This window comes from Xiphophorus couchianus, chromosome 5 (assembly GCF_001444195.1).
Source record: "Xiphophorus couchianus chromosome 5, X_couchianus-1.0, whole genome shotgun sequence".
Lineage (NCBI taxonomy): Eukaryota > Metazoa > Chordata > Actinopteri > Cyprinodontiformes > Poeciliidae > Xiphophorus > Xiphophorus couchianus.
The window spans coordinates 39,057,038-39,195,542 of NC_040232.1; the positions used below are offsets into that span (position 1 = coordinate 39,057,038).

At 39.2% G+C, this 138,505-nt stretch overlaps 11 protein-coding genes, 1 long non-coding RNA gene and 1 pseudogene across 19 annotated transcripts in view; 7 read left to right on the plus strand and 6 right to left on the minus strand.

The window, feature by feature from the left end:
• Window positions 1-660: 660 nt before the first annotated feature.
• Window positions 661-3,598, minus strand: ubl5 (ubiquitin like 5). Of its 3 annotated transcripts, none has more exons than XM_028018529.1 (5): window positions 3,459-3,598; window positions 3,112-3,176; window positions 2,569-2,652; window positions 2,443-2,480; window positions 661-1,244 (listed from the first exon to the last, which is right to left on the minus strand). In XM_028018529.1, exons 2-5 carry the CDS (start codon window positions 3,165-3,167, stop codon window positions 1,201-1,203), a joined length of 222 nt encoding a protein of 73 aa, XP_027874330.1. In that variant the 5' UTR covers window positions 3,168-3,176; window positions 3,459-3,598; the 3' UTR covers window positions 661-1,200. The 3 variants fall into 3 exon arrangements, with proteins under 3 accessions (XP_027874330.1, XP_027874329.1, XP_027874332.1); XM_028018528.1 differs by having other exon boundaries at window positions 3,435-3,557; XM_028018531.1 differs by having other exon boundaries at window positions 3,415-3,543.
• Window positions 3,555-8,150, plus strand: pin1 (peptidylprolyl cis/trans isomerase, NIMA-interacting 1). The gene is made up of 5 exons (XM_028018527.1): window positions 3,555-3,810; window positions 5,539-5,621; window positions 6,206-6,314; window positions 7,119-7,229; window positions 7,366-8,150. The coding sequence occupies exons 1-5, from the start codon at window positions 3,570-3,572 to the stop codon at window positions 7,473-7,475; spliced, it is 654 nt and encodes a 217-aa protein (XP_027874328.1). The 5' UTR covers window positions 3,555-3,569; the 3' UTR covers window positions 7,476-8,150.
• Window positions 8,151-10,617: 2,467 nt separating this feature from the next.
• LOC114145359 (perforin-1-like) lies at window positions 10,618-12,615 on the minus strand (annotated as a pseudogene).
• Window positions 12,616-17,829: 5,214 nt separating this feature from the next.
• Window positions 17,830-31,061, plus strand: LOC114144350 (uncharacterized). 2 transcript variants are annotated; one of them, XM_028017080.1, is made up of 11 exons: window positions 17,830-18,189; window positions 21,073-21,453; window positions 21,794-23,557; window positions 24,118-24,206; window positions 24,336-24,394; window positions 24,484-24,647; window positions 25,792-25,957; window positions 26,043-26,234; window positions 28,695-28,916; window positions 29,970-30,129; window positions 30,204-31,061. In XM_028017080.1, exons 1-11 carry the CDS (start codon window positions 18,147-18,149, stop codon window positions 30,276-30,278), a joined length of 3,315 nt encoding a protein of 1,104 aa, XP_027872881.1. In that variant the 5' UTR covers window positions 17,830-18,146; the 3' UTR covers window positions 30,279-31,061. The 2 variants fall into 2 exon arrangements, with proteins under 2 accessions (XP_027872881.1, XP_027872879.1); XM_028017078.1 differs by lacking the exon at window positions 17,830-18,189 and adding an exon at window positions 20,387-20,979.
• A 3,012-nt stretch (window positions 31,062-34,073) lies between these two features.
• On the plus strand, window positions 34,074-37,222 carry actb1 (actin, beta 1). 2 transcript variants are annotated; one of them, XR_003595473.1, is made up of 8 exons: window positions 34,074-34,205; window positions 34,961-35,086; window positions 35,169-35,408; window positions 35,728-35,974; window positions 36,058-36,249; window positions 36,326-36,507; window positions 36,603-36,862; window positions 36,903-37,222. XR_003595473.1 is itself a non-coding variant. In XM_028017081.1 (7 exons), exons 2-7 carry the CDS (start codon window positions 34,964-34,966, stop codon window positions 36,744-36,746), a joined length of 1,128 nt encoding a protein of 375 aa, XP_027872882.1. In that variant the 5' UTR covers window positions 34,074-34,205; window positions 34,961-34,963; the 3' UTR covers window positions 36,747-37,222. The 2 variants fall into 2 exon arrangements, 1 of the variants encoding a protein (XP_027872882.1); XM_028017081.1 differs by having other exon boundaries at window positions 36,603-37,222.
• A 2,441-nt stretch (window positions 37,223-39,663) lies between these two features.
• Window positions 39,664-45,646, plus strand: fbxl18 (F-box and leucine-rich repeat protein 18). Its single transcript, XM_028018129.1, has 7 exons — window positions 39,664-39,857; window positions 40,960-41,157; window positions 41,408-41,757; window positions 42,427-42,562; window positions 42,651-43,729; window positions 44,104-44,322; window positions 44,872-45,646. The coding sequence occupies exons 1-7, from the start codon at window positions 39,780-39,782 to the stop codon at window positions 45,026-45,028; spliced, it is 2,217 nt and encodes a 738-aa protein (XP_027873930.1). The 5' UTR covers window positions 39,664-39,779; the 3' UTR covers window positions 45,029-45,646.
• A 654-nt stretch (window positions 45,647-46,300) lies between these two features.
• ptcd1 (pentatricopeptide repeat domain 1) lies at window positions 46,301-50,314 on the plus strand. Of its 2 annotated transcripts, none has more exons than XM_028018130.1 (8): window positions 46,301-46,977; window positions 47,053-47,193; window positions 47,624-47,842; window positions 47,920-48,021; window positions 48,280-48,921; window positions 49,388-49,516; window positions 49,618-49,800; window positions 49,955-50,314. In XM_028018130.1, exons 1-8 carry the CDS (start codon window positions 46,558-46,560, stop codon window positions 50,195-50,197), a joined length of 2,079 nt encoding a protein of 692 aa, XP_027873931.1. In that variant the 5' UTR covers window positions 46,301-46,557; the 3' UTR covers window positions 50,198-50,314. The 2 variants fall into 2 exon arrangements, with proteins under 2 accessions (XP_027873931.1, XP_027873932.1); XM_028018131.1 differs by having other exon boundaries at window positions 46,305-46,977; window positions 49,400-49,516.
• A 3,522-nt stretch (window positions 50,315-53,836) lies between these two features.
• Window positions 53,837-63,460, plus strand: smcr8b (Smith-Magenis syndrome chromosome region, candidate 8b). The gene is made up of 6 exons (XM_028018701.1): window positions 53,837-54,022; window positions 56,834-57,246; window positions 59,005-59,708; window positions 61,008-61,424; window positions 61,665-62,154; window positions 62,862-63,460. Exons 1-6 carry the CDS (start codon window positions 53,837-53,839, stop codon window positions 63,292-63,294), a joined length of 2,643 nt encoding a protein of 880 aa, XP_027874502.1. The 3' UTR covers window positions 63,295-63,460.
• Window positions 63,461-63,877: 417 nt separating this feature from the next.
• On the minus strand, window positions 63,878-74,766 carry LOC114145226 (uncharacterized). Its single transcript, XM_028018702.1, has 19 exons — window positions 74,488-74,766; window positions 74,282-74,409; window positions 73,915-74,027; window positions 73,720-73,828; window positions 73,530-73,623; window positions 73,027-73,177; window positions 72,798-72,909; window positions 72,450-72,575; window positions 72,028-72,087; window positions 71,689-71,814; window positions 71,456-71,611; window positions 71,305-71,358; window positions 69,731-69,957; window positions 69,580-69,659; window positions 68,104-68,193; window positions 67,929-68,003; window positions 67,743-67,847; window positions 67,196-67,301; window positions 63,878-65,346 (listed from the first exon to the last, which is right to left on the minus strand). The coding sequence occupies exons 3-19, from the start codon at window positions 74,021-74,023 to the stop codon at window positions 65,282-65,284; spliced, it is 1,845 nt and encodes a 614-aa protein (XP_027874503.1). The 5' UTR covers window positions 74,024-74,027; window positions 74,282-74,409; window positions 74,488-74,766; the 3' UTR covers window positions 63,878-65,281.
• A 1,806-nt stretch (window positions 74,767-76,572) lies between these two features.
• On the minus strand, window positions 76,573-84,757 carry mief2 (mitochondrial elongation factor 2). Of its 3 annotated transcripts, none has more exons than XM_028019065.1 (8): window positions 84,596-84,757; window positions 82,889-83,036; window positions 81,118-81,283; window positions 80,919-81,016; window positions 79,956-80,132; window positions 79,662-79,825; window positions 78,377-78,529; window positions 76,573-77,675 (listed from the first exon to the last, which is right to left on the minus strand). In XM_028019065.1, exons 2-8 carry the CDS (start codon window positions 83,024-83,026, stop codon window positions 77,174-77,176), a joined length of 1,398 nt encoding a protein of 465 aa, XP_027874866.1. In that variant the 5' UTR covers window positions 83,027-83,036; window positions 84,596-84,757; the 3' UTR covers window positions 76,573-77,173. The 3 variants fall into 3 exon arrangements, with proteins under 3 accessions (XP_027874866.1, XP_027874864.1, XP_027874867.1); XM_028019063.1 differs by having other exon boundaries at window positions 84,589-84,757; XM_028019066.1 differs by lacking the exon at window positions 84,596-84,757 and adding an exon at window positions 82,459-82,530 and having other exon boundaries at window positions 82,889-83,019.
• Window positions 84,758-92,658: 7,901 nt separating this feature from the next.
• alkbh5 (alkB homolog 5, RNA demethylase) lies at window positions 92,659-99,649 on the minus strand. The gene is made up of 4 exons (XM_028018015.1): window positions 98,340-99,649; window positions 95,858-95,938; window positions 95,655-95,777; window positions 92,659-93,518 (listed from the first exon to the last, which is right to left on the minus strand). The coding sequence occupies exons 1-4, from the start codon at window positions 99,050-99,052 to the stop codon at window positions 93,359-93,361; spliced, it is 1,077 nt and encodes a 358-aa protein (XP_027873816.1). The 5' UTR covers window positions 99,053-99,649; the 3' UTR covers window positions 92,659-93,358.
• Window positions 99,650-101,587: 1,938 nt separating this feature from the next.
• myo15ab (myosin XVAb) overlaps window positions 101,588-138,505 on the minus strand; it is a 67,958-nt gene continuing 31,040 nt past the window's right edge. The window contains exons 37-74 of the mRNA XM_028018016.1: window positions 137,810-137,988; window positions 137,300-137,372; window positions 137,024-137,215; window positions 135,319-135,383; window positions 135,169-135,242; window positions 132,148-132,256; window positions 131,944-132,012; window positions 131,784-131,848; window positions 131,299-131,694; window positions 130,227-130,305; window positions 130,004-130,099; window positions 129,801-129,861; window positions 129,121-129,214; window positions 128,885-129,002; window positions 121,583-121,698; window positions 119,915-119,974; window positions 119,707-119,782; window positions 119,484-119,599; window positions 119,265-119,383; window positions 116,713-116,854; window positions 115,683-115,794; window positions 115,534-115,608; window positions 113,301-113,506; window positions 113,102-113,220; window positions 112,073-112,142; window positions 111,923-111,995; window positions 110,374-110,447; window positions 108,579-108,661; window positions 108,352-108,482; window positions 108,154-108,248; window positions 106,758-106,835; window positions 106,582-106,678; window positions 104,997-105,157; window positions 104,775-104,908; window positions 104,225-104,358; window positions 103,374-103,507; window positions 103,118-103,258; window positions 101,588-103,038 (exon numbers count right to left, since the gene is read on the minus strand). Coding sequence (XP_027873817.1) covers window positions 102,937-103,038; window positions 103,118-103,258; window positions 103,374-103,507; window positions 104,225-104,358; window positions 104,775-104,908; window positions 104,997-105,157; window positions 106,582-106,678; window positions 106,758-106,835; window positions 108,154-108,248; window positions 108,352-108,482; window positions 108,579-108,661; window positions 110,374-110,447; window positions 111,923-111,995; window positions 112,073-112,142; window positions 113,102-113,220; window positions 113,301-113,506; window positions 115,534-115,608; window positions 115,683-115,794; window positions 116,713-116,854; window positions 119,265-119,383; window positions 119,484-119,599; window positions 119,707-119,782; window positions 119,915-119,974; window positions 121,583-121,698; window positions 128,885-129,002; window positions 129,121-129,214; window positions 129,801-129,861; window positions 130,004-130,099; window positions 130,227-130,305; window positions 131,299-131,694; window positions 131,784-131,848; window positions 131,944-132,012; window positions 132,148-132,256; window positions 135,169-135,242; window positions 135,319-135,383; window positions 137,024-137,215; window positions 137,300-137,372; window positions 137,810-137,988 — 4,318 coding nt within the window. The 3' untranslated portion in view covers window positions 101,588-102,936. The remainder of the gene's footprint in view (window positions 103,039-103,117; window positions 103,259-103,373; window positions 103,508-104,224; window positions 104,359-104,774; window positions 104,909-104,996; window positions 105,158-106,581; window positions 106,679-106,757; window positions 106,836-108,153; window positions 108,249-108,351; window positions 108,483-108,578; window positions 108,662-110,373; window positions 110,448-111,922; window positions 111,996-112,072; window positions 112,143-113,101; window positions 113,221-113,300; window positions 113,507-115,533; window positions 115,609-115,682; window positions 115,795-116,712; window positions 116,855-119,264; window positions 119,384-119,483; window positions 119,600-119,706; window positions 119,783-119,914; window positions 119,975-121,582; window positions 121,699-128,884; window positions 129,003-129,120; window positions 129,215-129,800; window positions 129,862-130,003; window positions 130,100-130,226; window positions 130,306-131,298; window positions 131,695-131,783; window positions 131,849-131,943; window positions 132,013-132,147; window positions 132,257-135,168; window positions 135,243-135,318; window positions 135,384-137,023; window positions 137,216-137,299; window positions 137,373-137,809; window positions 137,989-138,505) is intronic.
• LOC114144819 (uncharacterized) lies at window positions 131,746-132,268 on the plus strand. Its single transcript, XR_003595546.1, has 3 exons — window positions 131,746-131,862; window positions 131,947-132,059; window positions 132,146-132,268. It is a non-coding gene; the product is annotated as an uncharacterized LOC114144819 (long non-coding RNA).

Below are 138,505 nucleotides of genomic sequence, written 5' to 3' on the forward strand. Positions count from 1 at the left end.
TCAAGAGGAGCTGTTTGAGGTGTCTAGGGCATCTGTTCCCTGGTGAGGTGTTCCGGGCAAGTCCCACCGAAAGGAGACCAGAGGAAACCAGGGATATGCTGGAGAGACAATGTTCCTCTGCTAGGCTGGGAATGCCTTGGGATTCCCCCAGATGATTTGGAACAAGTGGCCTCAATTACTTAGGCTGCTACCCCCATGACCCAACTCTGGATGAATGGATAAATAAATACACACACAATAGAATAGCCCAATAGAATATCAACAGTAATGTGAGGTAACTTGATTAGCTAGCTAGTTTCACAAATTATAAAATAGGCAAATTTTAGGATAAGTAAGCTTACTTATCTGCAAATTCGCCTATTTTATCCATGCTTACTTAGAAAAAAAATTCCTATGATTACCAAAACTGATGCACTACAATTTAACTGTTGAGAGTTTATTTACTGAAGGTTTTATAAATTTGTTTTTTAAATTATAGAAAAAAATATATAGCAAAATATAGGCCTGCATTTGTGTAACTACAAAGTTTGAAGGCATGAACTTGAGAAAATTAGAGGCTTTTAAAGAAAAATAAGTCACTGAAACTGACTTTTGTTCATAAAAGAGCGAGCATCTTACTTGGAAAATTTACTTAAACAAAAAACCCCAGAATGACCAATGTTTTTGGAAAAAACATACTTTTTTATATAGAAAACAAAAGACATCTAGAAAAGAATCAGAATTATGCCTGTTTGATAGTTTTAACCTTTTAGATAATGGATTGATAAAGAAAAGAAACTCAATTACATGTCCAGAAAAACGCAGAGAAACACTGCAGATTACATCTCCACAGACTTTAAACTACTTGATCACCTATCAATTAGTCATGTTTTTCCAATAATTTTCAACACAGAGATTGCTGACATCATAACAAAACACAGCATCACAAAACAATCAAATGGTTATGTTTAAAGAAAAATTATTTTTTCAAAGCTGCAACAATCACCAGCAACTTGTCTTGTGAACACACTGCATTTATTTACAGAATATCAAAAGAAATGGATTTTGACCAGAACATAACTTTCCCATAATAACTGCTTATGCTGAGACTAATATGACAGCAGTGTGTTTTTGTCCGGTGGATGGCGCCCCTTTCAGCTGAACATGGCTGTGTGTCTATGAAGTTGTGTCTGAGCATCTCTGACTTGTGGTCCTTCTCATCTACTGGTAGTACAACTCCAGGTTCATCCCATCGTGGATTTCATCTGCAGGAGCAACAGTTAAGTACAACAGTCTGAGTTTATTGGCACAAATATAAAATAAACATCAACAAACAAAGTGCCCACATAGATTTCTTCTATTTTGCCCACAGCAGGCTTCATGTTATCAAAAAGGTTCAAATTAAACAACCTGATTACACACAAGGTGTAGTTTTCACAGCTTGTTTTACTTAATAAGGGAAAAAATGCAATTTAAATGGACCTGAAAAACAAAGATCTAGTTGCCCTCAAAAGTGATCTGCCACTGGATATAAGGTTGTTTTCTTTTTGTTTGTTTATTTGGGGTTTTTTTACATCCCTGTGAAGGATTTTTGGGTTGTTCTTGCAGCGTGGTTTTAATCAAGCATGCCCAAGATATCAAAGTCATCTCACAGCAACTCAGTTGGAATTAGCACCAGTCTTTGAAAAGACTACCGGTACTTCAAAACCGTCATTTGGACTGGAGCAGTGGTTTTGGCCTTGGAACTTTCCCATGGAGGCCATTTTGGCCCAGTCTCTTGATTTTATTGTTGAACGATGAACACAGACCTTCATTGAGTCAAGTGAGCCTTAGTGTTTTAAATTGATTCTTTCTGACCTGCTGCATGAGTCCTTGGTGTGCTCTGAGTCATAATGATAGGTTGGCCACTTCTTTCTGCATTTATGGATGATGGCTCTCTCTGTAGTTACAGCTCAGTAAATTTTTATGTTTTTTTTTTTTTTTTTATAGAAACAAGCAACGCAAAGCCAGGCAGGGCTAGGGAGTGGGCAAGTAAAGCCTGTTGAACTGCCAGACTTATAATATACAGGCAGAAACCCTGATTAGTAAGTTTAATTTAACAATGATTAGTGGGAAAAGCTATGGTTATCAAATATTTGAACACATTTGAAGTATTTCACTTTTGCTGCCAAAACAGACCTGACAGGTCCTAAAAACCACCACCCTCCTGAAAACCTGCTGCGTTTTCTGTCAACAAGATATTGGCATCTGGTTACGTCCTGTTTGTCCCTCAGATGCAATCTGTGTGTCATAACACTGCAAAATAGTTTTTGCTGCTGGGCACAAAATCCAGTCAAAACAAGCTGAATCTAACAGGAAACACAACAAACCAGAAAACAGAAACATTCCTTTGTGATTATCAGTAACCTGGTGCAGTCTCATTGATCAGCTATAGAGAGTGCAAGAGGAGCACTAAAAGGATACAGTCTCCTAGAGTCACATGGTCCTTAAATATGGTATACCTTTAAAAAAACAACAGAAATAAATGTGAGGACATTTTGCAGATGTGAACAGTAATGAATGTGGGAGCATTTCAAATCAGCAGCCTACCATTTTTTCAAAACGATCTTGTCATATCGTGTTCCTGTCTGAGCTGCGATGAGCTTCTTCAGGTCTCCGATGGTATCCTCTGAGCTGAACATGGAGGTTAAGGAGCAGTGTGACGGCACAAAAACAACTACTGCTTCTGTGAGACAACAAAAATCTCATCTACAGACAAGCTGAAATCCTGCTTAGACTCTTTTCAACTGTCCAACAAAATTTAACATTAGGAACTAAATGAGGCTGATTTTTTTCTTTTGATATAAAATTAACAATTAGGACTAGGAACCGAATTTTACTGCACTTTATTATTGAAAATTGGACTGCACTGGATTGATTTGATGATGCACTTCTCTTAAAAGTTTGACTCCTGGCACTACAGAAATAATTTGGCCTTCATAAAACCAAGATATTGAGAAAGGACCATGAAAGGAAAACGGATGTCCTTTGAAATAATATCCAAATAGGTTTCACTAAGAAACTGAATAACTAATACCTTGTTTTTTTTTCTCATCAACCCACTGCTTTTCACACACTGTCACACAAGGATACTTGCATTTGACTCGGACTTTCTTTCCAAGACGATCGTTGCAAACCACCTCGATCATTTTCACCGTCTGTCACAAAAAAGAGGGAGAACGTAGTTGGGCCCGCGTTTAGCATAGCTGAACTTGATTAAACAATGGGTCAAAACATGAAGCAGTTTCGTCTGCAAATCCCTAAATTCAACACAGTAACCGTGTGAGTTAGCTAACATGCTAAAAAAAATACCGTCGTTAAATTATTACTTTAGAAACGTGATTATAGAGGCTGTTTATACTTATAAACAGCCTCTATAATCACGAAGATACTTTCTTAAGTAAACATTCATTTACCAAATTTAAACACTCTTCACATACACTAAAAGTGCAGGTTGAAAAATAGTTCTCCCTCTCTGGTATTTTCTGCAACGCTCTCGTTCGTTTTGCCGTAAAGCAGGTTCAATTTCTAGACCAATCAAATCAAGTGGAATGTTGTTTCACAACAAACGGAATCCAATGGGAGAGAAGGAAGGCCACCGTAGGGCGGGACAAGTACTGAAAACAACTTGTATCGAAAACAAGTTATTAACTGTCGTGTCCTGCGCTGTAACTCCTTCCTTGCTTCGCTGCAACAGTGAATTGAAATTTGAAAACGGTGCTACTACAGAAAATATGGGAGACGAAGAAAATTTACCGTCCGGATGGGAGAAGAGAATGAGTCGTAGTTCAGGTAATGAACCCCAATCTGAAACAGGATAAATGAGCCACAGAGTTTTATAAAATTGTATTGTAAGTAGGCTTGATTCGCTAGCTAGCTGCATGTGCATCGTGGTACAATAAAGAAACAAACTAGAGAAACCCTATTATTACAGAATGATTGGCTGAAAGAAGTGATGTAGAATAAGAAGCCATGAACGCTTTTTTCCCAGATCGGGTTCGACTTTAGTGGTTGTGTCGTTGCACGAGGAGCTAATTCATTCAGGTTTGCTGCTGCAGGGCCACGCATGACGTCATTCCGTTGTAGAGATTTGCGTTAAAATAGCGCGAGACCCAGAGTTTTAATTAACATAAAAGTATCTAATAATCAAATCTAAAATTTAAAAGAAAAAGGTTGTCTTGGCTTGGCCTTTTAAGAGAATCTTGTTTTAACTGATTTAACAAACGCCAACCTGAGTAATTTAGGAGTAATTGTCTGTATTTATTTTTTTTCTATATGACTCCAGAAATGCAGTTCAGACTATTTTTTATCAAATATTTAATCAAATTAAGTACTTGCTTTCATGAAGCAATTTTAGCTGTGGCTACACTGTTGACTTTAAAATAAGGGATATTCATTACTCAGTAATTAACGTACATGCAAAAATTTCATGTTGCAATATATTTACAACATTTAATTTCCCCTTAGGGATGAATAAAGTATTTTTGAATTTGATTTTTTTTAATTGGAATTTTGATGAATTGTTGAAAGAAAGTACATAAGACTGAATATTGGTTTTTATAGCTTCAAAAACATTTAAAGCAACAGTATTTTGTACAAACATGCAATTTAGTATATCTTGACACCTATAACAATTATTTGGGTTATTTTCTCTTCCTTTCTCTCTGACTGCCTTAATTAAAAATATGCATGATTTATTCTCTATTTCTTCTCCTTCACCCATTGTAATTGTTAATAAGGCTGTTAAAGAGTTTTGTAGCAAATTAAACCAAAATGCCTAATGTAAATCAGTTGTTAAATGTGTAAAAAAAAATATATATATATATATATATATATATAGTAGCTAAAGTGATTTCATGTGTCTGTCATGTTCTAAAAACTTAGCCAGACTTCTTTTAATTTCTATTATTTAGATTTTAAATTATTTGTTATTTTTATTGTTCGATTTGAAACTTGTTTGAGCCAGTTGAATCTTATGAAATATAAATGATCAAAGCACAGAGCAAACCAAAATAATTCTGATTGATTTCCTGCTGGTTCACATTATTTACAGGTAGTGCATGACAACCTTTCCTTGCAATAAGGCAGAGAGCTGAAATCTGACCACTGGTAGAGGAAATTAATGCCAGGTGTGACTGGTTATGCTGAAACGCATCTTCTTTGATTTAAATCAGCAAAGTCACATATTTATGTCTATTCTGACAGGGGCTTTTCTTCTATTAGAGTTAAAAAAAAGTTTCCTACAGGGATCTTGTCATACTGATCAGTTATGGCGCTGATGCTGCTGGGACCAACATGGTGCAGAGAGCTTGAGCTTTAAACACTGATACTGACAAACTGTATTTATACGTTTCTTTCTTTTTGTTGTTTTGTTTCCAAATCATGCCAAAGCATGATTTACTGTCATTTAATTTGCAGTTAAAAATTGACAAAATTATATGACATAATCAGCGTTTTGTGTCTAGTGTCTATTTTTCAAAAATGAACGTAATTTGGACGTCTGTATGTTTGCTCTTGCAGGAAAAGTGTATTACTTTAATCACATCACCAATGCCAGTCAGTGGGAACGTCCAGTAGGAGACGGACGTGGAGAGCCAGAAAAGGTTGAGCTGAAATAATGATTCTTACATTTTAATTGATTTCACAGGGCACCCAATGACAAGAACTGTATATCATTACCAAAAATAATATATGAAATGTATCACTACTAGTTAAGATGAATATGCCTGTGTTACAACTTGAGCCTACTGTTTTTGCACTTGTCCTTGTTTGTGATGTTCTTTTTTATAGCTCTTGTGTTTGTGTATCTGTGTAGTGTTGTTACAGAGACTTCATAATCCATTTTGTTTATGCTCCTGGTTGTGTTTGGATTTTACATTTAATTTATTATTTTTAGTTGTTTTATTTTGGACATTAAAAATATCTTCCAGTTCCAGTGTTAAGAGTTGTTAACAAAGTTAAAGTTTACTCATCTTTGAGAACGTAAACCTGCATTATTATGCCATTATCTATGTATTATTTGAAAATAGTCCCAAAACAAACAATACTGTTGTTTACTGCAATAATTTCTGGGACAATTTCTCATCTACAAAATGTGCTATCATGACAGACTTACAGTAGGTCCCATTGGATGAATTATTAATGATCTTTGAGCGTAGGGTTCATGGCTTTTCTTTCCCTCTTGCAGGTTCGCTGCTCTCATCTGCTGGTGAAACACAATCAGTCACGTCGACCGTCTTCCTGGCGAGAACAAAATATCACACGATCTAAAGATGAGGCTTTGGATCTCATTCAGAGTAAGTAGAGATGATCAGATCTGAGCTGCAGCAGGATGCCACTGTGTAAAGCATGAGCTGCTAACAGCTGCAGTCCAGGAGGTTAAGATGTCATTGTTATATGTCAGTAATTGATTTCAAAAGTAAAGATTGTTTACTTTCTTTTTTAACATATAGTACAGACCAAAAGTTTGGACACACCTTTCTAATTCAATGGGTTTTCTTTATTTTCATGACTAAATAGTCATAAAGAGTGTGGGCAAAGCAGTAATCACAGCAAAAGGTTGCTACTTTGAAGAAACTAGAATATAAGGGCTATTTTCAGTTGTTTTACACTTTTTTGTTTAGTGCATATTTCCACATGTGTTATTCATAGTTTTGATGCCTTCAGTGTGAATCTACAATGTCAATAGTCATGAAAATAAAGGAAACTCATTGAATTAAAAGGTGTGTCCAAACTTTTGGTCTGTACTGTATGTTAAAGTCATGTTACAGCCTAAGCATCATGGGAAAGAGGGTCCTCCATAAGGAAGAGATGAGAGGCTCATGATCTATGTTGCTTGAGGTCCAGCATGAAGTTTTCACAGCTCAAACCAGGAGCAACCATCTTCCAGGAAACATTAAAGCACTTAATTTAATTCTAAGTTTGGCAAAAAAATAAACTTGTTTTTTTTTTTTAAGCCGTAATCATCCATTTTTACAGAAATGTGCACTTGAAGTATTATATCACTCTTTGTACATAGTTATATAAATTTCAGTTTTAAATGAGTGGATTTTCAAAGATATTATTAATTGAGTTGTCATGTTGTCTGTTTGTCCATGCAGAGTACATCGAACAGATCAAGTCAGGAGAGGAGAAGTTTGAAAGCTTAGCCTCCCAGTTTAGCGACTGCAGCTCAGCAAAAAATGGTGGCGACCTTGGTGTGTTTGGAAGAGGTAAACCCAGAATTGCATCCAAATAAAATACTTACAGGATTTACAGTGCTATTGTCAATAACTGAAGGATTCTAACTTTGTTTTTGACTCGTGAAAAATCCTATTCTTTGTTGAATGCACATTCTGTATGTTTCAGGTCAAATGCAGAAGCCTTTTGAAGACGCCTCCTTCGCTCTCAAAGTAGGAGACATGAGTGGGCCTGTTTTTACCGACTCTGGAGTTCACATCATCTTACGTACCGGCTGAAAGACGGCACCACCTGCTCACCCACTCCACTGTCATACACGCATTTACTGAAACTAACCCAAGCAGGCCTGCCATTTGTTTAAAATGCACTCATCACCCCAGTAAGTCAAACACATGCAGTAATGTTTGACTGCATGTGCTCAAAATCCCACACTCAAGTTTGATTAATAAAATGACTTTGAGAACAAATGACTATTCCCAAAGACCTGAAGCTTTTATCTACCACAGCAATGCCATGATAGAGAAGCATTAGTGCCTGGAGTTGTGACTGATTCCTGAAAAGCAGATGCTACTGTAACTGACATGTGCATGTCTTTAAAATGGACCATATATTGTTTGCTTTTTATTCTCCTCCATTCCTGCTGTGTGCAAAGCAGTTCCTTTATGTAAACCATTTTATCAAGATTTGTAGGTCGGCTGTTTAAATCGTTTTCAAGATGTTGTGCATCCCTGCAGACGGAGAATTAGCTGTTCTTTTGCGTTCTATACCCAACATTCAAAAACTAACAATTTGTTCATTTATGGAAATGACTTCAGAAAGAGCATTATTGATTCCAAGACAGTACCATTGAAAGCTTGCAGGGTTTAACATCAGTCCTCACAGCTTTTAAAAGCATCAATATTCATTTAAATTGTTGACACTGTTGTAACTGAGGAATAAAGTTATAAAACACATTTTTGTCCCTTTACTCAGTTCCATTTGTCACATTTCACTGAGTGAAACATTAATTATTCTTTCTTTTTCTGCTATTTTCTATCTCCATCACAAGCGCTCGCAGACCCAGACCAAATCAATGCAGAGTTCACCAATAGATAAATAACTTAAGGCATACTGATATCAACACTGGCTAAGCAACTTTTTTATGATGTATTGTATTTATGTCTCTTTAGGACTGGGCCAAATTGTTGTCTCACACTCGGTGGCGCTGTCACACATAGTGCATGAAACAGCCAGTCGGGCGCATTCCCATTGCTGATTCTCTTTATATGGCCCACATACCTCATGTTCTATATGCTGACGTTTAACAGCATATCAACAAATGTAATGGATATGAATGACATATTTAGTGTGATTGGCCAAAAATGCGCAGTGAACATTCTCATGGTGAAGCAAAGTATTGTGCCTCTGACACAGGTTGGTAAGTCAACTTATTATAAATGACTTTGGGCTTTTTTGTCAAAAGTTGCTTGTAAATGTAATGAGTCACGGGATTGTAGTTTTTTGGCCTTGTTTTTGGACATGAAGCTGATTATTTGGGCTTGACTTTCCTTACGAAAACAAAATATTATCTTTCAACTCCCCACAAAAGAGCATGCACTGATGGTGGGTAGTTTGCAGTGGTGTAGTGTAGTCTATTGTTAATGTCACGGTAATATTTTCTGGGAATGACGTTGCGCTCCAGCAAACTGCGGACATGGAGATTAATCTGGACTGCACCCTAAACGTGAAAACAGCCGTGAGCGAAGTGTCCGTAAAAGTGAACAACTAAACGCCATTTTAATTCTTAAAATAAAAGGAAGTGTCTAATCTGTGCAGGAGGAAATCTGAGTTGTGGACCCGCTGGAGGAGCGTTTAGGTTTTCTGTCAGTGACGAAAAAATGTTGAAACAGCTTAATTACAGAGCTGAGAATTAAAAAAATATTTAGAGTTTACCAGATAATGGTGAAATGCCCCCAAAACCACACAAAAATTCTTAAAGTTTTTTTTTTTTTTTTTTTTTTTTTTTTTTTACTGTTGTATTTATGCTATTTTTCTCATTATTAATTTTTAGTGGAAACATAGACTATTGATCTTTTTTTTTCTTATAATAAGTGTGTAAATGTATACTGTTTACAAGCAGCCTGTGTTTGTAGCTGCCAGTTGGGCATTTTTGGTCTGGTTTTCATAGAGCTGGTTGCTTGTTTCTCTCCAGATCTAGCAGCACTGAGGGCAGAAACCTGTCGGCTCAACGGGCAGCAGCCCTGCAGACGCATTGAAGGTTGAAAAAATTCAGAATAAAAATACAGTCGTAATTGAACTGTTCATTAAAGCTGCCCAGTTTTTAAAAATGACAGGAAAGTATTAATAATTAATATTAAAATATGAATAGTTGCAAAAATTTAACAAATGATGCACTGAGGATGCAATTTGCATGAAAGTGCTACTCTAAACCTGAATCTCAACATTGCAGATTGTAATATCTGACCATTTTTGAGCATAATATCAGACCTGTGACTCCTCCCATCAAACTCTGCTACAGAAGATACAAAGACAGTTCTTGATAAAATGTTTCTTGCCACACTGACTGAATGCAAAATATTTGCCTCATCATTAAAAATCTTTCTAGTTCATCCCTTATTAACAATGTGTTGAACAAAAATTAATGTTGTTATATAACACAAATAAACAATAAATTACTGAAATAAATTGACAATTAATTAAAAACCAAGTTAGTTCAGTATGACTTTATTAATTCCAAGGAGAAAGTAGATGTATTAAGACATTTCCAAAATCTCTGCAAAGCATAATTGCTGATGACTACAACTAAAGTTAAACAACAAAAATAGTGCTTTTAAAATAGTTTGCAAAATTACAGATTGTCGCAAATAATATAATCATCTTGTCCGATATATTTTTAAAAATGAACAATTTGTGGTGGTACTGTAAGTAGTACATTGTTTATAGTCAGTGAATAAGCCCCTTAAGCAGCTACTCAATATTACGAGATGTGGCTGATAAGATAGGTACAACATGTACCATATTCTTTTTTTCTTCTGATCCGAGGGCTATACAGTGAATCCAAATCATGTAGGACATAAAAAAAACTGTGACTGGAAATAGAAGCTACCTAAACTCTAACAGAATTTACGGTTTAGCAATTATACACAACCGTGTGAATTGCTGTTGGGAACAAAGATTTTTTTGCTATGCCCACTAAACAAATATGTTGTCATCAGCACATTTCAGTCAATAAAACATTAATTCATGTTTAATTAACATTAAAAAAATTGTTTTGAAGCACAGATTAACAGATCCACTGAGCTAGTGTCACACGTGATTAAAGTGACCATTTTGGCCATGAAGCTCATGGACCTGGAGCTCTGTTACTGACATGTTGGTTTGTAATAGTTGCATCTGTCTCCAGTCAGGTAGGAGTCAGAGTCTATTTCACCTCCACATTTTAATCTCCTGAGCAGGTGAAAGTGTGGCTCCCCTGCATCAGTTGCCTCGTGCACAATATTAGGCGGTCATCATTGATCAGGTCGTCATCCCAAACCTCAACTTTCAGGCTAAACTGTGTGTCCACCAGTGTTGTAGAACTCAAAACCAGTCCCCTTGACAGGGTACCCCTCGAAGGGTCCAGGGGGCAGCAGTTGGTGCCCAGGTTAGGAACACCTGAACATGTTGGCTCTTTAGGTGAGATCTTCATGGCGTTGCTCAATAGGAACCTTCATCCCTGTCTTTTGCGAGCTGCTTGGCATGAGCTCATAAAGTGGCCGGAGGGAGTACCAGACAATGTTAGGCTGGTTTTTCAGGCTCTTAAGCCAAGTTGAGAAGCCAGTTGAATCATTTTGAGAAATTGCAAACTCCCCTAACCAACCATTTCCTCCTGATACTTCTGTGTATGTTGCTGGAGACCAGAGCTGTAGCTGCTGGAGGAATCCTGATGTTGTAGGATGCTACTGCACCAAGTAGAGACACTAGACAGCTTAATCTTCCCCAGGCCGACAGCGATACCGCTCGATAAACAGGAGTGGACCTGGATGACAAGAAGATGTTATTGCTCAAGATGTTCATAATAGAAATGTTTTTTGAGTATTTCTGTTACACACACAACAGGATCAGGCAATAAAACCTGTAAACCATCTCATTAGGCTTTCTTATACCAGAAATTGCTGTCATCTTGTGTTTTAGTGCAATAACATACAATAACATTGTGATAAATTTGAAATGTTTAAATGAGCGCTTTGTTACCGCATCTAAGGTTAACCCATTCAAGGACAAGCAGGTTGGTGAAGCTGTCACTCTTCTCATTCGACCCCCAAGATGAATCTAAAACTGAGTTTTAAGTTCTTTAAAAGGTTACCCTAATTATCTGGAAAATAAAACAATTTAAATGGTCTGAGTCCTGATACAGTGTGTGCCGTAGATGTTTCAAACATCCTTGTATGCAGCAGCAGTGGTGGAGGTGTAGTGACTTGGTGGCGAGCTTAAATGCGTTTTGAACTCAGAGCTGAGGGAAGGTGTGCTTGATACACGAAAACTGAACACCAAGGGGGAAAAAAATTGTCTGTCATTTTGTGAACATGACCTGTCAGAACCTAACAAAAAATATTTCCAATCCTACCCATAATGAGCACATGTGACCCTGTGTGTGCTGAAAATGTAGCTGTCCTCTCTGGTCCTCTCAGAAGCAAAGCTGTAGGCGGAGGAGCGGGTTCCTCCCACTTGGAGACTGCCAGAGACATTAAGTGCTATATCCAGCCCAAACTGATTAAACATAGACAAAAAAAACTTGGTCAGTCTTCAGTTCAGTCTTTATCAATGAGACTTCAATGAATCATTTCAGACTGGACTAGTGCATCGCAGTAATTCAGTCTGCAGGAGACAAAGGAATGAAGTGATGTTTCAGAGTCTGAGAGTGAGAGAATGGAAATGTTTCGTAGATGACACGAGGTATGGTTGATAACTGATTCAAAAGTGAGTTGTGGTCCATTTTTACTCAGAGATCACAGACCTAGAAAACAAACTTTGGAAATCCTACCTGCTCCATTTCCTTTGTACAGATTTTGCTGTTATTACAACTGCAACAAGATTTTGAATGTCAAGAGCATTATCATTAAACGCAGGTTTTGTGATGTAATATTTCAGTTACTTCAGTTACACTTCAAAGCGAGGTAAACGCACCAGGAGTTAGTAACGGTATCATAAAACTGTAAACCTCTCTTCCAAGTAGTTTAAAGCCAATTTGTTCTCTCTGTTATGCAGCAATGCATTACAGAATAAATTATGTCATTATTTCATTTTATTTTCTTTTTGGAAAATATGAAGTAAAATAATTTTATAAGAGTTTGAATCAGCTGCAAAAGTTGGAAAACTTACTGTTTGCCTGCCACTTGCAGCAGTTATTACCAGATTCAGCACCAACACCTGAGGAAGATCAGCAGAAGGTCAGGCTTTATAAAGAGATCAGAGAGAGGATGACCAACATCTCCAAGGAGATATTTATGACATAACAACACAACAATCTGAGATTAGATAGAGGTTTAAGTTAGTGGATAAGCTGATGAGTAAAGGTGATGATTACACAAGGCACTTTTCGCACCTTAATTTGTGTAACATCTCAATATGAGCAACCAAAGAACACATGACCAAATATTAAAATTTGATTTAATTCTTTTGCAAAAAGACACGACATACTGTGACACAGTCAGAAGGATCTGCATCTAACCAAGGTTTCATATTAAATACATTCTGATTGCTTCGAACTTCAATTGGAAGGTGGAGTTGGAATTACGAAAAATTCACTTTTTGAGCTATAATATTTTCTACTATGTTTTATTCTACACAAGAATAAAACATTATTTTATTAGAATTATTTCATTTTTCTATAATTTTTTTCATTTTTTAAACTTGTAGAACATTTGTGACAATTTGTAGAAAATTTTTAAACAAGGAAATGACAATTTTACAACAGGAATGGAACAGTGCAAAGTGTGCGTCAGCATTTATTTATCCATCCATCCATTTTCTGCTTATCTGGAAAATCTTAATGAAATCGAGTAGATTTTAGACAATTCTGACCATTCTCTTCATAAGATTGTCTTGAGAAGGCAGAGTATATTCAGTCAGAGGCTTGTTATGAATTACTGTAAATTTGCTACAAGAGATCTTTCCTGCCAACAGCCATTAAAATCTACAACAACTCTTTGAAGAATTAATGAGTCACAACAACATTTATTTTGTTGTTTGGAACTAATAAAGTATTTTTCAATTTGAATTGTAATTGACAGTAATCTTACCCCATACATAACTCCTTGAGTTTCCATAGCAACTAAAACAAACAAGAACCTGACACAGGTTGTTTGACATCATTGTATCCATGAGAACCTCTATGTTCTCATCAGTGATGTCATAAATGTTCAAAGAGATACAAGAATTCTCAGTTTGCTTTTCAACTTGGTTGGAGGTAGATCGATTCCAGAGAGACGACTTCAAACTGACTTTACAAACCATTTTAACTGAACACCAAGTTAAGAGGATTATTGACATTGGTTGGGACCTTGGATTTCTTGTTACGAAGAAACAAGATAAGCAACTTCTGACACTAGCAGCCTTTAAACATTTGTGATGTGTGGACGACTGATGTTTAAGGCTGAGGATGACCTGGTATCACTTACAAATATGGACTGTGAAGCTGACATTTGCCATAATGGGTACATCTACATCTATGAAAAGACAACAGAAGGACAGGACGAATTTAGTGTTGGGCTCAAAGTGACCCCTCACCAACTACAAAGTTGGTCACCCACTTCCTCCATATTTTGGAGGAAGTGGGTGGAACCCCCCACAGAGTTAGCCACATTCCCCACTTTCATTGCTGAGGCAATTTATCGAAGTTGTGACCACAAGGTTTCAGTGTCTGTTTTGGGGGCAACCCTAGAATCACCAGAAGGGAGAGATGCTGTCAAGATGAAGATAGAGACCTATCGGGTCTTTTTGCTCTGTGGGACCCCAGAGGCAGCTGATGGGTACTGGCAGTGCAAGCGGCATGCAGCTCTGGTGGTCGATGAGGCAAAACTTGGGCGTTGGAGAAGTTCACAGAGGCCATGGAGAATGACTTGGGCAGAGTACTTCCTGGCGATTTTGAACAATGTTTTTTTTCAAGTTGGTTGTTAGGCGTTTGAACATGTTTTTTTGAGTTGGTCGTTAGGCGATTTGAACAGTGTTTTTTTTTTGTTTGTTTTTTGTTAGGCGATTTGAACATTGTTTTTTTTCGAGTTGGTTGTTAGGTGATTTGAAGAGTGTTTTGTTTCGAGTTGGTTAACTTTGATGATGGGGCCCTAAGCAAAATTTGGTTTTGGGGCCCTCTATATTTGCTAATAATGTGTATTGCTGCAATCAACAGTTAGACAATTAGATCATTCACACACCTGCTATAAACTTATTGCATCACTGACTGTGCTGTTTACATTATATCCTATATGAAGTTTCTTGACTTTTTGTCATATAAAGATTAAGATTGACCTTTTTTACTGATTGACCAAAACAAGACCTGGGAAGAAGCCCTGAGCTACAGTCCCTTCATATGGCTCTGCCTTCACTACATCTCCTCCCTCCATTATTGGTTCTGGGTTGATGACTGTGCTGTAGAAACAAAAGAAAACTGACACCAGTGGAGCCATGGAGAAAGAAGGAGACCATCTCTGGTTCAGCAAGTCTAATCATGATGAGTTTCATTTTATCTGTGCTGTAAACTAAGAGCTGTGACTTAGTTTGTGAGTTATGATATTCCTCATCAAAAACATACCTGAAGAGTCTTTAATATCTTGTGGCAACCATTTGAGGCTGCCTAAACGCTTGCTCCCTCTGAGCGCTGTCTGTTTCCACAAAGCTTCTTCTTGGGCTTGATTTTCTGAGTCAGAACACTCCTTTCTGTCCCTCCACCTCAAGGCTCCTGCAGACTACCTGCAGCAGCAGTTAGAAAACATCGTCTGGAACTACAAGTCTGATGAGCTTTTCATACAAACTTCTTTTCAGTCAGATAGTCCTAAGAGCTGTTACAAATGGTATAATGGAGAAATGTTGTTGTGATAACATCCTCCACGCAAAGTATTGGACAGAGCAGGCGAGCCTTAAAGAGACAGAGACCAATTACAAGGTGTCAAATTGGCAAGTTAGATTTCTTATGTTTGATATAGACATTATTTTTTATAATAATAATAATGAAGGTGACATAGTTACTGGACTGTGCTATATATATATATATATATATATATATATATATATATATATATATATATATATATATATATATATATATACTCTCTACAGCTCTGCGTTTTAAATGTTGGTTATATATTTAATGTACTGTGTGTCCTTAGTACTATCTCTACCAACTGCGCAAGAAACAACAACTTGTAATATGTCATTCTGTGTTTGGTGATTCTATGATACGAGTTTCACTTTCTGAGATGACTGGCAAGACAATGCAATTTTATGCAATATTCTAATGTTTTAGATGTACTGTTGTATGTGTATGTGTATGCATACACCACACCCAGGTCTTAAAAAAAATCATTTCTGTAACTCCTTTGAACAATGTTTTTGTTGTTAGGCTTTACGAGTAAATGCTAAAATTTCTGAATTTGGTAAATGTGGTCTTATAAAAACTCAAAATAAGACATTACACAAAAACAACTGTTTTCTAACAGTCACTTTTACTCATTAGCTTGACATCTTTAATTATTAACCAAGTTAACAGAGCACTTTCACTAATTACAAGGCCACTTCATTAAACTCTATTATCAGTTTGTTCTGTTCATTTTTTCATCTTCCTTGTCTCCTTGGAGATATTGGTGCCACTTCTCTGATTCCCTTATAAACTCTGGTCCTCAGCTCACCTCGCTCAGCACTCAGCTGAGTCTGGTTTTGATTGGAGGATTCCTCTTTTAGTTTTGTGCGTAAAGTTTGAAAACAGGTTTCCTTCCTTCATCGCTGGAACATTGCCAAAATAAGAAATATCCTGTCCAGGAGTGATGCTGAAGAACTAGTCCAGGCGTTTGTTACCAGCAGAGTGAGCTACTCTAATTCTTTACTGTCAGGAAGTTCATAAAACACAGCTGAAGGCCTTCAAAAGATCCAAAAATGCTGCTGCAAAAGTTGTGATAAAAATTAAAGAGCGATCATATTTCTTCTATTTAAGCTTCCCTTCACTGGCTCCCTGTTAAATCCAGAATAGAATTTAAGATTCTCCTTCTCATGTATAAAGACCTTAATAATCAGCTCCATCTTACATCAGAGATCTGATTGGTCCATATGTTCCCAACAGGGCACTTCACTGTCAGACTGCAGGTTTACTGCTCCTTTCTTTAGGTTGTAGCAGTGGAACGGAGGCAGACCCTTCAGTTCTCAGGCTTCTCTCCTGTGTGAAGCGGCTCCCAGTTTTACTCTGTGAGGCAGACACTCTGTCTACTTTTAAAACTAGGCTTAAAACTTTCTTTTGTAATAAAGCTTATGGTTATATTGAACTATTTCTGTAGTTATGCTGCTATAGGCTTAGGCTACAGGAGGACAAACTTACCACTTCTTGTTACCTTCTGTTTCTACTACTCACCAATTTGAATTATTTGCTTTAATTTCAATAGTTAACCTTTTTGTTTCCTCCCAGTTATTTTTCTTTCCATAGAAACTAAACCTGGTCTGGCATGCTGATTGGCTGTGATTCCTTCTTAGAGGCATATTGCTGCCATCAACTAATCGTTCTCCCTTTTCTGCTATTAACTTTTTACTTTCATAAACATAAAAAAAATCCTTCATCAGTTCATCTGTTTCTTCTTGTCCAGCTGTTCTCTCTTCTCAAACCAGCAGTTGGTCGTGGCATATGGCAAATTAAAGGAAAGTTTTCCTCTCCATGCATTCTTGGTATGAAGGATTGCTGTAAAGTCAATGACACTAAGCAAGTGATTAACACTACGTGCTTTGTTTCTTTTCTGCACAGGATAAATCGCCATGGTAACCTGTGTGACAATTCTTTTGTGAAATCGGATCGAGGTTTAATTAAGCCAGGATATCCGGAAAATCCCAACTTAATCCACTATCCCGGTTTTGTGAAACTGATCAGAGGATCAGTTCCATGTGTTGCTTGAAAACAATTGAAATCAGCTCGATGGGGGCTCAAAGATTGAAGTGCAGGCACTTATTTAGCAAAATAAATAAATGAATAAAAATAATTAACCAATCACCAAAATCCTCTCTCATTTTCCAAAAGTTCAAAAGTTTCACTTAGTGGCCCATTTAAAACACTCAAAATGAGTGTTGGATTTTTATTTTTATTTATTTATTTTGAGAAGCGGGTGCGGTTGATTTTTAAAAACTAAAAACAGTTTGCTTATTATGCCAGAGGTTACAGACATGGGGGCAGCGGGGATTGAATAATAGTACAAAAATGCTTTAATTGGTTGTTCAGCTTGGCTAGTCAGGAGTATTCAGGAGTTTCAGACGCTAATGAAGAGTCTGATCTAACATCACTGCTTCCTGCAGTAAACTCAGACTTCCTGCAACAAGTTAACTATGGTGTAAAACATCAGCATCTGTAGCGACCAGAGGATCCCTTTCTCTCCTCTCTGGAAATCTCCACGGACCTTAACGACGCAGCCGCAGCCTGGAGGCGCCGTGAAGCTCGTCATTAAAGCACAAGGCGCTGACCAAGCAGGACGCTGCGTTTGACTGACACACACGTGTGTGTCATTAGATGACACAGGGAGGCTGTGGGGCTCCATTTGTGTCCTGCAGGGGAAATGATGATGATGATGATGGTGTTAGAGGAGGGGGGATTGTGACGCCTCTCTGCCCTCAGTCCACAGGAAGACTGGATGAAATTGATTCGGGCTTTGCGCAGTTTGTTCGCCCTCATCGCGGCAGAAAGGAAAACGGGCTGGTTCTGTCTCTGAAATGTCTCACCGCTGGAAATGCAGCTCCACGTTTGTCTGTTGCTCCTTTTCTTTACAACAGGTAGGAACAGCAGCTAGAGCCTAACTACTAATGCGAATCTGCAGCCCTCGCCATATGAACATTTTAGACTAAAACGGCAAGAATATATATATCAATTTGTTACTATGAAAAATTTAGGTTAATTTTATTGATAGCCTAAATATTTTTTATTTTAGCCTTTGTATTAATGCCTGCTTAACAACGTAAGCGTAAAAATAACCAAAGGAAAGATGATACAAAAAATATTTCAAATGTCTCTTTGCTGGTTTTAACGGTTTTTTTTTTCTTTGTTTTTTTTTTTTTTTAAATACGTCTAGCAATATCGTCAAGGACGTGAGTAAAACTGAAGGGTCAGGGGTGGCTTCGCCCCCCAGGGTAGAAAGCCATTTACCTGCTCAGTGAACTGGTTTAATAGCTATTAACTGTATAGTGAGGACGTGCTTTATACTGTTTTCCTTTCTCTAGAATCCCTCCTGCCTTTTTCTACTAAATCGTTAGGATGTGACTAATTAAATCAGACTTGTAAATGAATTGTGCTTAGATAGCTGTGTGAGATTGCATTTAAAATTCTGCAGAATGGGGCTCTTTCATTGAGGGAAGAAAACATGATTCAAAATATATCTTTTTTTCAATTCAAGGTTTTTAAACGGAGACAGTGAATTTTATTATCTGGGGAATTCTCATAAGACGTGTTGGCTAATGTTCATTGGCTAAGAATTATGGGAAACCTTCATAGCTTGAAATTCAAATATTTACTATATTTACTCGTCCTGGATTCAGAAATCCAGGATAAGAGACAAAGTGAGGCGTCATCAGTTCACCCTGACTTTATCCATTTCACAAAAACCAAACCCGGTTCAGGAGGTGCAGCATGTCAAGCCAGGCTTAAGCAATGCAGGTGAATGTGCATCAACAGATTTTTTTTCATCAAATGAAGATGTCGATCACAGATTCACTGATGCTATGCTAGATAAATTGCACACGCCATGCCTCACACCAAACAAACAGCATCTTTCATTGAAGGATTGTGAGGAATTGAAGCGCATCATACTAAAGACAAACACTGATGCTACCATAGCAAACAATAGCAGCTTGATTAAATGCACAATTAGTGCAGACAATTCTTAGCCAATATTGTCATAATCATACCTGTCATCTGCTCAAATAAACATCTTTAACCTAATAAATGAACAATGCAAGTCAATATAATAAGTTAATCTGACAGCTGATTAATTCCTGTTACTCGTTTTTTTTTTTGTTCCACATCTTATCGATATTTATACAGAACAAACATGACAGGTCAAAATTAAATAACATTTTGCATTATTTGGGGAATATGTGGATAAAATACAATACAAAAAAATACAACAATAGAGTACAATGTGCAAATGACTTGCTAATAACTTAGAAGATCCGTGCCTATATCGCCTTTAATAGTATAACCCAGTGGTTTAATGCACCTGGATCAAATGATGGCTCATTAGAAGAACATTGACTGGCTGAGGAGGTCGTTACCAGGGAGAGAACTAAAACATGCAGAATGCCGGCCCTTGAGGACCCACTTCGGGGACCTGTGGAGTTGTGATGCTTTTTTGTTTTGAAGGGCCAATTTCTTGTTTAACTGTGCAAAGGCTTAATCAATCAAAAGACAGAAGAGAAGTTATAATGGAGTTTGTAAAATGTATCTTATTAGCAGCCCCCTGGACAGAGACAAAAGGATGTTTATGGTGTAAATAAATAAGTAAATATTTTAAATGTTGTGTGCTTTAATTATGTGCCAAAACTAGGGTTCATTTATAATCTGAACCTTATTTTAAGTGAAGTTAAAATTAATCAGTAAAGTATTCTACAACTGATATGGCTTGACTTTGTTACAACACCTTTGTTTTTTTATCAGTCATTTCTCTAATCTACTCATCACTGCAATGGTCTATTAAAGGCCTGTCTGTCAAACTAGAACAAAGGTCTTCAGAAACACAAAAGAACAGTAACATAGTCCACATGGATCATTTTACAATTAATAATAATATGTTCTAACATTACAATGTTAAAATAATAGCACTTGACTGAACCAAAAGAAAGTAGTGGTATTTTAATGCAGGGTGATTAAAAAGAAGACCAAAACAGGCAGATGTCAGAAATATATTGGTTTCTGATCGGTGTGAGCGTCTCACAGACTCCAGGATTAACTAATCCTGGCTGTCAGCCTGGTCTGGAGCAGGCAAGCAGCACAGGATAAATTGCCATGGAAACTTATGTTACCATTTTTGTGAAACCAAATTGAGGCTTAATTAAGCCAGAATATCTGGACAATCTGTAATATGTTATCCTGGTTTTGTGAAACAGCTCTGATTGCTAAATCTTGGATGTTTCTGGTAAACAGCCTAAGCCAGTGGTGTAAACAGTTTGACCTCAAGGGCTGGTTTCCTGCATGCTTTAGCTCTTTATTTGGTTCAGCACACCTGGATCAAATGATGGTTCAGTAATGGACCTCTGCAGAACTGTGGTGAGGAGAGAGATATGCTACATTCAGCCTTGTGTTTAATAGGATTTTTTGTATCTCGGTCTGAATAAAATCAAAACTAAGGTGTACAAAAATGCTACAGATCATACACTTTTATTCTTTTTTTTATCTCACACATTTTTGCTTTGGTCCTTATGATCATAGCATCAATCGATTTAAAAACTTGCATTGATTATGTCAACCTAAAAACTTGCTTCCATCCAAATGGATATTTATGGATATCAGAAGGACTATAGCTATAGTTCTCCTAACAGCCCAGAAGACGTCCATGATTGTAGTCCTTTTATGTAAGACCATAAATGAGTTTTTTTCTCTTTTTTTTCCTAAATAATTACAAATGTTAGGTTTCATCTCTAATTCATCTGATTTGTTCCTTTTAGATAAAGCTGTGACGTTGTTGCACCAACACTGTGGTGGAAATGTCACGTTGGACCAAGAACCTGAAGGCCACATCACTCTCCTCTTACCTGGGTTCTTTAACCACACCGGCAGCCTCAGCCCCATGAGCCAGCAGTCGGAGGAAAGCTTACCACTTTTAAATTGCACTTGGCTGTTGGGCATTCCTCCGAGGAAGAAGCTACTTTTACAGTTAAAATGGACAGAAAGTAATTGGAGGATCTCGCTGAGATGTGTTGAGGAAGATCAGATTCTACAGAGTCGTGGGGAAACAGCATTGCTCTCTGACTGTGATGAAAACAAAGCTGTCCTCAGTTGGACAGGGCCAAGAATGCCCTCAAATTCAATTCATCTGACTTATTGTGGTGAGAAAACACATTCCTCATTTACAGCTTGACCACACTGCTTGACTTTTACTTATTTAGTTCATGTGATCTTTATCCGGTACTAATGAAGTTGGAGGCATGCTTTCTTACTAGCTCTGGTTGCATTAAATGTGTTTTTGTTGCAGTAGAGCTGGAACAAGTTTATTCAGGCTTAATCTGGGCGTGTAACAAAACATCCAGTGAAAATGTTTTCACTTAATGTGTTTGTTGGAAATTTATCACACTTGCTGTGTTGTGTTGGGGGAATGTTGTGATTTTTAGCTCTCCATCCTGACCCTCTCTGCCTCTCTGTTTTTCTGTGTTCTTCCTGGTCATCTAGTTCAGGAAGCTGAGAGAAATTCCTCAGAGGGCCAGTCAGTCCATCAACAGCAGCAGGACCCTACTGGTTGGTCGGTGACGGGAGCCACCTATAAAAGCATTGCCACAGCTGCTCAAAGGGTGGTGGAGGGTACTCCACAGGGCAGAGGTCGTGTCCATGAAGGGCAAATTTGTAGTTTTGGCACTCGCTCTGCGTCTAGCACCTTCTCTCAGGACAAGGAGCTGCTGCAGCCAACCTCATCCCAGTGGGGACTCCCAGTCGCTGGGAGAACTGATAGGGAAACTCTCCCTCTTCCTGAGGAAAAATGGAACAATGAAGCGGATACATCTGGAGCGACTCACCTCGCTGACGCTCCCACGACTGCCATAACACGCCCATATTTTCAGCCTGTAGTCAGTACAGACACCAAAACAGAAAATCCTACTGGCCTAACCGAAGTGCAAACTGAGACATCCTGGACAGACACGAAAGTCGCTCTTTCCATTACCACAGATTTACAAAGATCTACATCTGGACAGATGTTGAAGATGGAGGAGTTTGTTACACAGATGGATGGACGTACAGATATGCAGACAAACCAAAGTATTTCCAGTTACAGTGTTTTTAATTCTTCTTTACCTGGGATATTGACGTCTGACAGCAGTACCCCAATAAGTCCACACGGTGGTGCTGTTGATCAAACTCCGGAGAATAAACAAGCTCACTCAGACGGATTTTATGCGGCTTTCACCTCCATCACATCCTCAAAAACTGTAAAATCCTCCAACAAACAGCATGACTCAACCAGCACAGAGCCCTCTCTGTCATCACCATCATCCTCACAGGGCTCCAGTCGGGCTCCTTCACCCACCATCCACATGGCAGAGATTCCCACTGGTGTGGGCACTGTGGAGGCTGCTTTACCTCATCCACACACAGCTCAGAGTGACTCATCTGAGTCTGACAGTAGTTCTCGGAGAGCTGCTGTGAAGTCGACTGATGGGCTGGACAATACGGATGGGTTTCATACAGTCACTCCTTCCACACAGAATCAGACAAACTCTCCTGAAAACATGGAGAGACTCTCTCATCCTCTGTATCCCTCCCCCATCCCGACACAAACACCTGGAATAGACACACAAACGTCGACAGAAGGAATGCAAAGAAGTGGGACTAATTTGTACATCACCACAAACATGATGCAAACTCTGTTTAACGAGGATGGATCTTTTTCTACAACCAGACCAGCACGGATAATCAAATTCCAGACCTCAACGGGTACAACAACTATCAGACAAATGCATACACCATCATTTAGTGAAACTTTAAAATCACCCATGGATTCATCTACTCCTTTATATGGGCTTCAAAAACAAACTGGACTTCCTGATGGTACGCAGGCGACTTTTCCCTCTTCGATGGCTGAATCCTCCATGGACACAAGCAGCATGAACCCCAAAACTACGTCTGAGTCCTCACAAACCTTTCGTCTGTTCCTGCCGTCTTCTGCTACAGTCTCTCCAAACAAACACTTTACTACTGAAAATACACCTTTGCACCCGGTAAAATCTGATAGTGGCGTTGTGAAGGGAACCACAACCTGGCAGCGGTCTCCAAATGGCACGAAGAAGCATAAACGTCCAGGTGGACCTACTCAGCCCTTTCATCCCAGCCAACAGAACCATTTTGGTGTCACATCATCAGCGTTTACCCCTTCATTTAAGGGGAGTTCAACAAAAAGTCCCATCTACTATATTGTTCCAAACCAACCTGCTACAGTTAGAGGTGAGTGATGGTCAGTTCGCCTCAGTCGTTTCATACTTTGTGAAGTTTTGGTCATTTCTAACCAACTAACCAAACCTTTTCAGCATGATGTTGCTTCCTGACGTGTCAGTTTGTGTCTGCCACACAGGAATGTTTTGCTCCCAGTTTTACAAAGAATGCTTTCCAGTTGATTACTTTTAGTCTTATGACCTCAGTAAATATCTATTAGAAGAAGATCACAGTAATGTTTTATTTGATCAAGGGTCATAATTTGCTAGTCAGGGTGATATCTAAAATCAGTGTGAAAAGAGAGGAGAGGCATAGAAGGTTTTCTAAAGAAAAAAAGAATGCAATGAGATTTAAGCACTTTTGACAATATTATCTATGCAATTCATGGAAAATATTTACAAAGAAAAAAAAAGATTCTTGATGACTAAATCTGAAGTTGAAAGGGACAAAATTACTGTTCCAAGGGACGGAATGAAGGTGTGAACTGGCAAAGAGGTGCCATCCAAGTTCACTACTGCTTCTAATTTATTGTATTAAACTAAATGTTGAGATTATGACACTTTTCTGTCTAGTGGAATCAGTTGAACTGCTCCTGCAGATAGTTGTAGAAGAGTCTTGTTCCATTTCGACTGCTGGTCTGGAGGAAGACATAATGCCATGGGTGAGAAAGTGTACTCAGACGATGTTATAATGGGCACAAATAAACACATTTAGATAACAAAGTACCTGACTGACTTTAGTTTTTTTCTGCTTCTGCCCACCTCCTGCTTTCCATTTTTTAAAATTTTAGTTGGAGTCCTACCTGCAGAGAGCACCGGGCTTCTGTAAACTGCTGGGAGTCTGGCGCAGGTGAGCTAATTTAGTTAAAGGTAATTTTTGGTTCATCCCCCTATGAAGGTTGCATAGGCTGACATTTCTGTGTTTTACTTTTTCCCCAGTGGGCAGGCAGTGCAGAGCCTGGTTGTGTTTCAAACTAGTGAGGCTCTGCAGTGGCTCGGTGTAAGCGGAGCCGCGTCACTGCTGGAACGAACAGGACTAGCTCAGGCTGCTCACCAGGGGAAGATGTTCAGATCATGTAGGATCACCAACATCACAGTTGGAGGTGAGCAAACACACCACTGACTAGCGCTCGGTGTAAGTTGTCTTCCACATGTAGTTTCTCCACAATTGAGACAAAAACAGCTTAAAGTTCATCCCTTAATTCCCTGAATGAATTCAGTGAGCTGCAGTCGAACCTGTGTGAGTTCAGTTGAACCGGCATGATTCGATTCTTTCATGAAAAATCTGATCATTGCATCTGGTCTATAGAAGGAACTTTTTTTCTAGAGGGTCATTAATGCTGTGACCAGCGGGAAAAGATGCGATGTGTCGCTAGTCGTCATTCAGAGAACGTGTCTGAACATGTTTTAATTTCCTGCCACTCCTTCATCAGCTTTGCTCTGGCTTAGTTTATGTTCCTGCTATTATCATGCCAGACACATTTGTAAGATGCTTGAAGTATCGGTGAGGTGCTTTGTTGTTTCACTACGTCATGATGATGGATGTTGCTTAAGTATGCCTGTACTTTTTGATTACCTTCCTCCTACCATCTTGCATACTTTCTATTTGGACATCTTATTTAAAATACCTGTAATAGAAAGTTTTATATATAGTTACTGGTTAATTCACTTTGGAGGCCCATGTCCAATTTGACAAAATTGGAAAGGTTTTGCAGTTGAGTGGCTAAATATTGCCAAGATTAAAATATTTAATCTTTTCATGCTGACAGACTCTAGCTGATGTTTGTTGAAACATTTTTTCAGTTCACCATTCAAGTTTCTTTGAAAGGTGTTTGTATTTATGCCCTTCGCCCAAACAGTTTTATTTGTTTTTTTGTATTGTTTTTTTCAGTTGATTTTGTATTTGCGTCACATTTAAGGTGGGAGATCTCTTAAATCCATCAACCTGGAATTCTAGCATGTTTGTTTACATGTTTTACACGTTTGTTTACGTACCAATACGATGAATTAAAAAGAAGTTGAAATCATCTCAGTTGTAATCAACCACCACAATCATTTAGAAGCTCTTTGTAAGTGTGACTTGTATCAGATTACAGGTGGAGGGAATTTTATTTCCCTTTGGGATTAATAAAGTATTTTTGAATTTGAGTTAAGTACACAACATGGGGTTTGTTTTGTGACTTCAGTGAAGCATGCAAATCTGGACATTTGTCCCCAGCCTTTGTCTTTCAAACATGTTTTTTTCAGGCCTCCAGGGAGACGTGTGTAACTGGTTACTGCAGTGCCCATCCGGGTACAAATGTGTCCTCCAGCCCGGCACCACCAACTACAGCTGCTCCTCCGCCTGCCGCTATGACTACTGCCACCACCACGGCATCTGCACACACCATCCAGGGCAGCTTCCAGTCTGCCGGTAGCCACATCAGCACACTGACGCCTTCTGTCCAGTTATCAGAAAATATCTCTGTGGTCTGAGTGAGGTTTTTTTTTTGCTTTAGTTGTCTTGTAGGAGATGACTTCTGGTACATGGGTCAGAGGTGTGACATGAGGATGACCAGAGCTCGGCTCATAGGTGCATGTCTCTCCATCTTACTCATCATAGTGATGCTTATTGGCATTTTGGCTTGTCTGGCTGTGCGGCGCTACCGAGCCATTCTGATCCAGGCAAAAGTGGACCAAACTCGCAGCAGGTACTCAGGCACCTATGATACTTCATTAATGATTTCTTATTATCTACACCAACATTTAAGGTTTCTATTGGGGGAATTTTATTGGTTCATGTGTGTTTAGAAATAGATTTTAAAATCCTTTTGTATGTTAAGAGTTCTTCTAGTTAGCATAATGTTAGCAGGCAAAGCTCATATTCCATCCATCCATCCATTCTCTAACACCCTGGTGTTAGAGAATGGATGGATGGATGGAAGAACGTTAGCTGGTGTCTATCTCCAGCTAACGTTCTGGGCGAGAGGCGGGGTCACCCTGGACAGGTCGCCAGTCTGTCGCAGGGCCAAAGCTCATATTTTAAAACTAAAGTTCATAACCTTTGAACTTTTTCTAGTCCATTATAATACAACCACAAGCTTTGGTAAATTTTCACAAAGTCACATATGATTGAAGTGTAAGAAAAATTATGTAGTTTGTCTTTCCTACATTTTTCTTTCTTCAAGTAGTGATGTGGTGAACATTAGTAACTAGTGACATCATGAAGACCGAGGAACACAGCAGACGGGTCAGGGTGAAAGTGGACTTTACTTTTGCACTCCAAAAATCAGACTTTTAAGGAACAATAACACAGAGACCGATTGTAAATATAACAACTTTAAGTTTTCTTTCTACAGATTGCTGTAGCCCATGTAGGGGACAGAGCAGGTATGTGGAATGCAGGGCCTCATGTACAAAAGAGTGATCAGCTTTCATGCTGAAAGTTTGCAGCAGGGATACATTATGAAACTTGCTGTTCACAAAAAAATCAGATGCATAAAACCATGTCACTGCACATGCTGCCTTCATAAATCCAAATTTATAGTGAACCATGCAGCTACATATTTCTCCACCCCTAAATGCATATGCAAATTAACATAGAAAGCTTTAACCACCTGAATAACCATGGCAACATCCTCCATTTGAATCTGTTTCCAACTACAACTAATAGTATTGAGTACTGAGTTATTTTGTAATGAATTTCTGTCTATAGATGTGCAAAGCTGCTAGATGCATACCCCAAAGCCCTGTAGCTGTTATGGCAGCAAAAGATTGATTTTACAAAGTATTGAGTTTAGTGGCTGAATACAAATAAACGCCACACTTTCACAAAAAGTGAAATCACAAAAAGTTGGAGATTTCTGGCTTTTCGGTGAAATTGATCTGATATGTAAAATGTATTGACTTCTATATGGTTGGTTGGACAGTTTAGCTTTATTATTGTAATTATGATTATTTCTTATTTTTGTAATGTAATAGTTCTATTTGGTGCCAGAAGGGGGGAGGGTTGTGGTTTAAATCAAAAACTAAAGATTTTTGATTTAACCTGTTGGAAGTGCAAGCCTAAACTGTTTTATTAAAAAAAAGTATTGGGAACATTGTGCCCAGACACAATTAAAGGGGAAGATTAGACTAACTGCTTAGAAAAGAGTGGCAGTTGCATATAAATCCTACTATTGAGATTAGCTAGATTTCAGTGTTCAGTTAATTCTCAAATCCTAAAAGTCATTTTGAGAAGCTAAAATAGTCCCAAAATATTTTATCTTTTGACTAGATAAACTTTTCTCTAGATCCAGAAAGGATTTTGTGAATCAGGTTTTAGCAACAAATGTTTTAGCATCAAAATTACATTTTTTATTAGTATTACTGTTTATAGATTCAGTGGATTAGGTCAGTTGTGCTCCAGCACCAAGTAATGGCTCTGAACATGTAGCTTTTTTCAGACAAATTAACTGAAGGATAATGAAAACTGAATTGCCATAGCAGATTAAATGGTAGCTAATTACTTTAATCGGGGTTAGTCCTGCTCTAAATCTAATCTGTATCTCAATCATTCTCTGGGTCAGAAGCTCACAGGTTTGGAAACCACTGCTTTTGATAGTATCTTAAACACCTTTCCAACCCCTGGCTCAGATTAATTTCCATATGTAATTACAGCCAAGATATTGCAATAACAACAGACCTGCACTTTTCAAATTGAAATTGGTGATTATACTGAAATAATATCAACTCCTTTTTTATCCAAATGAAGGCAAATATTTTTAATCTTTAGACAAAGAACAAGTAATTCAATCTCCAGAAATTTCAAGTAAGAACTTTTTTTTTCCTCAATTGGGCACAAATTGTTCAAATAAACACTTAATAAATGTAGCAAAATAAAATGGACCGTCATTCTTTGAGACAACAGTCCTGATCACCAATTTAATGTGTTCTCCCATTTTATAAATGTCTTTGAAGGAAAAACAACTCTGTTTAAAAATATATAGTAATGACCTTTAATGTTCTAACATTATATAGACCTGGTTATTAAATGGTCAGTAGAGCAAAATGAAAGCAGTTTAGAAATTATTAGAAAAAAAAAACTGACTTGCAGATTTACACAAATTACATCATCCATAGTGTAATTTTACATTGTGTCATCTGTTACTACTTATAGTTTATGTGTGAAGTTATCGTAGGTTCAACCATTTCGATGAGCTGTCGGGTCGGTTCTGGCTGCGTTCGTGGGCCGGATCTGCGGATTCTCTGGACAACCCTGCCTTCATGCGGTCGGATGAATTACTGCATCTGCAGGCACTTGACCGGCCTTGCTGTTACCACGACGACACATTGTCCCTTCCTTCCACCTGCCCCAGTCATGGGATGCGTATCAACACAATTTACCCCCACAGGTAAACATACACACATTCAACATCATCCACTATCAACAAATCAACAAGAGAAGCAAATAAGACATCCAGTTCCAGATGGAGGATTGCACTGCATGGATGTGTGTGGTTTTAATGTGGGAGTTAAATTCATAGTTTAAAAAGAAATCGCACATTAAACATGCTTAAAGTTTTAAAAAAAATTTAAATTGTTTTTTGATTACCAGCAGGAAGAAATAGATATTTTATCATCCTACAAACATCTGTTTCCCGTCCAGTTGGATGTGAGTGTGTGGGGTCAGTGCCCTGTGAAAACGCTCAGCTGTTCCAGAGCTCAGCACAGAAGTGACACAGGAAGACCTAGGATGGAGTCTGCTCAAAGCAAAAAGTGACATTCAAGTTAGAACATATAGATATAATTCTGATAATATAATCCAATTTTTATTCAATATATTTATTTACATAAATATTGCATATATTGGTTACTAGCATTTATCAATTTTTAGAAACAAGAAACAATTGGCAGGATAAGAAGGCTTTATTTTAAAATGGCTGAAATTAAGAAATCTTTACACTTTTAGTTAAGTTGGTATTTTTAAATTCTTCTTTTCATGGTTAAGTTTAAGGGACAATAACCCAAATATTCTGTGTCTTTATTATATTCCTTATGGTTATACATTCCACCAGTTCTGAAAACCTAGGGTACTTCTGGAAGAAGAAGGTTCATGTTGCTGTTTGTGCAGACAAATTACATATGCAATTTGTGAACAAACCATGTGCTTACCGTCCTGAAACATGAACACTCAACACATTAGCCTTCACAGAAACTGTCTTTCATCTTTCCATAACTACTTATTGAAAGTGATCATCAGCTGTTAACTTTGAGGATAAGAAGTTATGCTACTCAGAAAAATAAATCAACGTTGAGTGATTCAAGCAGATACTTGATTATACTGAAACTCTTATCATGTATCTGCCTTGAACATTTGTGGTTTTTCAGTTTTGTACCTTGACCTCAGATTGCACCAGTCAGTTCTTTGTAGTTTGGTTTGTGTAAATAATCCCTGGACTTTGCAGCTCCCAGTATGGTTGGAGGGGCAGCGGGATGAGCATGGGGGATGGTGTGTTGGACTCGGGGAAGGCCAGTGACCTGTCTGTCTGTAGCTGGCCTGTGGAACCCATTCACTGGACTCCGTTCCCACTTCTGCAGCAGCTGGCATCCCACAGGAATCCTGCAGTGAGTGTCTGACTGTGGAAAGAGTTTGGTAGAGGAGAAGATCTGGTTTCATGATGTTTCTCCTGTTCCATCAGGTCAGGATGTCACGGCCGCGGTCCTACTGCGAAGGCATGGAGCTGGTAGACATGGGAAAGAGTTGGACTGCTTGATGACCTGAGGAGCAAGAAAATCTGTTACTGTTTTTATGTTAAACCTAAATGCTTTGTCAATAAAAGATGTAAGGAAATAATATATGAATGTGTATTTTTTTTATTAAGAGAAAACATATTTTATATACTTGGAGAATTACATAATGAAGCTATCAAAGGTTTAACTGAATGTTAGAATTGTAAAAACAGTACAGAATATTTAGATTAAGCTAAAATGAAGTCTTAAGCAGTTTGAGATAATGTGTACATTTGTGGAAAATTATTTGCATAATTTGAAATGTTTCACAAATTTCACAAAAACCCATTTCACACAAATGACTGTTTTAAAACAAAATACAGTCTGATTGCTTCTACCTGAATTGTTCTTAAATGAATCAATAAGGTTTAGTTTTGATTGATTCAATGACACAGAATACTCAGAAAAATTTAAGTTAGGACATTTGTGAATCATACAACCTAGACTGAATGAAGAAAAGTGAGTCTGATTGTGAGGATTTAGGTTTTCTGTGTGTTTATTTAGTTCCTGTGTTGTCCCGTCTTCCCCTTGATTGTTCCCAGCTGTCCCTTGTTTCCCCTGATTACCTTTCCTGGGTATTTATACCCACCTGTGCTTCCCATTCCCTGTTGGGTCCTTGTGTCTAATGTCCATATCCTGCCTGTGTTGTCTTTTGGAGTAACTACCAGTGTTGGTGTTTCTTTGTCTCATTGCTCATCTGCACTGCCTGGTTTTCAATGTGGACCAATAAGGTCATTTTTATTGCTCAGCTTTTTTATCAACATTACAGAAAGAGAGCTCCTGTTTGTTCTTACCAGTTTCAGGGCATTGTAGCATTCCGCCTGTCAGGGTGGCTGCATGTTAGAGTTCCCTTGTTATAAATGTATATTCAGATTTTTTTATTTTTAAAACTTTAATTCCTCCATTTCTGGCAGAAACATATTTTTGAAGAATTATCTTCTCTGGTTTTTGATGTTGAGCAGCTGAAAAGATTTTTGATTAAACTTTTTTTTTTTGGCCATTTAGAATGATCACTAACCATGGCAACCAAGTAGTTTACAGTCTTGAGCAATGGATTAAAGCAAAACATTACATAATACTTATATTGAAACTACGAATCCCAGATGAATTGAAAAGGAGGCAGCGTGGATGCAGCAGAGCAGGAGGAAAAAAGAAGTTCAAACCACCTCTTCAATCAATCAGGTGCAGTTTGAAACTGTTGGCTTAGCTAGTTGGATAAAGTCCAGGCCCTGACAAGAAGTCAGCCAGAGTTCCAGAAATGCAGTGTAACATGTTTTACTGAAATTTGGCTGCAGGATCGTATCCATGACTCCGTCTCTGCTGGACGTCGGGCAGACAGCGTTAAAGAGCAGAGGAATAAGTCAAGGAGTAGCAGTGCTTGTCCAACCAGTGTTGTTTTTTATCCTCCCTTTGTGCGGACAGTTTTGTTCTTGTTTTTCTGTTTGTTTCTTACTGGTCATAATATTGTGATGATCAGAGAAACTAATTTTGAGGTTTTCATGAGCTATAAACCTTTGTAATAAAAAGAAAAGCTTGGAATATACAATGTGTAAAGAATCTATTATTTTTTATTAAATTACATTTTTGACAATATTCTAATTTATTGGGGTTAAAGGTTGGGATTATATACTAAGCTATTTTTATCTGGTTTTGAATTCTTGTTTGTACAGCTGTTTTCTATGTTTATCAGCACACACACTGGCTAAAATAGGTTTTTTTTCTTAAAATTAAGTCAAAAAGCAGTGTAGTTAGACACTATGAATTAGAATAATTAAATTAAGCAAAATTATCTCAGACACTACTGGTTCAGATATTTTTTTATTTTGAAATTACCAAATTTATTCAAGTATCTTTTAGCTTATAGCACACAGCTCACACAAATGATTAGAATTTTGATCAAACATATGCAAATTGTTGTAGAAGTTTCATCATTGCATTGCATCAAATCCTATCAGTTTGTTCTCTAAGTTTCACAAGACTTCTTTATAAATTCCTCTTTAGTTTACTCAAGCATGCACTAAAGCCACAACTCATGTAATTAATGTACTCTGCTAGAATGTGATGAACCTACCAGACCACCTGGGAGAAATCACAGTAAAGACAAAAAGGCAACAATGCTCTTTAACCTGTTTGACATGCCCAAAAGTCTAATGTGAAGCAGAACGATGGTGGTTAATTCCAGTAAAGAGGAAGGGAAAATGTTCTAAAATAAAGAAGGATAAAGAAGGTAATCAGTATTTAAAAGAGAGGCAGCACCGGAGGTCAGGCAGGGGTGAAAGTGGACAGAGGCTACCTGCTGGCTTTTTCCATATAAGGTCTTAGTCAGAGCAGAGAGCCAGGCCTGAGAGTTTCTCTGTGAATGTGTGAGTGAGTAAGGCAGGGAGGAGGACCTACTGTACGTTTGTGTTGTAATTCATGTATTACTCATGCATGCTGCTGAGTTTTGAAATAGCTTAAAAACAGAGTTCAGATAAATTACTGAGAAATCTCAATGTGGTAAAATGTATCAAAAATATAAATAAATAAGGGGAAAAGAAGTTCCTGCAAACACCATTTAAATTAAAATCACCAAAAACACATGTATAGCCTTAAAAAGAGCTTCATTCATTTCCTCAGACTAGTCACATGATCTGAGCTGTGCATTTTTCCCTCCCCATGTGACATCCTCCAATATCTCCTTATATGGACGTCATCCAAAAGCCCTCTTAAAGGGATGGTTCCCTGCCCTGAGTCTATACTTGGTGCTTGTGAGTCTAAAGCAGGATAATGCCGCTGTGAAAAGCCAACTCCCTGATCAGCTCATTCAGCCAGCCTGGATGCTGTCCTCAGCTGTGGTCACTTCCTACGTGCGTGATTAACAACGGGAGAGAAAAAAAAGAGTCCCTATAAAACCCTGCTTCCCGTCCCTACTGGTGAGCTGGATTCCATATATCCTTATTAGGAACCCTCAGAGCTTGAAAGAATTCCCAGTGTCAGTTTATAAGTCTTCCCCCAGTGCCCTAATTAAGTTAAAACGGCGGCCTAACCCTGCCTCTCATTCTCAAGAGGAACACTACAATATTTGTTCAATTTTAGATTTAGTTTTTACCCCAATAAGTTGAAGTGTTTGCCATGTTTGCAAGGTGAGCACGCATATTAGAATGAGTCATAACATGGCCACATAATTTAATGCCAACTCACCTGTTATGTATCATGAAGCCAAAAGGTGTTCCCTGCTCACCTATTACACAAGTGGTAACACGTAATGAGATTTACAGTCTGCTGAGTTTTGATGTTAAACACACCTCAAAATGCCCACGTGTATTTGTCACTCAGACCACTGTCATTGTGTGTGAAAGTGTATTAACACGGCTGACAGCAAACCTGAGATTGTAATTTTCCAGTTTATCTGTAGTAACTATTGTAAGCCCAGGCTTGTGTTTCTAAACACATCTAATTCATCTAAATCAGACAAATGATTAATATAATGGTAGGATACTAAAAAAAACTAGTATGTTTATGGGTTAAATCATGGCAAAATAGACTTTTGTCTTTTTCCAAAAGCCATTAAAATCCTAATGATGAAGGAGGAATAAACAGGTTGGTGTATTTCCCTGACCCTGACCTCTGGCTGACTTAATAAAACTAATTCTTAAAATTACTTACATATGGATTAAGTTTTTCTTTTTTTGTGGCGCTTTTCTGTACTCCAGTATCAAGCAGAGCTGGTATTTGCATGCTCCACACCCAGTGGTTGCAGCGGAGCCAATCAGAAGGCGCTGTGCGGAAAGTTTGCCTTATATGGAAAGGGGCTGAAGCTCCAGCGCAAATAAAGTCCAGGGAATTATTGGCCTTCATTGCAGTCGACCTCAGACACTCGAGCACTAAACACAGCGGTCCAGACACTAAGCTGATAACTCTCCTTCGCAGAGGTAAGAGCAACGGATGTGGAGGATTTTTGCTGCACTTCTTTAGTGGTTTCAGACTTTATACTGTTGTCGCTTTCGTATACAATGTTTTGTGATCTCGTTAAACGTATCTTTAAAGGTGGCTTAATTTGATACCCCAGAAAACCTTTCAGTGTCGGTGTTCAGCTTAGTGTCGTTGCATTTTTAAACGGTAACTTCAAAGCATCATGTTACCGCTCGCACTGACTTAAATCTGGCTTAAAACTGACCTGGCTTTCCAGTTGCGCATCAGCGTTAGTAACGCCTCTGATTCCTTGGCTTTCAGGTTAAGATGCAACTTGTCTTTTTAAAATTAAAAATGGTTTGAGAAAGTGCAATTAGAAGCTGAGAAGTTATATTCAGCATCTAAAAAAGCCACGTCTGTACGACTTGGTCGATATCGTTTACTTCAGAAAATGGCTTTATTTTTAAGGGACTGCATATGCGACATTTGGATAATTTATTCTGTCCCAGTAACTCCGGTGAAGGGTGTGGCCGCCTGTCGGTGTCGCGTGAGGCTGGGGCTACTGCCGTGATGACTTCCGGGCCGGTGTGCCACTGCTGCCTTCAGGCTGCCCTCACTTTTTGCCTTTTATGGCCATGTCCAGACCGGTCGAGAAACTGCCTTTTGTTTCACAGCTCTGGATTTGACCGAGGATTTACTCAACTGCGACACCCAGCGTTCAGACGCTACAACAAGACTTTCAGCTACTGGATCTAAATTTTTCTTTCCCTCTTAGAAAATGGAAGATGAAATTGCAGCCCTCGTTGTTGACAATGGCTCTGGAATGTGCAAAGCTGGCTTTGCAGGAGATGATGCTCCACGTGCCGTCTTCCCCTCCATTGTTGGTCGCCCCAGGCATCAGGTATGAACTTGCCTCCTTCTCCCTTCATTTGAAAACATGATTGCAAACCTTATAGGGTGAAACTAAAACACTGCTTTTCCAGGGTGTGATGGTTGGAATGGGCCAGAAGGACAGCTATGTTGGTGATGAGGCACAGAGCAAAAGGGGAATTCTGACCCTGAAGTACCCCATTGAGCATGGCATTGTGACAAACTGGGATGACATGGAGAAGATCTGGCATCACACCTTCTACAACGAACTGCGAGTTGCACCTGAGGAGCACCCCGTGCTGCTCACAGAAGCCCCCCTGAACCCCAAAGCCAATAGGGAGAAGATGACCCAGGTAACTAGTGTAATGTCTCTTCAAAGCTTTCTATTTGCAGGACTGTCTTTAAGTATTTCTTGGTCTTAAACTCCTCCTGTTCCTCAACTTGTAGGTTTCTCTTCCCTGAGCTGAACTTTTCATCTCTTCAGGTTTCTGTTTCCCTGCACTGAATAAATGACTTGATGCAGCATGGGCAATGAAGTTTTCAAATTGCACGTCTGTAGATTAGTTCTGACTAATCTGGTTTTCTGCTTGACTAAAAATGACAAAGCTCTGTCTTTCTTACTTTTTCTCAGGACTCTTGAATTCAGTGAGTAACAGTCCCCTCTCCTTCCAGATCATGTTTGAGACGTTCAACACACCTGCCATGTATGTAGCCATCCAGGCTGTGCTGTCCCTGTACGCCTCTGGCCGAACCACTGGTATCGTCATGGACTCTGGTGATGGTGTGACCCACACGGTGCCCATCTATGAAGGATATGCTCTGCCTCATGCCATCCTGAGGCTGGACCTGGCTGGCAGAGACCTCACAGACTACCTCATGAAAATCCTGACTGAGAGAGGTTATAGCTTCACAACCACAGGTAAGCAAACTTCTCTGTTCACTGGAATAAGTTGCCTTAAGGTAATCTATGCCCTGACCATGTCAAAACCTGTTGTCCTCTAGCTGAGCGTGAGATTGTGCGTGACATCAAGGAGAAGTTGTGCTATGTTGCACTAGACTTTGAGCAGGAAATGGGAACTGCTGCTTCCTCCTCTTCATTGGAGAAGAGCTATGAGCTCCCCGACGGCCAGGTCATCACCATCGGAAACGAGAGGTTCCGTTGCCCAGAGGCCCTTTTCCAGCCTTCATTCCTGGGTAAGTTGCATTAATCTTTTAACAGTTGAATGCAATTTTTACTTTTTTGTTTTAAACAAATTACTCTGCTTAACAGGTATGGAATCATGTGGCATTCATGAGACTACCTTCAACAGCATCATGAAGTGTGATGTGGATATTCGTAAGGATCTGTACGCCAACACCGTGCTGTCTGGTGGTACCACCATGTACCCTGGCATCGCTGACCGCATGCAGAAGGAAATCACTGCCTTGGCCCCCACAACCATGAAGATTAAGGTAAGATAGAACATGGCAAGACCTTAATGCCTTTGGACTGAAACATTCTGAACAATGGAGAGTTCTGAATTTCAAATTGCTGCTTGTCTTTCCAGATCATCGCTCCTCCAGAGAGGAAGTACTCTGTGTGGATCGGAGGCTCCATCCTGGCTTCCCTGTCTACCTTCCAGCAGATGTGGATCAGCAAGCAGGAGTATGATGAGTCTGGCCCCAGCATCGTCCACAGGAAGTGCTTCTAAAAAGACTTTCAGTTCTAAACCTGCCACCTTCCCAAAAAAACACTGCTCCAGCCCAAACAGGTTCTGCATACCTGCACCAACACACTGTGCTGAGCCGACACCTCTTCCATTCTGTCATCACTCTGGCTATGACACTATGGCTCTTGATGGGGTGACACTACAGGAAGTAAAGAGCATCCCTGGCGGTGTGAATGTGTGAAACATGTCAGTTGTGTATGTCATTCCAGATGTCTTTGTTCACTACCTTATTTGCCTCTATGAAGGTTTATTCTCTGTTGGGCTTACTGTGTATTGCTTAATGTATAAATTATGTAATCTGAACTTTTTTTTTTTTTTGTCGTACTCAGCCTTAATATTTGGTCCAGTTTGTCATCATGCAAAAAGAACTTCTACATTTTGAGGTGTATGAAGGTTTGTGCATGGGGTGTTAAGTCTCTAATGTACACAACAGCCCAATAAAGCGCACATGTTTGAGATTTCTGTCTGCCTGATCTTGAGTGGGGTCGGGGGGAGGGGAGGTTGGATGGTTAAATGTGCATCTAAAATGAAACATGTTACTGGCCTAACTCTGTACAACTAGTATTAATGCTTCCTAAGTTTAAAATGAGGGTCTTCAAAAGCTTTACATAGGAGAGCAAAAAGTTAAAAACCAGCAAAGGATTATTTTTTTTTCTTTAGACTTGTAACAGTCAAGCCAAATTACTAATCCTGCTTGCACATATCTGCCAACAATCTTCAGTTGGGTGCACTGTTTCAACATTTGGGTGAACCCAAACTTTACAACCATGGCTACATGGCAGTTGAGTTTGGGGAATGAGATGCACTTCCCAAATTGTCTAAGTTGTATTTAACTGTGCAAGGAGTCTAATTTGTAAATGTGAGGCAAGATGGAGTAAAAATGTATCTACCCTTTTAGTAGGGTGGGGCATGCAATTTATATAGCTGAAGATTTTACTGTATTTGATGCACATTTAAAATTTTCAGCTAAAGTACTGTGCAAAAGATACCACAGACCTACATACAGTCATTTTTGTACATTTCTATTGGTTGCCTCCTGCATCACTCACCTGATTTAGAGGGTAATTGGGCTAAAAATGGAAACGCATCAAAATGCCAAGCTAAAATCTAGAGCTATAAACTTGTGTATGACATTTCAAAGAAATGTCAGTTTCTGTAAAGAATAATACCAACTTTTTTTTTCCTCAGAGGATGGATAAGCTGTGATTAAACTGGAAAACTAAGCTAGGTGTCATGCATCAAGCATTTTATCTTGAAATTTATGATGCAGTTACATGGGTCAATGACTCACCATGGTACACTTATGTTTAGCTTTGATTTAGAGCTCCATCTAGAATCAGTTATAAAAAATTTTATAAATTAAAAATGTAAACTCATTCACTATGCAACATAATTCACATGTGTATTCTGTGTAAGGAGTTGAGCTTCATTTCTTATAGCTGGTCTAGACTCCTTTTTCATGAATCACTGCATTGATGGAGGTGCCTTTCACATTAAAGTATTAATGAAACCCAACATGCTTTATTGGTGGCCTTCAGCTCATCACCATTTTTTTATTATTCCAGAGTTTTTCCCCTTTCCTTTGCCAATTCTGCATATTCTTTGTGTAGTTTAGGTCTGAAGAATTTGCTGGCCAATCAAGCACAACTAGACTTGTCTTTAATGGAGGTGTTGGTGGCTGTGTGGACAGGTACCAAGTTCTGCTCAAAATTGAAGTGGATCTCCATAAAGCTTGTGAGCAGATAGAAGCATAAAGTGCTCTAAAGATGGCTCCACAGACTTTATGACTGAGACCAAACAGTGGACTAACACCAGCCGATGATGTGGCTTAATTCCCAAATTATTACTGACTGAACAATTTAATCACCATACCCCTTCTCTATCTGACTTTGGGACTTTAATTCCAAATGAAATGCAAAACTTACTTTTTATCTTAAAATTGGGTATCCTTGGTTTGTTCAGGTAAGACACGTTATCTACCTGGTTAAGAAGTGACTGAACTACAGTTGTAGCTCACTGGCCTGTATGCTGGCTGGCTTTTTGAAGCACAAACTCCAACCACCCTCTGAAGGGTGTAGCTTATGGTGACCAGACGTCCTCTTTTTCCCGGACATGTCCTACTTTTCAGACCTAAAAAGATGTCCGGGGGGAATTTAAAAATCGTCCGGGATTTTGGTCAACTGCCTCAAAACACATTACATAGCTTACAGTACATTGTAGGGCACTGCGCACGGCGCTGCGTGTCACGTAATCCCTGAGCCGCGTCAGTGCGGGCAGCCCTGTTCTTAATCAGAAGGTGGCTGTCAGTACGCCAACAACATGCGAAAGCGCAAATGTATGTAGTTTTCCCGCTTTTAGACTTTCTGTTCAGCCCCCCCACCCTCGCTGCAGGTTGTCCGGGTTTTCCCACAGTAAAATATGGTCACCCTAGTGTAGCTATCCCTCCTACTTAACCACTCCGTTATACAGTATTTCAGGATGAGAATGTGAGGTTAAGAATCATTCAATTTAATAGTTTATCTGGTGTGGGGAGATTTAGATCTTTGTAGGTTGATGAGTATACGAGAGGCAGAAAGTCATAAGATCTTGTATCTTCTACCTGTTCCTTTTCAAACAAATTATGTAAAATTGCATGTCAATGGGCATGATTATTTGTTTTTTTTCTGTTTTTACTTTTTGTCTGTCTGAGATAGATAGATAGATAGATAGATAGATAGATAGATAGATAGATAGATAGATAGATAGATAGATAGATAGATAGATAGATAGATAGATAGATAGATAGATAGAATCCTCATGAACTTAGATGGCGGTAATGCTACTTATAGTTTTTGCCAATCGCCAATACAAATCACGAAGAAGAGAACGACCAGCAGGAAGTTAGTCCGTTCATTAAGATCTTCCCTGTGGTGCAGCCGCAAATATCCTCCGTGTAGCAGCTAACGGCAGCCTGTTTTACGGTGTTTAAGCAGGAGGACCGGAACATGAAAGGCACGAGGGTTTAATTTCTAATCAATGTTTAGAAATAACGCACCAGCCATGACTGAGACTGTACCTGGGTTTATGGAGGGAATGGATCGACAGATCGAGCAGGTATGTAGAAGAGCTTTTAACAGGGCGGGCTAGATATCTTAACTAACGTTTGTTAATTTAATCGCTTCTAAGATCAAGACATTCTGCTTAGTTTACCCTGGAGGTTTTTAATATTCAGATATAGAGAAACAGACTGGTAGGCATTTTGAAATGGTCTGGTGGATTAAGAGCGTAAAAGAAAAAAAAGTAAAAAAAAATGTTGTCGACGATGCATTTCTTTTTATTATGAAAAATCATTTATTATCATAAATGATTATGCAGCATATTTTTTTGTACAAAATCTAAGTTACTGCATGTGCTGTCGCATCATGTAGGTCACATACACTCTGCCACAGGAAATGTACACGCAGTGTGAAAAAGTATCTGCTCTATATGTCATGTTTATTTTTAGGTCATAAATTTCTAGCTCAGGTTATTGTGATATCAGACAAAGATCATCTGAATTGTGTGACAACAACTACAATTTAAGTGTTTACGATAAGAGCTTTGGTGAGACTTAGGCTGGCTTCTTTGCATTGATGTTTTAATATTAACACAGGACAAAAGCAGTTGAGTGAATCGTTAGGTTTTGAGAAACACACCGTTTGCCCAAATCCAGATAAATGCAGGCAAATCTTAGGGGCGGCGTTTCTAAATACAGATAAAACTGCCCAGGTGTTCATTAAATAAGTGAAATATTGTTGGATATTCTTGAACTGCAGTGGACCAGTAGACACCCATTGACCGCTGGAAATGGGCACCAGCCCCCCTTGCTTCTCTGCAAGGATAAGTGTGTAGATAATGGATGCATGGATGAACCAGAACATGGAAGGCATTTACTTTTGAGCTCCTGAAAGGAAAAGAGTGTTAGTTCCTTCAGCTTCCTAGCTCAGGTTAAAAAGAACCGCATTTCTTTACTGAGTGTCAGGAAATTTGATTCTGTAGATTCTGCAGAATTCTATCAGCAGTCCTGTCGCCAGAAACAGTCCTCACTTTGACTGGTTCTTGGTTGAAGCAACAACATATTTACAAATGTTACGGTTTACAATATCTTTTATTGGGTTATCTCAGTGAGCTGTCTCGTTAACTGACTGATATAACAGATCTTTTGTCTCTCTGCCAGGCTTTCTGTTACCAGGACACCATGTCGTCTGGCTCGGTTGGGATGTCGGATCTGTCTGATGAGATCCTGTTGTGTATCCTTCGTCATGTTCCAGTGTGTGACCTGCTGACTAATGTGGCAAATGTCTGCCAGAAGTTACACACACTTTGCTACGACAAGATGCTGCTCACAAACGTCAGATTTTCGGAAGAATATCGGGTAAAGGAATTAAAAGTCTCTTACATTCTTTGGAGATGATAAGACATTTCAGGACTGAGAAATTCTTTGTTTTAACTTTGTGTTTAGGTCAGAAACAACCACATGCACAGCATATCAAATACACTTTTTTAGGAGATATCTGTACAGGTGCTCATGAGTCATAAAACCTTCCCTAACATTGACGTGTAAAACAGGCAGCAGCTCTGGTTTTAATAATAATAAGCCTTGTTTTTTCATCTTTTGTTTCCAGGCTGACGATCAGTTGGTTCGTCACACTCTAAAGCTGCTAGCCAACCACGTACAATCGCTCAGCCTCAACAGCTGCTACTGGCTGTCAGCCTCCACCTTAGACAAACTGGCACGATGCAGAGGAGTAACACATCTGGATGTAACCGGCTGCCGCCTCACCTCCCTTTGCCTGTCGCGTCTCTTATCCTCTTTGTCTTTGCTCAGATCGCTGGCGTTTGATGTTAGGTCCTGTTTCAACTCCGCACTGCTCAGCTCGGAAGCCGTTGATTCACTGAGCCGCCTCACGGAGCTGAGACAGACTCTGTTTACGCCGAGCTATGGCGTAGTGCCTTGCTGTGCTCAACTTCGCAAGTAAGAGTCTGTGGGATCAAAGGAATTGTGAGAAAATTGTAAGGTTAGGTCTTATTATGCACAGATACATATGCTCTTTGTATTTCTATTTTTGTAATGACATCACTAAAACTGATAACTGAAAAGGGGTTACAACTTATTTGTATCACTACAGACAACAATAGAAGCTCATAAAGCTCTCCAGAGAACAAACATCCAGCTTTTCATACACAGAGTATGAAGAATTTTCATCGCTGTGCATTTCCAGAATAGTGATTGCCTCATAGGTCAGTAACTGTCTTCATTGATGATATGAATCTGTCAATAACTGTCTAATAGTAAAGTCCAAGTTTATAACATTTATTTAATACTTTGTTAGAAAACAGTGTTTTTTCTCCTAAAACCCTTTTTGGATGAGAAATATTAACGGAAATGAACTGATAATGTCACAAAAATGTCATCAATTTAATCAGAAGATCCGATTTTTCTAAATCAAATTAGAATAAAAACCTGACCTGACTGAGAAAAATGGATGTCATTTTTGGATTCAGCGATGCAAAATAATCCTAATTCAGTTGAAAAAACATAAACGACTTCCAAAAAAATCTCTTTTTGTTATCAACTGTTCCACTGGCTGTGAGGTGTATGTTTGGACAGTGTTAGAGTTGACTGTTTGCCGTTGTGTTTCAGGCTGATGCTGCAGTTTGACATTCCAGATGTGACCAGAGAGGGCATCGGTGTTTGCTGTCAGCTGATGGTCGGCCAGAGCAGCGTGCCACATTACGAACAGCTGGAGGAGTTCACGGCCAGACTGGCCCCAGGAGAGGTGAGTTATTTGGGATTCCTGTTAAACTATCCGTCTGATTCCTGTAATGTACGCTTTAAGAGATCAATCGATGACTTTTCTGCACCAGGTGAACCAGACGCTGCTCCTTCTCTACCTTGCCGTGTTTAGCGTTCACATTCCAAAGCACCTCAGAGTTTTCCTGGTTTCAATTCCTGGTCCCAATCCGGCTCACTGGCCCGCTGCTCCCTCGCTGGCTCAAAGCCTCGGTCGGCGCGGAGACCTGGTGGCGCTGCAGCTGCCACGCACCTGGCTGGATCCACTGTCCCTGAAGCGAGCTCTGGAGGGAAACAGCCCCAAGCACCTGAGCTTCAGCCGCTGCCCTGCGTTGTGGCCGCAGGTCTTCCAGTCGCTGCTTGGCGGTGGAGTCAGAGACGCCGCTCAGCTCGTCAGCCTCAACCTCAGCGGGATCAACCATGTTCCGTACTCGGAGTGCAGGAGTGTGGAGGATCAGCTGGTTGCTGAGACAATGGGCCAGGTGGCTGCAACCTGCTCCAACATTAAACACCTGAACCTGATGCACACGCATTATCATCACGAGTGCTCACCTGGGCTGGACGGACAAACACACTTGGGTGCCAGCCTGGGCAGATTCAAACACCTGCGGTCTCTGACCCTGCCTGCCTGCGCTTTGTCAGATGGTGTAAATCCCAATCACACCTCAGCGCGCAGCTCAACTCCCTCACTGCTGTTCCAGGGACTAAAGAAGGCCCCACGTGTGGGTCTCCAGAATTACAGACCTGATTCGGAGCCTTCATTCGCCGGGGACAGCATTTCTGGGCTGGTTTTGCTCACAGCTGGCTGTCACTTTTTAGAAACCTTTGAGCTCATCGGTCCAGGTTTTGCATCGGCGCTGCCTCGGCTCGAGCCGTGCACCCGTGCCAGCGTGGAGCCTCGTGGGATGTGCGCTTGGGCGCGAGGAGTTGGAGATGTGCACCTAGCAGCGCTAGACGCTTTACCTCGGCTGCATCGCTTGACTCTGGCTGGACTCCCTGGAGTCCTCAAAGGAACTGGACTGGTACAGCTGACTAGGAAGTGCAGAGACCTACGGGTGTTGTCCTTAGCCAACTTGGGATCTCTGAAAACCATGAACTACACAGCCTCCTTGCTGGAGACACTTACACAGTGCACACAGCTGCAGGAGCTCAGGTCAGAGGATGTCTTCGACTTTTCTTTTCCTTGTTCAGAAACATTTGGCTGTGCATGGATGGTGAATTCATAAACATAACCACATATTCCTTTAAAGTAGTCTTCAATTTAGCTAGCATTATCTCAGTCAAGTTGGGATTTATATGCAGTCAAGGAAACGCTGGAATTTAATCTTAAGATTTGCAACTTATCAATAAGAACACCAAAAGATGAGAATTGAAGCAGTTTTTTCTGACATTGTCTGAATGTGTCCTTCCATTCATCCAACCATTTTTTGTCTATTTGTGCATCTAATCGTCTTTTAACAGATCCATCCATCCATCCTCACAGTGTGGTTTTCTGCTGAAAATCTGAAGTCTTCATTTTTGTTTTAGGTTAGAGCAGCCATACCTAAATGCCAATGCGTCTTTCTTTGAGGCCTTGTCCAGCTGCCATCGCCTGCAGCGGCTCTGTCTCATTTCCCGTAGCGGCACCTTCGACTCTTTGGCCACAGAGACCTTCATGGAGCGGTGTTGCCATGTTGTAATGTGCCACATGTTCATGGGCGGCACCCTGGCTGCCTGTCGGACACTGCAGAAGTCCCTGCTGGACAAGTAAGTGAAAATTAAGTTGTATTTACTGATTTCTTGTGCTTTTATTGTTGTGTCACACTTCAATGTTTCAAACTATCGAATATGTGTTAATATTAGATAAATATTGCCTAAATAAATACACAAAGGCGTTTCAGTGTGATGACTCTGAAACGCCTTGCCATTTCTTTATAATTTTCTTTTCACCGACCCACCAGTTGTAAATTCTTTACAACTGGTGGTTCGCTGGTTTGATTCCCGCTCCTCGTTGGGCCTTTGTTTTGTTTGTATTACATGTCCAAACGCTAGGGGGCACTGCCATGCCAGTATCAAATGTTATGGGGTTTATACTCTTCTTCATGATATGTATGTTTGGATGATGAGCATGGCAGAACAAAGTTGAGCAAATAATCAAGAGATGTTATTTTTACTGACTAACACTCCGCCTCTGTCGCTGTGTCCTCGGGGAAAACGTCCACCTTGCCTGCTGGTGTTGGTCAGAAGGTTCGATGGTGCGATTATAGCATCATCCAATAAATTAGAAGTCAGTTTTGTGCTTTCTCTTTCTGTTAGATTTTCAGCTGAGCGTTCGGCACTCAGTGTGATCATCTACCCGCTACAGCACGAGGACCTGCCCTCCGTCATCAGGGGCATCTCACTGACGCTGCTGGATCGGATAACTTTGTTTCAGAGCCATGTTGCGCAGCCTCCACATTTATCACCCATGTGACATCACCAGTGATCTGTAACGTAATTGCTGTTGCTGAAAATAAAATTTTGTGAAATACTATCTGTCAAGCTTCTGATTAGGTAACAGCAGCAGTGTAAAAGAAATACATCAGCATAACTGTTTTGGGTAATAATGGTTTGTTTAGTCGTCCATCTACACATGGTGCTGGTCGCGCATCCCAATAATAAATCACTTCAGTTGCTTAGTTTCTGTTTTAAAATAAGTGCCAACAATATTTGTAGAGAATGAAACTTTGTAAATGAAACAACAAATGTTTTTTTTTGGAGTTTTTAAATGATTTCTTGTGTGCACGTATTTTTCTACAAACTGGAAGTTTAAACAAAAGTCTACTTATAATAATGGTCTGTTCCTAAAGATGTGCAAAATATGATTTTTATGAATGAAAGTGTAATTGTTCTGTTGCATATTAATTTCTTCACATTAAGCCACAAACATTTCCAGTTTTCCTTGATGAATCAAACCTGGTTTAATTCTATTTAATACAGAAATATCCTTATTAGTGATTATGCTCACTGTTTGGAAGCTCTTAGTCTGATATTTTAACTGTTTTGTGCCATGCTTGAAGTATTTCATAAAAATATGATTATCAAAAAGGAATCTTTCTGTTTTTTTTGTTTATTTTTTTTATAATGATTCAGTTGTGTAGTTTAATTTCTTAGGACAGAAAAATATTTACACTCTTTCTGACATTTATGGGGAGGGAAGGTTATTTACTTTTCAGGACAGTTACATTTTTTTCTTTTATTTGCAAGTAAAATCACCTTTAAAAGATGGTCCCCTTACAGGACCTTCTCACAGTACATCCACTTCATAAACTATTTTATTTTGTTAAAGGTACAGCTGGTTTTACTTCAAGACTATCGGTTTTTGTTGCAGCACACATCCAGACCTCTGGCATTACATATAATTCGGAGTAGAGATATTCCACATATGGAGCCTTCATTGGATGTAGTGTGGGCTAAAGTGAACTTAGCGCCCAGAAATCCTGATAATAATCAAATACATTACATTGTTATACCCAATTTTATATATTTAACTTAAAAAAAACCCTCATTTGATTAAGGTTGTTGATGATCCGATATTGGCAGGGGGGTTTTCATACGTTTTGGGAGTGTACCGCATGCAATTATCTTTATGACCAGTAGAGGGCAGTGTGTGCATAAAGTCTAGCATCACGGTAGACAGAATAATACATTGATGATAAAATCGATTAAATGTGGGACTAGAAGGAGTTTTTTCGACAACTTGTTTAGCAGGAAGCAGAACCATATGTTGTGAACACATTACATCGTCTAAATCCTCGTTTGTTTGCTAAAGTCTGGCGAATTTGCTCTCTAAATTATGACTCGGTTTCTATTTTTCAGGTCTGGACTACTGCGTCATTGAAGCATGGTTGTTCAGGTCAACATGGTTTCCTCCAAACAAAATTTGAGATTTTATATTTTAAAATAAATTGACTTTCAATTTATTTTAGAGATAGAGAGTCACCACCTTGAAAGCGCTTAAAGATGTTAGCTGTTAGATGTTTACGAGACTGGAGTAAAATATCTGTGACCAGAGTTTCTTTTTTCCCTTCGGAGGCGGGGATTCTAAAAACACACCTAGGAGGTCTCAGAATACCAAAGCGCAGGTTCGCAGTCCTCTCAGCGGCTCTATGTCGGCTCCCTGTCAGGTTTGTGTCCCTGTCCGCCTCTGTCGGAACGGATACTGGAGCCTCACCTGACCGGGAAAACTTCGGCTCCTTGTCTGAGGACATTTCCTCCAGGAGGTCGTTCAGGAAGAGCCGCCCGGACATCCAGAACCTGCGACACCGGGAGGATTTTATGGAGGAGGACGAGGAGCTGAAGAAACCCCACAGAAGGACTGCGAGGAGAAACACTGCCTACTGGTACTTCTTACAGTGCAAGAGACTTATCAAAGAGAACAAGGTTTGCCTTAGTGAGCTGTCTTTGCGACTTCCTTCACCTCTTTTGTCTGTATTAATGTTTTTATTTGCTCCACAGCTGCAAGAGGCCTTGGATGTTTTCAGCAGCAACATGCTGAAAGAGGAGAGGCTGCAGCCGGAGGAGTTCAACTACTCTGTGCTCATTGGAGGCTGTGGTCGAGCTGGACAACTCAAAAAGGCCTTCAAGCTCTACAACGATGTAAAGTTTAATATCTGCCTCTCTTGTCATTTTTGTCCCCTGCCATCATCCCTGTTTTTTCTTTTCTTCCTTGTTGTAGTTCTTATTTATTTCCAGTATTTTGAGATTTTATGTTTTTAAATGACCAAAAAGAATTGTAAAATCTGAAAAGTTGAGTCTGAAAAACGTTTGTAGTTTTTACATGTGGGAATCCAGATAAGTGGTGCTATTTTAGTGTTACACAATCTCACTGTTTGTGTGCTTTTTAAAAAAAAAATTATTTGACTGGAAATATTTTCAAACAGCCAAATTCGTTGGATGTTAAGCCTGAAAATTGCGTATACCAAAACTTTTCATACTCTGGAGTCTAACCCTCCAGTTTACAGACCTTCCTAGTGACCCAGTCAGTGACCTCTGTAATGCTGTGTGTAATTGTTGCCGTGTCCTTCAGATGAAAAAGCGAGGTCTGGCTGCAACAGATGCAACCTACACCGCGTTGTTCAACGCCTGCGCCGAGTCGCCATCAAAGCAAGCCGGACTCCAGCAAGCCCTGAAGCTGGAACAAGAGCTCCTGCGTAAGAACTACCCTCTGAGCACCATTACGTACCACGCTTTGCTCAAGACCCACGCCATCACCAACCACATCCAAGCCTGTGTTCACACACTCCGGGTACGACAGCGACCTTCTCATGTCAGGGTGTAAGACGTTGCATTGCGTCTGTTAAAGAGTTTTGCTTGTCTTTGTAGGAAATGGTGAAAAATGGACATGCTGTAACTCAGGAGGCGTTTCATTACCTGCTGATGGGCTGTTTGACGGACAAAGACACAGGATTCAGACTGGCTTTGCAGGTAATTCTGATTCTCCGGAGCGGTGAGCATTTTTTGAACTGACTGAATATTTTTAGTGCTTTTCAAATGCTGCCCAAATAACTTAGTTGCTTTTGACTGAACCAGAGAGTATACAGTACATAGCGCCCTCCACACTTATTGGCACTGCTGATAAAGATGTGTGAAGAAAATGTAAATAAATGAATATTCTGTCCAAAACAAAGCATTTCTTATTTTGTTGTTTAAAGATTGTCGTTTTGCTGCTTCTGTTAACTGCAGGTGTGGCGTCAGATGCTGCGGTCGGGGATTGTCCCAGACTCAAAGAACTATACTCTGCTCCTACGTACAGCCAGGGATTGTGGGATTGGTGATCCAGCCTTAGCATCAAGTGTTCTGCTGAATCCTGACTATGAAATTTGGAGGGAAAAGGAAGATGCGTCAGAAGCCAGTTACAAGGGTGTAATAGACATCGACCTTCTAGAGAGGCAGCTGTTTCTTCAACACAGTCAGACAAACAACAAGCTCAGTGAAGAGGAGAAACCCACCCATCTTATGCCAGTCAGACAAACAGAAAACATCTCACTGCCTTCTGATATAGTAGCCGACTCTACAGCCCCTAATCTGCTGGACCTTTTTGAAGGCAGAAGAGGGGCCATGCTCGCTCTCAGCTCTGTAGACACAGCCTCTGACAGGTTGGCCCTTATTGGTGGAGCTAAAGGGTTCCTAGACAAGATGGAGGCTAATGGACTGAGTCCAGACCTGAAAACTCTAACGCTCTTGGCCGACATGATGGAGCCTGGCCACCAGTCCCTGCAGATGCTGTTAAAGGCAGCCAAGCAGCATCAGGTGAAGCTCGACGTCGCATTTTTTAACTCCGCCATCCGCAGAACTGTCAGAGTGAGCAACCCAGAGGATGTAAAGGTAACAGCACACACAAAACCAATCAGAAACGAAGTGAGTGTCAGATCCCCTTGAACTAGTTGCTGGTGTCCGTCTGTGCAAGTTATATTTGACCTACATGAAAACATGAGACAATGTTTGCATAATTACTTTTACTCTATAAAGCTACCACCTGTACTAGCTAGAGATATCTAGAGTAACTTTAAGTTCATGACATTTTCTAAAACACATCATTAGAGGTGCACTGCGTGCAGTTTTCTGGCTGATCTAATATGCATTTCCATGTGTTTATGGTTCATATTTATTGTGATTCTGTGATTTCTTGGCTTTATATTTTTAATACATTTTCACACAATTCAAAAACCTTCTATGCATTGTCATAACGGGGTATTTGTGTGTAACATAACAAAATGTGGAAAAGGCGAAGGGCTGTGACTACTGTATATGTTATGAAAAACTATGCGTGTGTATATATAGTTTACATTCCTACTCTCCCAAGGCTGTGCTGCATGTGATGCGACAGAGGAATGTCAGCCTGAATATTCAGACATATGGATGTCTGGCATTAAGCTGCGATCGGCAGGAGGAAGGTCTGCAGCTGCTAACAGACATGCAGGTGACATTAAACAACCTAATACTGCACACAATACACACACAGCTGTTCTAACCACTTGACGGGTAGTAAACTGGTTTGCTTATCTCTGATTGTTTCTGCAGGATGCAGGATTTCGGCCCAATGTCCATGTGTTCTCTGCTCTGATTGGCCGGGCAACTCGGAGACTGGATTACATCTACCTGAAAACGCTCCTGAAGAGCATGAAGGACCTGAGTGTGTGGCCTAATGAGGTCATCATCCGGCAGCTGGAGTTTGCTGCACAATATCCTCCCAACTACAACCAGGTCAGAGCAACAAAAAAAAAAAAACAGTATAAATCATTTTAAATAATATTGTTTTTCACACCTTCCAGTATCATCCTCTTTAATGTCATTTTCAGATTTTGCTTATTTCTCATAATTCCCCTCTTTAATTCCCTCTCTCTTTGCTCAATCCCAGTACAAATCCAGAAACAACTACCTGGTGCACATAGATGGTTTCCGTGGTTACTACCAGCAGTGGCTGAAGGATTCAGCGGCTCAGAGCACTGAGGCGGAAGAGGAGCAGAAGGAGCAGTCGGCGCTGCAGTGTGAGTCAGGCACTGCGGTGGACGGACTGACTGAGGCTCAGAGGAACCACAGAGCAGCAGCCAGGAGACATTTTTCTCGAGGGAATAAGAAAAACATCTCCCAGTCTTATTAGGCTTTATCAATATGAACGGACTTGGGTCATACAATGGCTGAAGTCAGGAAATGTGGTTTTGTATTGAAAATGTTGATGCTATTATGGTTTATCATAAACTTGATACATTCTATCTGGTTTTTGTCTTGTGATTGGTTGAGTTTATGATCCTTTGCGGTGGGACGGGCCAGTTGGGATCCAGTTTCAGATTTCCATCTGTGGATGTAGAGTGAAGAGCTACCGCTGCCAACAAGACAACCCCTCAGCATAATGCTGCTACCACCCTGCTTGACAGTTGGTCTGTTCTTGGGTTTGAAGTCCATTTGAAGAACCCACCATGACCAGCCACAAGCTGAAATACCACTCAGCAGTTTTCAGTCAGGTTTTTTTCTTAATCTGTTTAGTAGATCATGGCGGATTAAATGACAATAGAAGAATACCATCAGACTCGCGACTGTCATTAGAATGGAAATCTGTTATAAGTGCAGTTCCCGTTATAAGTTCTTATAAGTTGCAGTATAAGTGCAATACTGCATAAGTTTATGCCGTATTTAGAGACAAGCAGTCCTGTAACTTGTGAATTTCATGGATTTTTTCTGATCTTAAAATATCTATGTACAGTAAGTTAATACTTTTACGCCAGGTAAAAATTATGATTTGAGATTTTAATATCTAGAAATGAAGCAATTCAAATGAGAGTTCTGTCATACACCCAATTTAAAAAACTTCCTCTTTAATTTAAAGCCATAACTGAATTTCTGCTGTAAAGATGAGCAACTGGGCCAGCAGAGGGAGCCATACATCTGACATTAAGGTAAAGCATGAAGAGAAGCTTAAATGTGAATGTAATGTATGCAGAACTTCATAAACTTAATGTTATAAGTGGTTGTTTATTTAAGAAGTATAAATGTCTAGAATAAGAACCAGAAGACACAAGTGGTGACATGATGAGAGAAACTACAGCAAGTAAAGTTTTTTTTTTCTTTTGTTGCTCCCAAAAAACATCTAGTTCTGTGTATGATGAACATTGAAGTTCTCCAGCAGGAAGCTTTGGAGATGTTTTACACCCTTAACATTCTCCTTACTGTGCAAAGATAAACTTCAGTCATCATTCAGTCTGTGGTAAAAAGGAGTTAAGTCATATTTGCACTTCAGATAAATAGAAAGATCTTTCACACGTTTGTGTAAACCGATAAAGGTGGTTGAATATTAACTCCAGTTTATAGCCTCAGAATCATACAAAAATGAAATGGGTAATAATTAAGCTGTTGCTTTGTCACACCCTTAGTTTATGAGCAAGACAACAATGAACAAAGAGGTAAGAGGAAAACAAGGAGTTAGATGCAGGTTCCATACAATTTGCACAGGTGAAGGACGGGAGAATTTCAAAGAGTTGGATCAGTTAATAAGAGCCAACCATGATGCAGAAGAGGAAGAACCTGTTCCATAAAGAAAGCAGTTTAACATGTGACTGTCATCAGTTTCTAGGCTCTTATTTATGCTTCTGTTTCTGCTGCAAACAATAAACATGTTAATAAAGATGAATGTGAACTCAGACTGTGGCTGCCGTCTCCACTACAAAGTATTTTGATTCCAAAGTAATGTGAAGATTGTTTATCAATGAAAAAATTTGAGATAGTTTTCTTTGCTCCGTTTTGCAGACTCTCTGTAAAATGTAATATTGAGTATTTTTATTGAAATGAATCCGAATATTCTTTGGTGCCTAAACATTTCAACTTATTGTTTGGCTGCTACATATGATGATGTACCTGATCGATATCAGTTCGATAACTGACCTAGAACGGAGTCGAAAAGAAGGTGAAAACTTGAAATGAAGCCCTCTGTTCATAATGTGCCTTAAATAGAACAGTTATTAAAATCTCTAAACTATGTTTTCAGACTGTTTTTATGTTCCCTTTTTATGGAGGCTTGTTTGTTTTGAAAGTGAAAAAGCGGAAATATATTTCTTCACTTATGCGACTTGACGCAAGGCCAGTCCATCACGTTTTCATTCCTTTGGGTGTAAAAACTTGCTACCTCGAAACAGAAGCGAAAGAGGAACAGAAATCTCGGGACGAAGGTTGTGTAGGAAGCCTCATGACCGCAGCCACAGGGAACTTGCTAATCTACGACACTGAAGTTGGTATCTGATTCAAGCTTCTGCTTTAGTGAAGAACTGTTACACATTTTCCCCCTAAACATTTACTCCACTGATGTTCAATACGTTCAGGGTGAAAAACGGTAAGAATCACCCTTTTCTAATGGCAATGCTGAGGCGTATAAAACCTGGAATGAACGAAGCTTTTACTCACAACATTGTTTTAAATAAACTTTAAAAAGTGAATTTTTTCACAACAAGCTCTTTAGTTCCTATTTGAAAAAGCAAGAGCAGCATGTTAAAGTTCAGACTACAAACAACTTTTCAAAACTATGACATGGGTGTTCCACAAGGATCTATCTTGGGACCATTGCCATTATGTTATACATTAGTGACTCACCACAAAACTGCAACAATGTTCAGAGTCAAATGTATGCAGATTATGATGATACCTGCAAAGACTGTACAGTAAGTAGACCACATAGGTACTGAGTTTGCCATTGTGTTACCTGGCAACGCCTGATAAACAGTGAGAACGCACCAAACATACCACAAGGGAATTTAGAGTGACCAATTGACCAAACATGTTTGGAGTATCCAGAGACAACTCAGGCTTGAAAAGATCAATAATAATAATAATAATAATAATAATAATAATAATAAACACTATTACAATAGGTCTTCCCAGCATTTTTGCTGCTCAGGCCTAATAATAATAAAGACAACAATAATAATATATTATCTATTCATTATGTAACACACTTATCCTTGTGGGGACATGAGGGATCTACATATGAGTTCACCAGGCCGTCACAGGCAACAGAGACAGTCAGGACAAACAACCATGCACACACATCTAAGGAAAATTTAGAGAGACCAATCAACCTGACAGTCATGTTTCTGGACTGTGGGGGGAAGCTGGAGTACCTGGAGAGAACCTACGCATGCACAGGGAGAACATGTAGACTCCATGCAGAAAGAACCTGCCCGGGCAGGGATTTGAACCCAAAACCTTTTTGCTACAAAGGCCAACTACGCCACTGCGCAGTAATATAATATAATATAATATAAATTATATTTTATATTATTTTATTTGCACAGTCTAATTTGTTTGGTTCTGTCACTCAAATCTCAAACTGATTTACATTTTTTAAGCCTGAAGGCCTTAAGAACTGTGTAATAGCCCTTTATTTGAAAGAACTTCAGAAGAACCGATTCTGAAGCTAGAATTCAGACGCTAACTTCAGCGAGATTTTCACACTGTAAAGTTTTTAGCGCGTCAAAGACTGCAGCTGATAAGTGGATAAGACGCAGTTTCCGTTTGCTTCAGCTTCTGGCATATCTATGTCTCACCATGGCCGAAAATAACTGCGCAGCTTGTTTGTAACTCTCCGGCTGTTATTATGTTGTCCAACAGAAACAGCTGACTCACTGACAGAGAGCCAGGCTGAGGCGGTTCCGCGCCGCGACATGGCGGTGTCCGACCCACACGTTCCTGCTGCTGCCTCAAGGTGAAAGTCGACGGTGGGATCCTCCGTGGACTGAGCCGTCACCGACTGAAGATGATTGGCTCACCGGACCTGCTGCCCTTCACCGGCAGCGGGGGGTTTGAGGAGGAAGGAGAAGAACCGGAGGTCCACACTCTGCCTGAGGAGTTCTCTGTCCGCCTTTTGCCGCCTCACAGCCCCTGGAGAACAGCAGCCCAGTTTCACCGGGACTTTATCCTGGTGGCTGAATTCTCGGAGCAGGTGAGCGTTTTATTTCAGGATGATTGGACTCAGTCAGTCATTCTATGTTTACTTTTGATGTAAATAAATAAAAACCAACAAATAACGAAATGAATGAATGAAAATGCACAAATGACTGATTAAATCAATTACTAAAGAAATAAGTGAATGAGAGAATGAATAAGTAAATAAATAGGGAATAAAATTAATACACAAGGAAATGATAGAGATAGAATAAACAAGCAAGTGATTGAATGAATGGACAATTAAATCCATGTACTATTCATAAAATAAACGAGTAGTTCATTTTTAAATGAAAGAATGAATTATTAATATTATATATGATATAATATTATTAATGTCGGTGTTTGTGATCCTTGAAGGGATCCGCAGAAAGTACATTTAGGGCCCAAACGTCACATACTAAAGATTAACGTCAGATCTGTGGTTTCCAGCTAAATGTATATTATTCAACATGACACCTGAAAATATGATCTGGTTCTAAACCAACACTGTCTGAATCCGTTCTGTTATTCGGAATCACAGAACTGTAAAGTTGTGTGATTGTAAAACACAATATTGATAAAGGTTTTGAGCTATTTCTCAAAAAGTGTTTAAATCACTGTAGAATAAAAACTGTCCAACTGACCTTTTTAATTATAGGCAAAAACACAAAGATAAGCCGTGGGTTACTAAAGGATTACAAAATGCATGCAAGAAAAAGAATAATCTATATAAAGAATTTATAAAATATAGAACTACTGAAGTTCTACGTATATTCAAAACATAAAACCGATAAAAATGAATGAACTATTATGAGAAAATGTAAGAAGGATTATTATCCTTCTTTAGGGTTCATAAGGGAATATAGTAGACAATATGTAGCTTTATAAGAAAGAAGTCTTCCGATACGATTCACCTTTAATAATTTAATTATTTTGACCAAACCCTGGATGAATATTTTGTAATGGTGGAGGATGGGGACAATGAGAAATACATCCTTAATGTACTTTAACCATGTAGACAAAAAATAAATTATTGAAATAGTTTATCAATATAAGAATAAAACAACCAATGTACTGGAATGGAATTAACATGACTTATTAAGAAAGTAACTGATGATATTGCAGACCAGCTGACCTACATCTGTAACGTGTCATTCATAACTGGAGCATTTCCAAATACTATGAACATTGCAAAAGTCATTCCTTTGTTTAAATCTGTCAATCATTTTTTAATAATTATAGAGTAGATAGAGTAGAAATTTTGTCAATTTTCTAAAATACTATAAGAAGTGTTTAGTAAAAAGTTAGATAATTATATTGAAATTATCTAAAATAATTTCAATAAAAAGTAAACTGACTGACTGTGGCTTCAGAGAAACCAACATCAGTGGGATTGATGCAGTTAACAGAAGAAATCATAGACAGTATGGATAAAAGCTCATTTGTAATTGGTGTATTTCTTGATGTCAAGAAACTTTTTGATACCATCAATCATGATGTTTTACTCAAAAAGCTGAGAAGGTTTGGAATTAGTGGGGTATCTTTAGAAGCTTCATTGGACAAAGTTTATAGAAAGAGGTCATCAGAAATCAGATTTATTAAACATCATAACTTGTGGGGTCCTGCAGGGGTTAGTGTTGAGTCCCAAATGATTTAATTTGTATATAAAAGACACACTCAACGTATTAAACCTGCTAAAATACATTATATTTGAAGGTGATACTTAGTGTCTTTGTATCGTCTGTGCTGGAGAAAACATCCAACAACTCTCAGAGGTGGTCTCTACAGAAATGAAAAAAAACTAAAACATTGGTTCAAAAACAATAAATTATCATTAAATTCAAGAAACTTAGAAACCACAATAAACAAGAAAATAATGCAATCAAAATAACTACTGACAGCGTTTGACTTAGAACGAGTCCCTGAGATTACATTTTTAGGTACAACATCGGATGATAAATTTAGCTGGAAACCACAGATCTGTAAAATCAAAACTAGTCAAAAGTGTTGCTGTTTTGATAAGATGTCCTGGACAACAAATCTCTGAATACTTTATATAATACACTCATTGTACCACATTTGACTTATTGTGTGTTGTATTTGACTAATGTTCTGTGAAAAAACAGAACATAAGTCAAATACAACTTGCACTGACATGTCAGTGTGTGGGGTAAATTTATGGAATGGATTAGTGTAATAACATGAAATTATGTATTTTTCATGGTTGTATGATCTCACAGATGAATTAAATAACAAAAAAGTGCATTGTTGTTGCTGTTGTATGATATCAATAAAAAGTCCTGTAAAACAGTTTACTGTTTTACAGGACTTTTTATTCACTTTTTCAGGAAGTATTTCTCCTTTTTAAGAGAGAACAGTTCCTCAAATGATTCTTCATTAAAACAAAACACCAGTCACAAAGACAAACTCACACACAAGTGTTTTTCTTCCCCCAATACCAAACCTTATGAGAAAAAGACAGTTTGTGCTCTTAGCTGAACCTCATCATCTTAATTCAACATAATTTAACAATACATTATAATGTTAGATATGGCTATGATGAACATCAGAAAAGAAACAAAATCCTTCTGTTACTCATCATATTACCAAACAGCAGTGAAGGTTAGTTAAGCATCAGTACAGGTTTTTCAGTTTGTTCACACAGAACGCGGCAGTTCATTAAATCTTTAAAATGAAAATCCAGACTGGTGGTGTTGGTTGTGGTGTAAATGGAAAAGCAGAGCAAGTCATTTTTTTCAGAAAAGAATCCAGACATCTTGTTGCTCTCAATGATAAATTGGATACATCATCTTCTTCTGTCTTCCAGGTTGGTCCAAAGCCTGTCTTAACAATACCAAATGATCCGAAGGTCATCGGCTCGTTTGACCTTAACCACTTCTCCGTCCGCATTATGTCTGTGGACTACCAGGCGTCCGGCCCGGGTCACACAGCCCCTGCTCCGCCTGGACCCCGCCTCAGTTTCAGCGAGGACTCCAAGGTAATCCTGGGAGACTCAGCAGACGACTCGTTTGCGTACGTTCATCACCTGACCCTATACGACCTGGAGGCTCGGGGGATGGTGCGACCTTTCTGCATGGCCTACGTCTGTTCGGACCGGACCAAACTGATGGAGAACTTCTCTGAGCTGTCCGAGTGTTTTTCTCAGGCCTCTGACAGTTTGAAGACGGGAAACAGGCAAGCGTTCTCCTCTGAACTGCAGAGAAAGTTGCAGGAGCTCGAGTAAGTTCTTGTTTGTTTGTTTGTAGTAATAAAAGAACGAGCTGCTTCAGCTTTTTGGGATTGTTGCATCAAACCAGGAGGTTACCAATTCATTTTGAGTAAATTTGTCTGGAAGCTGATTGGAACAAATTCTAAGGATGCATAATTAAGCAAATTGGTATTTTGAGCCAATCAAAGGAAGACCTTCAAAAACAGACTTTGCTGTTGGTAGCAAAATTCATCTTAGTCTAGATGATGAAAAGAGAAATTATTTTTAATTATTAAATAATATTTCAATTTCCTCATTAAGTGGTTCACAGTCAAACAAAGAATGCAATATTCCTACGACCACATCCTTCTACTCCACACTATCAGAATTTGCTGTCATTATGTTGGCAAATAGCCCAATTCTTTCAAATGTTCTGCAGCATATTAAGGTCTGCGATGGGTAAAGTACAGCAGAACTGTCTGTTTGCTCAGCAGAGAAAATCAGGGCCTTGAAACGTGTGAGAAGCATGGAGCCCCGTCAGGAGCCTTTTCCATGACGGGATGAAATTGGAAAATTTGTTACATTTTCAACAGATTTTTTGCTTCTGTTAACAAAAGAAGAAAATGTTATTTCGATGTTTCATATTTGGATGGCAACCTTCATTTCACAACTTTCAACTCTTTTTAACTAATAGATCATGTTATTTTTTGGTTTACTCACAGAACACTTCCAGGTAAATGTACTCACTCAAAAATCAAAACAGGTCATTTTCCTACTTTTAGTTAAACCAGACCTGCGTTCTTTTTACAAACAAAATAAATGTATCAAATCAGAAGCTTTAAAGATTTCTATATTTACTATCTGATTATAACAACTACATGTTTTGTCCTCAAATGTCTGGAATGTTATAAAAATGCTTGACAAATCTAGAATGTTGAACGGGAATATTTGTAGAAATCTTGGACCTAAGAGGAATTGTTCATATTTTCTAACAACCCCAAAACTGTTCCAGTCAGTTCAGCCTGATAAAGATGTAACGTGTTTTTGTGGAATTGGTTCAACTGATTCAAATAAATGTATTTATGTAGCAGTAATTCTTTATAAAGGTTTGTGTTGACACATTTCAAATTAGCAGTGCTAATAGAAGGAATACAGATTAATGTGCATGAATGAGAAGCAGGAGAAAAAGGTTTCCTACAGGTTTCCAGTTGAGGAGTCAGACAGCAGAGTTTTGGTTGGAGATGGTGCCACGATACAAAGACAGGAGCTCAAATAGTTCAGAGTTAAAAAGGTTCAGTTTGAGATTGAGAAGGATAAAGGTAGAAAATATGGTGGAAAAGAGGAAAAAAGTCCACAAAGGAGGATAAATGTGCAGTAGAAGGAGGAACAGAGAGAGATGATCCACTGTTGTTACACTTAAAGGAAGCAGGAAGAAGAAGATACAAGTACAAATCAAAAAGTTGTTTTTATATCTAATTAGTTGTTGAGCACTAAATATTCAGATATACATTTTCTTATTTGCTAGATCTGTCTCAGAAAAAAACATTCATGGTTAAATCTTGCATTTTGGTGTTTTTGCAGCCTGGATATGGCAGAAATATTCCTTTTTTCTGACTTTATTCTGTTCTTTTTGAGAAATAAAAATCTAAGACATTGTGGAATTGGAAGTGCAGCAAATGTGCAGAAAACCTGCTTATTCTGATTTCTCAGAACAAAGTGTGTGATTAAATTCTGAACAGTGAGGAACTGAGAGTTGTCTGTTGACTGAAGAATCCCTCTGACTGCTGCAGGTACAGACGGAGGGCCCTGCTGCAGGACACACACGTCTCCACAGGAGCAGGAGGCAGAGCTGATGAGCTGGAAGCTTTAGAGCATCTGATCCTGAACCACAGAGAGCTCCTTCGCCAGGTCACATCCTACCCAAACAGGAAACTCCAGCAGCCTGACTTCCTGCCCTACGACACGGCCGACCTGCCGCTTGAGCCGTCCTCTCCCTGCCTTCCCTCCTCTGCCTCCTGCAGGTCTGAGTCGCTTCTGAAGCCACTGGAGGAGCTCTGCAACTTCTACTTCCTGTCCCTGGTGAAAAACCAGCTATCAGACACAGAGCGGCGTCTGCGTGGCGACAGGTGCGTCCTGCGAACTGCTCGCGTCTCACAGCTACTGTCCAGGAAGGTGAAACTTACAAACTTCCTGTTTGAGCTGTGCTGCCCTGTGGATGCTGAGGAGGAAGAGGAGGAGGATGAAGCAGAGCGGGTCTTGGGGAGCACCGTGGGAGCTGTGGGAGGTCAATCAGAAAAGCATGGTGGGGAGTTGTTCTCCTGTGTGGAAGAAATACAGATAAAGATGGAAGGAGGGGGAGGCGGGAGAGCGACCCCTGACCCCAGCGCGTTCACAGACATGATGGGCAGCATGAGCAGCAGCGACAGCATCGAGGTTCTCGGGACGGAGAAGTCGTACCGGAGTCAACGCGTGGCCGTTGTGTCCGACAGCAGAGGTACGTTCTCAGAGTGATGGTGGAAGGAAAACAAAAACCTGCGTCTCTAAACGGTATGAAAGATTTTCTCCTGGCCTTTTGCAGAAAATTTAATTACTATTTTCAGTCTCTGATGAACCAAATTAAGAACAGCTGCACTGCTAAAATATAGAACCTTACCCAAATAGTTTTGGTCTTATTTCTAGTGCAGACATCTTAGCACACTTGAGATAAGATGAAACTAACTTAAAAACATATTTTCAGCAATAAATGTGTGCTTGTTTTAAGTCAATAATTCCTGATTGTGACGCTTCAGACGTCACAATGTTTCAGAAGTTGTTCGTTTGACAGAAGCTCAAGTGATGTCATCCTCTTGTGATGTCATCAATCCGAATGTACACAAGACACAATTTTACTTGTGTAGCATTTTTTTTCTTCAATGTTGCTTTTCAAAAACTGGACTTTGACATCCTGGGTGATTAAATCTATACTTAATAATTCATCTGCATTTTAATTTCTATTGTACATGTTGGTGGAAATGATACGCCACCTCATGGTATCTTTAATACCTGCATGATTGATTGTGACTTTTATCAATCAAGAAAAGTTGTTCTAATCTCCTGTGCCGTCATCAAGCATTTTACATGATAAACTGTTTAGTCAAAAATCATATTTCAGAGACGAGTCAGTCTGATATGAAGCATCAGATTCTCTGACTCTAGGCAAGTTTTCTGAAACAATCCAGTCTGTAGTGTTAAATGGAATCGATTCCCAGCCTGGGGTCTTTCTCCATGGAGTCTATATGTTCTCCCTGTGCTTGCCTTAGGTCTCTCCAGGTACTCCCGTTTCCTCCCACAGTCCAAAAACATGACTGTTAGGTTGACTGGTCTCTCTGAATTAACCTTAGGTGTGTGTGTGTGTGTGTCCTATCTGTCTCTGTATTGCCCTGTGATGGACTGGTGACCTATCCAGGGTGACCCCGACTCTCATCCGCACCAGCACCCTTTGGGACCTCAATAGGATGGATGGATGGAGTTTTAAATGGGACATTTGGACTTTTCCATAGATTAAGTAGATAACAGTTTATTGTGTTATTTCCATCTTGTTTCTATTGTACAGTTAATGATCTGTGTCTCGTTCTCTCAGCAGAGTGGTACAGAAGCACATCTGAAAATAATTCAAACTATGCCTTTTAGCAATTTATCAAGTAACTAAACTTCCAAAAACGATCCATTTAGATCTCTGTGTTTTATTGCATTTTATTACAGCAATGATCCGATTGAAAACAGTCGGTTCAGCAGTTTGTGTTGTTCTGCACAGAAACCCGTGTTGGGACGACAGACGTGATTCTCCAGCATGCAGCAGGAGACGCAGGCCTTCAGCGCCTGCGAGCCCCTGCCAGGCGTGCCAACAGCGAGGACAGCATCGAGGTTCTCAGCACGACTGAGTCCATCGTCCCTGACGACCTGTCCGCCATCACAGAGGAAGAGGCGGAGCATCACACTCTGACCAATGGATTTGAGGAAGAGGAAGAGTCACAGGCTGACTGTAAGCCTGAAAAAGTCCTCAAGGAGGAGAGGATGAAGAACACTGCTACTGCAGGGGACGAAAGTGGAGAATCTGCTGGAAGAAAAGAACTTTTGGAGGAAATAATGTTCAATGTACCAGACAAAGACAATTTACTCACAGAGAAGAGTAACGAAGTCCATAAAGACAAAATGAATAAACTGGTCCAAGGTAACACATTTACTGTACATTTAACAACATATATAACTATTTTATTCTTGTAATTTTTTAAGAGATTTTTGGACTTAAAAATCTTTTAAAAGGTTTTAGACGTCTTTACCTGCCAGTCCCTGTACCTGACATAAACTGTGCAGTGTGTGGTTCTGCTGGCACCAGCCCACAAACTCCTGTACTAGAAAAGCTTACCGGTTTTCTTTGCTGTAATCACGTGATGAATCTGTTTCCACGCAGCTGGAAATGCAGTGGAGTCGAGGCAGAAGAAGACGAGGCCGGTGTTTGACCTCCATGTAAAAATGGCTCCGAAAAGCGTCGGGGCGGAGGGAGCTCTGCGCATGCCGCCCTGCGCTCTTCTGAGGCTGCTCAGCGTGGACGAATTCTCCGACTGCACCAGCTTCACCAGCAGCTCAGAGCCACCATCTCCCACCACAGTCAACCTCACCAGCACATGTGTGGACAAGAAAAGGAGGAGGAGGAGGGCTGGCCTGCGAGCCCTCCGGTTCATCAAGCAGCTCTCCTTCTCCCAGCATGCCATCTTCTGTCTGCTGATTGGCCGGCCGCTGGTCGTCATCGGTGGAGACGAGCAGCTGGTGAGGAAGCTGGTGGACGGCTTGAGGCTCTTCCTGCCAGCTCCTGGTGCTGACGGGAGCGCCGTGATGTCATGTTTGGCCACGCCCCTCCAGCTGACTGACCTGCTCACCTGGAGGCTCATAGGAATACACAGGTGACTGTTATGTGACTCATTCATATCTCTGCATTGGTTTGTTGACATTATTAATTCCTCCTGTCACAGTAACAAATGTTACTGGACAGGAGATTGTCCCAGAAGTTTTTGATATAAACTAGGGCTGCACTGATTGCAGTTTTCTGGTCAATTACCAATCTTTATAAAGCCTGACACGTCGACAAAAAAATAGCAATTTATTTTGTCTGAAATGTTGTTAAATATAGCAAGAAAGTTGCCAGTAGTGAGGATGACGTGCAGACATGAGCTGGTGGGCCAATCTAACAGTCAAATCTCTAACAGGAGAGCAGAAGAAGACAGTGGCTGATTTTTAGACCTTTGTTGAAACAGATAAGATCGACTTCACATAGAAGTATCGGCCGATCACCGATCTCCCAAAATGAAGGAAATTGGTGCACCTCTAGTACCAATCAATACATTTAGAACATTTTGTAATCCTTCTAGTCCTTCCACACAGATTTGTTAATTAAGGTATTCGTGACCAGATAAAGCTGATCTTCCTTACACAAATAGCAGCTTTTAAGCTGCATGAAACTTTTGTATGCGTGTGCATATAATGAGATCAGTAAGTATTGTTGCACCGCAGAAAACATTTCAATAGGTGAGTCGATTCAGAGGCAAAGTTCCATCTGCAAGAACTTCATACTTCTATATGTCATAAGATCCTGCTTGGTTTTCTTCTCCAGATCATCTTCCAGAGCATCATCTTCCATCCTTCAGTCTCTGACTCAGTTGAGTCGTTACATCGCTGTGCTGGACCTGGATCAGAAGACGCTACGCTGTCCTTCATATGCCGGATCCCTGGTCAGCTTCCTAGCCAACCCTCACACCGGCATCGGCCGCGGCCTCACCTACCTGCTGCACCTGGAGAGCTGCCTGACTGCGCTGGCCAACCGGGTGCTGCTGCAGACCTTCACCGCTGCTTCCCAGCTTCACAGAGCCATCGCCGAGGAAAAGGACTCGCAGCAAGCACCACAACTCTGCAGCAGTGAAAATGATTTTCGAGTGATGCACTTTCTGACTGACCTGATCACGCAGCGCCACACCGGACATGGACCGCCGCCTTTCAGGTTTTCCTACAGCTCTGTGCAGCTTCACAGGAACACATATCCAACATAAACAGACTGAGGAGCAGAGCAAGATGCTTTTATTTTGCTACATGCCCTCCATACAATGCCTTAGGTGTAATTAGCAGCTGCTGTATGTGCACAAAGGATTGTTCAAATGAATATAAATATGTGCACATTTAAGACTCAAACGAATATGAATGTTAACTCTCTACAGCACAGGTCTCAAACTCCAGTCCTCAAGGGCCGCTGTCCTGCAGTTTTTAGATGTGCCACAGGTACAAAACACTGGAATGAAATGGCTTAATTACCTCCTCCTTGTGTAGATCAGTTCTCCAGAGCCTTAATGACCTAATTATTCTATTCAGGTGTGGTGCAGCAGAGGCAAATCTAAAAGTTGCAGGACAGCGGCCCTTGAGGACTGGAGTTTGACACCCCTGCTCTACAGCCATCAGCTTGACCTGGAGGTGGACATGAAAGAGCTGGTGCAGACCTCCACCCTGAACAGGTCACCAGTTCATCAAAATTAAATTATACCTTCATCATAAATTCATACATATCAATAAATAAGCCAAAGCAAACAAAACCTGTACACCGGATGGTTTCAGTTAGTCTGGTACTGTGACTTTTGCTAGTTTTTTCAGAACAAAAACCTTTTTGTCATTTTGATTATTTAAGCTAGTCAAACTATGCAACCCTAAGTATAAATGTCATGATTATAGATGATGTAAAACAAAGCAAATCAGAGAAATCAAAATCTGCAATATTTCTTTTCAAGATTTATTTAATAAAATCCAAAGCATATGAAACCCTAAAATTGAGGGTTTATTTTTGTTAAGTTTTTTAATACCGACTGTCAGCAACTTGCATCCGCATAAGTGTTGAGCTTCCTAACTTTAATGCATAAAATAAACTTTTTCAACAATGACTGAAAGTTTTCCATTTTGAAGAATTTGCCTAATTTTGACTGCAAAAGTTTTAACCTATTAATATATGAACATTACTTTGGCTTTAAAAATCAAACAGCAGCTAAAGAGTGCAAAATTACTGGAATATATTTTATTTATATATGTAATAAATGTGATATATTCTATTGTTTATGATTACTTTGAAAATAAAGTCAGAGAAAAGAACATGGCCAAACACTGGAGTCATTTATTAAACCAGATTATCTCAGAAATCATTAACACTGATGGCAGTTTGATTCCTAATGAACATGAAAGACAATCATTAGACAGGAGCAGAAACAGAATTCATGTCCACCTTAGCAGCACTCTGCAAATATTTGGTTAATCTTCAAAAGTAGATTCAATAAGACTGTACAGCAGCAGAGCTGCTCTGGCTGTTTTAAATATGAAAGTAGAAAAAAAACAGTTAAATGTTTTTTAATAGTATGGAAATAATTATTTTTCCATCTGAAATGTTCATTTTGCTGTGCATGTCTGTAAATCAGACCTGCACAGGAACCTTTATCAACATAAGCAAATAATTAAATGAAAACTAATTTCAGTATTAGTTTGTTCTAAAGTTATTTTTTAAAGTTATCTTTCAGCTTTGTCTAAATTGTTGAAGTAGATGACTGATTTTCAAACTGCATAAAGCAACATATCTACAGGTAATGGTCTAAAACCAGTGTTATTGTACAGTGCATCAAAAACCAGTTTCATTAAATTACATGCAGAGAAATGGGTGAATTCAAACTGAAGATGTGTTTAGTGCAAAAATGTTTAGTTTAATAAGTGGCAACAAAAGTGTGAAAGAGTAAAGAGTTCTCTCTTTCTCTGTGTGTGCGTCACCTGATGAACATTCCTACCATCCACCGCGCCGCAGACAGAGGTTCAGATGTAAAGCACATGACAGCAGATTCTTACTGTTGCGCAGCGTTACTGTAATGGTGTTTAAAGTAAGCAAGAAATCCAACAAAAGTCCCACATGGCTTCACATTGAGATAAAAAAAAAAAAAAAGAAAAAAAACCCAGTCCTTTTTGGAAGATGTGGGCTCAGCACAGGCAAGATCATCCAGGTGAGACTGTAGAGCTTCAGAGCTGAACCTCTGAAGGAAACTTTACTTGGAAGGGCTTGATATCAACAACCAGCTGATTTCCTGCAGTTAAAAGAAAAAAAAGAGAAGAGATTATTGGGGGAAAGAACACAAACAGGTTGCAACAAAACCTGATTCACTTCTTTTTGCCTTTTTATAAACTGTACAGGGTTAGGGTTGCATAACACATTTTTTTCTTCCAAACAGAAATTTCTGTTTGAGAGCAAGGCTCCTTATTTTTACTCCCAGATCTTTGTTCTTACTTTAAAACAAGAAAGAAAGCTGAAAGTCGGCCAATATTCCAGAAGTGCTCACCATCTTCCACTTGGATTCATCCCAAAGTTCTCCAGGACTGATTGAGGTCAGTCAGGTTCCTCCAGGCCAGGCTTTGTGTTTTGGAGCCGGTTTGATTCCCAAACTCCTTTCATAATGTCAGAAACATCAGCAGATTCTCTGCACTACACTCTTTACTTCAAGTGCTGTTTCCATGGCTGCCAAGCCCAAACTTACCCCTGACCCCAACAGGTCCCACTGCTCCGATGTTACTGTGCTGCATCAGGCACTTTGCCTCACATCTGCTGAGGTCAGCTGCTTGGCCATGGAATTGATTGAGACACTTCAATTCAATAAATAATAATAAATGCCTCTTCTGCTGTTGAAATCCATTACTTTGCGCTTTATATTCACTGTGGGATGAAACCACCCAGGTGTGTTTTTTTCTCTGCTCCCTCCCAGGACAAATGGCCACTCAGCTTGGTAACAGTAAGACCATGATGGTGACGTTGCTGCCCTGTTTGGGGAGCGTCTGGTACGCTCACAAGGGTTCACCAGCAGACAGAACAAATCTGAGTGCAGGTCACAAAGAGAAGCAGGTTTAGATCAGAGCAGGAAGATTCTGCAGACGGAGCAGATCTGAGCTCTCACTGTGAAAACGTGTGCTCCGAGTTTGAAAAGGGAAACTCCTTCCTAATAACTGAATCTGTCAAGAATATGCTACGGGACACAAATAGCTGTGTCCACTCACGTGTGCACCATGAGCACACACATGATCCCACCACACAGACTGACCACGTTCAAGACCAGGACTCTGATCCGGGCCCCTGTCCTCCAGCTACAGGCACGTCCCTGCTGTTAAGCTCTGTTCATCACTGATAAGAAGTTTGAAAACCTCCATGTTGAGCTGAAGGTTTATGATACGTTACAATAACAAAAACTCCATTTGAATCAGATTGGATCATCAGGACGACACAGGCAAAGTCAAAGTTTTAAGGGGTATTCCACCACAAAAAATAACAAAAACACCCCAAAAAGGACAACCCAACCATAAAAGTCAGAATGAATCTGATGACAGTAGTAAATGATAAATACAACAACCATTTTAAATGACAAAACAGAAAAACATGCCTATCAAACAATGAAAGATGTGTTTTGCCTTTAATACCATAATTAGTGCTTTTGTACTTTGGACTTATCAAAATCTTTTTATACTAAACTTGCATTATTCTCAGCTGATGAAAAGGGGAAATAACACAAAAAGCCATTTTAAAATGTGGACCTATGGCCTAGTAGAGATAAAGCAGGTTTCATTTACTCCATTGTTTAATCAAGAAATCAAACTTTGGCTTCAGAAGAAAAAAAAAATTGCTCAACAACACAACTCATGATTTTTTATTACCAACACAGATTACAGATTCAGTCTGAGTCTTCAGGCTAAAGGGAAAAACAAACAAACAAAAACCCCAAATTTCAATATTTCCATCTGAACAACATGGTTTTATTGAAAATGTTTTCTGAACCTGTGGTACTTCAATAATTAGCCAACATGGACTGCAGTGCAGCCAGATGTAAACATTTTTGACTTAAGGCCCAGGACAAAGCTCTGGCCCATCGCCATGACAACATGTCCTCATACCTGGTGTGTTTGACGACTCCTGTGCGATCTCCTTCAGGAAGGACTTGAGACGGTCTTTACTGGAAGTCATGCCATCACACAGCCACTGAAAGGCCCACAAGTTGTCCTGCAACACAGAATCAAACCCAAAATGGTTCATTAACACACTTTAGTTTAAAAAAAACAAAAAAACATTTTCTTACATTAAGTTTTAATAATAGTTCAGATTTATAAATCACATAGGAATCTTAAATCTTATCTTAAATGTATTTTCTGCATTTGCCCCAAAATTTATTATATGATGTTTGTCAAATGGATATTTTAAAATGTAGCTTTTATATTAAACAGCTGCAATCCAAAAAATAAAAAAATAAACAGAGTTCAGTGTGAATCATCCTAAAAGTTTAGCATAAAATGCTAATCAAATCATCAGCTTCCTACAAAACCTAATAAGCTCTGGTTATCATAGACTTCATGTTGTCTGTGTTTGGCTGCTAGTGCTGACCTGAGGCTAATAACCTCATCACCAGCAACAAGTGCACGTTGTTTTCATATAGGGAGACGTTACCTTATAAGCATGGAGAATAGGCAGAGCTGGACTAAAAGAACCCTGAAGGATTCTGACACCCAAGGCTCCTGTTACCAACAGCAACAAGGCCTGATCTGGGTATGTCTGAGAACAAAAGCACACAACCTATTACCACAGCAGTATGAATGAGTCACTTATTTGATACAGATATCTTTGCAAACTTACCCTGAGAAAGCAGCGGGAAATCTGTATGTTGTAACCCTGCTGATTGAGCTGGTCTATAATGGCATCCCGCGACTCCTGGACCATCAGGAACAAGACGGACAAACTTCAAACATTGAGCATTAATCGATAACAGATCCCGAGTCTCAGGAGCAACTATTAAAACTGAAGGACATACGTATAGAAACTGTTGGCTGGGTACGGGCAGGGCAGTCGGAGAGCCATGAGGCGAGCAGACCACTTTCAGTAAACTGGTCCAACACCGAGACTTCAGGAGAGAACCGGACACAAATCTGTCAAACTGTCCAACACGCAGCCTCGCCACAGTTTATAGGATATAAATACGAAACATTTTAGGGTTAGTCATTTTTTTCCCACAAAAAATAGAGCAAAGTTGGAAAATCTGTGTGGGAAACACTAAGTAATGCCCTGGTACAGCACCATTTATACACAAGGTCAAGCTGCTTTTCACTACAATAAAGAAACTGATGTAGAGAAGGCAACAATACAGAAAAGATAATAAGAGATAATAAGAGAAACAGTCATCATATAAAAAGAAATATTTACTACAAATTCAATGATAAAGAAAAGTTAAGAAATGACATAAAGGAACTTATAAAACAAGTTTACAGAAAATCTGCAGTACACTAATGTTTTCAGTCCTGGTTGTTCTTTTAAGGTGTTTGAGACGTTGGATGAGCCGAGGTGTTTACACTGGTCTCATCTTACTCTGAAATGTATCTGAGGCCGACACAGTCAGAGCCCTGCTGACCAATAAGCAGCCTTTAACCCAGTCGTGGGTTAAAGGAGCCGTGATGTGAAGGCAACAGTTTGGACCTGGAGGTGCAAATGAACACAGTTGGGGTAAAACAAGAGGCTCCAGGAAAGTAGGTTCATGTTTTCTGGTCTCATTGTCCAAAAACATTTTTGGATCTTGTTTTGTGTTTCTAGGAATTATTCTAAACTTTGTCCTCAGACCAGTTTTTTTTTTCTTTTTTAAGGTTTTGTTTCCTCTAGTGGCAGACGGAGAAGAGGAAGACATGCAGTGAGCGGGCCAGAGCTGGGAATCAAACCGGGAAAAACTAATTTGTCACCTAGTCATGTGGCGCCCCCATCAGGCCACTTTACAACACTTGAGTATTTTGATCAGTATAAAACATTTCAGCCAGCCTTTCCAGCAAAAGCACCACAAGGTGCGACACGCAGAAGAGCTAAAGACCTGAGAGCTCCAGCTGGACTACAGGCCTGAGTCACAGCCAACCTGGACTGTTCTAGAATCAAGAGGACAATAAGCTGAAAAAAGTCATTTGAAAATCAATGCATGCAAATCTCAATGAAATAAAGAAATGTTTTTAAGAAATTTGGACTAAAATTCAATCTAATTTGAGACAGATAAAATAAAACAAGAGTTAGTGATGCTAAAGGTTGTTCCACTAACTATTAGGAAAATGGTAAACTTTGTTTTTCCCCACAGCTTTTTCTATTCCTTTTAGTCATAGTTATAATGAAATAAAGTTTTTACACTTGAAGATATAAATAACTTGTGTTTTTCTGCCCCCTGAACCATTACAACTGAAGAGTGTTTTTGTTTTAGCATAGAGATACGCCAGATATTCATGAAACATTTCAGCAGAAACGAGAGCTGCAGACTTACATCTGAGTAGACCGACGAGGAGCATCTCTGGGCTTTGAGAGCAAACTTCACCAGCTCAGACCTCTTCAGTGGCACAGCATCTACACACAGGAGACGTGTTAAAACCATTTCTCTTCACGTTTTGTTCAAAACAAACAATCCTCTTTCTGACCGTTAATCGGTTCCCAGGATGCCCCAGCGAAGCAGAGATGCTCCGGCTGACTGACCGTCAACCTCGGTGCCGTCGCCGTCTCAAATATCCGGAGGTAGAGGAGGAAAATGGCCGGAGTGAAGCGGGAGGCGGGGGGGCTGGCCGGGGGAAAGAGGCTTTCCAATGCAGACCCAAACTCTCCCAACTTACACTTGAAGAAAGGAATGAGGTCTTGGAGGTGCCGATACCTGATTCCAAATCAGGAAATAAAACAACTTACTACTGTTTGTGTCTGAATGATTTACATATCTCCATCTAGGGATGAGCTTTTTCTTAAAAGAAACAGAAACAGCCTAAACCAAGGAGGTCTGAAAAATTGTATAAAGACCTAACAAATGGGAAATAGAAATAAAATACATATTTGGACGATCAAGTGGGTCAAAATATTCTCTTCCAAAAGTGATAACTTAACTTGAGATGTTTTTTGAAAGACATGAAACTTACAACAGAAATTAACATTTCAATTTTCCTCTTGATTTGATCGAACAAGCTTATCAAGATGTCTTTAAGATCTCAGAAATACAAGTTGATCATTTTGTTGTACCAATCAGAAAACAAGACAACGTGCAGAGGTAGAAATGTTATCTTCTCAATTAACTGGTTTCTGTGTTGATGAATAAAACTTTCTCTTTATTTACTCCCAGTTTGTGCTCAGACGTCACATGAATCCCAGGCTGAATCTTCATCCTGCTCACTGTGCATGGAGACAAAACAGACGCGCGTCCTCTTCCAGCCTCTGTTCCAGGAGCTGCAAACCTTTTCTTCACTGCTTTGACTGTGTGTGTATAAACCAGCCTCAGCGTAAAGCCATTTTCTTGGTTTATATCCATTTTCCATCTTACTTAAAATAAATATCATCTTTCCCATTTTAAATAGCAGCTATAAGAAACAAGCCTCTTTGTCACATTATATGAATCAACTAAAAGAGTAGAGCAAACATCTCATTTCATTGAAAGCAGCTCATAGTGGGACCAATAACAGCTGATTTTGTTCAAATCAATTGTTCCTTAAAGGTTTATTTATTCACAAATTAGCAAATTGGATGTCATTTTTTTAAATAAAAAAAATAGGGCTGCACCAAATTTATCGGCCAGTCGATTTATTGGTGCCGATTTCCTTAATTTTTGGAGATCGGTGATTGGGCAATTTTGACATGTGAAGCTGATCTCATCCAGTGAGCTTTTCTACCTTGGCAAAAGTCTAAAAATCAGCCACTGTCCTCTCCTGTTCTCCCGTATGAGAGGTTTGATTGACAGTCCGGCCCACCAGGTCATATCTGGATATTCACAGTTAACAATAGTTACCTCGCTGTTGCCAATTCAGCAACATTTCAGACAAAAAAAATGACCAAAATCGGAATTGGTAAGTTAGGCTTTTTAAAGCTCTATAATCGGCGATCTGAAAGACAATTGCAATCAGTGTAGCCCTAAAAATAAGCATTTCAGTGAGATGCTGCTGCTATGTTGGCATTTAGATGCCATAAAATGCTAAACACACTGGTTATTTTTATACAGCAGAACGTGGGTTAAACTCACAGTGTGGTGTTATCAGTCAGGACGACTCGCAGGTATCGACACAACTCTCTGTACCTGCACACAGTTAAAACACAGGATGCATCATTGTTCCTCCGGAGACGGACTGTATGGACAAATACTGACACGAGTGTGAAGTAGCACACATGCTAACCTGGACTGAAGCTGGAGCAGTTCAGTTCTCAGCAGAACCACAGAAATGGTTTCGAGCAGGATGTCCTTCTTGCCCTTGTCCTTCCGGAAGCCCGACACATTCTGCCCCTTCAGCACCGACACCAGCAGGACGTCCTGCCAGTGTCGGATGGTCAGACTGCAGCACACGGATGAAAAGTTACGTCCAAATATGAAGCATTTGAACCTTTAGAGTTAAAATGCTTTGATACACACCTGTCTTTTAGCGGCCTCATGTCAGCTGGGAAACATATCCTGTTCTGGTAAAAAGTTTGCAGTTTTTGCATAAACAATGGCGTAATGTCACCCATTACTATACGTCTCTGTACTGATGATATTACTCTGGAAAAAATACCATAAAAAGCAAAGTTATCAAAAAGAATGACTGGAAAAAAGCATGAATTATATATACATGTTAACATGTGTTTGTAGCCAATAATGTCGGGTTCAGACATTCCTTTGTGAGCACCAAAGTGTGTTTACCAAAAGATATTAAAAATTCCTCAAGGATTATAAAATGTACAAACTTAATAATGTTGCATCACTATTCTTTACCTGTGCAATAATATTATTATAGTTTCAGAGATTGTAGCAGCTGAAGATGAACCCATGAACCTGTAAATGTTAAAGAAAGAAAATTCAGTGAAGGAGCGAGAGAAGGTGAGTTTAACAGCTGATGATGTTCCTACACTTTAATTCCCAAATTCTCTACTTTTCCAGACTCTAATTAAAGTTTGCACTCCATTATTGGCCCATTTTAAAAGTACAAATATGGCATTATGTTATGATTTACTGTAGGAATATCAGATCTGACAACATCTATCAGGTTGTCAGACAGGTGGAGACGACACGAAGACAAACAGATGATGAATAATGACTGGAAATATAAAAATACTCCACATTTCCATCATTAGCCCTTAAACCTAACAAATCCCACATCCTGAGTTAAATTTAGAAGCCACCTCCAGTTTGCTCACCCCAACACTTGAAAATGTCTCATAAACTCTTCAGCAGCTCCAAGATGCATGATGGCTGCAGCCCGACTGTTCTTTTTCTCGGCTTTATTCAGGAACAGGGTCACACACTCAAGCACAGGTCTATACCTGGGAAACAAAGAAAAAAAAGGAATAAGTTGGCTTATTATATGTTTTTAAATGATATGTCATCTGTAGTTTCTCAACTTTTTCAAGTAGGTCTCCTATAAAATCTTGAAAACTGAATAAGATTATTGCAGCACTTTTCACTTCTAAAGGCAACGCTTATTCGTTCAGCATGGTTTTTTTTTTTTCAAATGTATTGTTTAAGTTTCGTTTTAAACAGCTCACCTAGAGCTCAGATTCTGCTGGTCCATTTTGTAATCTGGCAGCTTCGCCTGATTCAACGTAATGGAGGAAAACAGAGCCGACAGTTCGTCTCTGAAGCTTTGCAACATCGTGTCTGAAAAGGAGTTGGACAAATCAAAGTAAAAAATAAAGAGAAAAAAAAAAGGAAACTTTAATAAAAGCAACATTTAAAATGACCAGACGCCTTTAAGTACATGATGACGTTTTACACCTGCATTACGAAGATGATGGTCGACTTCTGACAGGGTGAGGTTGAACCTCTGCAGTTCCCCCAGCAGAGCCGTGTTCCTAACGCTTTTCCAAAAGTCACTTTTGTTGTGGCTGTTGCAGTGACACGCTCCACTGCAGCACCACATTCCACACTGACACACAACCACGACACACACACCGTTAGATGATCACACACCTGGAATTCTTGTTTGATCAAAAACGACGCTCAAGCTTCAGCACAACTGATTTCAGAGACATTTTGAGGCTTCAGCTGAACCTGACAGAATCCTGGAGGAGTTTTATTGAAGCAACAACATCTAAAAAGGTGCAGCAGGGAGTAAGAGCAGGGGTCCCTGATCTACAGATTTGTAAAGCAGACATTTTGAAGAAGAAAAAAGTCTGAATCAGCAGATAAAACCTACAGAATAAACTGTAAATATTGACCAGGAAAAGCCTGATCGGTGCATCTCTAGTAAGGGATATAAAAACATCCTCCTCACACACCAGTGACGCCAGCTTGTCGCAGACGTAGCAGAAGCACTGATCACAAATAAGTTGATTATTGGCCATCGGAGCAGTCCTCTCACAATCTGTAGGCCTGAGCAGGACAGAAAACAAGCAGTGATTGTCTGCTATGCCACGAAATTATTCTACGTTAGTCTGCGTTAGTGGGTCTGTGGAAGAGTTTCCTCACATAAAAGGGTGTATGGGGCAGTCGTAACGGGCGTGAGGAAGCACGTCAGGCCGACGGGAGAAGGTGACCACCAGGTCTTCATCCTGTGGGCTTACAGGTAAAACACCACCTGAAAAGAGAAGGATCAACTTTTTGTTGGAGGCATTCAGACAAACGAATCAAAAATATTAGAAGATTTGAAAAAAGCAACGTTACCGGTCTTCTTCACAGCTTCCACTTCCACAATGAGGCAGGAAGTGTCTTTATCATCTTCGTCATCACTGAGGATGATTATTTCCTCACTTTTTCCTGAGGTCCCCATCATAAATCTGTAAGGCAAAAAACAAAACAAACAGAGATTCGGTTTACAAAGAGGAGTTCCGACACTCTCACCATCTTTGCCAGAGTAACAACTGCAATGGTTTTTAAAGGTCTCGGCAACGTCAATTACTTTCTAAGCACTACGCTATTTTCATTCGAAGGAAACGTCACGCGAAGTACGAGAACCTATTTCACTCTTCCACATAAAATTCACTGCCAAGGTTTAAAAATGTAAACACATTTAATTAGCTACTTTACTTACCTGTAAATAACTCCAACGCCCCCGAAATATTTTGTTCTCCGCGCCAGCTGAGCTCGGGAGGATGTGGTCTCTTCTTCTTTGACAAACTTTTCGGCTCTTGAACAGCTTTTCAAGTACACCGCCACCTACTGTACACAAGCGTAAACTCACTTCTCCGAAGTGTTTCACTCTAAAAAAAAATCTTGGGGTGTAAATATTTTATCTACACTTTTCAAATGCTTTTTGGCTCCAGTTCTCTGTCACCATCCTCTTTGCTTTTCTCCGTGTTTTTGTGCAATTTCAACAGAAATATAAATTCTTTTCTAAGGGCTTTACCAACAGGTTACTAAATATGACTGAACTATTCCTTTAAATAATTAAATCAAAAGGGAGGCGCATCTGCGTTCAAATAAATTTTTGTCACTGTAAATCAGTCCATTGCATTAAATGAAGCTAACAAATATACAAGGAAGCTGAATCTAGTTTTGCATTATGTGTTTCTCAATTCCAGTCCTCAGGCCCCCCTGCCCTGCATGTTTTAGGTGTTTCCCTTCTGTTACACACCTGGATTGAATCTATGGGTGATTAACAGGCTTTTGCAGCACTTGATGGTCATGCAATCATTTGAATCAGCTGTTCTGGAATAAAGGCACATCTAAAACATGCAGAGTAGGGGGGCCTGAGGACTGGAATTGAGACATGCAGTAAATAAAACACTATTGATCCTGTTTTTTTAGCAATAAACAACACAGTGCTGCTGCCAATAAGTTTTAATGGAGGATTCAGCCAAATTCAAAGACATGTCAAACCTTTTCCTCACTCTGTTATCATCCCCTTAATGCATTTATTCTATTTAATTTATGTTGCTTCACTGTGTTCTTTGTTTTTCTTTCCCATAGAAAGTACTCCAGGCTCTTTGCTTATGTTTTTTTCCCTAACCACTGAAAACTCTTGGGTTAATACTTCCATGTGTAACTGTATTTCTTTCTTGGACATGGGTGGCTATTTAATATGTTTTCTTTAATCTTATTCCCCATAAAGACTAATTGCCAAGTAATGTTTTTCTGGGCTGCACAGTGGCGCAGTTGGTAGCACTGTTGCCTTGCAGCAAGAAGGTCCTGGGTTCGATTCCCGGCCGGGGTCTTTCTGCATGGAGTTTGCATGTTCTCCCTGTGCATGCGTGGGTTCTCTCCGGGTACTCCGGCTTCCTCCCACAGTCCAAAAACATGACTGTTAGGTTAATTGGTCTATCTAAATTCTCCCTAGGTGTGTGTTTGTGTGTGAATGGTTGTTTGTCCTGTATGTCTTTGTGTTGCCCTGCGACAGACTGGCGACCTGTCCAGGGTGTACCCCGCCTCCCGCCTGGAACGTAGCTGGAGATAGGCACCAGCAACCCTCCCGACCCCATTAGGGACAAGGGTGCACAGAAAATGGATGGATGTTTTTCTGGCTTTCCTCTGGTCCTATAGTCTCAAATGGCCACCAATCAATCACAGATTGCAGAAGATTTCTTTTTAAGCAGTGGAACTTTTTCCCTGCCACAATATGTATTTGCTAACTGAAGTGCTGTAAAGTCATTGGATCTTTGGAACTCCCTGATGTTCTCTGTATAAATAACTACTTACCAACTGGGATTAAACAATGAACAGATTTCAATATATTAACAGATTTCAATATATACTTTTGATTAAATTTAACGGTTTGTAATTGGATAGTATCGGACTGACTGGAATTGGGTCAAAGTTGATACGACCTCTCCCTGTGTCTTAATCCCTGAGACGTGTTTGTTGTCAAATGGAACAATAGAAATGAACTGAGTGCAGAATAAAACCTAAAATTACAATAAGTGAAGTAGTAACCTATTGAGTCCTCTTTCTTACAAACCGGAAATAAAAAAAAATAGATTCTACAATGATCCAAATTATTGGAAACAACAAAGGAAGGCTTGTAGGAACAATGAATGTAGCAGGACAGATGTGGAGAAAAAATGGTCAAAATAAAATGTTTCTTATTGTTATTTTAGCTTGAACCTGTGGCAGTCTTTCCTTCTTGTCAGTTCCATAATCTCACTGGTTTACTTTATAGCTACACAATAAATAAAAAACATGTATTTACCTCTAAATCTAAAAGTCTCCAAAGCTGTTTTATAGTGTTATGCAGATGCTGAAAACTAAATCTGAAATAATGGAGAACAAATCATGAATATTAACACAAATTTAAGTCTACCTTTAATTACTGGGGAAGCTGGTGTATTTATCTGATTACCATTACTATACTGATGTGATATGGACAGCAAACACTATGCAAGATTGTAGGGTAAATAAGGACATTAATATTTTATTTGCTTTCATCCTCACATCCACACACACAAGAAACACTCAACCAAAATCAGATGAGATATGCCCACAAAGGTTCCATTGTTTACGAAGTGCATAAAATGATGAAACTTGAGATAAATTAATGTTTGACATGAACTGCAAAGTCAAGAAAGAAAACACAAAATGTTGGCGCATGATTGTTTTTCAGATAAAGTTAAACAAATCCAAATGAGGATCAAACACATTTATCAAACCCATGCTGCGGAGGTTCTCTGTCCTGCATAGGTAGAGTATTCAAATGATTTTTTTTTTAAATAATGGAGCAATACTGCAAATACACAAACAGAAATAAAAGCCTTTAATTTATGAATGTGCAAAAAAAAAAAAAAAGGAAACTGGCAGCAGAGGTGCATCCCAAAGTATTAACGTTTTGTCCTCCATTTTGTCCATTGGCACGATTCGTCTTCTGTTTGGACTTTTCCCAGTTTAAGCATCACGCTGACAATCGCTCTGCAGATGCATCATCTGCCTTGTCACAGGGACTGCAGCTGTTGGCATCAAAGGAGCTTCTGAATCTCTGTGGAGGTCCAGGGAGTCAAATGAGCAATATGTCAGGATCTGACACTGCACAGTAGAGCATAAAGCCCATCTGGTCCACTTGATCCTCAGACAGACCATTGAGCAGATTGACGGCCGGTTTGAAGTAACTGTGTAACGCCTCCTGCTCTAGATGACCAATAAGCTCAGTGATACACTGCTGGAATCTGACATCAAGGCTGTTCTTAGACCAGTCGCTCTCGCTGTCGCTGAGGTGCAGGATCAGGTTGGTTAGCGGGGCGGCCTGGAGGTGTCGCAGAGGTGGGCTCAGTTTGCACACGGCCTTCAGGATTTTAAGCATCAGCCTGCGGCAGCCGGCGTCGCCGGCGTCCAGTTGGGCCAGGCGCCGAGTCTCCCAAGGGTAGAGGGAGAGGTGCCAGGCGTTTACCCAGGGGGAGGTGAGCAGAGGCTGGGCAGTCAGGACTACATCGCCCTCCCGGAGGACGGGCAACATGGAGATGAAGAGCGGTTGGTTGCTGCTCTCTGCTTCGCTTTCAGGCCTGTAGGATCACAAAAACAGGTGTAAAAACATTTTCACCATTTTACAATTTCAATCAGCTGATGATCAAAATCTGCCAATGTGCAGCTAGATCAACTCAAAAATAAAATATTTTCTGTTCAGTAAATACACAGTACCTCCAGTCCACTGGACAGCATTCACACATGCACATGCGCGCACACACACACCCATACCCCCACACACATGCACACACACACACACACAAAGGAATGTGAATATCCTAAGCAGACACATGTAATCAAAAGCCCAGTTAGAGGCACACATTTGATAATAACATAAGGTTTCATATGTTGAATGTATCATTCTTAATACTTAATATATTTACAAATAAATCCATCAAACTCTTGTTACTGAGGGAAAAAACTCTTGTTACTCCATGAAAACTATTTTCAGTATCTGTGAGATACTTATCACTGCAGATAGCAGAAAATTGTTCCGTTTCTTCTTTTAGACTTCCAAGCTTTGTTATTTTGGAAATATGTTGGATTTAGCAAAGTTGGCAACCACATAGAAATCCTAAAGTTAATGTATGGATACAGAACAATCCATAATGTGAATTCAACATTCACAAAATAAATCAGTTAAAAGTTAAAATGCAACATGTTAGTATACAAAAAGCTACCATGGGAGGAGCTCAGTGAACAAGTTTGAAACATCAAGGACACACACACACACACACACCGGATCTCCAGCCTCAGCTCAGGCCCTCCCAGGACCGGTCTGACCTGACAGTCCAAAGTGCTGCTGATTGACGGCCAGTTTGCAGTTTCCATGACAGCCTTACTGAACATGTTCACCACAGTCTCTGCTGACAGGTAACCTCCCACCAAGTACCTACAAAATCCAAAGGTAGACATGTCAAGCTGAACACAAAACATATTCATCAGCAGTATCCCCCTGTTTTGACTCCAGAGTAACTGAATTTTGCTGATCCTAAAATTAAACAGACAAGCTAACAGGAACCCAGTTGTGGTTAGGTTAGTTAAGATAGATTAACTGTGAATTTATAATCAAATCAAAAGAACTTGTGATAATACAAATTAAGACCTAACTACTGTAGTCAATCGATTAAAAAAAATATAGTCAGCTTAATCACACTAGCACTGTGATTAATCACGATTAATCACTATGCCTAACTCTCTAATCTTGAAATATCAGTATGAACAGTTGTGGTTCTTCCCTAAGCAAACTCATCCTTCTGCTGCACTCCACCCAATTAAAGTGCAAGCAGTTATCTGGGTTTTTGCAGCAGAAAGCAGGTACTGTAATCTCCTTGTACTCAAGCTTTCTCCACTACACATGCATTCAAGAAGTAGCAAACTTGTTCAGGGGACAACTAGTAGATATTTTATATTCTACATCTCGGGTTCCCCTCCCCTTTCTGATGCTGCCCTGAGCAAATGCCCAGATAACTCAGATCAAAAAACCACCACTGTATGCACAGGTTCAAAAAGCTGTTTAAGAAAATGTTTTATTGTCTCAAACCAAAGATCTCTGAAGATTCTCAGTGTTTCAGGTTTTTAATACTCAGGAAAGTTTAAAGGAAGTCATTTTGTTTTAAACATTAATTTATAAATGTTCCTCTCCATTCATTTCCTATGGAACTTGTGGAATGAGGCAATAGTCTCTTGTCCTCATCCAGTCGGCATAATTCATACATGTGAAAGTTTGACCTCATACATGTAAATGTGACACGCTGGCTAAACATTTTCAACTTTAGTTGCTGTCTGCTGTTGCTGAAAACTTTCACTTTTTGCTGTGGTTTGTTGCAGTGTGGAATTCATAATCTGCTGCTGTGAACTAGGTAACCTTCTGCAGGGGAGAGGCTTTAGCTCGATATAAGTAGTTCAATTAATCTGCACTATGCAATATTAACATCCTAAAATGTTCATTTTAATCGCACATGTTCACATTGATAGCCCTACTTACAACACACCATGACATTGTTTAATGTGTGTGAGATCACCTGTCCCAGTAACTGTGTCCTCTAGGGAAATATTCCAGGTTGATCCGTCGGACCATCCAGTGCAAAGGATGTGTTAGGAGCGTCTCCTCCCCAGGAATGAGGCGCCATAATGAAGGCTCCAGCTGCAGAGGCACCAGCAGACATGCATGGTCTGCACTGACCACCTAAATATAAACACACATTAAAACACTCTGGGAAGATTTTTGCAACACCCTGCTACAAAAAAAAAAGATGCCAGTTATGAAAAACTGCATCTCCAAACAAGAGAAGAAATGACCATTTATGCAAAGTTACCTGTAAATCATCCAGGAGAGAACCTCCGAGGTTCATTTCTCCCAGAGGCATGTCCGGATGACGGCTGTGGAGAAAGCCCTGGATCTCAGTGCAGATATCCAGAGCCAGAGACTGAGCCTTCTCCACCTCATGTGGAGCCAGCACCACCCTGCTGGAGTAGTACTGCTGCAGACGCTCCTGAGCCATTTCAAAGACAATATTTGACAAACACAATACTTCAACAAGAGACAGCAAAAGGAAAAACAATTACACAAGTCTTAAGATTGTTTCATTCATCAAGTGCATTATTTCATAGGCCTGTCACAATAAGCAATAAATTAATTAATCACATTAAAACAAACTCAATAATTTCCAATTGCATGATTTATTGTTTTTCTCTCCTTCTACCAAAAACTGTCTAGAGTCCAGTGAATTGTTCCCAACAAGCCACAGTTTTGAAGGGCAATGTTTAAAGATAAATCTTAATTCACTTTATTTTTTGTTCTGTTGTTTTGTTAATTTTGGATACTTAAATCTGGACTAAATATTAACCTGTGTGGAGTTGCAAAATTTATTATGGCGACAAGCCTAATATTTCATCTATATATGTGTTGACAGCAGGTAGCAATAACATAATGATCATAAACCTAAAGTGTGATCATTATGAGGATTTTTCTGTTAAAGGGACTTCAACAGATATTTGTTGATTGCAACAATCAACAAAGATTGATAAGGCTTTTAGCTCAGTTTCAAATGATTACATAAAAGCTCAATATTTACTTAGCAGCAGTATTTCAAACATCTAAAAGTGCAATATATAAGTAAAATGGAGTCTTCTTTAGCTTGTGTTCAGATACGTATTTTGCAAGTTTTATCAAAACTCCTCTTCCTTATGAGTCAACATAAACAGCAGCTCCCAACAGTGCAGGTGTTATGACTTGATTTTATCATGTAAGTTCTGATTAGATCAGAGGTGAACTGTACCTGCAGTGTGAGCACAGAAAGCTGGGACTTCTTAGACTTTGCTTCATGTTTAGGCTGAACTTCAGAAGAGGACACTTCAAGGTTTTGGCAGAGATCAGCTGGTTAGGAGAAAATAGCTGGCATGTAACATCAGTGTGTTGACAAAGAAAAATAAAATCAGGAAATGGTACATTTTGTGTCATCAAAATGTCATCCATACCTGTCTGTTGTTTAGTTGCCTTAGAGACGTGCTTCATTACAACGCCCTCTATTCCCTTCCTGAGCAATGTTGGAGAAGTAGAGACTAAACTCAGCTCTTCCCAGCTGTCTGCCATTTTCTGCTCCACCTTCTCATTTTCTGCTGCACGGCCTGCACGCTCGATTAGCTAAACACAAACACTCGTTTTTTTAGACCTCTAGTCAGAGATGAAATACACCAACTATTTTCATAAATTAGTTTTCCAAAAAGGAAAACTAATTTACACCCCCAACCAGAAGTCTTTACATTTATATATATTTAAACGAATATATACAGTGTATATATATAAAGGGCAGTTGTTAAAAGTCAAAAAGAAGTGTGTTTCCCTCATGTTTAAAATGGCCTTTTAGATTAGAAAAACTATGTAGTCATAACACTATATGACTTTACATTGGCATCCAAACTCCACACTACCAGGCCCTGAAATGAATTGGCTAACCTTTTTACGTAGAAAATTCAGAAAATTAGAGGGATAATCTGTGCATCAATATCGAGCCCACTACCAATCTGGACAAAATAACAACATTCTACAAACTCAACCAAAAAATAAAAAACTTAGAAGAAATTATAAATCAATTCAGCTCCACCTCCTGTCAACTATATATTATACCCACAGCTTTCCTTATATTTCTGCCTGTTATTGCAGCTGATCTGATTCAAATAGTAAACTCAGCTCTTATCATGTGTTTCCCCCCAGGCTTTAAAAACAGCTCTTTTCAAAGCACTGATTAAAAAGAACAATCTGGACAGATAACTAAGAATTACAGGCCAATCTCCAACCTTCCATTCATCAGTAAAACTATAGAAAAAGCTGTTCCAACAGTAAAATGGCTTCCTAACGATGACAAATCGCTTTGATGTCTCTCAGTCCAGTTTCCATGAGGGCAGAGTTTAATGACATCCACATAAACACAGACTGTGGAAGAGTCACAATGTTGGTTCTGTTTTACGTCAGCACAGCATTTCACACTGTTGACTGAAGTGAATCTAACATAAAGAACAGAATTTCTTTCTTTCTCAATCCTGGGACACATCTTATTCAATATCGACATGATCCCACTAACTCAGGTTATAACAAGTAAGATTATTCGCTACCATCACTATGCAGAAAACATTCAAGCACTGAACAGATGTATAAAACAAATCAATGACTGTATGTGCCATAAGCCATCAGCTGAATAGAAACAAAACTAAAGTTATTCCTAAAGAAAAACGATCAAGAGTCAGTGCTGAGCTTCAGTTACTACCGCTAGAAACTACTACTGAACACCTCAAAGATGTTGTATAGTGATGGACTCTGACCTGCATCCTCAGAGACACACAAAGAGTCAAGACAGCTGCAGCTGATCCAGAACGCTGTTGCTCGCATTCTCACTAAAACCAGGAAGATAGAGCACATCACACCAGTTCTAAAGTCCTTACATTGGAGCTCAGAGAATAGACTTTAAAATACTTCTGTTAGCTTATATATTATTGAAAAGATTAATACCAAAATACAGTACATTAAAAACCTGCTGTTGTTGTATCAACCTTCCAGACCACTCAGGTCTTTTGGTTCTGGTCTGAACTCAAGTTCAAAAGCGACACAACAATGGAATTCATAAGTAGAAACCTGATTGTTTGAGTCATATGTCAATTTCTGCACCTCCTAAATCCCTTCTTTTCCACATGCATGACAGACAGACTGGTAAAGGTGTAGTGATGATGCACTAAAAACCTCAGGAACACTTACTCTTTTAACTGCCAACGTAGCAATGCCCAACAGAGCAGCTCCTCCGACTCCCAGAACCAGCCGAGCGTTGGACAGCAGGAAGTCAATCACCGTGGCAACACCATCTTCTCCTCTCCTTCGACTGCCCTGGAAGTTCATGGCTCGTTTTCTATGATTGGAAAAAAACAAATAACAGAAACATGTGACATTAGCTGTCAGAAGAGTACAGTTACATTTCTCTTAATCAATACATCTTTATTCCTAACACAAGAAAGGTCCGTAGTACAAAGAGATAAAAACAAACACATACAAATAATAAATATGATGATATGTTCTACATTGATCATTGAGTTTTAAATAAATAATAACGGCATTCCCCAATCTTGAGGTAGATCTGCCTGATCTCAGCAGCCCACATCTACACAGCTTTATTTACAGACAGATGGCAGTATTAGGTTCATAGTAGGACTGCAGCACTGTATGGACAAATTATCATCTGCATACATCAGCTGATTTATTATGTGGTCACCAGCTACACAGCCTGGTATGCAATAATTTAAACAGCTTTGACAGTTCATACACATAGATGTTAAACAGGTAAGGTCAACTCTTACTTCAGGAATGCAAAATTCTGCAAGCTTGACAACTTAGGTGCATTAGAAAAACCTATATAGTCCACAAAGGGCTAACGATGAAGGATACTGACCCACCGTTGTCTGGAAATGAATAACTTGACTTGCATATTTATCAGACAAAACTGAGGAACTCTCTTTGATTAAAGTTTAATAAAAAAATCCTCTGAGAACCAAGACATATTCAATTGCGCCCAGTCTCAGTTTTGGCGATTGGCTTAAAATATTCATTGAACAGAATTGCTTTTCTTTTTCTTAGTTAGAATACAGATGCATAAGGTGATATCTTCCTCACTGTAATTCGCTGTTCATTACACACTTTCATCAAACCAAAAAAAAAAGTCGCCCATGTCAAACCTTTTGATTTACCAAAAGGTAAACACAGCCAGTCATATTAGACTGTATTGTTATACAGCCTAATATCATAGTTTCAGGTCTGGTAATTTAGCTTAAAACACGTTTAATCAATTACTGGCCTTGTCTTTGTGGACATACAAGTGTTAAATAATCTGATATAAATGCCAGAAACGTAAATAAAAATGAAAAAAAAGTACGAAGAAATCGAGAGCGCCCACACATCCACGAAAAGCTTGAAGCATTACTTTGGATTATGAAGTACGTGGCCTCTATTTCGGTCAGTAGAACAGGGTACATGCTCTATTTATAAAGCTGAACGTTGCCTAGGTCACACTAAGCTGAGTTAAATGTATAACCATCTTTCTAATGAAGTTTTAGTCTGTGCAACGACATATTTCAAAATAGAGTTCATATCTCAGTTTCACCCTGTTACAAGGCTTGAGGTCAAACTGCACCAGAGAATAAAAGATAACAATAACAGATGTATTGTTTTGAAGACAATCAAAACATCTTTTGAAAGGCAACGAAGAGCAAAAATGTATTTTATTTTACGACATGTCCCGTCACTCTGAATATGAATAACACTACCTGGCTCTAAAATTACAAAGATATTTTACACTTTAATCCCCATGTCAAATAATAACGACTACCACTTCTGATAGCTAGTTTAGCTAGTTAGCTAGGTCAGCTCTAAATGACAGCCAAGTTATATAAGGTATTAAAAATACTCACCACTTACAGCAGAGAGCTGTGCGCTCCTCAAACCATGAATGTTTGGTGAAAAAAACGCAGTTAGCTACCTTTTACAAGAAAAAACTAAGTTCTTTTATAAACTGTCATAGCCATTATGCTAACAGCTGTTTGCTTTGACTTCTTCTTGTGTTCACTACACTTAGTTTGTGGAGACTCAGCAGCTACCTCTAGTGACCAACCAATAATATTACAGTGAGCAGTAAGAACTTTATATAGCTAGTAAATTTACGTAAACGAGACGTACTAATCATATTTCTCAAATTTTGGCTGTCAATTTCTAATTTTCAGATCAAACTGAAAAAAATTTAGTTATTTTTTTCTGTGGAGCCAGCTTTCAATTTTGTGTCCATAAGACAGAAACTGTGTCTAGCTTTAAGACTAGTCATAAACTAATCTTGATGACACTGGCCACAGGTAGCTTATTCTGAGCTTTTTATGGGGGTAGGACAGACTGCTTGTTTCTTCTCTCTGCTTTTTTTCCTACTACTCTCTATTCATGAAATATTTCTAGATGTGTATAATAATGTATCAAATGTATGCCCAAGATACACCTTGCCCTTTGTTTCTTTTCTGGAGGGCCCTTTTAATGCTCCAGGTTAATAAAAATGGCCTCCAATTGTAGAGATAGTACTTTATCAGTTCCAGAGGACTCCAAGCACTTCACACCAGTGTTGTAGTCAAGACCACCTAACCCGAGACCAAGACAAGACCAAGACCAGAGTGTATCAAGACCGAGACAAGACCAAGACTTTTCGGGTCCAAGACCAAGTCAAGATCAAGACCGAGGGAAGTCGAGACCGAGTCAAGACCCGCGACCCGCGCTACATGACACAATAAAATATGAAATATGATCAAAATTGCTAATCAAATTGATCTGATAGAATCACATTTCTATAAACACACCTTGATATTAAATACTTAGAGCTGAAATAAATTTAACCAACATTAAAAACAGAACAAACTCTTTGTTCTGCTTATCTAAAGAGATAATGCCCTGGGCATTTGTCCATATCATTTAGGGTTTAGAGTCCGAGGTGAATGTAGCAGTTTTCATTTAGAGTTTTATATGTTTTTTAATAATGCAAATTAAATTTTTTGTTTCTTCTATAGTATATTACATATATTTTACTTTCATTGAAAGGTAAAAAATAAAAGTAAAAGCTGTTTTCAGCCTCTGATTATAAGTGTTTAAAGTTAGTCATATTGCTGTTGCAGAAAAACAAACATTGCTAGTTTTCATTAGATCTCATTAACTGAACCAAGCAACATAAAACATTGTCAACACTCTGCCTCTTAGCATGGTACTTTGTTTGCTTTTCAACTTGGTTGGAGGTAGATCGATTCCAGAGAGACGACTTCAAACTGACTTTACAAACCATTTTAACTGAACACCAAGTCAAGAGGATTTTTGCCTGTGATGGGACCTTGGATTTCTTGTTACGAAGGGAGTTGAAAATGTGTTAGGATATATCACAAGAGGCAATGACATTTTTGTAGAGAGCTCTGAGGACGAGAGATCAAACTACTTTGCTTTTGACATTGAACCCTGAAGACCAAAAGGACATGGAAGATTTCTCTAATGATGAGAAAGTTACTATTAAAACCACAACTACGGATTTGACAGTAAAGGCATCAGAAGACTTTGTTGCTTTTGAAAGTGTCAATGTTCCTCATGACCAAATGGACCTGGATGTGTTTGCTTGCTCACAGTTTGAGTGAGTTACCTTTACAACCACACTACTCCAACATAAAGAGAAAATGCTTTTTCAGTGACACCGATGTGTTGACCCTGATATTCCCATGGTCAGTCAGTCCAGACGATTTAAGATATCCTTCAATTCCTGACCCAATCTTTGAAATTCCTGTAAAAAGTGGACCTCAGTGGTACCATCTGTCCTCAGTCACTTGCTGCTTGTACTTACCTGACAAACAGCAGGTTAGATTACCCACCTTTTTTCCAATTGTTGAAGAGGTGCTGTTGAGTGGCCCTCCTGGGGACTTCCTTATGCTGCTTTGAGATTTCAACGCTCGCGTGGGCAATGACAGTGAGACCTGGAGGGGTGTGGTTGGGAGGATCGGCCAGCCTGATCTAAACCAGAGTGGTGTTCTGTTATTGGATCTCTGTGTTCTTCATGGATTGTCCATAACAATATAAATTTGTTCATGAGTATCCTCATATGTACAATATCCCATTTTTACCTGCATGTATGAGTTGGAAAACAAGACAAATACAAAACTTAAATTTCTGCACATTTGTTGACTAACATTTACTAATTTAGATGTCTACGCATGCATTTTTAATTGACAATAATCTTACGCCAGTCATAACTCCTTGTGTTTTCATAGCAACTAAAACAAACAAAACCCTGACACAGGTTGTTTGACATCATCGTATCCATGAGAACCTCTGTGTGATGTCAGTGATGTCATAAATGTTCAGAGAGATACAAGAATTCTCAGTTTGCTTTTCAACTTGGTTGGAGGTAGATCGATCCCAGAGAGACGACTTCAAACTGACTTTACAAACCATTTTAACTGAACACCAAGTCAAGAGGATTTTTGCCTGTGATGGGACCTTGGATTTCTTGTTACGAAGGGAGTTGAAAAGTTGTTAGGATATATCACAAGAGGCAACAATGTCCTTGTAGAGAGCTCTGAGGACGAGAGATGAAAATACATTGCTTTTGACATTGAAACCTGAAGACCAAAAGGACATGGAAGATTCCTCTAAGGATGAGAAAGTTACCATCAAAACATGAAGAAAGAAGGAGACCATCTCTGGTTCATCAAGTCTGATCATGATGAGTTTCAATTTTATCTGTGCTGCAAACTAAGAGCTGTGACTCAGTTTGTGTCTCAGTTTGTGAGTTATGGTAACCTTCATCAGGTGAAAACTTCACATCTTGTCTAGTATTGCTTTGTTCACAGAAAACCTTCTTTTTGACAATTTGAAATATTTAAAACATTTCTCTTTTCTTTTTCTTGTGTATTGTAGAAGTTTGCTGTAATTTCTGACACATTTGTGATTAGTGAAAATTTGACTCACAGCTTTAAATGTTTAACATAGGCCTACATAATCCTACAATAACATGATATTTACAGTTGGTTTATTAAAAATGCTTTTCAGTAAAAGTCAACAGCAATAACTCCAATAACAAATGATAATTTTATTCAAAATGTATTTATTAAAAAATGCTTAACAATTCCTGTAATGAATGAATAGCACCACAAAATGGGATGTCTTTGAGCGCTTCGTGCGCCACTTCAACAGAATGAGGTGCCAGAACACCATCAACAATAGCCTCGGTCTTAGTTCGGGCACAACTAAACTTTTTGGCAGTGTCTGAATCGGAGAGGGTCTTTTTCAACAATGAACAAGTACAGTCCATAGATCGATAAGTGTTGTGATGTTTCACTGTGTGGAATGACCATGCAGCCTCCGCTGCATTCACTGCATCCTCGTTCCCTGGTTTAACAAAGTACTGTGTGATCGAGCTAGCACTACTCTCACCTCGGACAGCTGTTTTGTGTTTCTCGGTGTCCAGGTGGCTTTTCAGATCCTTTGCACCTCCATTGGACACCGAGACATATGTGCCTGCTTTGCACACTGTGCACAAAGCCTCCCATTTGTCTCGACCCGGTCTGAAAGCGGAGAAACTCTTTTGTAAATCGTCGGTAAACATAGATTTGCGCTTTGGCATGTTGTTGGCGTACTGACAGCCACGCTATCTATCTTCTGATTAAGAACAGGGCTGCCCGCACTGACGCGGCTCAGGGATTACGTCACACGCAGCGCCGTGCGCAGTGCCCTAGTGCCTGTAAATCTAATGGTCCAATGAAGGTAATTTAAAAAACAAGGACATTTCCTCACTTTCTAAAAAAAAAAACCCGGGACGCCCGGGACAGAACGTGAAATACGGACGTTTGGTCACCCTAATATCATTCATGTCAGAAATCACCACTTTCTGCACCAGGGCCGGCCCAAGCCTCCATGGGTCCCTAAGCGAAATTTAGTTTTGGGGCCCTTTAGTTCTGCTAACATTGTGGACTGGCTGTAATCAACAGCTAGACTATTAGATCATTCGCACACCTGCTATAAACTTATTGCATCTCTGGCAGTGCTGTTTACATTATATCCTATGCATGTATAACATACATGCATACATTTATCGGCCAGTTGATTTCTGGGCACCAATTTCCTTAATTTTGGGGGATCGTGATCGCCCGATATTTAAATTTAAAGCTGATCTTATCCCCTGATCTTATTTTTGTCAGCAAAGGTTTAAAAATCGGCCTCTGTCCTCCTCTGCGCTGCAGTGAGACGTTTGACTGACAGACCGGCCCACCAGGTCAGGTCTGCACGTTTATAGTTAACAATGCAGTAGCCATGTAGCCTGATGGAAAACATTTTGCTAGACAATGTCAAACATTGAGAAGTTTTAATTATTCTTATCAAACGTTATCAAACACGGTGTTTTGAAACCAAAAAACCTCAGAAATATACAGAGCCAAGCGGGTGTAACAGACAGAAAAGTGTGTATGTATGTATGTATGTGAATTTCCCAATGTACAAGCCAGGAATAAATGAAACCTTCATGTTCAGTGTTTCATTTATTTCATTCTGAACTGCAAAGACGTCATCTGGGGGAAAATATCTTCCTGAAAGGTGGACTGCTGTAAAGAAAAACCTTGGAAACAATGACGTCTCTGTAAAAAGTCCAGATACTGAGCCACAAACCTTCAGGTAATACTCAAGTTCATAATGCTATGTGTTGTGGCATTCATCCAACAGTTGAAGCATGAGTTGGAAAATTTGTGAAAGTACATGGTTGGCTCAAGATTAGCATCCACTCTGTCGAAATCATCTGTGTCATTTTGAATTTCGTCTTGTGAGTTTTCTTCTGCTGAAGAGGATTCTCCTCATGATGAATCCTCAGAGATTTCTTCAAAATGTGTCACAATTTCCTCGCTGTTACAGCTTGGAGTCACATCCAGGTCCATTATGTTTTTGAGAAGACTGGTAAAGACATTTTTTGTAATATCTGTGTTGGCAAAGAGATAAGTGTGGTTGTAAAGTTAACTCACTAAAACTGTGAGCAAGCAAACACATCCAGGTCCATTTGGTCATTGACACTTTCAAAAGCAACAAAGTCTTCTGATGCCTTTACTGTCAAATCCATAGTTGTGGTTTTGATGGTAACTTTCTCATCCTTAGAGGAATCTTCCATGTCTTTTGGTCTTCAGGTTTCAATGTCAAAAGCAAAGTTTTTTCATCTCTCGTCCTCAGAGCTCTCTACAAGGACATTGTTGCCTCTTGTGATATATCCTAACAACTTTTCAACTCCCTTCGTAACAAGAAATCCAAGGTCCCATCACAGGCAAAAATCCTCTTGACTTGGTGTTCAGTTAAAATGGTTTGTAAAGTCAGTTTGAAGTCGTCTCTCTGGGATCGATCTACCTCCAACCAAGTTGAGAAGCAAACTGAGAATTCTTGTATCTCTCTGAACATTTATGACATCACTGATGAGAACATAGAGATTCTCATTAACATGATGATGTCAAACAACCTGTGTCAGGTTCTTGTTTGTTTTAGTTGTTATGGAAACACAAGGAGTTATGACTGGCGTAAGATTATTGTCAATTAAAAATGAATGCGTAGACATCTAAATTAGTCAATGTTAGTCAATAAATGTGCATAAGTTTAAGTTTTGTATTTGTCCACTTTTCCAACTCATACATGCATGTAAAAATCTGAGAGCTGTGTGTGTCTGACACCCTGGACGAGAAAACCAAAAGAAAGAGAATGTGATGAATGACTGTTGCAAAACCTGTTGATCTATGTGTTCAAAATTCTTTCTTTTATCATCTCAATAAATTATATATAAATTTATAGCTATATAAATAAATGCAAGAATAAATGAGCCAGAAATGGGTAGAGTGCCTTCTCTGGGTCTAGGAGGATGTCCTGCCCCAAGTGGAGGAGTTGAAGTATCTCAGAATCTTGTTCAGGAATGAGGGAAAGATGGAGCTGGAGATTGACAGGCAGATTGGTGCAGAGTGTGCAGTGGAGCGGTGATGTGCTGATCTGTCTTGGTGAAGAGTCAAAAAGCGAGGCTCTCAACTTACCGGTTGATCAACGTTCCTACATTCATCTACGGTCATGAGCTTTGGGTCATGACCAAAATAAAGAGGGCACAGATACAAGCAACTGAAATGAGTTTTTAGGGTGTCTGGGCTCTCTGTTAGAGATAGGGTGAGAAACTCAGTCATCCAGGAGGCACTCAGAGTAGAGTTGCTGCTCTTTCACATCAAGAGGAGCTGTTTGAGGTGGCTAGGGCATCTGGTTAGGATTCCTCCTGGATGCCTTCCTGGTGAGATGTTCCAGGCACATCCCACCGGAAGGAGACCAGAGGAAGACCAGGGACACACTGGAGAGACGATGTTCCTCTGCTAGCCTGGGGATTCCCCCAGATGATCTGGAACAAGTGGCTGGGGAGAGGGAAGTCTGGCCCTCCTTACTTCAAATATTCAAGGATTTTATATTTTATTGTCATACCACCTTGCTTGATTGTGGTACAAATTTCAGACTCAGGTCCCAGATTAAGAAATTTACTACACACAAAGTGTGTGGAAAATGATAAGAAGAAAATGGATGGATGGATAAATAAATGCACACACCCCCACACGCTTGATACACATAGCACAATAGTATGTAGACAGTAATGTTAGCTAACTTGGTTGCCATTTCATTGTGTTAAAAATGTTCTACAAATTGTTCCACAAATGTTTAAAAAGTGAAAAATAAAAAAAAATATTTCAAATATAAAATAATTCCTGTGTGGAATAAAACATAGTAGAAAATATTATATATCTAGTCTTTATAGAAGAGTGTCTAGTCAAGCCATATGAGTTACATTGCAACAAAGGGAGAAGGTGCTCTGATCCAATGAAACCAAATGTGATCTTTTTAAAACCGACACGCTATGCGCTACATTTAATGGAAAACTATCACAGCACACTACCCCCAAAGTAAAACATGGTGGCATGGTTCATCCTGTTTGAATACCTTTCCATTACATGTAGCACTAATAAAATGCACTGAATTTTACTGTTGTACTGAGGCAAAACAAAGTGTAAAAGAGGAAGTGTTGTGAATTTGGAAGTACACTGTTTAAATATAATAATACTTTATTGATCCCCTAAAGGGATCAATATAAAAATCATGAAAAAAAAATCTAATATCCCACAGCATTCTATTCATTACCAAATTATTTATGTTCTATTTCATACTACATACTGTAAATTCCACATCTGCATTAAGAAAGAAATAGGAGTTTAAGAAACTACCAACCAGGTTAGGTCTTTATTTTCAAACATTTTTTAAATAACATGATGCACACATCCTGTATTCATTTAATAACTGTCCCAACTTTTTTTTATATTTGATTTGGCTTAAGTTTGTTTGTATAGTGACATGCAAAAACAGGGGAAAAAAAAGATAAAACCACTCAGTGGGTTTGTTTGTGCAAGTGTGTTCAAGTTAAACTCTCTGCAAATACACAAGCTAAGTTTTTATCTGGTGAACAAGCTGATTCCCCAGACTTAAAAAAATTCTGAATACTGATTGACTCAAGGATCCCATACTGGACTTTCAACATAGAACAAGCCAGAGATACATGATCATTTATCTACATTTTGACAAGACATTTGTCTATACACTCCTCCATTTCCCACTCTATATCTCATGCTTGGTTTGTGAGGAAAATCTTCAACTACATTCTGAAGTGCAGCAGAGCTTCACTCATTCCATTTTTAGAAAGCAATTTATCCAGTGACCTGAGATTATTTTTATTCATGTGTAACTCTAGAATAACCCAGTCGGTGGCTAAGGAGCACCTTTCCCAAATACGGGTCACAGTAATAAACAGATGTTCGTTTACACAGCAAACTGCAAGTGAGCTTGTGAAAATATAATTTCTTCACCAATAAGTTTTCAGACAGGAAACATACCACAAATAACATACCACATAAAATCCAAACACACCAAAATGAGGAAAAAGTAATTTTATTAAGGAACAGAAATGACATGGTTCATGTCAAACGACACAGCAACCTTATACTGAGACAGGACAGTGAAATGTGGCAGCCTTCCATGAAGCATCTGTTTTCCTCCTGCACCACTTCCACTAAACGGCAAGGATGGACTTGCCTGTTGCTGAAACCTAAACTGCAATCTGAACAAAAAGTGAAGATCTGACATTGCAAACTGACAAAGTAATAGATTTGAAATGTATATAGCAAGAACACAAAAAATAAAGAATCAGTCTTCATAAAAGCCCTCCAAATAAAGACTGTACATTAATGTATTGTACATTATGAAGTTAGATTACAGGTTGGGATTCTTTTGTACAAGTTCATACATACATTTTCTTTTCAATTCTCAAGGTAGAAAAAATACATGCCTTTTCTGCTCCTCTATTAACATAAAGAAATGTTTAATTTAAACTAAATAAACTGTTTAACAACAGACTTTTACTGTAGTGAGTAAGTTACGGTCTATTATAAGCAGCAGAAAAGCCAGTACACTCGAGCTTTTCTTGACTCAAATGAAAACTGAAACCTAATGGTTGTTCGTGAACCAGAATACACTGGACCGTTAAAAAATAACTGATCAAATAAGGTTACAATACTGACATACATAAAGGAGCAGGGATATTTTAGTATGTGAACGTGCCTGTCAAAGAGGCAGTCAGTTGCGTCTCATTTTGACTTTGCGCCCTGAGCTCTCCTGGTGTTTGTCGAGGTCTTCTGCACGTCTCCGGTAGTACTCTGAGCTGGCGCTATGGTGACGGTGGCGGGACAGCGAAGGATGTCTATTCTCCTCTTTATCCATCTCCAGAACCCTTGGCCTGGTTTGCAGGGGAAAAAAGTCACATGTTGATCCACTTTTATATGTCTAGAGGAAGCACTGTAAGTCATCCTCAGGACAGTTCAGCATTGTACCTTAAATGATGATACATTTAGATTACCATTATGTAAAAAAAAAAGGTGTGCCAGGATGCACTTTAAAAATATTGAAAGAAATTACCCATTTTTAGTCAACTACAAGTTATCAACCAGGTTCTTTTCAAGTGATTTCTTTGATTCTACAGGAAATCACTTGATCAGTACTGTGGGATCATGAAACTGAACCAAAAATGCAGATTAATTTATTCATGATTCAACAAGGTTGTGGATTGCTTTTTAACACAAGGGCAAATTAGTTTGGATAACTTGTTTCCTTGAAGTACAAAAATAACAAATTTATTTTTGTACTCTGGTCGAGAACATCTCCCTTACTGCACAGGTACAAGGTTATCTGTTAAACCTATACATCACCACCAAATACGTTTTTCCTCACCCAGTTAAAATTTGGAATCTACTCCAACAATCCTTCAGTATAACTGGACTGTATGCATTACATCTGTATGCAAAATTGAAACAAACCTTATAGAAATGTGTTTATATGGATTATAGCCTTCACAAAAAAATCTAAAATAACTGAAAATAGTGGTTTTAAAGAAAACTGTTACTTTGTACTTTTGGTCACTTGCTACACTTTGTTTCAGCCATAAAAAGAACCAATTTGCACAAACCCAAACTGAACACTTATGATTTTTAATAATTTTCTATTTCCATTCACTGTGTAGAATAAAGACATGCAACTATGCAAATAATAAATAATTTCTACCAGTAGACCACTCAGTTATTTTGATTTGATCTGGAGTTGATCTCTAACATTTCACAAGAGTCAACTCAGCCAAATGGTTAAAATATCAATTAATGGAAATACAGTACTTTATAAAGATTATTAAAAATGCCTTATATTTATTTTTATTTGTTTTATCTCTACATTTGACCAAATCTACTCAACATAAATAATCACTCATATAGTTACCAACAATTATAGACCTGTTGCCCTGACAACCCACATGATGAAGGTCCTGGAGAGACTCCTGCTGGCCCACCTCAGTAAGCAGACCAGCACATACCAAGACCTCCTGATATGTGCTTGTCTGCTTGGAGACGCTATCATACACCTGCTTCAACAAACCCACTGTCATCTGAACTGTGAGGATCATGCTCCTTGATTTTTCTAAAACATTTAACACAATTCAGCCTGATCTGCTTTATCAAACTCCAGAAGACAGAGGTGGAGGCCTCAACTCTGCAGCTGGTGGATGAGTTAGAAATGGACAAGAGGCTGAGTACAGAGAGCTGGTGGAACGCTTTGTGTCATGGAGGGAACAATCATCTCATCTTAAATGTAAACACAACAGTTGATTGTAGATTTCAGGATTAGATCAAATCCTATTTCCATCATGGGAGAAGAAGTGAAGGTAGTTGAAGAATATAAATACCTCGGTGTTCATCTGGACAACAGACTGGACTGGAGACGCAACAGTGAACCATCTATAATAAGGGACAGAGCAGACTGGACTTCCTGAGGAAGCCAAAATCCTTCAAGGTTTGCAGCAAGATGCTGCAGATCTTCTATCAGTCTATTGTTGAGAGCGTCATCTCTGCTGTTATCTGTTGGAGCAGCAGCATCAGAGCCAGAGACCTAAAAAGGCTCAACACCCTGATAAAGAAGGCTGGTTCTGTTCTGGTGACGACTATGGAAGCTTTGGAGATGATAATGTAAAGAAGGATTCTTCATAAAATCAAGAAAATTATGGACAACCCTGACTGTCCTCTACATGAGACTGTCTTGGGCAAACAGTGTTTTCAGTCAGAGGCTTCTCCAGACTTGCCACTACAAGAGATCTTTCCCGCCTACAACCACCACTATCTACCGTAACTCTTTACTTAAATGAGTTACACCAATATTTAATTTCACTTTGGGATCAGTAAATTATTGTTATTGTTAGTAAATTGAATTTGAATTGAAGTACAGGGATAACAAAACTGCTCATTTCAAATGTATTAACAGGGTAGAAATTTGCAAACTGTTTTTATCCTTGCAGTCCTTCATAGAGATCATCTGGATAAGTGGGCATAAATACCTGTGAGCCGCATCTGGATCTGCTTTTCGATGAGAGCGTTTGGCTTTTAAAGGAGCAGGTCTCAGAGCAGGAGACGAACTTAAAGGGCTGTCTGAGTCCAGACGAGGTGCATCAGGTTTAGTTCTGATTAGAGACAAAGCTTTGAATAAAAACCCAATTGACCCGAGCAAATGTTGCCTTTTAAAACCAGAACTCTGACTCACTTTCTGAGGATGATTACTGCACGTCTCTCCTTGATGTCCTGAGGCCTGATGCAATGAGTGATGTCATCAGCAGCATAGCCACTGCAAATGAAAGAAAAAAATTTTGTTACCACAAAATCTGCTCTGTTCAACAACTGTGTCATGGAAAAGTATCAATATCCATAAATTTTTCCCACATTGTCACATTAGAACCACAAAAGTCATTGTATTGTAGTAGGAATAAAAATCCAAAGAAGACAATATTAATCTAATAAACTAGAATATTAATACTGATAGAACATTTCTCATAGAGACTGAAAGTTCTGTAGCCTCCCTATTGCCTACCTGTGCAATTCTGTGTGAAAAAAATTTACGCTTCAAGCACAATCTGGGCTTTCTCCCCTTTACTTGAATTGTCTCGTTTGTAGCCGATTTTCTACCAGATCAACCAGAAGGAGAAATTGTGAATTACATTGATTTTCTGCGTTGTTTTAGAATTAGATCCTTCCTGTAGTTTAGCAATGGCAGCAGAGGAAGTAAATTTCGTTGTTCAGTCAGTGTCGGCCACACTTCCAAATATTAAAGTAACATTAACAGCCGTCTCGTTTGGATCGATTTTTACAGCGTAGGCAATTTCTGGTAAGCTTCAGGGAGATTATATGCGTCATGACCAAACGTTAGCAATTAGGTAAAATTTTAAACTTCAGCACAGTCCACGCCTCCAGGAAGCAATCGTTTTCCAACAATAGTGAGCAAAACCTTCCGAATGAAACAAGGGGCTGATTTTCACCAGGCTAAAAGTGGCTTTAATTTTTTTTTGTCTTGGGGAAGACATGATCCAAACGCATTCAGAGACATTCTTGACTCTCCTGTTCGCTAACTCCTTAATTATGTCAAGGCTTCATTTACTTCTTTCATCATATTAGGTTTCTGACAATGAACACTATGCTCCTACATGTTATAGGTAGTTCATATGGATGGAGATGGTGTAAGTACAATAACACCATGGTGATGCATTCATTTGAATGCATGGTTTTGCAGGCTTGTCATCTTCATCCTACTGCTCTGGATCAGACTGTGGTTCCAACATGTAAGACTGGATGGACAAGTCCTCCACTGATGACATCTTTAATAAACTTTGGAATAAAAAGTATTGCTGCCATCAAACTACAAAAATGGCTGAATGGGGTGGAGAGGACGGCTCTGAAACCTAGACGGTGGCTGGGCAAGAAACCACTCATTCACATCAAAAATATGCATTTCCACTTGGATTAACTATCTTTATTATTTCCTTTTTTTTATTCTACTTTTCCTGTAAAATTTGTTGTTTTTATTATCTGCCCCAAAAAGGTGCCTTTTAAATAAAATATATAATTATTATCATTAAAGTAATTAGGCACAGCTCCAATACTCACACTGCTCCCCATACCCCTCCATGAAGTGTTCACTCAATTGAAGTGCATGTAAAAATTTGAGAATTGGGACGGTACACCCCTGTGTCCCAACTTTGACATCCAAAATGGTGGAACTGGTCACTGCTTAGCACTTGTGCTAAATAATAAAAAATTAGATAATTTCCTTATAGAACTTGTTTTCAACAATTTGTGTCCTTCCCTAAATCTATCTCTGACACATCCCATAATATCACAGAATCCCTTTTTTTGTTGTTGTGGACCACAACAACAAAACAAATTGATTTTAAATGTACAGAATAGGTATTTTTGTTTTCCAAAGTGATTGCTGGAGATATTTGACTGTTCAGATGTGTTTTGTTATGACTTGTTGAATACAGAGCAAAATTTGATGTATTCACAATTGTTCAGTATTGAATTTCAGCACTTTACATTTGCCAAGATAGCAAAAAAAAAAAAAAAAACAGACAACAAAAAAAACATTAAAATAAACTAACTTTGAATTTAACATTAGAAACATGATTACATAATCAACTGTTACTATAAAGACCCCATCTATTTTATGCAGCTAAAAGTTAAGTATGTATAAAGTGGAGCTAACGTACAAAGATCAAGTTAAGGACAAACCTACAGCACATATATAAAGATTTTTAAAAAGGCCTGATGCTACATTGTGAAAAATAAAAAGACTAATGGGATTAAATTGTCCATCTTAAAAGAAACTATGAATGTTGTGACTTTATAGACCAAAAATGTCAAAAGAAATTCATAAGGAACTCTGACATCAATTTTTTCCCCCTCTACCCTGAGAAGAAAACATTTGTTTAAAAATCATAATGATACTTCTAAAGAAAATAAGAACCAAATTGTTTTCTATTCCGCTCCCACAAAATAAATTAAGACATTATTTCCATAATTATGTATAAAGTTTTCCCTGTACTGACTTTCTGTAAAAGAAATTCAACACCTAAAATCTCAATGAAATACATAACAATCTGTGGTTCTAAGGGGACAAAAATAAAAAAGGGATATGAATACTTTTACAGACACAATACATGAAGACATCTGATAAATGAGGTGAGCATGCTCACCTCAGTACTGTGACGCTCCCTCTCCTCACAGGCAGGACAAACACCGGCTCCGACACCCGGATGGGTTTGAATTGGAAGCGACAGCCAAAGCACAGCGCGCTGTCACTGAAGAAGGACACAGAGACAATGGGCCGTGCAAAGATGTGCAGGGGATCCACGTGGGACACGATGCATCCACCTGGCTGATAATCATTGATGACCGCACTGTTGACGAAACCCTCGGGGATCACCCCGTTGGACACCAGCCGCTTGATCACCAGCTCATGAACCCAGCTCGGGATTTCGTCTACCTCTCCTTTGCGGTACAGCCGCTCTTGACCCGGTCCGCGCCTCTCCAGCTGGGCGCCGTACGTGTACCCCTCGCCAAAGAAGTACTTGTTCCGGAGGGGCGCTCTATCCACCGTGTGCTCCCGATACTGTCCAGACTCTGCTTTGGCCACTACTTCATCGATCCTCTCCTCGATGCGGGCGCACTCCTCCGGGGTGAAGATGCTCAGCTGTACGACACTGCTCCTGACCATGCGGGCTTCTTGCTCCCGGAGGTCAGAACTATCGTCGCTGTGCTCGTATTCATCGTCGTCCGACTCTCGATACTTCCGTTTTCGACCCTTCCCGCTGCCGTTGCTCGCTTGGTATTTGTTCCCGTAGTCGTCCCGGTGCGGAGTCATGGACTTTAGCTTCTCCCTTAGGTCAGAGAATCCGCTGGCTGCCATGTCGGCCAAAACAATATGACCGCCGCGTTGCAAAAATAAAGGTTCCTAATTACACACAAAAAAAACTAGCTTCAATGCTGCATTTCAGCACAAATTTACAACAGTTTGTTTGTTATGGACAAACTAGACCTGAATAAAATTACAAGAGTCAATTAACTCGCATAGCAACAACAAGCGCACAAAAGTAGCTCATGTTAGCTATGGCTCCTAGCTCAGTCTTTGCTTTGAAGCGTTACTCTTTTGTAACTATTCTTTTACATTTCATATATCTCCTATTTCAGAAACGAACGAAGAAGTTAAATATTGCGTCATCACCACTCTGCGTCCAGCTAAGGCAGAGAAGAGGCTAACGGTGTTAGCTGATAGCTTGTTAGCCCGGCTAGCCCGGCTTGGCCAGTCCGTCGCCGCCTGGAAATACTGACAAAACACGCAGCGACATGTCACCACCAAAATTCCCAATCTGGATATTTTTGAGCTTCTTCCAATAACGCTTGAAATAAGTAGAGCCAGAAACTATATTGTAAAATGAGCACAAAGCTGAATACGCCTTCTCAGTCAGTTTCTTCTTCTTTAGATTTCAACGGAAGCTTGCATCCATTATTGTTGCACTACTGCCATCTGTTGGATCCTAGTATCTATACCTCAAATTCTCAGAATGATCCCAGTATTTTTTTAAAAAACGAAAAATCTTCTTTTTTCCCTCAATACTATTTAACTGATCAACCACATTCTCAAATTTCAATTCCCTATTAAAACCTAATTCCGTTTTTAATAATCTTCTTTGATTTACATATTTTCTACAACTAATAAAAACATGTTCCATTGTTTCTACAGTATCACACCAACTCCAAAAACCTGTAAGATGTTTCCACATCTTAAAAATAGTTCCATTTAAAAAACGGTGACCAGTTCTTATTCTATTTATAATTATCTCCTCCCTCCTGTTTGTTCCTCTAATCTTTACTACATCAACTGTATTTTGTATCATAAATAAATGCCTTCCATTTATTTCATTATCCCACCTAATTTTCCATATCTTCTTGCTTTCTCTCCAAACTATACTTTTGCCTTCAGATTTAGATAACTTTACTGGCATATCAATATCTTCTTTTTTAATAGCCTCCTTAGCCAACCTATCTGCTCTTTCATTACCCAAAATACCTACATGAGCAGGAGTCCAAAATAATATAACATTTTTATTTTGTTCACATATTCTATGATGAACAGCCATAACCTCATATAATATATTCTGATGATTATTTGTACATCCCTTTTCAATACTCAACACTGCAGATAATGAATCACCACAAACTATTACTTTATTTATATTAGTATTCTTGGCAGATATCCGTTATATTTCTTTCCTTAATATTTGATAATGATCTGTCTATATTAATATATTTCCATGTCCATGTAGATCTCAAAGGCCACAATACTATTGGACTAAATTATTTGTTATATACATTAAATGATTTTGCTTTGTCATCCCCAACTCACCCAAAACTATTAATTTGTTCTTTTCCTCTTTCCCAACAATTTTCTAATACTTTCTTAACTGGATGATTTTCATTATGTCCTTTTAAATTTATCCAGTAATTAACTATTATCTGTTGTCTTCTGATACATAATGGCATTTCTCCTGATTCTACTTGTAAAGCACATACTGGAGTTGATTTAACTGCCCCTAGACAAATTCTCAATGCTCTAACTTGAATAACATCAAATTTTTTAAACCTAGTTTTAGCTGCTGAACCATACACCACACTCCCATAATCTATTTTGACCAAATTAGTGACACATAAACATTTTTAAGTGATTCAAAACTTGCACCCCATGTCAACTCTTCTCAGTCAGTTTCCAAGTACAAGCCTGAAAATAAACTCATGTAACCTGCAGAGGGTTTGCGGATGATCATTGTAGATTTGTGGGAGGGACTCCCTGGGTTCCAAATTCAATGTTGCTAATTTTGTCTCGCTTACCTTCTAACTAGTCACCAATACAGTTAACTTAGAAAATAAAATTATCTTTTGTTTCTGGTTTATTGATTATACGAATGTTTCTAAAAAATGTTGAAAAGGCTGTTATGCTACAAAACGTCCTCAGGTTTAAGCGAATTTTTATGAATATGTGAAATATTCAAATAGTCAGAGTTCTTAGTACTTTTATGCCCATTTTTAGAATAAGTACAAAAGTTCAAAATTAACTTAAGTCAGATATTTCTGGAGTGGTCGCTGGTCCAGACTGAAATATGGAACTTTCTCAAAATTATTTATACCCCTGGTGGATTTAGCTTTGAAGTTATCTTTTAATTTTACCAAAATATTTCCTCAACAAGGATTTAAAATGGCCTTTTGCAATGGTCCAAGCCAGAGTCCCTACTTTATTTTCAAAGAGAGTTTTGTAGAAATAGCCTTCAATGCTCAAAGAACTGGGAATCATTACAAAAATAAATCATCACAATAGCAGCAGAATGGATGACCAATGGAATCATAGGATGGAGGAATGGCTGATTGATGAATCCATATTCAACATTTAAAAGTTCCATCAGTCCATCCAGACTTGGTTTATTTATTTAGTTATTCAGTAAGTACAGGAAAAGTTTAGAGATTTCAGTTTGCAATAGTTTACAGATAGATGTACAAAGCAAATAGGACATTCAGATTTTTAATATCTCCCCCAGCCTTTTTGTGTTATTTCAAAAAATTCAAATAAAGCCCAGCAGCCTCCAAGGAAGATCCATGTAAAAAATTTGATTTGCTCTTTCACTACTTACAGATTATCACCCTGGGAGACGTGGCTACAGTGTCACAATTTCCATCTTGAAGTGGGTGTCAAAGGCTTCTTTTCTGCGTTTTATGAAATATGCAGATTATACAATTCAATTCACAATATAACTGTACGGGGCGAATGGGCTGTATCCTGATGAAAACACAAAATATCACCAAAATATTTTTTAAATTATTGTTCCAACACTGAATCAACAAGAATCTTTTTTTACTCAATGTTTTAGCTACAAGCCTACAAATATCTCTCAGATTAATCTGCTCCATAATGTTGGAAAACATATGTATGTCTTTGTTTTTTTGCACAATTAGCTATAAGATAAAAAAAAAACAAATTATTGCATTTTATTACACAAGACTGTATTAGCAAATGTGTTCTTTTCTTCAAACTGCAACAAAGTGAGGCATTGCCACAGATCATCAGAAAATTTTAACTCCTAAGTGTCACAGCAGTAACTGAATCTTTCATAACAGCTATGAACTCAACACTGTTAATATAAGTTTTGCACGTAAAACAGCAGCTCTAAATAATGTAAATATTTTTTACATTATATTTTTACAATGGCCACTTTTTACATAGAAAAGTGGCCACTGTTCTGCAGTGGCCACTTTGTTCTGCCACTGCAGAACAAAGTGGAAATCAAATTGTTGACATTTCTGTAAAAAATAGAAAAAATATTCATTAGATTTAATAAGCAAGTCAGTGGGTCTATTTATGCTTTTATTTTTTTTATGAAAAATATTTGTTTTACAAAATATATCAACTCTTCTATTTACAAATCATTACCAATCATACAAATAGCATAGATGCATAAAACTGATTAACTATAAAACATTTAAAGACACCAAAAATATCTGTTGAAAATACAACAGTGAGTGAATCTATGAATTCTCACAAAGAATAAGATGGAGGATCTAAGTCTATCACTCAGCTGTGTTTTTCTGTAAGTTCAGAGAAATAATCCAGTAAAAACTGGAATGACTTCCTGATATTTCCCATGTCGCTGTGAGAACTACACAACAGACCCCTGAAGAAGAGCGGAGGTAGCTACATGTACATGTGCAGAAACATTTGTGCATAATATGAAACATGTGCACACATCACAGCATGGTGATTTCGCTGGGTGGCAGAGTGAGCCTCTTTTCTCTCACAGACATCATATTTTCAACCTGCATGGCAATAACTCGACACAGCTCCAGGCCCTGTGGAGAAAACCAGTCAGCCTTATAGCACCAAGTTTCAAACACCAGAATTTATCCGATCAGTTGTCTGCTGCCACACCTGCTCTAGCTGCAGCTGAATGACCCGCTGTGTGTTCATGTCTCCCACAGTTAGGTCCACATATGGATAGCTGGTTCCAGCACTGGGCCTCTGGGTGCGACTGCCCTGCACCTCCACAAGGGGGACGGCTGCCATCAGCTCCTGCAGAACAGACGTCAGACTTTACTCTGACAAGAAAGGACAACTTTTCTCCCAGGCTCATGTTAATGATGCCATGAGCCAATCATACACTGATAAGTGTGTGTGTGGTTCTTACATGTGTGTTTTTGTGCAGAAAGTGGAGACCACGTGGGTTGACAGCTAGAATGCAAGGAGCATAGAAGGTGGTGGAGCTACTGCTGTGGATGTAGAAGAATGAGGAACCAAACATGGGGAACGCACTGATCAGGCCTGCATGCACAGACAGAATGCAACAAAAGGGATGAAATCATTATTATTATCTTACATACTTTATAATAAAGTTGATGAAAATTTAGTTTGTCTGAACCACTGTAGGGCCACAAGGCCGGTTTTACCAACTTTTATTCGTGTAGGTTCAATTAATGTATATAAAAAAAAAAAACTTCCACAAGACTCCAATGTAAAAAGAAACTTTGTTCAGGAGGAATCAGGCCTAAGGTATGCTCAACAATAAACAAACTACTGTACTGTAGTAAAACCATGTGTCTGTCCTCCTCTGCTGCGCTGCCTTCCCTCTACTGAGATTACCCTTTACTTTTTTTCCCAATCCTCCTGGGTTGCCACAATGTGGATTTTAACAATAACTCTACCCTTTAAGGCAATTTTATTCACAGGATTACCTTACCAAGTCAACACAAATACACTAAAATTATTTTTAATTAAAGTTTAGCCAAACATTTACTTACTAATGTCAAATAACTAATAAAACAAAATAAGTTTAAACACTAAAAATAAATACTGATTTTAAGTTTGTATTTAAGTTTTTCTCTACAGGCCTGCTGTGGCTAGTAAAATTGAACTCAGCTTTCCAAAACATAAAAACGTTTAGTCATGTACAACTTATAGACATTTCATATTTAAGCTATGTGAAAACATTATGGTTTTATTTATATTTTTGCATTTTCTTCCTTTGAAAAGGGATCTTACCGAGAAATTGTGCCCTAGCTTGATGTGGACTCAGAGGCTGCACTTGCTGCATGTGCTGCGTTGCCATGGTAACCCACTGCTGTGGGGGCTGCTTTTTGAAGAGAGGTGCGGCAATGTACTCCGATAGCTCATGTCTGGAAGACAGAGGACAAGAACAACAACGTCAGATAAACGGAAGCTGCTTCGCTCTGTGGCTTCTGACTTTTCTCAAAAACTGTTTTATACAACTCAGTGACCTGCTCTGTGTTTTGCTCTGTGACAGGCAGTGATAAGGGCAAAAAAAAATATAGAGCTTTTTCATAGTTGACAGTGCATAAAAAAAAAAAAGACATCCAGTTGAAGCACAACAGCTCAGCCCATTTAGGCTACTGAACTCCTCTAAGTACAGTAAAGTCAGAATCTTTCACTTTAATTTATTCACAAACAAACAAGAAGAAACTTCAATATTTCTGAGACTGAAAAAGACTTTAGAAAGGGACTAAGTCCATAACCAAAAAGTTAAATAAAATACTACACTTGGAAATGAGCGTTAATAACTCTTGTTGCTCACATGCTGGGAGTATAGATGTTGTCCTTGGCTCTATGCTGCAAAGCAGCCAGCTTTGACATTTGGTGGAACTGTTGATCGCTCACTTTTCCATGTGAGAGAACATTTAGCAGACCTTTCTGGTAGTCTGGAAGGATCTGAAAAATATTCACAAAACCTGAGTTATACACATAACAACAAATAACCAAATATGTGTGTGGAGTGAAAGAAAATCACTTTTAGTACCTGGTTGTACTGCATGGCCACACTCAGCTCATTCTCGAACCTGAGCGACTGAGTCCAGACAACTCGCCGGAACCACAGACTGTAGCCTGAGTCGACTGACTCTGCCTCTGTGGCAACGTCCAGGATGTACTCGTTCTTGTTCAGAGGTCGAACATTCTGACCTGAGAAATTGGTTTGTTATTTAAAAAAAAAAGCCAATCCTAACATTGGTTTTGTTGTCAATGTGTTATCTTTAGTACTCGTACTTGCTTTTTTGTTGTTGTTGTTGTTGTTTGTTTCTTTTTAGTGCTTAAGTTTTCAAAAGGGACTACTAATGCTTGTATTTATACTAGTCAATTAATTGGAAAAAATCAGTTTGTTTATTGGATATTTAAAGGATAGAGGAATAATAATTTTTGGATGTATTTTTGGATATTTACTGCAGTAGGAATTTCTCAATTTCACAAAAACCAGCAGAACCAGCAGACTGATCTGTCCCCAACAAAACAGTGTCATTCATCTATGGTCTCATGGAGTAATCCAGAATTTCAGCATGATAGGTTGTTATAGAAATAATATTATATACTAAAAGATTAGAAAAAATTAGGACAGAAAACAACGCAAGTTATGAACAAATACTTTAGCTTTATGCATGTCTTATATATATTCTATATCATGGATCATACAAAAAGTTTGCATAAAAATATTTTAGATTAATTAATTTTTATTAAAACGTGCTCCATTCTTGCCAGGGTAGAGATGCAGTAGGCAGATCTGTATGGTGGTGACCTAGGTAGGTGTGAGTGAGATTATTTTCTAGGGATTTTCTTTTCTGTATTTCATTATTAGTTTTGGTTTATGTTGTATAAATATGACATATGTGTGACTCCTTTGTATCTACAGGCTCTCACCTAAATGTTTTATTTTCTAAGACGATGGAAGTCTGCTTTGGTCTTGGCCCTGCTCTGGTTAGTCATGAGCTTCTCCCTGTAAACTACATAAATTGTGTTCATACAAAATGAAGATGCTAAAAAAATGTATCTTCTGCAGGTAAAACATTAACCTAACCTATAATCTATCTGGATATTTAGAGAGGACTAATTCTGACAGATGGATTCATTCATGAGGTTTAGAAGTAGTTCATTATATACAGTTGAGTACAAAATTATTCATACAAATGGCAGAATGATTAAGTAATCTTTTAACTTTACCAACACACTTCTTATGACTGGAAGTGATATCAATGTTTCGGACTGGCTCAGGGAGAGTTCTGCCTCAATCATGTAATCTTTGGAGGAAGCCAAAGATTAGGGTGATGTCAAAGAGGCCTTCCGTCCTCAAAGACTTGAAGCTCATCCCCCCAAAAAATCATATCAGTGGAAACATGTAAAAAATGTGGAAGGTTTGTAATTGCTGCATTACCTAAATATGTTTGCTCTTTTTTTTAGGTGGATGTAAATCATTTAGCATGACATTTTAAAATCTAATTTAAAAAACATACAATTATTTTGATCTCACATTACATTTATATATTATCTGTTGAGAAATCCTGTCTCGTTTTCAGGCACTTCTGTAACATTTTAAATTGAAATCTGACTGTGCGTACCTCTGTTGGTGACTAAAAATATGGCATATTCTTCAATGGCTTCTAGCGTGTGTAATCCCATTTCATAGCACAACTCTTCTATCACCTCCAGGGCAACCTGAAAAACAGATACATCAGTCAATCCCAGCCTGCCCACACTAATGCACCACACTGATCATCACCTGCTGAGTGCTTACAGTACAAGTTTTGATTTTCACATGGCGTTCGATGCCTCCAGGGAAGAGAAACAGCTGACGCTTTGAACTGCGCCCTGCCTGAGGAAACAGTCAAACATTCACATAGAATATGTGGCAGATATGCTAGAAATGACTCACCTTTTAGAACTGCAGAATCATAAGGCTATAAAAAAATGGTGCTCAAGTGTATGTATAATGAAGAAAAAAAACTAAGTTCTTATCTGAACAAAAAACACAGGAAGACCAAATTTTCCTTTTCCTTTTCCTTCTCTCCATTTATCTTCATGTCCCTTTGGTGATAATAAATTTTCTAAGTTTGAAAGTCCATAAATTTTTGATAAATTGTTCAAACGGGCTAAAAAGCTAATATATTTTTTCTTTAAGGATAATTGGTTAAATGGACTCATAAGACGTCGACCGGCACGGTGTGGCCCCACTATGGAGTCAGGCCTAGGGTCGGGGCTTGCTGACCTGATAACCGGGCTGAACCTGTGCAGGAGATTGAGAGATAGCATCTAGAAGCTTGTGAAGGTGGCTAGCTTGTGGAACTCCTCATTGATACTTTGAGGCCAAGTGTGCAGTGGCCCGTGTGGTTGCAGAAGCAAACCACACGGTTTGTTTCTGTGAGGTCATGAACTCATTCATTGGCTGAAATGAGTTCTGCGAGGCCATGGAGAAGAACCTTTGGTTGACATTAAAGCAATTCTGGCAAACTGTCCGGCACTTCTGAAGGAGGAAGCAGTGCTTTACCAACACTGTTTAGAGTGGGGGTGGAGAGCTGCTGACCTTGATGGAGGATCTTGTCATTCAGATGGTGGCAGAGTCTCAGGGGTGGATGGGATCTACCCTGAGGGCCTCAGGTCTCTGAATGTTATGGGGCTGTCATGTCTGACATGCCTCTTTAACATGCTGTAGTGGTTGCGTAACAGTGCCCTTGCACTGGCAGATCAGGGTGGTAGTCCCCCTTCATAAAAGAGTGATCAGAATATGTGTTCCATAACCCTCCTTAGTCTTCCTGGTAAGTTCTAAGATGGTGGCGAGGGGAGTGCAGCTAATAGTCCAACCTCACTTCATGTTTGGGGGGGAAATGAGGTTTCCACAACACATAACTTGGATTAATTAAATAAAAAAAATCTTATTTCATTGGATATATAGTGAACAATTAAAAACTAATTTTGACTAGTAATAAATAATAATAATACGCAATTGTGTTTTTATGTAGATGGTAAAAGTGAGAGTATTAGAATACTCCTTCATAATTCAGATCTGTCCTTCTGACATTTATTTGCTTCTGATTTTATGTGTATAAAATAATATTATTCTCTATCCATCTTATCTCTAATAAGGATTTCAATTTTTTTGGCCTAAAAGCAGATAAATTAATGGAGGCACCAACCATCATAGCCTTCAGCTCCATGCCGTTGGGTGGAACAATCCGACCACCGTACACAAACGTCTTCTTCAGATTTTGTTCACATGCTTTAGCTATGCCTGAACAAAGTGCAGTACATATTTCACACTGATTGCAACATTTGCAGCATAGTCCCACTTGATATTTGTGTGTGTGTGTGTGTTTTTTTATTTATTTTTTTACCTTGATACGGTGCTCCTGCACTGCGAGAAGCCTGCTGCAGGTATTTTAACAGGAAAGGCTTGAGGACTTCAGAGCAGCGATGATAGGCAGCCAGGATGTACAGCAGCCTCCAGCCTCGTTGGCAACTATCGCTGCAAAGCACGAGCGAGCACAGAGGTGCTCAGGATCACAGAGGTAATCACTAAAGAACCATGCACTGAGGGTTTGTGTGTGGCCAGCCGACTTACGGTTTGGAGCTGGTGTTGGCAGTAAGTTGTTTGAGGAGCTGGCAGTAAGCTTCATCCCTCATCAAGGTGAATTGTCCAATGAGCTGAGGGGAGCAAATAAATCACAGCACAAAAAAACCCACAAGACTTTAGATGGAGTTGATTCCTGCAAAATGATTACATTAACCTTTGACATCTAATACAATATTACATTCTGTAGCTTAGAAATCTTAGTGTATAAGTTGAACTAGTAGAATGACTGGTGCAATCTTTTTGAGGAATTGAGGAATGATCACTTAGTTACATACAGCAGGTAAGTAATCTGTGACAGAACATGAAAAACTTGAGGGCAAATGAAAAGCATAACGAAAACAAATTTTGGTCTATAATTCAATTCTTTCAAAGTTCTCAGTTTAGGGAATGCAGGAATAGGAGCCACACAAATGCCAGACATATTATTAGCAGCATAATTAGATGCGGGGTGCTGCGATTAAACACAGATAAGGAAGGAAAACAGAACATTACTATATGTTACCTCATCTTCCCCAGAGATCAGTCCAATAACTGTGGTATCATCTACAAATTTGATAACACTAGTGTTTGGCTGGGTGGTCATTATGTGAATAGGGTACAGCATGGGACTCAGAACACAGCCTTGTGGAGTTACTGTGTTGATGATCTGAATGTGCTGTTTCTCAGTCTGACTGGCTGTAGTCTGCCCATTAAAAAGTTCAGAATCAATGCAGAGGTTAGATGGCACACCTAGCAAGCAGAGATTGTTGGTGAGCTTAGCTAGTATGATGGTGTTAAAAGCTAAGATTTAGTTAATAAACAGAACATGTGCACAAAAGTTCCTCTTTTCCGGGAATGTAAGTACATTGAGTAGTGTTGCGTTAGCTGGATTTTTACGTACGTGTTTGGTCTATATTCAAATTGTAGACGGTCTTTTGTCTTGATCTTATCTTAATGTGGTGCATGACAATCTTCTCAAAGCATTCATAACAATAGGAGTTAACACAACAGGCCAGTAAGCACCTGGTCCCTTCTTTGGTAGTGGAATGATGATGGTCGTTTCATAGCATGTGGCTAGTGACTTGACCAAGGAAGAAGTTGATCTCTCCACCCCTCCACAGGTTACTGGAAATGGGGGAGGTGAGAACTCACCCTGTCTACTGGCTCGGTGTTGTGGGCCTCAAATAATGCATAGGATTCATTAAATTAATCAAGCAAAAAGTTACTTCTTTTAGCCCAGGCCACATCTACAGCCACCATCCAAGCAGGATCTGTATTCATTTTTGTCCTTTTCAAAGCTCTGTGCAGATCGTACCTTATGTTTTGTAGCCCTTGGTGTTGCCTGAGTTATATGCCTTCTAGAATGTTTGCAGTTCCTCCACATTAATTGAGGTTTATTGGGGTTTAAGGCAATGTGTTTGTCAGGGACAATGAGGTCAGTACACATATGTATGTGAATACAGAGTTTTAATGAGGACATGGTGTAGCCTTAAAAGCCTCCGGGACATTGTGATCCAGTGTGTTTTTCTTCTGTGTGGGAAAAGTACTTTGCTGCTTATATGCTGGCAACAAAGTCTTTAAATTACAATGGTTAAAATCACCAACTATGAACATTGCCCTGTGGGTGTTTGCTTTCCAGTTCTTTAATAAGTTTTTATCACGTCCCAGTGCTTCTGTCGGGTTTCTGTGCAGTAGGATGTATTAAACAGTGAAAGCTGTTGTAAACGTCCTTGGTGGGAATAAGGGCCTGCATTGCAGCACCAAGTACTCTGTGGTGTGGGAAATTGATAATGAGCATATTTACCTTAAGGAACATGTTGACCACTTCCTGTTCTGATGAACCCCTGGATGGAGAATCTCCCATGAAGCGCATAATGCCTAGAGATATTACACCAGCACACACACCCACACAAATTAAACATCCACTCACAATTCATACACATTTTCAGTTAGCAAATGCCTGACTAATATTAGTGTTCAAATTTCATTTATGTAGCTAAATGTTTTATTCATAGACTTTATAGTCTATTAAAGCAGCCATGGGGCATTCCCAGCTGATTTTAAGTTTCATTTATTTCAATAATTAATTTTCCAGACTATCTCTACCAGTACCACAATTGTTCATTGGAGACATACTGACAGATTTTAATGGGAGGAAGGTTGTAGACTAGTGGATGGATATATAGGAGGCTAGATTTCTATTTTTTTTCTCTTTCCAAACCTACCCAGATGTACAAATAAAGATATTTTTAAACACTGTGTAGAGATTTTTCTAATGAAAGATATTACACAAAATAAATCCTATGAAATACTAAATGTAACATATATTACATTTATGGAAGTATATTTCAAATATTATTTATATAAGTTAGTTAATGATGAAGCTAGATTAGAAGATTCTCTGACTGCTGGAGTGAAGTGGCACCTTGTAAACACACACCGACAACCATATAGTGTAAAATATACTGAATTGTATCAGATAATATTTACAAAAATATATAAAAACAAATACTTCAAATTTCATCTGCATGAAATCCCCACAAATGCTTTTTCTAAACCAAAGCAACATTTTAGTTCCTTGGCGGGAGTAAGAGGATGGTAGGAAGAGATCCAGTTCAGTTCAGAGTGATAACTGGTTGTAGGCTTGATCACCTCCTGTAGCACTGGAAGAAGTGGTGGGGATTTGACAGAGCTCCTGGTTTGGTGTAGGATTAACTCATCAGTCTGGTCAGCTTGGCAAAAGACAGGATCAGGAAGTTGGGCAGTTACCACTTTCGAAACGCATTAATAGTTGAAGGTTTTATTTCCACAAACCGACATCTGTGGCAGCTACGGTACAGCATCTCACCTAGCCTGGTGAACAAAGGCTGCCTTAATAAGACACTGACATACTACTACCACCAGTCATGTGAAAATGAACTACCAGTCTGACTGGTAGTTCAAACTGTGATTTCATCATCACAGGGAGGTGATGAATCACGCAAAAACAAACACACCGAATGGCGTTTGTTATTGTTTGTTTTCTTTTAACATAAAAGAAAATTAAGGAAATCTCAAATACATTTTTAATAAAATAAAAATAAATAATTCTTTAAGAAAATCACTTTTAGGAACCTAATTTCAACCACAAAAATAAAATGGTAAAGGAAAAAATGCTATCAGTAACACTAAAAAAAGTTATTCTAATGGAAATGGAAAAAAAAATAGCCTGGTTCCATAAATATTCAAGAAACTTTCAAAGGTGCAACTAAAAAGGTATAATATCTGAGGATCCTCTCATTTTGACAATACTGAACCTAAATTGTGTAACCAGTGGATTTCTTTAGAGAAGAGGAGAGAAGTCGATAACTTACACAGATACAGATCAGCAGCTACTCGGTTCATAGCTACATCTGTGAACTCTATCAGAGACTCAGTCAGAGGGTTCTGCAAGGAGAAATCAGTTGAACAAAATGTCACCAAAACATCATGAATGTTAGCATGTGATACAGAGTAAAAAGCACCTTGGAGAACTTGATCATGTCAATAGGCTCCCTGAAATCGTTCCTTTTGCCTTTGCTCTTCATGGAATCTCTGAGGACAGGCACATCAAAACGCATTTATATTTCAACAATGTTCAAAAACAATGGCACACAAAAAAACCTGCACTAAAATGACAATTTATGACCTTCAATATAGCTGGATATTTATATTTGTTTCAAGCAGAAAAGGAACAAGATCTTCTGGTCATTGTGACAAATGCATTTGATTTTCACAGTCCTAACTGACATCTTTTTATTGCTAATTGCATCTTTTCCAAATAAAACGTTTGAACAGCAAGAAAAAAAAATCAACTTGTTGCTTGAAAGGGAATGTCCTGTCTGTAGTTCAGACTGTTGACCTCCTCTAGGTTAATTACTTTTGTTTTGTTCAAATAGCTCAACAATATCCAACAAAGAATCCTAAAATAAAAACAACCTTTATTTAACATGCAAACAGCATTGTCACTTACAACATTGATCAAGTGTCCAGTGTAATTCTGCTTCACCACATTTTTCTCTTAAAGAATCAACATGTATTGAAATGTTTTGAAGAAATCTTCATCATAAGTTCTTTCAGCCTGCTGAAGATGTTTTGAAGTTTTGTTTGGGCTTTGAATCAGTTTTGAATCAATTTCTGACCTATTTCTGGATGTTGTGTGTACACATAGAAGAAAAGTAACCATAAATCTAATTTATATAAAAAATAAAAATAAAAGCAACACTAAAAAAAAGACAGGAAACTAAAGCTTCAAAAAGCCTAGACAAGAATCTTTTAAAAAAATACAAGACGGGCTGGTTGATTGGAAACAATCGAAACAAATCAGTTGCGTCTCATGACCATCACCCAGTGGAGGGTGAAGGTCATGAGATAAAAAAATTAAATACTACATTGAGTTTATGGTATTTCAAAATTTTGCAGCTCTTCTGTAAATGTTATAACTTAACTGCTGTTGCTGGATGTTAACAGAGAATCTGACTGTCTGGCTGCCTGAGTTTGTGTCTCAGTCTCACCCGTTTCCACTCTGTGCCTGCCTGAAGTACTTCTTGGCAAACTCTATCATATCATATTTACTGTCCTGCAAAGCTCTCTCATCAGGCTCTCCATCAGGGAAGCCATCAAGTGAAACTCTCTAAAGACAGAGATTAGAAGTGAGTTTGGCAGAAATAAAAAAAATAAACAGCATCTTAGAGTGCATTTGTGTCTGGGAACCTCAATCGTTTGATCTATTTCATGCGCAGCCATGGTGGAGGCCACAGCGACAGCAATGGCTGACGACACGGCGAACTGGTCAGCTCCGCCTCGAGGCTCTGCCTTTCGGTCCAGCGGCAGCGATTGGAAATCAGGAGGAGCAACGGGGTGGACACACTCTGTGGGGAATGCCCCGGAGCGGCCAAACACAGCTCCAAACTTCCAACCTGACACACAAATCCAGGAAAGATTTACAGAGAGACACACAATTTCTTCTCATCACTGTCTACTTTCCTCTGACTGCATGTCAGAACATTATCTGCCAATTCCACTCCTGTCTGGGGTTGTGCTGATAACCTTGAAAAAATGATGATTTACTGCTGTCATGATGGACAACACTGTTCTCAGCTGTGCTCGACTCCTTGTTTTTTATTTGCGAACAAGCAGCCATTATTTACTGTACCTTTAAGAAGATTCATACTTCTTGCTTTTATGTTAAAACCACTAAATATTTATATTCATTAGACTGTCTCTGTCCAATCTGACAAAGTTTGAGTTATTTTGCATAAGAGAAATGGAAAAGTTCCTAGATTTCTAAAGCTTGTAGACACATAACCCAATAACTAATATCTGTAAATGCAGATAAGTGTGTTTCGAAAAAGCACTGAGTCAGAGGAGGTCAATGTAAATACATACAGCACTTTTGAGATGTTTATGTAAAGATTTTGAAACCATACATGACCTTCTGTCAGTCAATCACATAAAATCCCAATGAAATAAATTAAAGTCTGTGGTTGTAAAATGAAAAAATCTACAAATGTTCAAGAGGCAATTTACAGTCCTACTTTTTAGTTTCCAATTCAAACCATGAGGTACCACCCACTGATGCCCTCAGCCCCTCTGGTTATAAACAAATTTTATTTTGCATAACATGAAAGATTTCTGACGCCAGATTTCAAAAATCAAAGGAAATAAAACCAAATGATTTAATTAATTACAAGTACATGTTTAAATACACTTTTTCTCTGCCATCTGTCTGATGTAGGAACAGTTTAATGCCACCCTGGCTGTGTTTCCACCCAACTGAAATGTGAATTGGGAGCAAATTTGGAAAATCTTGCAAAAAAGAAAATGTGAATTAGGCGTGTTTCCATCTACTGGTTTGTAAGGCTGTCATTGTATCCCACCCTACAGAACTGCCTGGGTGGGATACAAGGTCATGATTATTGTAGTGTAGTGATTAGTGTATTAATGTATTCAGAAATTGTTTAATTTTTAATTCATTTATCTCAAGCCAAACATATGAAGTTTCTCAGTTTGTCAGGTTTTTATATCTTAAAGGAAGCCATTTTGTTTTAAATGTCTATAGAAATGTCTCTCTCCATTTATTTCCTATGGAAATTGTGTGATGGATCTCTTGTTCTCATCCAGCCGAGGCACCAGTGCATAATTTATAAATTAAAATAATCAGTGCATGTGAAATTTTGAGCCTGTGCACGCAGACGTGCACACAGGAGCTAGTGATGCAACACAAGAAGAGTTTGAAATGTTCAACTTTTGCTGCTGTCTGCTGTCACAGAAAACATTCACCTTTCGCAGTCATTCGTTGCTCCCTGTGTATCGAGCCCATAATGAACTGCTGTAACCCTCTGCAGGACAGAAGCTTTTAGGTCAAAATAGTAGTTTGATTAAGCTGTGTTATGTAATATTAATGCATCAACATTTTCAGATTAATCGCATGGTTTAATGTGTGAATGTTGACAGCCCTAATTAATATTCAACAAGCAGAACAGAGAATCCACATCCTGCAATCACACATCAAGCAGATACATGTAACTCACACTTAAACTATGAACATGGACATGGATTACCAATTTGTGCCTAATTAAAGGTCTCAGGGTTTGACACTGAATCCACACTCTGCAGCCACACTGCAGACTGGAATTACAAGAGCAGCCTAAGTTTTGAAATCAGGGAACATCTCTTATACTGAAGTGATCACAAATTGGCAGGATTGTCCGAGCAAAGTGGGAAGTACTTATTCTACATCAGACGTGGTCCAAAGCCTCCATAGCTTTCCAATTGTCAGCTCCAGATAAAGAAATACATTTAGTTCAGATTTAAGGCTAAAAATGATGCTCAGATGGAATTTTCTAATTATTATGGGAGTAAATATTTCAGCATGTTTATATTTTGCAATAACATCAAGTACAATGCATAAAGAGAAGAGCTATTGTTTTGTTCAAAAACTCACCAAAGTCTTCAGTGTCCCTTTTAAGCTCTTCCAAAAACACAACCTTCTTCCTCACCACACAGCCATAGCTGTAACCTAAAGGAGAGAGTATCTGTAAATGTTCTAACATCACAGATTTCAGCCAGGACACTCATGAATCAGTATCTGACCTTTCTGTAGCCCGTCCATAACCTGCAATCTGATGATGTCACCTTTATGGAAACTGAGCATCGATCGATCGTCTGTCACAAAGTTACGCTCTGCGATGACGTAGTCGGAGTCCTGTTCAGGAAACCAGTACACAGGTAATATCAGTTATTGTATACTTGTATAAGTAGTAAAGTATCAATTAGTTCTTCAGTGATCAGAATCGGCCAGTTTTCCTTAATCAGCTCTGATTTGTGATTCAAAATCATTTAAATTATTCAACACCTCAAAGCAATTTTCTTTTGCTGAAATTTTACAGATTGTTCTATTGGATATGTTACAATCTTTAATATCTCATATGACTGTGATATACGCTCTCTGGCAAGTTTGTTAGGTACACCTGTCCAACTGCTCATTAACGCTAATGTCAAATTAGCCAATCACATGGCAGCAACTCAAAGCATTTAGGCATGTAGACATGGCCAAGAGGATCTGCTGCAGTTCAAAGTGAGAATCAGAATGAGGAAGAAAAGTGACTAAAATAACCACTTGTTACAACTGATGTATGCAGAAGAGCATCTCTGAACGCACAATACGTCAAACCTCGAGGCAGATGGGCTACAGCAGCAGCAGCTGACAGGAGTGGCACACCGGGTGCATTTAAAACATTGCCTAGTCTGATGAATCTCGATTTCTGCTGCGACATTCGGATGGTAGGGTCAGAATTTGGCATCAACAACATGACAGCCTGGATCCATCCTGCCTTGTCTCAACAGTTCAGGCTGGTGGTGGTGCAGTGGTGTGGGGGATATTTTCCTGCCACGCTTTGGGCCCATTAGTACCAATTGAGCAATCTGCAGCAACTATGTGATGCTATCATGTCAATATGGACCAGACTTTTTGAGGAATGTTTCCAGTACTTTGTTGAATCTATGCCACCAAAGATTAAGGCAGTTCTGAAAGCATAAGGGGGTCCAACCCGGTACTAGCAAGGCGTACCTAATAAAGTGGCTGGTGAGTATATGTACATTGGTATACTGTGACTCGTCTTGCCTTTTTGATCTCATTGATGAAGTTGTCTATGAGATGTTTGACTTGTAAAGCCTTGGCGGAGAACAGGATCAGCTTCTCGTTGGTCAGATTAAACTCCAGCATGTTTTCAGAAGGGATTGTCACAAACAGGATGTCTGCGTATCTGACACAGAAAGGACAAGCAGCATTAGTTCAAAATATGCACTACTTACCTGGGTCCTAACCTCTCAATACAATAAAGATCAAATAAACATTAAAATGTGGGGCATATGCTTGCTGCGCCAGTTTTGAGCTATCTATTATTTTTTTTAATAAATCCCTTCCAGGAATCCAAACTTTTTGTAACACTTCACCAAATGTTTGACCTCAAACTGTCTGATGGAGCTGGAGTAAAGTACATAACTCATTCATCCAGACTTAATTTACCATATGAGAGAAAACTCCTTCAACTACTGTCACTATAAATTCCAGTTGTGGAAAAGTACAAGAAGCAAGCAACTAACTTCTTACAATGCAGAAACACACTGAAGGGTCAGAGGTTAACCCTCTAGACACTCCAGCCTGAAATCTGGAGGCTTCCTCCAGACATTTGGATATAGCTCCTTTAGTTCACAGAGAGGAATACGCCTGGCACCGGCTGAGGATGAGCAAAGTGGGGGAGTTGTGACTCATGGATGGAGGAACTTCCCACTGCTTGGATCCAAGAAGATGGGTGGAGGTGAGATATGATCAGAAAAGGCGACAAGGAACTCCATATAAGGCATGGAGTGGATCAGGGCATCAACACACATTCCCTCAGCTGAACGACTCAGCTCTCATTTTCTCATATTTCTCTGTAATCCTAAATGATAATAATGCATATTTACTCTAACAAAAGCTTATGATACTAAGGTTAGTCAGAGTTCTTTGGAACAAGTTGCTGGATTTACTCAGTGCTCTTCAGCTAGGATTTTTGGGATTTGTTTGGTATTTCAGTTTAAGGCTGGGACAGGATAACCAATAAAACAACAAGGTACATCTGGGAGCTGACAGTAGGTCATGATTGCCCTCATGCTAAAGCTTTGTTAGCTTTTCCAAAAAGTATTGACCCCATAAGGAAATTCTAATCTGGTGTTTAGGAGGTCATAGCAACTTGGTAAAAAAGTAATCGCTTATCAAGATACAGTTTGAACCCATTTCTTTACCTGAATATACAGTTGGAATCCATTTTTATCCACAAACTGGATACACTGGATAAACTGGATCCACAAACCCGTCTCTGTGATGGGGGGGACACAGAGACGTGTACCCCCCCGTCTCTGTGTTCCCATAGAGCACAGAATTTATTTGGATTTTTTACATCGCTTTGACTCGATCTGATAATCGACTCAAAGTGATTATCAGTTGTTCCACGATCTGGGCTGAATTAGGTGTTTTAAACTAAGGTTATTGTAAATTGCCTTTCTGTTACAGTACATGCTTGCTTAATGTTTTGCTGTGTTAAGTTTTATGTTACATTGCTGCTTTGCCGTTTTAAGTCAGCCACATGTTAAAGATTGTCTCAGTCTAGAATGGTTGAATTCTCTGGTGTATATCTGATGTTTTTTGTTTAATTATTTAGTTTTTAAATTATTTTTCAATATTAAATTTCAATATTCCAGATCAATTTGATTTGATTCCCATTTATTATTCAGTATTTTCCTTTTGTCTTATCAGTATTTATATTGTACAATAGTTAAAGAAAGATGTGAATAATTCAGCTGTAAAGTTGTTTTGTTATTAATTCTCAGATTTGGCGTGTCAGTGATCACGCCTTGATGTGAAGAGTTTCTTCTGCTTGGGGTGTGAATTCCTTCCTTAATTAGAGGCTTATGATTCCAGATCTGTTGGAACTGGTGCCCTGATTAAACTAAAGAATTTTAACACTAATTTAATTAATAATAATTGACTACAATAATAATTACAGAAGCCAAGCATTGATGCAAGTTCTGATTTCCAGGAATTTTGATGTCACCATGTGAGGTTGCTACAACAGTTTTGGTTTCTAGAGTTCTGATTCCCAACACTAAAGAAAACTGCAAAGATAAAGTTAAATGGATAGAAAATAGTTTTAGCTCCAGCAATATAATTCTCAAAGAACTACCAAGCTGAAAACTTGGGATGGATGCTGCATGTTCAGCATGATGTCTTTGCAGGATGTTTTCACTATTTCTTAAATATTTGAGTTTGAGTTAGTATAAGTGTAAACGTACTTATGCTTTTACACGTTTTTAGATCAGACAGATTTGTGGACTCCAATAGTTAAATGTATTTATGTTGTTAGGAGCAATGACTGAAGCTAAAATAAAAAGCAGCCAATGTAAAAAGAAAGACTTGGATACTGTCTGAGAACTAAGAATAAAGACTAGTTTAGAAGATCAGAAACTTGCTGAAAAAATAAAAAGTAGAAATAAATGAGGGTTGGTTTAAAATTTTTGCACAGTGTGATAAATATTTATTGGTTCTTATGTCACAGCTTAAAAAAAACTGCTAATAAGAAGCAAAAAAAAAAAACCAAACTAACAAAAACCCCCCCCTCAAAAAACGGAACCTACGTGTATGGTCGAAGGACTCTGAAGTAGTCTGGAGCTGATGCGCTGCTTTTCACCGTCTTCAGTAATTTGATACCGCTGTGGGACACTGACAACACTTGCACACCTGTTTCTACACTGCCCTGCACTCAGACAGATGCACACATCCACTGAGAACAGCTTAGAAAATTGATACGTCACATGAAGCAATTTTAGCATTGCACAGCGTCCCGCCAAACTCACCGACGCAGGAAAGAGTCGGGAGAAGTAAATTTCCCAGGTCTCCCTGGCTGCTGTCACGATCGTTTTCTTCACATGCTCCTCCACCGGATCCATATTCTGCTCAACACCATGTTTGGCTGTCATTCACAGAAACAGACACACAAACTCACGAATGTCACAGAGTTGTACTTATTTGAGAAATGCAGTCATGAAAAATAACTAGAGGGAAAACAGACAGGATTACCGAATAGGGCTTTCATTTTGTGCCTTTCATCCCGGGTGATGCGAACACACGCCTCTGACAGGGTGTCATTCACTATCTGGAGGAACGGAATAAAGCAGAGAAGAGGAAGATTTTGGCTGAATTTCTCTGTGATCTTTCAGTTATCATGAGAGCCTGTAGGACTAAAGAAGAAATAATATGAAATATAAAAAAAAGGAATATGACCTACCTGCTTGAAAATGAGATCTAGCAACAAAGGATTGTTGAAGCTGTCTTTGGGATAAAACACCTGAGGGGTCATATATTTATTTATCGGAAAACTGTTTTTATTGCACAGTATTTTGCAGAGATGCAGAGCAGGATATTTACAGTCATGGTAAAAAAAAATATACCCTTACTCAATTTGCACTGCAAGAAATCTTATGTTTGTATACTTTTTGAAAATGATTTGACTAAAGTGTACAAGAACACCCAACCAGACAGAAAAGCACTGTTTGAAAAACTAAGTATGCCATTACTGCTTCAGCAAGATTTAAAAGAGAGAGCGGCCAAATCATCAGCTTTACCACAGCAAGAGTTTCTGCAGGCTGCTGTTCTGTGGTATGTAGATGTGTGTTAACAAAGTGACAATATGGCATCAGAAATGACCTTAGGCCACGTTCTCACACCAGGTCTTGATGCTCATTCCCATTTTTTTTTTCTGAAATCCAATTTTCTTTGGGTAGTTGTTCATATGACTTTAAAGTGACCCGCATGTGCATAAGAAGGACGTAGATGTCATACAGCAGCACACAGTTTGCGGCGATTATAACGGAATTTATCCAGCACCAACAGTATTGTCACAAGATCATATCAGAAAGCTAACAAAAGAAAGTCCTACTATCAGCGATGACCTTTTGTGGCACATTGACTGCAGCTCCTGTAGAGAAGTCTGTTTGGATGTGGAGTTGGACCAGGAGCAGTGGGACTGTGATGTGATGTGTTTCACTGACTCAAACCTGCTTAATAATTTCATAGATGTAACTTTCAGCCATTGTTTACATCCAGATTTACAGAGTCTAGCTTCTTCTGGTGCAGAATTACTGGATATGTTTTCTGTTTAGTATAGAAGTAGTACAGATCTGATTTTTTCTATGGTGTGGAAGGATTGGAATTGAATAGTTCAGACTGCTGTGAAATAGTTGGATGTGGGTTGCATTTGCCTGCTGTGTGAACACAGCCCTACAGGAGCAATTGTTACTGCCAACCAGTTTGGAAAGGGTTAAAGCCAATGACCATTTCCAAAAAAATGAAGTCCATCATTCTCCAGAGGGAAGGACTATTCACAATTGAAAACTATACATGGAAGTTTCCAGTCATCTCAGGATTGGCGGTCTATGAAATGTTCAGAGGGATTTTAGAAATCTCTCTGATTCCTATATCAAAGAGAAATTAAACTGGAACATTCTCAGTTAGCAACTTAATGTTTATGACAGTACAAATCAGTACAGTACTGCACAATTATGGCTTGTTTGAATGAACAGATAGGAGAAAGCCTCTCCAGCTTCTGGACCTTCAGCGAGGGAGCCCAAAGTGTTTTATTCACCAGATCTCAATGTGATAATTTTTTAGTAAAAGTGAGTGACATAAAATTCATACACAACAAAGTGAGAAACTGATAAAGTGATTGTTTTTGTGTGACTTAAAAGTCAATTCTGCGAAGGGATGTTTCTAGAAGTTCAGGTGAGTTTTTATCCCATTTGGCTTCATCTTTATTTATGAGTGTGTGGAGTCTGTTTCTGTGCAGTATCACAGTATTTTTTGTTTTACCATGACTGTGTACATTTATGTTTGTACTTTTTATCAGCCTTCACTGATGTTCTATGGTTTATTTTCGTTGCTGTATTCGTGTACTAACCTCCTTTCTGAGATACAGCCTCCAGGGCACATTGGTGTAGGTGTAATGCTCCTGGTTGGTGCTCTGGTGAAGCTGTGTCTGGATGGTCTTTGTCTCCACTGGGAGCTCTCGAGATACTGCAACAAACAGGTTTAATAAGCAGAATGAAACAGCAACACAACATTCTGCTTTAACTCCGGTTGACCTAGTTGCAGACCTATCGAAATCGCCTTTTTCAAGGTGCTCTTTCACGGATGAAAAATAAATAATTAACAGTGAAAAATCCACACCAAACCTGGATTTACTAACACAGAGCAGTAAGAACTTTGTAAGGCATTTTAAAGACTGACTGGCTTTTATTTTTTTGAGGAAAAAACATGTTACAGTATATGAATATGAGATATTCATATAAAATGATGAAAACTTTTCATTACAAAGATATTGCAAAATTCAATTCAATTCAAAAATACTTTATTAATTCCAAAGGGAGTCATCAAGATTCTTCAAAGAGCCATTGAGCTGATAATGGCTGTCGGCAGGAAAGATCTCCTGAAGCGGCCTGTACCACACTGAACCTGAAGAAGTCTCTGACTGAAGATGTTCTGCTTTCCCAAGACAGGGATACCAAACAAATCTTAGTCAGGATTGTCCATAATTTTCTTGATTTTATGAAGAATCCTTCTTTGCATTATCATCTCCAAAGCTTCCATAGTCGTCACCAGAACAGAACCAGCCTTCTTTATCAGGGTGTTGAGCCTTTTTAGGTCTCTGGCTCTGATGCTGCTGCTCCAACAGATAACAGCAGAGATGACGCTCTCAACAATAGACTGATAGAAGATCTGCAGCGTCTTGCTGCAAACCTTGAAGGATTTTGGCTTCCTCAGGAAGTCCAGTCTGCTCTGTCCCTTATTATAGATGGTTCACTGTTGCGTCTCCAGTCCAGTCTGTTGTCCAGATGAACACCGAGGTATTTATATTCTTCAACTACCTTCACTTCTTCTTCCATGATGGAAATAGGATTTGATCTAATCCTGAAATCTACAATCAACTGTTGTGTTTACATTTAAGATGAGATGATTGTTCCCTCCATGACACAAAGCGTTCCACCAGCTCTCTGTACTCAGCCTCTTGTCCATTTCTAACTCATCCACCAGCTGCAGAGTTGAGGCCTCCACCTCTGTCTTCTGGAGTGACTGTGACTGATGTGTGTCTAACTTCTGGAAAAATACTTACTTTCTTTATAAAACCTATCAAAAACACTTTTATTGATTAATTTTTTTGAGTATTCTCATAGGTAAAATATCAGATTTTTACATGTATGAGATGGAAAACACGACAAATACAAAACTTAAACATATGCACATTTAGTGACTAACATTTATGAATTTATATGTCTACACATGCATTTTTAATTGACAGTAATCTTACCCCATTCACACCTCCTTCAGTTTCCACAGCAACTAAAACAAACAAGAACCTGACACAGGTTGTTTGACATCATCATGTTAATGAGAATCTCTATGTTCTCATCAGTGATGTCATAAATGTTCAACGAGATACAAGAATACAAGAATTCTCAGTTTGCTTTTCAACTTGGTTGGAGGTAGATCGATTCCAGAGAGACGACTTCAAACTGACTTTACAAACCATTTTAACTGAACACCAAGTTAAGAGGATTATTGCCTGTGATGGGACCTTGGATTTCTTGTTACGAATGGAGTTGAAAAGTTGTTAGGATATGGCATAAGAGGCAATGATATTTTTGTAGAGAGCTCTGAGGACGAGAGATCAAACTACTTTGCTTTGACATTGAAACCTTGAAGACCAAAAGACATGGAAGATTCCTCTAAGGATGAGAAAGTTACCATCAAAACCACAACTACGGATTTGACAGTAAAAGCATCAGAAGACTTTGTTGCTTTTGAAAGTGTCAATGTTCCTCATGACCAAATGGACCTGGATGTGTTTGCTTGCTCACAGTTTTAGTGAGTTACCTTTAACACCACAGCTGGATGTGAATCTTGAGCCAACGATGTACTTTTGTAAATTTTCCAACTTATTCTTCAACTTTTGGATGAATGCCACCACACATAGCATTATGAACTTGAATATTACCAGAAGCTTTGTGGCTCAGTATCCCAAAGACTTTTTACAGAGACGTCATTGTTTCCAAGGTTTTCCTTTACAGCAATCCACCATCCAGGAAAATATTTTCCCCCAGATGACGTCTTTGCAGTTCAGAATGAAATAATTGAAACACTGAAGATGAAGGATGTAGTACATCAGGACAATTGTTGGGTCTAAATACCTATTAAACAAAACACAGGAAAGACAAGAGAGTTAAATTCTTTTTGTACTCGCGAGGAGAGCAGACAGAGAGATGCTTTCAGTTACAAATCTCCAACCGCTCTGAAAACACATCTCCCGCTCCCTCTATTTTATTGCTTTTTTAGGGGACCCTCTTACACTGAGCGCTTTAACTCTCAAAGGGAGGGGAAAACAATTTATCACATTGTTGCAGCGCTAATGACATTTACTATTAGACACATGTTATCTACACTCTAAATCTTTCTGCTCCAGTCGAGTACCAGACACGGCGTCGAGTACCACAGGAGAGCAGACAGAGTTGTCTCCGCTATCTCCATGAAGGCTTCACTGCTCTCTTTCTCAAAGAGGTCACAGGAAGGAATCATAATTATTCAACACACAGAGACATTACTTAGAATAGAGGAAAAAGAGAAAAAGCATATAATTAAACATTATCTAAATGTTACTACAAAGCTACATGATACAACGAATATTTGATAATTACTAAAAATACAATTTATCCAACAACAATACAGGAGTTTTTCTGTTATATATCACTTATATATAACTTATTGTTGCCACAGAATGTGGCTGACTCTGTGGGGGCCATGTTCCACCCACTTCCTCCAAAATGTGTCTGTAGTACTCTCTTTGGAGTTGGTCAGGGGTCACTTTGAGTCCAACACTATATTCGTCCTGTCCTTCTGTGGTCTTTTCATAGATGTAGATGTACCCATTATGGCAAATGTCAGCTTCATGGTCAATATATAAGTCACATCCATTGTTGAGGCGATTTATTGGAGTTGTGACCACAAGATTTCAGTGTCTGTTTTGGGGGCAACCCTAGAATCACCAGAAGTGAGAGATGCTGTCAAGCTGAAGATAAAGACCTATCAGGTCGTTTTGGTCTGTGGGACCCCAGAAGCAGCTGATGGGTACTGGCAGTCCAAGTGGCATGCAGCTCGGATGGTCGATGAGGTAAAAACTTGGTCTTGGGAGAAGTTCATAGAGACCATGGAGAATGACTTGGGCAGAGTACTTCGAAAACCTCCTCAATCCCATCATCACGTCTTCCACTGAGGAAGTGGAACCTGGGGACTTTGGATCAGGCTCTGCTGAGTTGACCATGGTGAGAGGCACAGAGAAGGAGTGGGCATAGTTTTGGCCTCCCATCTTGGTGCCTGTGTGTTGGGGTTCACCCCAGTAAATAGGGCAGCTTCCCTTCACCTAATTGTGTTGAAGCTGACAGTTTTGACTGTTGTTTGTACTTATGTGACAAACAGCACTTCAGATTATCCACCTTTTTCTTGGAGTTGCTGGAGGGGTGAACCAAAAGAAAACTGTGACGATTTAAGATATCCTTCAATTCCTGACCCAATCTTTGAAATTCCTGTAAAAAGTGGACCTCAGTGGTACCATCTGTTCTCAGTCATTTGCTGCTTGTACTTACCTGACAAACAGCAGGTTAGATTACCCACCTTTTTTCCAATTGTTGAAGAGCTGCTGTTGAGTGGCCCTCCTGGGGACTTCCTTATGCTGCTTTGACATTTCAACGCTCGCGTGGGCAATGACAGTGAGACCTGGAGGGGTGTGGTTGGGAGGATCGGCCACCCTGATCTAAACCAGAGTGGTGTTCTGTTATTGGATCTCTGTGCTCTTCATGGATTGTCCATAACTATTTAAATTTGTTCATGAGTATCCTCATATGTACAATATCCCATTTTTACATGCATGTATGAGTTGGAAAACAAGACAAATACAAAACTTAAATTTCTGCACATTTGTTGACTAACATTTATTAATTTAGATGTCTACGCATGCATTTTTAATTGACAATAATCTTACGCCAGTCATAACTCCTTGTGTTTTCATAGCAACTAAAACAAACAAAACCCTGACACAGATTGTTTGACATCATCGTATCCATGAGAACCTCTGTGTGATGTCAGTGATGTCATAAATGTTCAGAGAGATACAAGAATTCTCAGTTTGCTTCTCAACTTGGTTGGAGGTAGATCGATCCCAGAGAGACGACTTCAAACTGACTTTACAAACCATTTTAACTGAACACCAAGTCAAGAGGATTTTTGCCTGTGATGGGACCTTGGATTTCTTGTTACGAAGGGAGTTGAAAAGTTGTTAGAATGATGAGAAAGTTACCGTCAAAACATGGAGAAAGAAGGAGACCATCTCTGGTTCATCAAGTCTGATCATGATGAGTTTCAGTTTATCTGTGCTGTAAACTAAGAGCTGTGACTCAGTTTGTGAGTTATGGTAACCTTCATCGGGTGAAAACTTCACATCTTGTCTAGTATTGCTTTGCTCATAAAAAAAACTTTTTTTATTGAAAATTTGAAACATTTAAAATGTTTCTCTTTTCTTTTTCTTGTGTAGGTGCTTGCTGTAAGTTCCGACTGTGATTAGTGTAAATGTGACTCATGGATTTAAATGTTTAACTAATTGGAATGATTGATATGTTTTTTTAATAGTGCAAATGACATTTTTTTGTCTTCTATATTATTTATGTATGATTTATTATAAGTCACTCAAAAAAAGAAACTGAGAAAATTGGCCGATTTTAAAAGCCTGGCCACTTATTGTCTCCAGACCCTGCTTTTAGCTATAATGTCTTGGGGGTGTCTGAGCTGGTTTTTTTTCCTCTCTGTGTGTTTGTGTTTTCAAAATATTCTCCTCGGCACTTGACTTTCAAACAGTTTTTTTTTTGGATCTGAAATCACAAACTGCTTCAAGCACTCGTTCCTTTCACATTTACATCACAGCTGATTTGCTATGAAGATTGTGCAGCATGCAGAGTGGATATCAAAATATTCCTTTGACTGTCACTAGAAGGAGCCCAAGTACTACCATTCGTACCAGTCCTTCACTTTAAGAACCGCATGCTAAAGTCACATTGATAACCAAAATAGATCAAATGTCTGAATTTTGACCTTTGATGATAAGAGATTTGTGTAAATGATAAAACAGAGAAAAAAAAGGAAAATAAAGTTTTCAAACATTCTAGTTTGATGGTGGTTGACATTAACCTTCCTCTGGTGTTAGCTTTCTGCTGCCATCTGTAGTGTTAGCGGGTCATTTTGGACCCGTGTATTAAATCAGCCATAAAATACCCTAAAAACAATCTTTTATCATTCAATGTTTTTCTTAACTCTTGTTTAGCTGGTTGGGCTCCCTCATCCATGAAAAGATTGGTTTTAATATTTTTTTGTGGCCCCCTGGGCCTTTGTTTTAACAGCATACCCCTCGTTTTCAATGTCTAAAAAGTGGTCAAGTGAACCTTAAGAGAAGAAGGCAACAAAATAATCAGTTTTTCTGTTACCTGAGTGTAACTGAGAGATACTAAAACACATTTCTTAAATGTTCAACAAAAAAAAAGATTTTAATTTTAATATTATCAAATATAGTAACATCTATGGTGTTTCGGGTCATTTTGGACCCGTATATATTTACTTCAAGAAAAGGGCAAAACCTCTGGCCCTGGGTTGAACATCAGTGGAAGGAGTTGCACCCATCTCTCCCAAACATCCCTGATGGGAGCAAGCTTGTCAGATTTTGCTCTGGTGTCTCGATTGTCAAATCTGAGGAATCTTGAGATCATCTGAAAGGTCCGAAGAGACATTGTTGCCCGGAAAATATTTCTGCCCGTTGATGCATCCCAGAGACTCTCAGTTGCCTCATTGCTGGATCTGTAAACTCCAGCAAGGAGGAGAACACCAATGTAAGCATCCAGGTACGTCTCATCAATGTCTTTCCACGTGTTGCCATGGACTTTTTTCCCCTCAAGGTTTGTCATAGCAATTATGACTTTTTTTAGTGACAATGGCAAAAAAGATCAAAGCACGTCTTGATGTCACTTACTCTTGTCACAGCAAACCTCGTGACCCCAGGGGTCATTTTGCTGATGTTTGCAGCAGCTGTCCTTCCATGCACATCAGGAGGAACTGTGCTCCAACGGATGTTGCCACATTTGGATTGGAATGATTCAGCAGGAGCAGTTTCAGCACCAGTGACGTCCTCTTCAGATTGATCAGTTGTGTCTGTTTCTTCCAATTGGTACTCCACATCATCTTCGTTCTCAGAGGCCTGCTCATCTCCACCGCTAAAATCCTGTGTGTCCTCTGCCTCATTTACAGCAAAGATGTGATCCAAAGCTTCATTTACAGTGAATCTTCTCCTCATTGTTGCATCCTGTGAATTGGAGATGTGTACTCTGCAAGTCACCACCTCTACATTCAAATGGCTTGACAAGCCTGGATATGTCTCCCTTTGTTTGTTCTCACAAAAAGGCAAAGAGAAAAGCCCCTAAATGAAGCTCAAGTGGTTGGAGGAAGAGGCTATTGGTTGATTGTGTGTTCATGATTTAATTTTTGGCATTTTTTATTGTTTTATAATTGAAAATTTTAACCGGGTCACAAATGACCCGAACACCACAAAAGTCATTTTTTTCACCAGAGCACTTTATAATTTAGTAAAAAAAAAAAAAAGATTTTACTTTGTTTAAATGGAAGTCCCTGACAAAGTCAAAAAGTTTCAACGCAAAAAACAAATGTATGAAGTACTTTTATGCATGCTAAAACTCAAAATGGGTCCGTAGGGACCCTAACACCATAGGAAGGTTAAACCATCTGTGAGCTGAAATGTTAATAAATAACTGGAAAATATCAGCTTAAGTAATTCCAGCTCCAAGTACCATAAAAGACATTGGCTTACTAACATAAATGAACAGAGAAAATATAAGATGAGCTTAAATACAATCTGAGCAAAGGAATGAGAGGCATTAGAGAGAAAATCACAAGTCAGCTGGTTCCCGTAATCGTTCAGAAGTCATCACAGGGCTACAAACTGCATACATTAAAGAAGATTTTTTCCCAAGCATTACTTTCAATTGACATTACAAACAAATTCATTTTTGTGAGACAGACAAATAAAGAAAAGCCTTCAAAACATCTAAACCTCTACAACATGTGAATGAGACCGGTTTTTAGCAGCTGTGCTCACCTGCAGGAGGTTTAGGAAGCGGCCGATCCGGAGCTCTCGTCTTTGTGCCTCTGATGAGTTTGAGGCCCGGCTGCTTCATCGCAGATGCAGAGTGTGTTGGACCAACAGGACGTTTGGGCTGGACAGAAAGAAAGGAGCCATGCTGTGAAAATTCTTTGTAACGTGGGTGTTCATGTGTCAGGGTGAGCAGCTGCTACCGATCTGTGCCTGCTTGTTTCAGGCAGGTTGGAGTTTACCTGTGGAGCAGGAGGATTGTCCATCTGGGGTTTGAGGATCTGTAAAGCTTCATCACGAGGCGTCTGCTTCTTCTTGAACTTCTCATCTGGTCTGCTAAACAAAATGGAACATCACACTGGAATATTTTCATCATTTATCTACCAAAATATCTATAAGCTACAACACCTCCACATTATTTGAAGCCCTAAAAAAGATACAGAAAAATCTGATTAATAAATTCATCTTTAATTGAGTATAATATTTCAAATTTTTACAAAAGTCCTGTTCATTAGGTATATATATATATATATACTTTTTTTACAAAGAGTCATATCCAACACTTATTTGGACCCCTGCTGTTAATAACTTGTCAACCCATTTTCCCTGGTAGAAAAGCTCCATGATCATGGCCATGGCTTGCATGGTCAGTCTTCTCTTATAACATTTGTCAAGGCTGGAGCTCAAAACCTTGTTCGGAGTTCTGGTTGCTCACTGATCCTCTCCTCCTTTCTATAAGGATTTCATTCTATGGACTGGACGGCTACAGAAGGAGTTTGATTCTGTGTCTAGAGAAGCATTTCTGTGTTGAGTTGGAGCAATGCTTTATGTAATTACCCTTCAGAGAGACCAAGTGGAAACGCTCTCTTTACCTTTGAGTCTGCGTGTGCATGCATGTGTGTGTGTGTGCATACCAACTGACCTTTGGCCAGCTGGTTGTGGTTCTGCTGGTGGCGACGGGGAATTATATCTTCTGATAATTGCTTTAAAATAACAGAAATTTAAATACATTTAGTCTTTTTTTTCCAGGTTCAAAGACTAACTGAAGTGTCAAGATATTAAAAATATGCAGAAGTCATTATTTAAGGAACTGTTCCTTAAATAATGACTGTTCAGAGGAGTCACCTTGAATGTCTTGGCTGGGGACGATGTGATCTGCAGTCTGAGATGAATACTTCACCACTTCTCCAGCAGGGGGTGGAGGAGACGTCCCCACTGGGGCTGACACACACACACACACACACCCATTCAGTAACATGCCAAAGTGACACAGATGATTCTCTGTCGTGCTTGGATCAACGAGAATTTTATTTTTTGACAAGATCTGCTGCCTCTCACATACTCATACCAAATTTCCTGGCCGGTTCCTTGTTAGCCGGGACGCCTGGAGCTTTTCTTCCAGAAACACCGTCTATGCCTGACTGAGTCTGAAGAAAAGAAGAAAAAAAAACAGAAATCAATGAGGATTTTCTCAACTGGTGTTGGCAGTTAGTTGGAGTAGTAGGCAAAAGAATAACAAGTACACATTAGCAACAAATGTATTCCTTCCCTTTGAGCTTTCCATATTTTATTTGTGATTCCAAATCAAAAGTACAACAAAACTGCAAAGGAAAATGTAACAAATAGATACAATATGGTGTGCATTTGTGTTCAATCCCCTTTATTTTCATGCCACTAAATAAATTCACAGTAACCAGCTGCATTCACTGACCTTATTAATGTAAAGAATATACCTTTGTGCAGTTTTATTGCAGTTTAAATACATATATTCTATGAAGTCCCAAAATAGTTGCTAGAGAACATTAGAAAGATTAGGAATAAAGTTAGCAGAAGAAGAACTTAAATCAGAGAGGCAGCTAAGAAGCCCACGCTAACTGCAGAGATCCTCAGGTGGATGAATCAGCCAATGAAACAAAAACACACTATCCTCAATATGAAACATGGTGGTGGCAGCATTATGGTGTGGGGAGAATTTTCTCTAGTAAGAACAGAATAAGTTGTTTGAGTTGATGAGAAGATGAATGGAGCTAAATACAGTTCAGGCTTGGAAGAAAGCTTGTTAGAGGTCACAAAAATCCAAGCGAGAATCAATTACAAGATTTGAAAATCCAAACAATCTCCCTCCAATCTGACTGAGTTTGAGCTATTTTACAAAGAAAAATGTCCAGAATTTCAGTGAGTTGCATGATGTAATATAATAAACAGGAGAAAATATCAAGAGGTGTAAATACATTTTCAAGGCATTATTACAACAGAAAACTATCAGAGTTGAATTTCTGCCCCAATAAAAATCAATTTTTTCCTCCCAATAGTCTCAAATAAAGGATTTATTCCACCCACAAAACAAAAACTGCATCTCTTTTTCAATGCATTTTTAGACAATGCAACATGTCAGTGTAAACGGTGTCAAAGTCTCTGACCTGTACAGCAGGTTTAAATGTTGGTTGTGCTGGCTCAGCTTTGGAGGAGCTGAGATGAGGGTCACGGTAGGCGGGCCGAGGCTGCCGCTGGGCCCGAGGCTCAGTCGGGGGATCAGCAGGGCGCTGAGTGTTTGGATGAGATTCAGTCTGATCCCGCTGAGCAGAAGGAAGATAAGGGCTGGAGGGAAACACGGCTGCTGCGTAGGGAGTCGGAGTGAAGTTAGCATAGGGGCTCGGCGGGATGTTCGCATATGGACTTGGAGGTATGACAGCGTACGGGCTGGCGAGGACATGAAGGGGTACGGGACTCATCGGAGGGCTGGTGATGGGGGTTGTCGGGGGGCTCGACACAGGACTGCTGACCATGGCCATGGCTTGCATGGTCATCTGCTGCGCCTGGGAAACAAGAAATTGACGCATGGAATCAAACGGCAGCAGCAGTAGTGACACAGATAAACAGTCAAAGATCCAAACGGGGGAGTTACCATGATGACGGCCTGCTGGTTCACAATCGCCTGCTGCTGCTGGGCCAAAACAGCTTGCTGGTCTCCTAGAGGAGAAACAGTAAGTAAACAGGATGAAGGCATGGAAACTCTGTTTGGTGTGTTTGTGTTTTACATTTTTACTGTCATGTCTGATACAAACCAGGTGTTACAGGTGCCACAGCAGCGACAGGAGGCGACATCATACCTCCCACAGGAAGGACTCTCACAGCTGTGGACACAAGCACAGACAAGCAGCCAACTTTTGACAGATTCAATGTCCGTTCGTTGAGCTCACAAGATTTTTAACCAGTTGGTAAAGTACGAAAATGGAAATATTTAGATTGTATTTGTGTTTGTTGCAGACCTCCAGGTGGAGGTGGGTGGCCAGATGACTGCCCCGGCTGTTGCCACTTCCCACCGACGCCCCCGGCCCCCTTCATCCTGTGTGACAGGCCTGCAGTCGACTCTTCTTCCTTAGAATAGAGACAGTCTTTGAATGTACAAAAACCTGAGTTGTATTGTACTTTTTTCATCCATTATTATGTTTTTATCACATCACCTTCATGGCATGTCTGTCTGGTTTTTTTAATGGGAAAGTTTTATTTTTAGAGCTATATTTTTGTTCGTGAGAGTGACTAAATGCAAGGAGATACAGTATGTACTCCCAATAAGACTAATTCAAAGTTCTTTTTATCATCATTACTTTGATAAATATAAACAAATGTGATAAAAGTTTAGGTTCAGGCGGACAGATGAATATGATATACAGTAGACTGAAAATATGAAACTACTAGATGATTTCTCTCTTTTGGAGGCTGTGTCTGACAGTCAGACTCAGGGCTGTGATCACTCATAATGTGCCAAACAAACACTTTTCAGCAGTGGGCTCAACACGAACCCATTTCTCCTGCTACAGATTGACTCTTGCGTTTGTATCAGATGTGTATCAGGACACATCTGATACATGCTAATTCCTGTCAGCTACATCCGATAGCGGAGTTTAACAGTGATCGGTCCAGTCTGGTCAGCTTTCACAGAAAACCTTTATCTCAGTCATCAAGCCCAGTTTTCTTCATTTTTGCAAGACTGAACAGGTGAGGTATACCCAGAATGCACTATTGTCCACTTCCTGCTTTTACGCAGTCTCTGGTCTGCTTGGTTGTAATTGAGACCGAAAACTAACTAACACACTAATTTTGTTAATATGTGCCCTTATTAGGGGCTCGGCGGGATGTTCGCATATGGACTTGGAGGTATGACAGCGTACGGACTTATTAACAGTTATTCATAGCCAAAGCAAACCTATTGTTGCACAACATCAATAGGTTTGATATGGCTTTGGTTGCTTGTTTAAACAAATCTGCTGTGCCAACAAATTGTCACCATCTGTATTCGACTAATGTTCCCTAAGCTATTGTTTTGTGCATCGTAGTATTTTACAATGATATGTGCCAGTCAGAAACCAGGAACTTACCATAAATCCTAAGTGCATTGACTGTGCATTTGTAGGCTGTGTCTCATTAAATAGTAACCTCTTCATTTGCTAGAGAGTCAGTTTCTCGTAAGCAGATCTCCACTTTGCTCAGGGTGGGAAATTACCGTGGCGACTAGGTGACTGTGACAGTTACGGTAACTGAGTAATATAATAGGTTGACGGGCAGGAGTGGCCTGTAGGACACATCTGATACATGCTAATTCCTGTCAGCTACATCCGATAGCAGAGTTGGACAGAGATCAGTTCAGTCTGGTCAGCTTTCACAGAAAACTTTTATCTCAGTCATCAAGCCCAGTTTTCTTCAGTTTTTCAAGACTGAACAGGGGAGGTATATTGTCATAGATGGAGGTCATCACTGTCCAAAGTCATGATTTTAATGGATTGCTGTTACATTTTTTTGTATCTCAATATTCCTACCATCACGATCCTACTGGAACAGTCACTTGTTTTTTATACACACATTTAGTACAAATGTCCAACTTGTAAATAAGATCTGTCCTATATCGAGGAAAGGGATACCATACTGTGTAAAAAATATTTGTTTTAATTCCTAAACACCAGAGTTTTTGACTTTGATAACAAATATGAAATATGAACAAACAATGTCACAGAGAATCTATAAATAAGCTACCAAGACATCCCAAATGGAGCGACTGCCACAGAAACAGATCCGAATTCTTCACTTTCTGAGTTTTTTTAGGGGTCTGTACTGTACTTGTATAGCGCTTTATACTACATGCTTTCATTCACATTATGTAGTCTACTGTGCTCCGACAGAAGCAAATTCTGCAGCAGGCAGGGTGGGTGAAATGTGTTTCCAAAGGATACAACGACAGAGATTGGCAGAGTGTGAATCGACCCAGCAACCCACAGATTGAGGGACGAACTCCTTCCACTGATCCATCAATGGTCGGTGGTAGGAAAGGCAGAATTTGTTCAAATCAGTTATTTTACTGATGCAAAAGTAACTATCCTGAAACTACGATCTTTGCTTCAGCTGTTTTCTTTAACACATCTGACAGTCTGTCAAATTACAATATTAGCTGAATTTGAAAATCTTTAAAAATCTTTAATAATTGCACAGTTGTACAGTAAGAAGGTACACTCTGATTATTTACTTTAATTGAGAACTTTAGTTTCTGACCAGATCTGACAATTTAGAAGGGAAAAAAATCTGACTGTCCCACGCAGGGATTCTTTACTACAATAAATTCAAGAATTTTAAGAACCTATGACTGAAGTTGAAAATCTATTGAAACAAATATTAAATTAAATATTGAAATGAATATTAAAAAATGTCTATTTTTTCCCCACATTTATCTTCCAGCAGTCAGGAAACTAGTTTAGTTTTTCCCATTATGTGTAATACAAAAAGCTTTCGACTTCGAATTTGGTGCCGTTTGCTCTTGCAGTAATTTACATGGATTAACAAACTGCAGTTTTATATCAGCTGAACTGTGTTATCTTTGTTGTTTCTCCTACATTCAGTTAAAGTGTTCCATGTAAATTTGAAATGCTAAGTTGTTTGGTAAGTGTCGACTGCTATAATGACTCGAAAGTCAACCTAAGTGAATAACCAAACAAATCAACAAACTAAAAAGCATCCATCTAAAAATTGTCAAGAAAAAGAGTCTAAACAAAATATAAGAGTATATGTCCCCTGAGAGGGACCAGATATTCATTTTCAGCAAAAGGACATGACTATTTTATATGTTAGCAGGAATATTAAGCTAGCGTTTTACACTGTTCTGTGTGTCATGAAGTAGGTTTGCTTCAGATCGACTCTAGGATCCAGAACACGTAGGAGCTTTTATAGGCAGTGACAGCAAATAGTTGATAGTAAATACTTGATGGTAAACAGTGTCAGGATGATTAAATTATGTAACATACTCCAGCTCCATCCGACAGTACAGGGTCAAACAGGCTGTCGAGATAACGATCCATCCCTCTGTGAGGCTCTAAATCTGCAGGGAGGGAAGAGGAAAGACGTCTTTACCTCTCCTACAGTGAGGAGCTGGTCTGTTGGTCTCAGTAACTCACCTTGGTTGAACCGATCTGAAGGACTGACGTCATTGCTCATGTCAAAGCCACCCCCCAACAGGCTTCTGTCAAACAATAACAGATGATAAGAAGATGGTAAATCCAGCAGGAGCGGAGGAGATCGATGCAGAACACCTCAAGGTAATGAAACACTTAAAATGAAGATTACATTAACGTTGTTTTGGTTTATACCTGATAAATGTCAATCCATTTTTACTGATCTAAACTAATATTAGAAGAAAATGTCTGGTTCTTTTCTCTGTAAATAATTTACAACAATAGTTTTAAAGAAATGGTCACAGAATCCCCAAGTAAAACAATTCTGCACATTCAGTACAGAAAAGAAAGAACATTCTCTTCTTATTCCAGACTTTTCTTTATAAGGATATAAAATAATAATCTGGTGTTTAAGGTGCTATGTAGTGCATGCCACTTCAGCATGTTCTGGTAGAGAGCAGAATTCATGCTTTCCTTAATTAGAGGAAATTTGTCCAGATTTAAAATCAGCAAAACATCCCAGAGCATCACACTGCCACCACCATGTCTGCATATCACAATGATCCTCTTGTTAGTTTTACACTAACTAAATGTTCACAGATGTTTCTGTTCTGTTATAGTTCACATTGTTTGATGTGTTGTTGGTGTCAAGGTGACAAAGGAACTCAATTATCTTGTTACAGATGCAACTTATCAAGTTAAAAATCATCATCTAAATGTGAATGAGTTGAGTAATTCGAAAGGAAGAAGCAAAGTCCTCAACAAGCAAAAGCAGAGGTCATCCTCCTGTCAGACCTGCAACATCAAAAACTGAAAAATATGGCATACTTTTTTTTAGCTCGTTTAAAGGGAGTAGCAAAAGAGGACTCGCAAATTTAATTGCTAATAAAATCAAATTTGAATGTCAAAGAGAAGTAAAAGATAAGGAAGGTGAGTATGTTGTGGCTGTAGGGAAGCTGGAAGAACTTCTGGTTACATGACTTAATATATATCCACCCCTGAGACATAGAAGCATTTTTATAAACTGATATTTGATCAAATTACACAGGAAACAGATGGAATATTGATTACAGAGGGGACTTAAATATTGTATTAAACCAGTCTTTGGACTTCAGCAGTAAAGCAAAAAGTAGTAAAGCACACATAACCAGCTACATAAATACATCCTTAAAGGAATTGGGGGTAATAGATGTCTGGAGAGAGACTCAGCCACTAGAGTGAGATTACACATTCTACTCTGTCGTTTTTGTCTAAGGAAACCCAGCAGAATGGGACAAAAACAACAACTTCTGTCTTTTTGGAATTTAAAAAAATGAAGATTAGTTTCATTCAGGTTTTAATGTCCTCAAAAGTGTAATCTAATAAGAGTATCATCAGCATAACAGTGAAAAGTCAAACAATTTTTGTAATTGGAAGCATACGTAGTAAAGAGAATTGGTCCGAGCACCAAAAGATTTGACACAGAAACTTCTTCTAACAAAGCAAAGATTCATCTCATATGATGAGTCCTGAAAATAGTTTTTATCCTGCTGGTTTTTGTCCAGCCAGGATCACAAAGTCATCATTTTAACAGCTGGCTAGCTTCATGAAACCTCTTTTTTTTTCTGTGTGTGTGTGTGCCGGCATGCGTGGGCGTGTGCGTGGGCGTGTGCGTGGGCATGTGCGTGGGCGTGTGCGTGCGGGTGTGTGGGCGTGTGCATTGTCTCACATGCTGGCATTGGGCCGAACTCTGGCCGGCTCCAGAGCAGAGATGATGAAGTAGCTGTTGTGTTTGGGGAAGTCAGCAGGAAGCTCCAGGTCTGACATCAAGTCCAGAACATAGTCTGAGCCTTCAAGTTCGACCCACTGAGCCGGCTCCTTCAGCAGCACCGACCAGCCTTGGCGGCCGTCCACCGCACCCCTACACACACAAGCCCACACACGAGATGCAACATTTTCACCCTGACATGCATCATTCTTTCCTTTCTTTCTGCATTTACATTACCTGTGTTGTAAGATGTTTTTAGCCATTTCCTCTCCTGTCGTCCAGGAATGCAGCGGACATAAGAAGGACATGCCTAGAGAGGAAAAGCAGTAGCTTTTGACTTTATGAAAATCATTTATAAATCTCATTCTGGTCACTAAATCCGAACAGAAACTGGTTTCACCAGCATCATTCTCATAGCAATCACAAAACCTGACCAGAAACGGACACAAGCAGAGCCAGCCAAGAAGCCAGAGTATCAGGTGTTCTCTAAACCTTAGTGGACTTGCCAAAAGACTGGAGGGCAAATAAGGTGGACAAGAGCAGAAATAAGAGAAGGAGAGATGGCCAACTCTACCCCGCTGAATGTTGAAGACAGACTGGGCTCAGGTAAAATATAAAGTAGGTTGGGTCAGGAAGAACGACTCAAAAACATTTGTAAAAAGTAAAAAAGTGAAAGTATATTTCCCAGTTGTCAAAAGGCTTATGGATGTAAAATTCCACTTGACTGTAAATAGTGTTTGTTCTCACCGTCGAAGCAGTGTACATGCAGAACGGTGTGAGCTTTCTTGCGGTTGGCGGTCCACTCCAGCAGGCAGGGTGGGTACGTCCGGACGTACTCAGGCCCGACGGCGAGGCGCTGCAGAGCCTGAAGCAGACGGTTCTGACACACACAGTCGTAGCCGTCTGGGCCGTAGTCTGACACAAACCTACAAAAACAAATGTGTGACTTGAAAACTTTATATCAGATGTATGCTACTGAGTTTAATTCAGACCTCAAATTTGATCAGATAACTGTCACAGTACAATTATAAACGTCAATGTGATTTTATGGAATAAAATAGTAAAAGGATGGAATAATTCTTATTTTTTCTAATAAAAACCTGAAAAGTGTGCTACGATTTTATATTTAACCCTTTAAATAATACACTTGTTCATCCTAAAGTTTCTTAAGTCAAATTGCAATAAAGCAGAACTTATTTTAATAGGCACAAAATTAATATTAAACGAAATCCATAACTTCTCTATCCTGGCTGAAAATTTCTCCATCTCTCTCTGCTCTCAGGACAAGAGGCTGGGTGTCATCCTCAGCATCACCCTCTCCTTTGCCTCCCACGTCAATAACTACTTGTTCTGCACTCTTCCATCTTTGTAATATTAATCGTCTCCGTCCTTCTCTCACTCCACTTGTTCATAGTCTGGTAAATTCCCCTCTAGATTGTTGTA

What these genes read in the sequence shown, in the direction of transcription:
- fbxl18 (XM_028018129.1), top strand. Translation starts at nt 39,780, where the DNA reads ATGTTTAGAAATAACGCACCAGCCATGACTGAGACTGTACCTGGGTTT. An exon ending in GATTTTCGGAAGAATATCGG is followed by an intron (nt 41,158 to 41,407) that starts GTAAAGGAATTA and finishes TTTTGTTTCCAG; the next exon opens with GCTGACGATCAGTTGGTTCG. An exon ending in CCAGACTGGCCCCAGGAGAG is followed by an intron (nt 42,563 to 42,650) that starts GTGAGTTATTTG and finishes TTTCTGCACCAG; the next exon opens with GTGAACCAGACGCTGCTCCT.
- alkbh5 (XM_028018015.1), bottom strand. Translation starts at nt 99,052, where the DNA reads ATGGCAGCCAGCGGATTCTCTGACCTAAGGGAGAAGCTAAAGTCCATG. An exon ending in GGGAGCGTCACAGTACTGAG is followed by an intron (nt 95,939 to 98,339) that starts GTGAGCATGCTC and finishes TTTCATTTGCAG; the next exon opens with TGGCTATGCTGCTGATGACA. An exon ending in GCAGTAATCATCCTCAGAAA is followed by an intron (nt 95,778 to 95,857) that starts GTGAGTCAGAGT and finishes GTCTCTAATCAG; the next exon opens with AACTAAACCTGATGCACCTC.
- ubl5 (XM_028018529.1), bottom strand. Translation starts at nt 3,167, where the DNA reads ATGATCGAGGTGGTTTGCAACGATCGTCTTGGAAAGAAAGTCCGAGTC. An exon ending in AAAGTCCGAGTCAAATGCAA is followed by an intron (nt 2,653 to 3,111) that starts GTATCCTTGTGT and finishes CTCCATGTTCAG; the next exon opens with CTCAGAGGATACCATCGGAG. An exon ending in AAGATCGTTTTGAAAAAATG is followed by an intron (nt 2,481 to 2,568) that starts GTAGGCTGCTGA and finishes GTTTTTTTAAAG; the next exon opens with GTATACCATATTTAAGGACC.
- smcr8b (XM_028018701.1), top strand. Translation starts at nt 53,837, where the DNA reads ATGATTGGCTCACCGGACCTGCTGCCCTTCACCGGCAGCGGGGGGTTT. An exon ending in TGGCTGAATTCTCGGAGCAG is followed by an intron (nt 54,023 to 56,833) that starts GTGAGCGTTTTA and finishes TCTGTCTTCCAG; the next exon opens with GTTGGTCCAAAGCCTGTCTT. An exon ending in AATGAATAAACTGGTCCAAG is followed by an intron (nt 61,425 to 61,664) that starts GTAACACATTTA and finishes GTTTCCACGCAG; the next exon opens with CTGGAAATGCAGTGGAGTCG.
- mief2 (XM_028019065.1), bottom strand. Translation starts at nt 83,026, where the DNA reads ATGAACTTCCAGGGCAGTCGAAGGAGAGGAGAAGATGGTGTTGCCACG. An exon ending in GGCAACTAAACAACAGACAG is followed by an intron (nt 81,017 to 81,117) that starts GTATGGATGACA and finishes TCTCCTAACCAG; the next exon opens with CTGATCTCTGCCAAAACCTT. An exon ending in GGACACAGTTACTGGGACAG is followed by an intron (nt 78,530 to 79,661) that starts GTGATCTCACAC and finishes TGGATTTTGTAG; the next exon opens with GTACTTGGTGGGAGGTTACC.
- actb1 (XM_028017081.1), top strand. Translation starts at nt 34,964, where the DNA reads ATGGAAGATGAAATTGCAGCCCTCGTTGTTGACAATGGCTCTGGAATG. An exon ending in TTTCCAGCCTTCATTCCTGG is followed by an intron (nt 36,250 to 36,325) that starts GTAAGTTGCATT and finishes TCTGCTTAACAG; the next exon opens with GTATGGAATCATGTGGCATT. An exon ending in CCACAACCATGAAGATTAAG is followed by an intron (nt 36,508 to 36,602) that starts GTAAGATAGAAC and finishes TTGTCTTTCCAG; the next exon opens with ATCATCGCTCCTCCAGAGAG.
- LOC114144350 (XM_028017078.1), top strand. Translation starts at nt 20,907, where the DNA reads ATGGATATCAGAAGGACTATAGCTATAGTTCTCCTAACAGCCCAGAAG. An exon ending in CCAACCTGCTACAGTTAGAG is followed by an intron (nt 23,558 to 24,117) that starts GTGAGTGATGGT and finishes TTTTCTGTCTAG; the next exon opens with TGGAATCAGTTGAACTGCTC. An exon ending in CTGCTGGGAGTCTGGCGCAG is followed by an intron (nt 24,395 to 24,483) that starts GTGAGCTAATTT and finishes CTTTTTCCCCAG; the next exon opens with TGGGCAGGCAGTGCAGAGCC.
- LOC114145226 (XM_028018702.1), bottom strand. Translation starts at nt 74,023, where the DNA reads ATGATGGGGACCTCAGGAAAAAGTGAGGAAATAATCATCCTCAGTGAT. An exon ending in ATAATAATATTATTGCACAG is followed by an intron (nt 71,815 to 72,027) that starts GTAAAGAATAGT and finishes TATTTTTTCCAG; the next exon opens with AGTAATATCATCAGTACAGA. An exon ending in CCTCGTCGGTCTACTCAGAT is followed by an intron (nt 68,194 to 69,579) that starts GTAAGTCTGCAG and finishes TCTCTCCTGAAG; the next exon opens with TCTCGGTGTTGGACCAGTTT.
- ptcd1 (XM_028018130.1), top strand. Translation starts at nt 46,558, where the DNA reads ATGTTAGCTGTTAGATGTTTACGAGACTGGAGTAAAATATCTGTGACC. An exon ending in GATTCAGACTGGCTTTGCAG is followed by an intron (nt 48,022 to 48,279) that starts GTAATTCTGATT and finishes TGTTAACTGCAG; the next exon opens with GTGTGGCGTCAGATGCTGCG. An exon ending in AGCTGCTAACAGACATGCAG is followed by an intron (nt 49,517 to 49,617) that starts GTGACATTAAAC and finishes TTGTTTCTGCAG; the next exon opens with GATGCAGGATTTCGGCCCAA.
- pin1 (XM_028018527.1), top strand. Translation starts at nt 3,570, where the DNA reads ATGTTGTTTCACAACAAACGGAATCCAATGGGAGAGAAGGAAGGCCAC. An exon ending in GAGAATGAGTCGTAGTTCAG is followed by an intron (nt 3,811 to 5,538) that starts GTAATGAACCCC and finishes TTGCTCTTGCAG; the next exon opens with GAAAAGTGTATTACTTTAAT. An exon ending in CCTTGGTGTGTTTGGAAGAG is followed by an intron (nt 7,230 to 7,365) that starts GTAAACCCAGAA and finishes TGTATGTTTCAG; the next exon opens with GTCAAATGCAGAAGCCTTTT.